Below are 144,179 nucleotides of genomic sequence, written 5' to 3'. Positions count from 1 at the left end.
CACCAAAAAAAAAAAACAAACAAAAAAAAAACATATATATATATATATATATATATATATATATATATATATATATATATACGGAATACATGTAACGGGATTACGTATTTAAAATACAAAATATAAGTAACTGTATTCCACTACAGTTACAATTTAAATCATTGGTAATTAGAATACAGTTACATTCAAAAAGTATTTTGATTACTGAAGAGATTACTTTTATTTTATTGTCATTTGTTTCATTGTGAGTCATGGTCTTCTCTGGGTCTCCATGTGAGGGGCTTGGTCAGCGATTACTTCATTTGCTGCCGCTCTCTGGATCCAGTATGTGAATGTGAATTTAATACCTCTAAAGCCACTTAATATGTCCGTCAATTTCGATTCATTACCTCAACCACTAGCAAAGCTTTTTCATTAGCTTTTTGTGATGCTATTCAATCAGTGGATGTCAGTCAATGTGATCTGAGTGCAGAGGAGCTTCTATTTAGGCTCAATTTCATATGTTTAAATGTTTTAGACTCAATGGCTCCTGTAAAGACTTTAAAACTTAAACCTAGAGCTGAGCCCTGGATTGACGATAACGTACACTCTTTGAGGCAGATCTGTAGAAGAGCGGAGCATAAGTGGAAAAAGGACAGGCTCCAGATTTCCTTTGAAATACTTAGTGATTTATTATCCAAATTCCAGAAGGCAGTGAGAGTATCAAAATCCAGGTATTTTGCAGAAATCATTAACAAGAATTACCATAGACCCATAACTCTTTTTACTATTTTTAATGCTGTTGTTAATCCAACTGTTTGTGAATACCCAGCTGTGTCAAAAACTGTGTGTGAGGATTTTCTTAGATTTTCTGATAATAAGATCAATGATATCAGATTGGGGATATCCCCCCCTGCTTTTGATCCTTCCATTCCCTCTGTTTGTACTGCTGAGTTCAGTCAGTTTGAACCTATTTCTTTTATACATCTTCAAGAAATAGTGGGTCAGTTAAAGCCATCAGGTTCCTCCATTGATGCTATTCCTCCCTATTTCCTGAAACAAGTTCTTGATGCAGTGGGTCCCTACTTTTTGACTATGATAAATCGATGTTTTGAAACTAGTACTGTACCTGATGTGTTAAAACATGCCACAGTTTATCCCTTGCTTAAGAGACCGAACTTAGACCCTACTGTTTTAGCCAATTTTAGACCTATTTCTAATCTGTCTTTTATTACAAAGATCTTAGAGAAAATAGTTTTCAGTGCAGAGTTTTCTTGATGAAAATAAGATCTTTGAGGTTTTTCAATCAGGTTTTAGAAAACACCACTTGACAGAGGCTGCACTTTTGAGGGTTTTAAATGATATTTTACTAACTGGCGATGCTGGGGACTTTGCTGTGCTTGTGCTCCTAGATTTGAGTGCTGTTTTTGATACTATGGACCATGCTGTCATTCTTGCTCGCATGGAGCACTGTGCTGGTATAAAAGGAAGTGCTCTTAAATGGTTTAAATCATATCTTACTAATAGAAGTTTTAAAGTTAACATTGGTTTCATTTGAGGCAGCTCCTCTTTCGTGTGGTGTGCCCCAGGGATCTATCTTAGCTACCATTCTTTTTTTTTCATTATATATGCTCCCATTGGGTTCTGTCTTTAGGAAGCATGGGCTGTTGTTCCATTGCTATGCAGATAAAACTCAAATCTATCTGCCCTTAAAAAAGAGTTCTGATGGTTTGGAAGCACTTATGAGCTGTTTGTGTGATGTGAAGTCTTGGTTGTCTTTAACATTTCTTAATTTTAATGAGAGTAAAACTGAAATAATAGTGTTTGATCCATAGGATTCTTTTAGTACACCCAAAATAAATCTCGGTGATTTATCCTCTTCTGTGAAGCCTTGGGTTAAAAATCTGGGAGTTGTTTTTGATGATGGTTTGAAATTTGACAAACAGGTAAATACAGTGGTCAAATCATGTTTTTTTCAGCTTCGACTACTAGCAAAACTTAAATCTATTCTGTCTTGTAAAAATTTTGAAAAAGTAATTCATACCTTTATTACATCTAGGCTGGATTACTGTAACTCACTGTATTTTGGGATTAGCCAGTCAGCTCTATCCCACTTGCAGATAGTTCAAAATGTGGCTGCAAGTCTTTTAACTAGTACTAAAAAACTAGATCACATTAAGCCGGTTTTACGTTCTTTACATTGGTTGCCTGTGCGATATCGAGTAAATTTCAAAATTCTTCTTTTAGTGTTTAAATCTTTAAATGGTTTGGCTCCTCCTTATCTTTCGGATTTACTGACTGAACATCGTCCGGTTTTGTCTCTCCGGTCGTCCAACCAGAGATTGTTGTGCATCCCAAAGTCGAAGCTGAAATGTAGGGGTGACCGCGCCTTTTTGGTAGCTGCCCCCAGATTGTGGAATGCTCTGCTCTTCTGTATTAGATATGCACCATCAATATCTGTTTTTAAATCTAAGCTAAAAACCTATCTCTTTGATTTGGCATATAATCAATGAGGAAGTTTTATTGCACTGTATTTTAGTAATGATATTGTATTGTCGAAGTGTTCTGTTTTTTTATTGTGCAGCACACTGGTCCCTGGTTGTTTAATGGTGCTATATAAAAACCATTGACATTGACATTTAATATTTAGTTCTTTCAGATGGAAAACATTTATACATATAAATGATGCAATCCAAAGTGCATTTGAACAGTGGTGAAACACTTTCTTATGATGTGTTACATTCATACGAGCAGACAGATAAGTAAATTTGAAGTAAGTTTGGAGCAGAAGAAATACAAACAAATATTGTGTAAATTGTCAGCTTTATGCTAAGCTAAAATGCTATTTGTGGCCATTTTACATGCACGTTACCAGGCCTGATCATATTTTTTTATCAAGAAAATTCACGTTAGATCATAATTTCTTTTTTTCTAGAAAGACCTTTGATATAAGGGCAAACATCGTATTCTTGATCATAATTTTTATTGTTTTCCTGTAAACATATCTAAAAATCCTTAAAACAAGATCCATTTGATTTATCTGTTATGTCTTACTGTACTGGCAGAGATTGATACTGGTAGTGAAAAAATCTACCAGTGCTGAAGACGTAATCCAAAGTATTTAGAATACGTTACTGACCTTGAGTAATCTAACGGAATACATTACAAATTACATTTTACAGCATGTATTCTGTAATCTGTAGTGGAATACATTTCAAAAGTAACCCTCCCAACCCTGTGTGTATATATATATATATATATATATATATATATATAATCATACACATTTAAAACTATACTTCTCTCTCCACAGCCCCTCCCTGAGAGTCCCCCCAAAATGCCAAATAACTGCCCCATTTCCCATAAAAACAAATCCCATATCCCCAGCCTTCAACATGACACCTCCTCGAAAGCTGCCACCCTCCCCATCTCTGTGCACCACTCCCGAAGTGAGGGCACACCAGCCGATTTCCATCCCCTTAAAATAATCTGTCTGCCTATCATAACACTGGTCAGGACCCAATTTATTATGTGTTTATCTCCTATATTGATGACTGCCCCATCGCCTTAAATACAGAGTCTGGGGCAAAATGAAAACAATCTAATATTGAGACTGTTATACTATCTGGTTATTAGTCCCTGATTCCAGGGTGGTGCCCCGTCAATGTTAATCCTTATTAATATTCTTTTGATTATTGATAATTGATAATTATCTTTGATGATTGTTGAATTTGAATGATCAATAAGCTAGTGTTAATTTTAATTAATGTTTCATCGATGTTAACCATTAACGATTATCTTTGATAATTGTTGATTTAAAGGATTAAAAAAGCTAACATTGATTCTCATCAATGTTCTATTGATTTTAATATTTAATAATTATCTTTGATAATTTTTAAAAATCTTTGATTTTTGATCATTATTAATTATTTCTAATTACCAAACCCGCTCCTAAACGTAGCGCACTATATTTACTGGAGCCCCATATAAGGTTTTAATGAGTTAGATTCAATTAATTAATTTAAATATTAATTAATAACTAAAGAAATAATTATTAATTATTTCTGATAGTAACACTGATCTAAACAACCAGTAAAACCCTACATAATAATTGGTGCCCCGTGTGAGGCATCCTACGTGCCATGTTTATCACAGTGTGTATGCATAAGAATCCAACGTAATAACTTGAATCATTACTTCAAAGTTTGTTTCTGTTTGACAATTTACTTCTCACAACTTGGCAAACATAAGCCAGTGTGGTGTGAAAGTGCTCTTAAGAGTGAATTAGGGGCTGGTAAATTTACTATAGTCTGCTTAAAATCTGCTGTTGTTGTTATTTAACTCCTAACGCTTTCATTTAGATGTTACAGAGAGATGCCAAGTCACTTCATTGACGTCCACCAAAGAGAGAACTCAGTGAAATTCGCACATTCCATAACAGTAGCCCGTAAGCCACAGGTCGAAGCCTCTCACCTGTGTGTTCGTGTTAGCATTATAGCAACTGTAAAACAACAACTATCAGAGCCACTGTGTTGCAAGAATTTTTACTGCCCCAGTAAAATGAGTCACCAATCACTCTGCGTGACTGGAGCTGAAGCTCCACAGAGGTTAGTCGACCCAGCGCTGGAAGATGTGGTAGCTGCTGTCCTCAGTCTCTCCGTAGAGGAGATAGATAACCTTAACAGCTACAATATTAGTCGTTGTGATGAAGCATTGCAGGAACTAGTTGATTATGTCAACAACCCGGTCGGGAAGCCAAAGCACACAATCCCGGACCTAGTGGGCCAAATGTTCCTTCTCTATCACCGCAGAACCCAACTGCAAACCGCTGAGCACCAGGCCCAGCTCGCCCAGCTGCAGAGCAGCTATCAAGCGGTGCAGAGGGAAAATCTCAGCCTGCACCAAGAAATTAGGTGCACCCAAGCTGAGAAAGTCCCGGCACAGGAAGATAATGCCCGGATGCAGGAGGAAAACGAAACCTTGCACAGGCAGCTTCAAGCTGCCCAGCTAAGAGTAGAGTCAGATCAGGTAAGTGCAGCTGAAATGCACAGCACAACATCTGACATAGAAGAGGGCCCCCTCTTTAGCCCAACGCGAAGAAATGTGCCCCTGAGAAACCCAGGGACACACGCTAGGAGCCGAGCTATCTCTAGTGGTACAGTCTCTGACTTCGTCCTCCAAGACACCTTTCAAGCTCCTCCAGTGGCCCGCTGGTTGGATGCAGGTGCCCCTCCTTACAGTTGCCCCCCCTGTCAGTTTTCAGTCACACCACCTTGCGTTTCAAACCGACTGATTCCACACCATGGAGGGGGGACAATTATTTTCAAGCCCAGAGTGGTGTAAGCGGATCGAAGATCCCATTAGCCAGGGAGCTGTATGCAATCCGGGGTCCACCCCCACGCGTCGACTGGACTCCTTCCCCACCATGAAGGGGAGGAAGTCGTCCTCATCGCTATAGCGATCCGAGTGACTATGGTGTTTCGGATGACTGATAGTAACACTGATCTAAACAACCAGTAAAACCCTACATAATAATTGGTGCCCCGTGTGAGGCATCCTACGTGCCATGTTTATCACAGTGTGTATGCATAAGAATCCAACGTAATAACTTGAATCATTACTTCAAAGTTTGTTTCTGTTTGACAATTTACTTCTCACAACTTGGCAAACATAAGCCAGTGTGGTGTGAAAGTGCTCTTAAGAGTGAATTAGGGGCTGGTAAATTTACTATAGTCTGCTTAAAATCTGCTGTTGTTGTTATTTAACTCCTAACGCTTTCATTTAGATGTTACAGAGAGATGCCAAGTCACTTCATTGACGTCCACCAAAGAGAGAACTCAGTGAAATTCGCACATTCCATAACAGTAGCCCGTAAGCCACAGGTCGAAGCCTCTCACCTGTGTGTTCGTGTTAGCATTATAGCAACTGTAAAACAACAACTATCAGAGCCACTGTGTTGCAAGAATTTTTACTGCCCCAGTAAAATGAGTCACCAATCACTCTGCGTGACTGGAGCTGAAGCTCCACAGAGGTTAGTCGACCCAGCGCTGGAAGATGTGGTAGCTGCTGTCCTCAGTCTCTCCGTAGAGGAGATAGATAACCTTAACAGCTACAATATTAGTCGTTGTGATGAAGCATTGCAGGAACTAGTTGATTATGTCAACAACCCGGTCGGGAAGCCAAAGCACACAATCCCGGACCTAGTGGGCCAAATGTTCCTTCTCTATCACCGCAGAACCCAACTGCAAACCGCTGAGCACCAGGCCCAGCTCGCCCAGCTGCAGAGCAGCTATCAAGCGGTGCAGAGGGAAAATCTCAGCCTGCACCAAGAAATTAGGTGCACCCAAGCTGAGAAAGTCCCGGCACAGGAAGATAATGCCCGGATGCAGGAGGAAAACGAAACCTTGCACAGGCAGCTTCAAGCTGCCCAGCTAAGAGTAGAGTCAGATCAGGTAAGTGCAGCTGAAATGCACAGCACAACATCTGACATAGAAGAGGGCCCCCTCTTTAGCCCAACGCGAAGAAATGTGCCCCTGAGAAACCCAGGGACACACGCTAGGAGCCGAGCTATCTCTAGTGGTACAGTCTCTGACTTCGTCCTCCAAGACACCTTTCAAGCTCCTCCAGTGGCCCGCTGGTTGGATGCAGGTGCCCCTCCTTACAGTTGCCCCCCCTGTCAGTTTTCAGTCACACCACCTTGCGTTTCAAACCGACTGATTCCACACCATGGAGGGGGGACAATTATTTTCAAGCCCAGAGTGGTGTAAGCGGATCGAAGATCCCATTAGCCAGGGAGCTGTATGCAATCCGGGGTCCACCCCCACGCGTCGACTGGACTCCTTCCCCACCATGAAGGGGAGGAAGTCGTCCTCATCGCTATAGCGATCCGAGTGACTATGGTGTTTCGGATGACTCAGACGACCCGTGGTCATACCGCCACCAACGCTTGTGCATCCGACAACTCGAGTCCCTCGCAGGGGACATAGAACGCTTTGACCCAAGAAATCGAGATTCAAACATCAACAATTATCTTAGGGAAATTGAGCACTGCCTGGTTGATTTGCCTTATGCTTCGTCGCGTGAAAAACTCAAGCTTATATGGAAGACCGCGGTAAGGAGTGTCCATGCGTTCATGGAAACGCTACCGACTGGTACATGAAACCACTACTCAGCTCTGTGTAAAGCCCTATGCTAGGAGTATTCGCTGTATATCGATGAAGCCTCCGCTACCATAGCTGCTTTCACCATCACCCAGAAGAGGCACGAGCCTCCACGTGAGTATTATAGACGCCTGAGAACCACGTACTTCCAAGGAAGTAACGAACCAGGTCTGGAAGAGGAACGAGCTTTCAAGTCTCTTTTCCTTCACAACCTCCATGAGTGTGTGCGATATGACGTCACGATGCACTGCAGAACGGGCAACCCCACCATGCAGGAAATCAGAAGATACGTGCAACTGGCATGGGAGACATGCGTGCGCCCTTCCCGAGGGCACGAAGGTGATGCCAGAGCCCTGGGGATCCAAGCCTCATATGCCTAGCTCTTGAAGGCAACGAAATGCCTCGCGTTAAGGTGAATGCTAGAACAGGACCCCAGAGGCACCGATCACCCCGCCAGCAGGGTAGGCAACAGAACCAGGGGGGTGGTGACCAGACACACCCCCAGGGTCACAGCATGCCTAAACAACAAAACGTTCGTGTGGCAGCGGGGGCGTGGTCAAGCATCTCTCCGGAGAGAGAAAGCGGTAAGGGCGCTTACTCCTGAGCTAAATTATGTCTAACACCTGTCTCTAATTTCAGTGAGCATGGGGAGAGCGGCATAAAGAGAGCGACACAACGCTCAGAGTGAGAGACTGGATATGACAGAGCTGAGCCAGAGTGACCATTCCTGAATAGTGGAAGTTGTTTGTAGAAGCAGTGTGTGTGTGTTAGTGTGGATAGAGTGTATGAACGTAACTATAAAGTGGTGTCGAGGAAAAGGGGAAATAAAAGCGTCACCTGAAAAAGGAAAACTGCTTCTCGCGTCCTCTTTTACACTGGTGCCGAAACCCGGGAATTGAAGTTTTGGGTCGAAGATGGATGGAGGTCGTCCCGTAGAGTCCTCCCAGTTGGCGGAGATCCTCCAAGCCCTTGCCAGCCTACATCGGAACCACCAACAAACGCTGCTTGAGCTCCGACAAGATCAAGACCGCCGGTTTGTCGAGCTCATGCATGCTCAAGCCGAGGACCGGCAGGCGATCCGGAGCCTCCTCAGCCAGGGGGCATCCTCAGCCGCGACCCCGGACACACCCACGCCGTTACCCCCGCCAGCATTACAGAAAATGGGGGCGGCGGATGACCCCGAGGCTTTCCTGGATTTGTTTGAGCAGACCGCCGAGATCTGGGGCTGACCGCTCGGCCAATGGGCAGCCCAACTGATCCCACTACTGTCCGGGGAAGCCCAGCTCGTGGCTCAACAACTGCCAGCGTCGAGCCTCCTGGCCTACAGAGATCTAAAAAAAGCCATCTTTCAACGGGTTGGTCGCACTCCGGAGGAAAGTCGTCAACTCTTCCGGAGCTTGAAGTTGGAAAGCTCTGACCGCCCGTTTGCCTTTGCCCAGCGGCTCCGTGACGCCTGCTGAAGATGGCTGTTAGCGGGGGATCGCGACGTCCAGGGAATTATCGACCAGGTGGTACTGGAACAGTTCATAGTTCGACTGCCAAAAGGAACGGCGGAGTGGGTCCAGTGCCACCGCCCGGCGTCGTTGGAGGAAGCTATCCGACTTGCGGAGGACCACATGGCGGCGATCCCGAGGACAGAAGATCCCTCCTACCTTCTCTCTCCTCCCTCTGTTTCTTCCCCCTCCCCTCTCTCTCTCTCGTCTGCTCTCTCTCCAGGTCCCGTTCCTGCCCCACGCAGACGAGGAGGAACCCAGCCCCTGAGACCAGTTCCCCGGGTGTGGGAGGCGACACCTTCCCCTACTCCAGTGCCCCGCCGCTCTCCCCCTCAGGGGGGGGTGCCCGCCGACGCAAGTGCGGGCGTGGCGCCTGGGCCGGCCTGCTGGAGGTGTGGAGACCCGAGCCACTTCCGAGATCAGTGCCCTCTGATGGAGCTGGGGACGGTGGTGCGGGTCTCTGACCTCCCACAGGCTGCCCCCGACCGGGCCGGAGTGTACCGGATACCGGTAAGTGTCAAGGGGGGTACTCACCAAGCGTTGGTGGATACCGGGTGTAATCAAACCACTATCCACCAACGCCTGGTTCAACCTGAGGCATTGGTCACATCCAAAACGGTGAAGGTGAAGTGTGTACACGGGGATATTCACAAGTATCCAGTGGTGACCCTGACAATTAAATTTCGGGGGAAAAAGCATAGAGTGGAGGCTGCGGTTAGTTCCTGCCTCACCCATCCGCTGATTTTGGGGACTGATTGGCTTGATTTTAAAGCTTTATTAAAGGGAATTTGTGCGGATGGGTCCTGTGTGAGAATAGGGAGATGTGTGATGTGCGATGCTCTGGCAGGGGAGGCGGAGCCGGGGCCATCCTCGACAGCTCCACGTCATGATGACGAGAGAGAGGGAGAGGCTGCGGCCCCTCCCCTTCTCAGGGAATTCCCTGAGGGGGATTTCCCTTTGGAGCAGTCGCGAGACGAAACCCTCAAACACGCCTTTGACCAAGTGAGAGTTATCGATGGTCAACGACTCCAGCCTGACATCGCACTTTCATATCCCTATTTTGCAATTATAAATGAGCGGTTGTTTCGAGTGACACAGGACACTCGAACCAAAGAGGATACAACCCAACTTTTGATTCCAAGGAGCCGTCGGGAAATGGTATTCCAGATGGCTCATTATAATCCTATGGCAGGTCACCTAGGAGAAAGGAAAACACTGAACCGTCTAATAGCCCGTTTCTATTGGCCGGGCATTGGCGGCGATGTCCGCAGGTGGTGTGCGGCATGCCGAGAATGCCAGCTGGTTAACCCATTGGCCACCCCAAAAGCGCCATTGCGCCCTCTCCCTTTGATCGAGGTCCCCTTTGAGAGAATTGGGATGGACCTTGTCGGGCCATTAGAACGGTCAGCACGCGGACATCGCTTTGTATTGGTCCTAGTGGACTATGCAACACGATATCCGGAAGCAGTGCCTCTTCGCAACATCTCAGCACGCAGTGTTGCGGAGGCACTCTTCAAAATAATCTCCCGGGTGGGGATTCCGAAAGAAATCCTCACCGATCAAGGCACAACGTTTATGTTACGGACACTACGCGAACTGTACGAGTTATTAAATATTAAATCGATTCGCACCAGTGTATACCATCCTCAAACGGATGGCCTGGTGGAACGATTTAATAAAACCCTCAAAAACATGATTCGTAAGTTCGTGCACGATGATTCTAGAAATTGGGATAAATGGCTCGACCTCCTGTTATTTGCAGTACGAGATGTCCTGCAAGCCTCCACTGGCTTCTCCCCATTCGAGCTGCTGTATGGGCGACGCCCACGCGGCGTGCTTGATGTATTGCGAGAAGCCTGGGAGGAAGGACTTTCAAACAGTAAAAATTAAATTCAGTACGTTCTTGATCTTAGAGCAAAACTCCACACCTTGGGGCAACTAACACAGGAGAATTTGCTCCAAGCTCAAGAACGACAGCGCCGACTGTATGACAGGGGAGCTCAGCTAAGGGAATTTGCACCGGGAGATAAAGTGCTTGTATTGCTTCCCACATCGAGCTCTGAATTACTCGCCAAGTGGCAAGGACCCTTTGAGGTCACACGACGAGTGGGAGATCTCGATTATGAGGTTAAACGATCCGATAGAGGGGACGCACGTCAAATATACCACCTCAATCTCCTAAAATTGTGGAGGGAGGCGGTCCCCGTGACGTTGGCTACGGTGGTTCCCGAGAAGGAGGAGCTCGGACCGGAGGTGAGCTCAAAACATAAACAGTTCACCCCGGTCACTTGCGGAGACCACCTCTCACCGAGCCAACTCGCGGAGGTTGCCAGGTTGCAACAGGAGTTTGCAGATGTGTTTTCCCCTCTACCGGGACGTACAAACCTCATCCATCACCACATCGAGACCGAGCCGGGGGTGGTGGTATGTAGCCGCCCCTATCGACTACCAGAACACAAAAAGAAAATTGTTCGGGAGGAATTGGATGCGATGCTTGATATGGGGGTAATAGAAGAATCCCACAGTGATTGGTCCAGCCCAGTTGTTCTAGTGCCTAAGAGCGACGGGTCTGTGCGATTCTGTGTGGATTATAGAAAAGTCAACGCGGTGTCTAAATTTAATGCATATACAATGCCTCGCGTTGATGAGTTGCTGGATCGGTTAGGCACTGCTCGGTTTTATTCAACATTGGATTTGACGAAGGGTTATTGGCAGATCCCCTTGACACCAATTTCCCGTGAGAAAACCGCCTTCTCCACACCATTTGGATTACACCAATTTGTGACACTTCCGTTCGGTTTGTCTGGGGCCCCGGCTACGTTTCAGCGTCTCATGGACCGAATCCTCAGGCCGCATTCAGCTTACACCACTGCCTATTTAGATGACATCATCATTTATAGCAATGATTGGCAGCGGCATATGCAACACCTGAGGGCGGTTCTGAGATCGCTGCGCCGAGCGGGGCTCACAGCGAACCCGAAGAAGTGTGCGATTGGGCGGGTGGAGGTACGGTATCTGGGGTTCCACTTGGGCCATGGGCAGGTGCATCCCCAAATTGACAAGACAGCGGCGATTGCGACCTGCCCGAGACCCAAGACCAAAAAGGGGGTGAGGCAGTTCCTGGGGCTGGCTGGCTATTATAGGAGGTTTGTGCCTAACTATTCGGACGTCACCAGCCCGCTGACTGATCTCACTAAAAAGGGAGCTCCAGATCCAGTCCAGTGGACGGAGCAGTGTCAACAGGCGTTCACGCAAGTTAAAGCCGCACTTTGCGGGGGGCCGCTGTTACATTCACCTGACTTCTCTCTCCCTTTTGTTTTACAGACAGATGCTTCAGACAGGGGGCTGGGGGCCGTGCTCTCGCAGGTGGTGGGGGGGAGGAGCGCCCGGTGCTGTACATTAGCCGTAAGCTCTCGTTAAGGGAAACTAAGTACAGCACCGTGGAAAAGGAGTGTCTCGCCATCAAGTGGGCGGTCCTCACTCTCCGATACTACCTGTTGGGGCGGGCCTTCACCCTCTGCTCGGATCACGCCCCACTCCAGTGGCTCCACCGCATGAAAGATACTAACGCCCGGATCACCCGTTGGTATCTGGCTCTTCAGCCGTTTAAGTTCAAGGTGGTCCACAGACCGGGGGCGCAGATGGCTGTCGCCGACTTCCTTTCCAGGAATGGGGGGGAGTGGTAGGCAGGCCGGATGTCGCCCCGGCCTGAGTCGGGCGGTGGGGATATGTGGCAGCGGGGGCGTGGTCAAGCATCTCTCCGGAGAGAGAAAGCGGTAAGGGCGCTTACTCCTGAGCTAAATTATGTCTAACACCTGTCTCTAATTTCAGTGAGCATGGGGAGAGCGGCATAAAGAGAGCGACACAACGCTCAGAGTGAGAGACTGGATATGACAGAGCTGAGCCAGAGTGACCATTCCTGAATAGTGGAAGTTGTTTGTAGAAGCAGTGTGTGTGTGTTAGTGTGGATAGAGTGTATGAACGTAACTATAAAGTGGTGTCAAGGAAAAGGGGAAATAAAAGCGTCACCTGAAAAAGGAAAACTGCTTCTCGCGTCCTCTTTTACAGTTCGCTGGCAGAAAGGAAAGGCGCGGTTCGAACGAAAACCCAAACAAGAAGGTGGGTGGGTAGAAAGGTTTCAAATCCCCTCAGAGAACAAGATTTGAGGAAAGAAATGGAGGATATAAGGAGATGCTTGACTGAGTTAGTAACTAAGCTTGACGTGCTCCGTTGTTCACCAGGTCCGCCGACCTCCTCAAAGGAACACGGCACTGAAACCCCGTCAGTATGACTAGACGATGTACCCCCTCCCGTTAACGCCAAAGTTTACTTTGTAGGTCGGGAAAAGGGGAACAGGGTCCAAGTTGCTCCCCAAAACAGTCACTCCTAACATGCCACACCCTCCTTTTCTGACCTTCTTGGGCGATCTGTACCGTAAGGGCAATGCCTGACAAATGGGTCATTCAGCTCCCACGCACTACTCGACACCGGTTCTGAAATAGTCTAATGGGTTCCAACACCTTCGCAGAGGTAGCTAGAAAAAAGCTCTCCCTTGGCAAACCGTTATAGACAGAGACCTGCAATGTAAGCATCACAAGCTACACGCAAGATAGGTCATCAATCACAAAACGGGCCTGGATTGACACCTTTCAAGGTATGGCGCTAATACACCCTGTTTACATATGTCCCATTAATACGGAACCACTGTTAGTTGGCCAGGACCTACTGAACCGATTGGCTCTGCTCATTGACTGCCATCGTGGACACGTGGGCTCAGGTTGACATACCGAGACCACTTGGTCCAGAAAACAGTTTGCCAGCTTCAGATGGACAAGTCACCATCGTCCAAAAATCCAGCAGAGACGACGACTCCAATAAGAACAATTACAGGGCCTGAATAAATCCCTTCAGGGTACTATAGTCACTGTAAATTTGCACTCCGTTCTTATCAATAACACTTTGCACGCTTTAGGGACTTTGTCAGAGAAAACAACTTATGCATGCATCGTTAGAGATCTAATGCAGGACCTCCTCAGGGAAATTAGCTCCTCAGTCAACAGTCTGAGTGGTGGAAGGATTCCAGCTTACCTGGTCTCCCTAGACCTTGTCGAACAAATCCTTAGATCTGCTACTACCTCTGTTGTGCAACCTTCACAGATACACCTGGCATATAGTTTTGGTACTGAAATTCCAAACCATGTAAATCCTCAGAACCTCAAAACAGGATTTATCCTCAATCTACCATCAAAGGCAGAATATATACAGACTAAAGTCCGTATTTAATGTTGGTTTTCAGAGAGGTAATGCACACATTCACCTCAAAACACCACCAACACTCGCTTACCATGATGAGGACCCCTCGCTCTACCTTATCTCTAAACTTAGCATGTGTACCAAGACAAAGGACATTCATTGGGTTTGTCCAAATGCAACCCCTTTGTTAGAGAGGTGACTAACTACCTCTGCGGCCTAAGAGCCGAATTCCCTGAACAAGTGTCATGGTAGCATGTCCATCAAAGATGAAGGAACAGAAACAAGGGTAGAGCGAGCAGGCAATCGCTGGTTCGTTAACACACCAGCCACCGAAGTCCCAATGTCATATGACTGCCATGATACAGCCACTAAACTAAGGCTACCAAACCAAACAGTGTTCTTAATGGTTCCCCAAGGAGCCACCGTGCACATTGACGATATTGTCCTCCACCATCTCAACGTCGACAAACATGACGCAGAAATTGAGATCATGGACGCATTTAGAGGTAACAGCCTCACCGTTGATGACACCCTTCAACAGCAGCTTCAGGCTGAAGGGATGAAATTAGTGAAGTTCAGTCTCAGACCGACTGGCTTGACCACTATATTTCCTAGTCACATAAGCAGATCGTCATCTTACCAAGAACACCCTATCAGTTTGGTTGCCCTCTGGCTCCTCCTTAGTGTTGGATCATCATCGCAATTATTGCACACGTCATGTACAGGTACATACAACACCTACAGGCCAGACTGGACTCACTCCTCATACAGCTGCATTTTACACACCAGTCTGAGCCCATCCTACAGGTTAACACCAATCATTTCCAAGGATAAGCCTTTTAACCTTTAACCTTCCTTTTCTCTAACATTTTGTTCCTAGTAACCAATGTCAAGATCTACTTTGATTTTGTGTTATGACCAAAGAACAACAAAGGATTGTGTTACGGTTAATGCTGTGCCTTCCAATAACTTGAATTGTTTATGTGTGATGAATGTAGTTTTAGTTTTAGCTAGAAGTTCTATGCCCAGATGTGCCTCAATCTCTGTCCAGACAATAAAGCCTCTGTGAACTCTAATGAACTGTATGGACTGTGCAACCATTTTCTTTCCTATCAGGAATACATGGATGGCGTATCCCACAGGTTACTGTGAACCGACAAAAACTGTTCGGCCCTTCAGTTGCTCTAAAGATGCTGGACAACAACCAACTCTTCAGACCAAAGGGGGGAATGTTGGGCCTCATGTATTCAGATAGAAGACAAAGGCAGGCCTAACACAGAGTAAAACCTAACTCAGCCCCCCACATACCAAGTCATAAATCTTACTGATAAAAATCATGCCAAAATCAAACAAAAGGAGTCCAAAACAGACTACAAATCCCATGAAGCCTTGCTCACTAAAGGATCGAACTCTCAACTCCTATTGGATGAGGCACACAACAGAACGAACCTCAACCATGACATCATCAGGAGTAGAAATACCTCTGAAATGGTTCCGGTATGTGCTTCCAGCAACTTTGTTCGCCGTGTATAGACGCAGCTCATCGCTGCTCTCAGGTGCAACCTTGTGGCACAAGGAAGTAATGTCCGACTTGAAACTGTGGCCATAAAATCTCCATCTCGCTGGATGAGTTGAGATTACTCTGTGTTCAGCCGAACACTCTAACGGATCCGAAGGAGACCGCCAAGCAATCCGCATCTTCATCCGTTTGCCTGCAGAAGTGAAGAGATTAAAGATTTCTCTTCCATCTTCAATCAAGTTGACATTTCTGATTTCTCCGCCAGCCCGCCGAGAATCAGCAGCCGTACCGCCCGCCGACAGAGCGAGGAAACGGCCTCCCGTCATCACCCAAGCCTCGAGGAACCGAATCTGAGTTAAAGGACGGATGAACACACATTCCACCTGCATCCTCATGCGATTCAAGTAAGAGGTTTACGTCTGGGCAGAGATAGAATATTATAGTGTGTTATTCTTGTGTTTCAAGGTTTTTGCTTGTACAGTTTACGGACCGCCATGTCCGCTCATTATTAATACTCAGGGTATTAATTATCATGAATTTGATTTGCTGTATTGTGGTCCAACCGAATTGGACTGTTGTGCATTTTTGCAATCGCGGGTGAGACCGGCAAACTGAGTTTATCCATTAAAGAGTCAAAGAACGCGGGACTGTTTACGAGCCGTCCACTGTGTCTCTGAGTGATAAACTAACAGCTGCTTCCTCTCCCACGATCGTGAAATCGGCTTTGGGGCCGTCACTTAATTCTCTCTCTCTCGTACTAACCACACACACACACACACGACCCCTCACAAACATTCTGGCACACATTTTTGGCTCGTAGATAACTTCGAGCTAAAGCTCAGCTTTGTCCCTAAGCTATCGTACAAGCGGATACACGCGGTAACTGGTAGACGCCATTGACTGGTTTCTCTCCACCCACATTCGCGGCCATATTCCCTGGCCGGACGTCTCGCATGACATACTCTCCATGAGAGTCACGTCTGCCAATTTGTGCGTGTCCCTCCTTACACACACACACACACACACACACACACACACACACACACACACACACTCACTCTCTCACACACACACACACCCTCATGTGTTATAGGATTATTTTGATTTCCATATCTAATCATATCACTGTTTAGTTTGTAGTTGTAAGTCGGAAGTTTATTGACTGCATTGTATTAATTATTAATTGATATTACTGCATAAATAAACTTTGTTTATATTTCAAAGAGAAGTGTTTTGGTTTGTTTTGCATACACCTGTGTCATGCTGATGGGATGTCAGTGCTCGGATTCAAGCCTTCATTCATTGTTTTTTTTCCCGAAAATCGATATTCTTCGGATGTCGATTTTCCTAAGAAAACAATCTAATATTGAGACTGTTATACTATCTGGTTATTAGTCCCTGATTCCAGGGTGGTGCCCCGTCAATGTTAATCCTTATTAATATTCTGTTGATTTTTGATAATTGATAATTATCTTTGATGATTGTTGAATTTGAATGATCAAAAAGCTAGTGTTAATTTTAATTAATGTTTCATCGATGTTAACCATTAACGATTACCTTTGATAATTGTTGATTTAAAGGATTAAAAAAGCTAACATTGATTCTCATCAAAGTTCTATTGATTTTAATATTTAATAATTATCTTTGATAATTATTAATTATTGCTAATAACCAAACCCGCTCCTAAACGTAGCGCACTACATTTACTGGAGCCCCATATGAGGTTTTAATGAGTTAGATTCAATTAATTAATTTAATTATTAATTAATTATACAAATTATTAATTATTTCTGATAGTAACACTGATCTAAACAACCAGTAAAGCCCTACACAGTAATCACCACTCCCAGAGTATCTGCCGCTTTGGGGGGGGTGTATGCTACTCCCAAATATAGTACGGAGCAGATGGCGCAGCTGTAAATACCTAAAGAACTGAGATCTGGGAATCCCGAAATGTTGAACCAAATGTTCAAAGGATCTCAACACTCCACTCTCATATTGGTCACAGAGCATATTAACCTCCCTCACAATCCACTCTGACCAGCAGAAAGGGGACTTAACAGTCCGAATCAGAAACCATGGATAAATAACGATGTTCGTGCGGCACTTAATGTGCGGACCTCCGCTTTTAATTCCGGGAACGCGGAGGAGCATAAACAAGCCAGTTATGCCAGTTATCAGAACCGCAAAACACCAGTACAGGAGCAAGATTGAAGGACAGTTTAACACCACCAACTCTAGAAGCATGTGGCAGGGAATTAACATCATCACGGACTTTAAAGGGAATAAAAACTCCGCCATGAACACCGCTGCCTCTCTCCCGGATGAGCTAAATACATTTTATGCTCGTTTTGAGGGAAATAACACCGCCCTCACAGAGAGAGCTCTTGCGACTGAAGCTACAGAGGTTAGTTCACTCTCCGTCTCTGTAGCGGATGTAACCCGATCCTTCCGACGGGTGAATATCCGCAAAGCCGCGGGCCCAGACGGCATTCCGGGCTGCGTCATCAGAGCGTGCGCGAACCAGCTGGCTGGTGTTTTTACGGACATTTTCAACCTTTCCCTCTCTTTGTCTGTAGTCCCCACATGCTTTAAAACATCCACCATTGTGCCTGATCCAAAGCAATCCAAAATAACTTGCTTAAATGACTGGCGTCCTGTTGCTCTGACCCCCATCATCAGCAAATGCTTTGAGAGACTAATCAGAGATTACATCTGCTCTGTGCTGCCTCTCTCTTGACCCGCTGCAGTTTGCTTACCGCAACAACCGCTCCACTGATGATGCCATTGCATCTACAATACACACTGCTCTCTCCCACCTGGAAAAAAATAACACTTATGTGAGAATGCTGTTTGTAGACTACAGCTCAGCATTCAACACCATAGTGCCCTCCAAGCTAGATGAGAAACTCCGGCTCTGGGCTTAAAAAGCTCGCTGTGCAGCTGGATCCTGGACTTTCTGTCAAGCAGATGCCAGGTGGTTAGAATAGGCAGCAACATCTCCTCATCACTGACCCGCAACACTGGAGCCCCGCAGGGCTGTGTTCTCAGCCCACTACTGTATTCCTTGTACACACATGACTGTGTGGCAACACATAGCTCCAATGCCATCATTAAGTTTGCTGATGACACGACGGTGGTAGGTCTGATCTCTGACAATGATGAAACAGCCTACAGAGAGAAGGTGCACACTCTGACACACTGGTGTCAGGAGCACAACCTCTCCCTCAACGTCAGTAAGACAAAGGAGCTTGTGGTGGACTTCAGAAGAAAAGACAGAGAACACAGTCCCATCACCATCAATGGAGCACCAGTGGAGAGAGTCAGCAGCTTCAAGTTCCTGGGTGTCCACATCACTGAGGAACTCACATGGTCCATCCACACTGAAGTCGTTGTGAAGAAGGCTCATCAGCGCCTCTTCTTCCTGAGACGGCTGAGGAAGTTTGGAATGAACCGCCACATCCTCACACGGTTCTACACCTGCACTGTAGAGAGCATCCTGACTGGCTGCATCTCCGCCTGGAACGGCAATAGCACCGCCCACAACCGCAAAGCACTGCAAAGGGTGGTGCGAACTGCCAGACACATCATCGGAGGTGAGCTTCCCTCCCTTCAGGAAATATATACAAGGCGGTGTGTGAAAAAAGCTCGGAGGATCATCAGAGACTCCAGCCACCCGAGCCATGGGCTGTTCTCACTGCTGCCATCAGGTAGGTGGTATCGCAGCATCAGGACCCGCACCAGCCGACTCCATGACAGCTTCTTCCGCCAAGCAATCAGACTTCTGAACTCTTGATCTCCCACGATCAAAATACATCAGCACTGCACTTTATTACCCTTACTCTTATATCTCACACCGGACTGTCATAAATTATATTATTATTATATTATATTCTCTCCTAACAACTGACTATCAACCGACAGCCTGAATGTCAATACAGTACAATACTGTACATTCTATATATACTATATATACTTTTTTATATATTTTTATTTTTTTATTGAATAATGTGTATCTATATAGTGCGTATTGTATACTGTACAGTGTATGTTATTATTTGTATATTGTTGAGTGTAATTATGTGTATATCAGATGTTTAAATTGTGCTGTTAATTTGATGTTATTGTAAATTGGTACTGTCTCATCGCTGTCACGACTGCTATGTTGATCGGAACTGCACCAAAGAATTTCACACACCATTGCACTTGTGTATATGGCTGTGTGACAATAAAGTGATTTGATTTGTGATTTGATTATTAATATGTAATTTTGGGTTCAGCCATATGCTTGAGGCAACATTTAAATAAATGTCCAAATTAAATACTCAGGACACTTTTGTCCATACTGAGTGCAAATGCGAGATAACGGGGTGTAACTTAACTTCTCTGATTAGTTTGATAGAAAGGCTTTACAATGGGGAAATAGGGGCAAGAACTTCCTGTTCAATACAAAACCAGGGAGGGGATCTCTCAGGTGGAAGCGACCAATGAGCCAAATGTCTGAGACCGAAAACATAATAATAAAACAAAATCCTGGGTAGGCCTAGCCCACCTTTATCAATCGGCCTATGTAACTTACTGAAATGTAATCTGGGATGCTTACCATTCCAAATGAAGGACTTCGCTATACTATCAGACTGCTGGAAATAAGAGAGGGGGACATCTACAGGAAGAGATTGTAGAAGGAAGTTGAATTTTGGAATACAATTCATTTTTATAACATTAACCTTCCCAATCATAGATAAATGTAATGAAGCCCACCTGCCCACATCGCTCAAACCTTTTTATTAAGAGGTCAAAATGAACTCTAACTAAAATTAACTGCTGGGAATAAAATGCCCTGTTTGGGCCACTGGAAGGTGCCTGGCTGAAAAGCCATTACTGGGCAGTACGCTGTCAGAGCCAAAGCTTCGGATTTAGACCAATTGACTCTGTATCCTGAGAACTTAGAAAAGGAATTAATAATTATGTGGAGGCAAGGTATAGATCCAGTGGGGTTGGAGACGAATAATAAAATATCATATGCGTAAAGCAAAAACTTATGTGCCATATCTCCCGCCACCACCCTGGAAAATCATCTTCCTTTCTTATTGCAGCTGCTAATGGTTCCAGGGCAAGACAGAAAAATAATGGGGAAAGAGGGCAACCCTGCCGGGTGCCCCTATCCACAGTAAAATAATCTGAAATTAATCCATTTGTTTGTACCGCCGCTACCAGGTGTCTATAAATTAACTTAATCCATCCAATTAAAGTATTCCCAAACCCGTGTATTTCCAAAATCGTAAAAAGATAATCCCATTCTATCATATCAAATGCCTTTTCGGCGTCAAGTGAGATGGCAGCGACCGGAGTCTGATCATTCGCCACTGACCACATGATATTGATGAAACGCCTAATGTTATCAGAAGAGCTGCGGCCCCGAATAAACCCCACCTGATCTATATGTATAAGAGATGTCATAACTTTACTTAATCGGTTAGCCAAAATTTTTGACAATATTTTTACATCTAGCTGAATAAGGGAATTGGATGGCAACTCTTACATTCACTTGGATCTTTGTTCTTTTTAAGAATCAGGCTGATCCGGGATTGTGTCATGGTTGGTGGAAGCTTTCCATTCTTTAATGATTCTGTATAAACTTCTAACAAAAGTGGAGCCAGTTCTGTAGCATAAGATCTAAAAAATTCAGCGGCAAAGCCATCTAGCACTGGAGCCAAGGCCTTAATTACCTCGCCAAGCTTCTCCAAGGCTATCTCAGAATCAAGAGAATTTTTTTGCTCAGTCGTCAGTTTTTCTAATGGTTCCAACAAGTTTCTAATATCTTCATCAGTAGACGAAGACATGGAACTACAGAGATCAAGATAGAATTATTTAAAAGCATTATTAATATCAATGGCTGAGGTAAATATTTTACCACCAGCAGGTTTCACTGAGGAACGGTAGAAAAAGACTCTCTCTGCTTTATATATCTAGCCAAAAGCTTCCCTGCTTTGTCCGACTCAAAGTATGACTGTCTTGCCCTGAATAGCCAAAACTCCACCTTCCGTGACAAAATAGTATTATATTTGTATTTCAATTGGGTCAATTCTCTGAGGCCATCAGATGACATTCGGCACTTCAACTCTGCCTCGGCACTTTTAATATTCCCTTCAAACTCAACAAGTTCTCATGCTTTGGATTTTTTGGTGAATGAGGCATACTATATGATCCGACCCTAAGAACCGCCTTAAGTACCTTCTAAGCCATGCCCACAGAGGATACTGAGGACCAGTTGGTCTCCATATAAACATTGATTTCAGCCTTTAACATTTGCTGGAATTCAGGATTTTGTAAAAGGGATACATTAAAACACCAACTATATGATTGATTTTTCTCCGTATGTGGCATCAACACTAAACTCACCATGGATCTGAGACTAAGATTTTTCCAATTAAGCAATCAACAACAGATGAAATGAGGGACAAAGATATATATAAAAAAATCTATTCTAGAATAAATCTTATGGACTGATGAAAAAAATGTATATCCCTACCAGATGGGTTCAACAGTCGCCAAATATCTATAAGACCAAGATTTTTACACATCCTCTGAAGTGTCAGTTTTGCTCTAGGGGGCTTATACACTTTTGCTTCTATGATCAAGGACTGAAGTCCATCAATAGATTAAAGTCTCCTCCCAATATTATATCGTGAGGGGTGCCAGCGGCTGCAATATCCCTTCAAGATCTATAAAAAAGCCCTAATCATCAGCGTTAGGTGTGGAAATATTAGCCAAAATCAAAATCTTTGCCCCTGAATTTCTGCTAAAACAATAATGACTCTTCATAATCTATCTTTTACATTTGAATTGTAGATGCTTACTTATCAGTGTAATGACTCCCCTGCTCTTACTTGAGCCAGCACTAAAGAAAACATGTCCACCCCATATCTTCCCAAATTTTTCAGCTTCCTGTGGGGAAAGATGCATTTCTTGAAGAAACACTATATCATATTTCTTGACATTTGTACATCTTCAAACCTATATTTAAACAACGAATCTGTAAAAACTGGTTAAATCCTTAAAATGTCTGATTGTGTAAATATACATAAATTTCTGTTTGAATGTAGCTACTTATTAAAGGAATAGTTTGGTATTTTGAACTCTGGGCCCAAATGACGTTGTCGGTCATGATCGCTATTAGTAGAAATGTCGTGGTTACTTTCGTAACCTCCGTTCCCTGATGGAGGGAACGAGACATTGTGTCAATGTAGTGACACTAGGGGTCACTCTTGGGAGCCCCAAACACCTCTGCTTTTTTGAAAAAGCGGGTATAAAAGGAGCTGGTATGCAAACACTCATTCAGGTTTTGTGCTGAGGAGCCGAGACCAGGTCCCGGCCATTTCAGCGGGTTGACTGCCCAACTATAGGGACATGCTAGCCCAGCCGAGGCCTCTTTTCCCTCTCTTTTCTCCCCAAAAAGAGTGGAATTTGTTAACTGACTGGGAGCCATAAGTGTCTGCGTCAGGGGGTGTCCCTCCCAAGGGGAAGTCACTGCGGAGACCACACCCACCCAAAAAGGGGGGTGGGGGTGGGGGTGGATTTTGAGTGGAATAAGTCACATGGTCTTACCAAGTCTTGTCGTCATGTGGAGAGGTCCCATGGTAGGTCCTACCCGAAGGGGGAGGAGTTTCTACAGAGCATGGCGACCGGGGGCAGAGGGGCCTCTGCCCAAGGAAGACACAGTTTGCCATCAGGGAAACAATTTTGTGGGGAACCAGCACATGTGGAGCACCTACCTCAGTACAGGGGCTCATTAGCGCATATACTGGGCTGGTTAGCTAGTTTCTCCGCAAACTCAGCTGCCAGAGGGCTAAGGAGGAAAGTCATCCAGGGATCACAGTCTGTGAACACGACTGGGAGTCAAGAGTGCACGTCTTCACCTCAAGGGAGGGTAAAGGCGCTATGCGCAAGCAGTACACCCGGCCAGTTGTCCCGGAACTTACCTGCTTGTGCCTGCCAATACACGGGACGAGACCGGCTCAACCCCAGAGATTATAGAACCTTGCAAAGTTGTTAGGTGTTGCCCAGCCTGCTGCTCTGCAGATGTCTGCCAAAGAGGTACCACTGGCCAGGGCCCAGGAGGCCACCACCCTCCTGGTGGAGTGGGCTCATAACCCCGCAGAGGGTGGCATGTCCTGAGCCTGATATGCCATCATGATGGTGTCGATGACCCAGTGGGCGATCCTCTGTTTGGAGATAGCGCTTCCTTTCCGCTGTCCACCAAAGCAAACAAAGAGCTGCTCTGAGCTTCTAAGGCTCTGCGTGCGATCCAAATAGATGCGTAAAGCTCGAACCGGACACAGCAATGCCAAGGCTGGGTCTGCCTCCTCCTGGGGCAGTGTTTGCAGGTTCACCACCTGATCCCTAAAAGGAGTCATGGGAACCTTGGGCACATAGCCCGGTCGGGGTCTCAGGATCACGTGAGAGTAACCTGGACCGAACTCCAGGCACAATTCACTGACAGAGAACACCTGCAGGTCCCCTACCCTTTTGATGGAAGTGAGCGCAGTCAGGAGGGCAGTCTTTAAAGAGAGTGCCTTAAGCTCAGCTGACTCCAAGGACTCAAAGGGAGCTCCCTGTAGACCCCGAAGGACTATGGAGAAGTCCCATGAGGGAACGAGGCGCAGTCTGGAGGGATTCAACCTCCTAGTGCCTCTCAGAAACCTGATGATCAAGTCGTGCTTCCCCAAATACTTACCATCTACTGCATCATGATGCGTGAAACACCTTCAGGGTGGAGGGGGACAGCTGCCCCTCCAGCCTCTCCTGCAGGAAGGAAAGCACTGATCCAACTGTGCATCTCTGGGGGTCTTCGCATCGGGAAGAACACCACTTAGCGAACAGACACCACTTCAAGGCATACAGGCGTCTCGTAGAGGGAGCCCTAGCCTGAGTGATTGTGTCTACCACTGCGGGTGGTAGGCCACTTAGGTCTTCCACATCCCATCCAGGGGCCAGACGTGGAGATTCCAGAGGTCTGGTCGCAGGTGCCAGATGGTGCCCTGTCCCTGAGAAAGAAGGTCCTTCCTCAGAGGAATTCACCGGGGAGGGTGCTGTCGCGAGGAGCATGAGATCCGAGAACCACGTCTGGGTGGGCCAGTAGGGTGCTTCTAGGATGATCTGCTCCCCGTCCTCCCTGACCTTGCACAAGGTCTGTGCAAGTAGGCTCACTGGGGGAAATGCGTATTTGCGTAGTCCAGGGGGCCAGCTGTGTGCCAGCACATCTATACCAAGGGGTGCCTCGGTCAGGGTGTACCAAAGCAGGCAGTGGGAGGATTCCCAGGAAGCAAACAGGTCTACCTGTTCTCGACCGATTCGACTCCAAATCAGCTGGAAAATCTGATGGTGGAGTCTCCACTCTCCCCCGAGGGTTACCTGACGTGACAGCGAATCCGCTGCAGTGTTGAGGTCGCCCGGGATGTGAGTGGCTCGTAGCGACTTGAGGCGCTGCTGACTCCAGAGGAGGAGATGGCGGGCGAGTTGTGACATGCAATGGGAGCGTAGACCGCCCTGACGGTTGATGTACGCTACCGATGCCGTGTTGTCCATCCGGACCAACAACTGCTTGCCCTGGACCAACGGCCGAAACCTCCGCAGGGCGAGCAGTACTGCCAACTGCAGCTGATGTGCCAACGCAGCCACGGGCCAGTCCAGGAGCCGGTGGTTGTGTGCCCATTGCATAAGGTGCCCCAGCCCGTCTTGGAGGTGTCTGTTTTAACCCCGATGTGCCTGGAGACCTGCTCTAGGGGAACCCCTGCCCATAGAAATGCAAGGTCGGTCCAAGGGCTGAAGAGGGGGCAACAGATCGGCGTGATGGCCACGCGATGTGTCCCGCGGTGCCATGCCCATCTCGGGACTCGAGTCTGAAGCCAGTGCTGAAGCGGTCTCATATGCATCAACCCGAGTGGTGTGGCCGCTGCTGAGGATGACATATGCCCCAGGAGCCTCTGAAAAATTTCAGTGAAACTGCTGCTATCAGTCTGAACGCCTTCAAACAGTTCAGTACTGACTGTGCGCACTCGTTCATGAGGCACACTGTCATCGAGACTGAGTCCAACTCAGGAGTGGTGGTGGCATAGTGGACTAAAGCACTGAACTGGTAAGCAGAAGGTTGTTGGTTCAATCCCCACAGCCACCACCATTGTGTCCTTGAGCAAGGCACTTAACTCCAGGTTGCTCCAGGGGGATTGTCCCTGTAATAAGTGCACTGTAAGTCGCTTTGGATGAAAGCATCTGCCAAATGCATAAATGTAAATGTAACTCCAGACCGAGAAAAGAGATGCTTTGAATCGGGGAGAGCTTGCTCTTTTCCCAGTTGACCCAAAGCCCCAGTCGGCTGAGGTGCCAGAGCATGAGGTCCCTGTGTGCGCACAGCAACTCTCGAGAGTGAGCTAGGATTAGCCAGTCATCGAGATAGTTGAGGATGCGGACGCCCACTTCCCTTAGCGGGGCAAGGGCAGCCTCTGTGATCTTCATGAAGACGCGAGGGGACAGGGACAGGCCGAAGGGGAGGACCCTGTACTGGTATGCCTGGCCTTCGAAGGCAAACCACAGGAAGGGTATGTGTCGAGGTAAGACCGAGACATGAAAGTAGGTGTCCTTCAGGTCTACCGCCGCGAACCATTCTTAATGCCAGACGCTCGCTAGAATGCATTTTTGCATCAGCATCTTGAATGGGAGTCTGTGCAAAGCCCGGTTCAGTACTTGCAGGTCCAGGATTGGTCGCAACCCACCGCCTTTCTTCAGTACAATGAAGTAAAGGCTGTAGAACCCTTTCTTCATCTCGGCTGGAGGGACAGGCTCTATCGCGCCCTTGCGCAGAAGGGTAGCAATCTCCGCACACAAGGTAGCGGTGTTCTCGCCCTTCACCGAGGTGAAGTGGACACCGCTGAACCTGGCGGGCGCCTGGCAAACTGAATTGCGTAGCCGAGTCGGACGGTCAGGGTCAGCCACCGCGACGGGTTGGAAAGCACGAGCCACATGTCCAAACTCTGGATGAGGGGAACCAAGGGAATGATCACGTCGGACGTACCAGCGGGTGGGGCCTCGCGGTGGGGCGGAGCTCAAGGTACCATGTCGAGGGGAGTCGAGCCCTGTGGCCGTGCTGAGTCCAGGGACATCGAAACACTTACCTGGCTCCCACCACAAACCATAAGATTGGCCGAGGGGGGGGGCAGTCTCGTCCCCTTAGTCCACCAGACCCAATCCCATGTGGGCATGTTTGTGCCACAGTTGGTCGCACAGGGGCGGGGGGACCGCTGCTGGGGCGCCATACCTGCAAAGATGGGACAGTGGACGGTGGTCGTGACGACGGCCGTGCAAACCAAACATGTGACCCAGGGAATAAGAAAACCGCTCTTTTGTTGAATTTTTGGGTACCGCAGCCTCTTGGACATGCAGTGAAATTAAATGAAAATGAAATAAAAGCTTTTCCTCCCGGCCCTCCACCGGGGGATGGAGTGGTCTGCTCACCAGCTCCGGAGAAGCGGGTCTCCTGGGTCGCCCATCTCAGGGGCACTTCAAAGACTTCTTTGGTTTCTTGGCGGCCGGCTGTGAGATGGGTGGCATCTGCTTCCTGCGCTGGGCTTCACATGGGGCCGGGCCATGGGGGTGGGCTGCGGCGGAGCCGGTGTTGTAGTTGTAGGAGGACGCCCTTGGCGATGAGCAGACAGGGTGCGGGGTTTTTGAGCCACACCGGGGCAGGATGTGCTGTATGGCCTCTGTCTGCTGCTTCACCGCCGAGAACTGCTGAGCAAAGTCCTTGACAGTGTTGTCGAATAGGCCAACCTGGGAGATGGGAGCCTCAAGGAACCGTGCCTTGTCAGCCTCGTGCATCTCAACCAAGTTGAGCCAAAGGTGGTGCTCCTGGACCACCAGGGTGGACATCGCCTGCCCGAGAGACCGCACCGTGACCATCAATCCCGGGTCAGAACTACCCTCGTGCAGTTCTTTTAGCGCCTTGGCTTGGTGTACTTGCAAGAGAGCCATGGCGTGCAGGGCGGAGGCGGCTTGTCCAGCGGCACCGTAGGATCTAGCCATCAGGGACGACGTAAACCTACAGGCCCTGGACAGGAGTTTTGGGCACCCACGCCAGGTGGCGGCGCTCTGCGGACACAGGTGCACCGTGAGCACCTTATCCACCTGGGGGATCACCGAATACCCCCTGTCCACTCTGCCATCGAGGGTAGTGAGAGCGGGGGAGCTGAAAGACCGGGACCGGGCAGTAAAAGGTGCCTCCCACAATCTTGTCAGCTCCTCATGCACTTCCGGGAAGAATGGAACGGGGGCGGGCATGGCCGTGGGCGGCGCCCCGAGCCCAGGAACCAATCGTCGAGCCGCGAGGGTTCAGGGGAGAGCGGAGGGTTCCACTCTAGCCCGACGCTCGCGGCCGCCTGGGAAAGCATGTCCGTCATTTCCGCGTCGGCCTGGGACTGGCCGACCACTCCCAAAGGAGGAAGCCCAGTCTAAGCCTCTGCGTCCGACTAGATGAGCCCGCTCTCCGATGCTGCGCTCGATAACTCGTCTTCCTCCCGGGCTCCGAACGAGATGTCGAACTCACCCTGAGACGAGCGCCCGACTGGAGCAAGCGAACGTGTTGGGGAATGGGAGGTCCGTGGGGGAATACCCGACGGAGGTGGTCCCATTGAGGACCCCAAATCACCCCCAGTGCTAACCGGCATGACCTCATACCCGTAGGTAGAAGGAACGAGGCGGTGAGGACAAGACCCATCCACGAATGATGTCTCCATGTGGGCAGCGCCTAGACACGTAAGACAACGATAGTGGCCATCAGAAGTGGAGAGATATCGACTGCAACCAGGAATAACACACAGACGAAAAGGCACGTTCCGTGTGCTGCTCTTTTAGGAAGAAAATATACTTTTTTTTTTAAAATACTCTTTTAGTTGTTTCTGCCGAAGCACCCAGGGGCGTCCTCTGCACTCCACGGGTGCAGAGGGGGAGATGCCGCTGAAATGCGCCGTAGAATCCAGCAGATGAGGTGAATGAACTTCGCGGATGAATTCAGCTTCAATGAATAGAACCACTCGGCTCCGAAGAGAAAATCTGAATGAGTGGTTGCATACCAGCTCCTTTTATACCCGTATGTCTGGGGGAGTGGCATGAAAATTCCACTCGCCAATTCTCATTGGCCTTTTTTCAAAAAAGCAGAGGTGTTTGGGGCTCCCACGAGTGACCCCTAGTGTCACTACATCAACACAACGTTGAGTGAGTGACAGATAGGGAACCAGCAATTCGCTAGCTCCCTGCTCCGTCCGTCGGGTAGTACCGGGAAGCCCCCTCCTACTCTACTGCATGGGCATATGCATCTTTGAAAACAGTTATAAACGTTGTTTTGCAAGACATGATGCTTGCAGTGTAATCATACAGTATGTAACATACACAGTCAGTATGTTATCTTGAAAAAAAAAAAAAAAAATCTTTCTGTCAGCAGTTATTTTTGGATTATTCTGGCTCTTGTGGATCTTACACCGGCTGAGAAGGTAGTGTGTCTTTGAGAAAAAATAGTTCCTATCCAAATAGCACACAACTATTGACAGAAAACTTGGTTTTATTTAAATTTTTGCAGATAACATACTGGCACCAGTATGATTATACTGCGAGCGTCATGTTTTGAAAAGCGTTTATCATAGTTTTCAAAGACTGTCACATATGCCCATGCAGTAGAGTAAGAGGATGCTATTACTGGACAGGTGGAGCAGGGGAGCTAGCGAAGCTCTGGTTTCTACTAATAGATATCATGAAAACATGTCATTTGGGCCCAGGGTTCAAAATATTGAACTATTCCTTAAAGTATTTCTACTTATTTCCTAGTTTTTTCACATAAAAACCAATATTTTGGCAGTAAAACACTTTATCAGACAATTGTGTAAAATAACTGCTAAATACCTTACATTTACAGAGATTGCCTTTTAATGAAGCTATTTTTCATGTGTTCTGACATACTAAGCTTGTTTTTCCACTGTCAAATGAATATTTTTAACAATAACTATTTGTTCGCAATTCACTAAAATGACTGTTTAATGCCATAAATTAAAAGTACATATTCTGTGTTTATACATTGTGTTGTAGATTTTTACTTGGAGAAACAAAAATATGCTTGTTTTTCCACTGTCCAATCAACTTTTTAATTAATTAATTAATTAAATACATTTAATACTGTAAATGTGCTGATATTGTCTTTTAACTTATTGCGTTTCTATACAATACTTCTTAGTTATTGTACATGAAAAAAGCAATATTTTAATAGGAAATTGCTGTAGATAGACAGGGCAGTTACATAAAGTAACCAATAAAAGCCCTAAATTTATATCTGTTTTTTCACTGTTTAATGAACATTTATCAACAATAATATACTATAATTTAATTAATTTTGACTAAAATCTGCTCTGTATTTTTAGTTCATTGCATGTAATTTTGTGGTATGATTATTTACTGTAATTTGATGGTATCAGAAAGGAAACTTTGCTGCCAGACTTTTTTTTTTTTTTTTTTTTTTTTTATACAGTGTAGGCTATATTAGGAAACTTGGAATTTAAATTAAATGCATTTGAAAATCAAGTGTATCTAACTTGAAAATCCGTGAGCCTATCAGAAAAGTAAATATTATTTGATAATGGTAGTTCCCTACAAGATAAATATTGCCTTTATAACTTAAAAAAATGGCTTGTAATTTTTTTTATTTGAGTTGGCATTACATGTCAAGTCTAATATGTCAAGCAAAAATGTGTTAAGTTCAAAACACTCAAAAAGCTGATGCAAATAGTTTGAGTAAAACCAGCACAATATTTTTATAGGTGGTTTTGTAAAAGGTAGGTACATTAGTAATAACATAAGACTTATCTTAGATCTTTTAGACTATGCAGATTTTGTGCATTCCAAAGCTATTATTCTTTTCTTAGAATTCTAAAAAGCTTTTGACCCTTTGAGCATGGATTTATTTTGCAGTCTCTCAAGTTATTTGGTTTTGGTGATACTTTTGTTTGTATTATTGAAATGTTTTATAGGGAAATTAGCAGCTCGGTCTTAATTAACTTCAATACTTCTCAGAGATTTTTTATTAACCGAGTTGTCAGACAGGGTTGCCCAATCTCGCCCTTTTTATTTATTTTAGTTACAGTGCTGTTATCATTAAGTATTATCCATGAACATGACTTGGAAGGCATTTATATTTTTGAAAGGGAAATTAATATCTCCCAGTTGGCTGATGGCACCACTCTTTTCTTAAAGGATAGCAGTCAGCTATCCAAAGCATTTAAGTTAATTGAGCAGTTTTCATGTGCTTCAGGGTTGAAACTGAATATGTCCAAGTGTGAGAAAATGTCACTGCATAAAAGTAATGATTCTTTAATTGGAGGTATTTCAGTGAAAGACACTGTAAAGTATCTGGGTATTTATTTAACAAAAAAATGTTCAGCTAGACAACAGCTTAATTTTTCTGGCAAGGTCAAAAAAACAAAAACAAAAAAACAAAAAACAAAGCATTTTTAACCTCCAAACAGACCTTTCCCTGTATGGTAGGGTTCTTTTATCCAAAGCTCATTTTGTATATCCTTCACTTTCTCTTTTTGTTAATGATTGTACAGACAAAAAAATTAACAAATTTTTTTTAGACTTCATATGGAAAAACAAACAATGCTTTCAAATAGTAGAAAATAAGGTGGACTTGAAGAGTTTTATTTTAATGATATAAACACCTTTAAGATTAATTGGCTTAAATGGTGTTTAATAAATCCTAATTCTATATGTTTTTTTTATCTCTAATCAAGTGGCTGCCAGTTGCATTATCTAAATTTCATCAGCAGGCTCTTCTTGCCTGGAAGTTATGTTACACCTACAATTTTTCACCATATAAGACTCTTTTGTGGAATAACTTGGATGTAACTATTAGGAATAAATCTCTCTTTTTTTATTACAACGTGGTTCAATAGGAACATAAATGGAATCTTTTCAGTTTTTGATCAGTCTGGAAAAGTCTTGTCTTATGAACATTTTATGTCTGTTTTTGACTTCCCCATACCTTTTAAAGAATATAATGCTGTGCTCAGAACAATTCCTGCTAGCCTAATTCAACTTGTGAAGAATCACTTAATGTCTGATAAGGGAGACACAAAAGAGTCTTCTTTGATCTTAGATGGAATAAGTATATTTAACAAGAAGTGTAATAATAATAAGCATACTCGCCAAAATTTCCAACGTAAAAAACGTATTGTTCCTAGATTTAAAATTTTGCATAAGATGTGAATCTGTATGTATTTGAACGTGTCCAAATATATGGATGTTGACAGCACCTGCTCATTTTGTGGATGTGAGGCTGAAACTTTAGTTTTGTCATTGTGGAAAAACCTCAGAAGTTTTGGTATAATTTATATTCTTATATAGTTAAGCCCCCTGAAACTGCCAAATCTTTTCACTTAAAAGATATTATGTGCTACTATAGCAACACTTCTAATAATTCAATGGAATATATTGTAAAAAAAAAAAAAAAAATTTAGTATGGAAAATTTTTCATTCATGAGCAAAAAGTTTAGATCTCATAGCCTACTCTCTCACATTTTTTAACTAATGTTGATGCATTTCTTAAATCCCTTCAATTGACTAAAAACAAGAAAAGTGACAGAAACCTGAAACACTATGAGAAATGTTTTGGTAATACCACTGATGATGTGTAATGTTTTCCTCTGTATGTATAAGTATTTTATTTCTTTTCATTTTTTTATATATTTATTTTTTTCTTAAATTTTTTTTTTTTTTTTTGTCTTGATTTGTTTTTGTGTATGTCTGTATTTTGTTACAAGAGGCTCTTAGACTATCTACAGTGGCTAAAAAAGTATGTGAACCCTTTGGAATTATATGGTTTTCTGCTGTAATTGGTCATAAAATATGATCTCGTCTTCATCAAAGTCACAAGAATAGACAAACACGATGATGCTTGAGCTAACAACATACAAACAATTATAATCTTTCATGTCTTTACTGAACACATCCCAAATATCCACAGTGCTGTGGAAAAAGTAAGTGAACCCTTGGATTTAATAACTGGTCGATCCTCCTTTGGCAGCAATAACCTGCAGATGAGACCTGCACAATACTCAGAAGGAATTTTGGACCATTCTTCCTAACAGAACTCCTTCAGCTCAGCCATATTCTTGGATGTCTGGCTTGAGCAGCTCTCTTGAGGTCATTCCACAGCATCTCTACTGGGTTAAGGTCTGGGCTCTGACTGGGCCACTCCAAAAGGTGGATTTTTGTTTTTTGAAGCCATTCTGTAGTGGATTTACTTCAGTGTTTAGGGTCATTGTCCTGCTGCATCACACAACTTCTATGAGCTTCAGCTGGCACACAGCCACACTGAAATTACCCTGTAAGATATCTTAATAAACTTGAGAATTCATTTTCCCCTGTCGTGGAGAATTCATTTGCCGATGATGGCAAGGGGTCCAGGCCCCCGAAGCACCAAAGCAGCCTCAAATCATGATGCTCCCTCCACCGTACTTCACCGTTGGGATGATGTATTCATGTTGGTATGCGGTGCCCTTTTCACACCAGACATAGTGCTGCGTGTTCTTCCCAAACAATTAGTTTTATCAGGCCATGAATCATTTTCTCGGTAGCATTGTGGAGTGTCAGTGTGGTCTTTGGAACACTTCAGGTGCGCAGCTATGTTTTTGTTGGAAAGCAGCAGCTTCCTTCGTGGTGTCCTGCCATGGACACCATGCCTGTTTTTATCCCCTTTTTTTTCTCCCAATGTGGAATGCCCAATTCCCATTACTTAGTTGGTCCTCGTGGTGGCGCGGTTTCTCACCTCAATCCGGGTGGCGTAGGACAAGTCTCAGTTGCCTAGGCTTCTGAGACAGTCAATCCATGCATCTTATCACGTGGCTCATTGTGCATGACACCATGTAGGCTCACAGCGTGGGAGGCTCATTCTATTCTCTGCGATCCATACACAACTTACCACACGCCCCATTGAGAGCGAGAACCACTCATCACGACCACAAGGAGATTACCCCTTGTGACTCTAACCTTCCCAGCAATTTGGCCAATTTGGTTGCTTAGGAGACCTGACTGGAGTCCCTCAGCACACCCTGGATTAGAACTCGCGACTCCAGGTGTGGTAGTCAGCGTCAATACTCGCTGAGCTACCCAGGCCCCCACCATGCCTGTTTAATGTTTTCCATATAGTGGACTCATGAACAGAGATGTTAACTAGTTCTAATGGTTCCTTCAATTCTTTAGCTGTCACTCTAAGGTTCTCTTTTACCTCAGGCTCACTGAGCATTATGCGGTGTGCCTTTTGAGTCATCTTGGCTGGACGGCCATTTCTAGGGAGAGTAGCCACAGTACTAAATCATCTCCATTTATAGATAGTGTGTCTAACTGTGGACAAATTAATATCTAAGCTCTTCGAGATTTTGTAACCCTTCCCAGCTTCATGCAAAGCAACAATTCTTGATCATAGTTCTTCTGAGATCTCTTTTTTGCGAGGCATGGTACATGTCAGCAGAGGTTTCTTATGAATAGCAAACTCAATAATTTGTGTGTTATTAGTTAAAACTGTTTGTTTTTGTTATTGTAAATAAGATGAAGATCAAACCAGATTTTCAGACAAATTAATATATAAATACAGGTATCTGTGGTAAAAGGAGAGTGTAAAGCCCAAACCTGTAATTGTATAACTCGAGTCTGAAGGACAATAAAGACATCTTTATAGGTCTAAATTCCAGAAGAGAAATAGTTCGTCAAAAATTAGGCTGATTTTCCCATAAATATGATTCAAATGCAAGTAATGTTAATTCCTAAATTGAAGTACCTCAGTAGATGGGACGAGAGTAAAATATATAATAGGCCTATGTAAAATTCTAATAATATATAATGTAAAATAAAGTATTACACTATATAACACAATTTTTGTTCCTGTGTAGTAAGTGTTATTTCCTAATTGCTTATGCCTCAAAAGTATAGAAAATGGCTATTATTCCCCACAAACTTTGCTTTTGTGACCAGGACAGTGATATTTTGAAATTTACCTATTTCCAATGAGAAAATGGGCAAATTTGTGTCTTTTCGTTCACATAAAGTCAGAAAAAACAACATATGAATCCAAATTAACATGTATTTATACTAAAGTAATACAAAAATGACTACAAAAGATTTAGAAGTGAGTAGTTTTTTTCTATACTTTTGAGGTATAAGCAATTAGGAAATAACACTTACTATCCAGGAACCAAAAAAAACAAAAACAAAAATTGTTACATGGTGTTATAATGTATATATAAAAGTACAGCCGCAAAATATATTTGTTTCTCTCAAACGCAAAATAACTCTCCTAAAGTTTACCTCAGATATTCCCTCCTTACTCAGAGCGCTTGTGCAGATTGAGAGCAATGTGTGCTGTTACAGCAAGCATGATACGTTCTGTTTTTGTTTGTTCTGCAAAGGCCATCTCATTGAAAGTAAGCTAATTCAAATTTGAGCACGCTTTGTATACGACTGCCTACAAAGATGCGAAGTCCTACCTAGCAGCAGCCTTCGAAATGAGAAACAGAGTGTGTTTTCATTGGCTGTGGTTTTGCATGTTGCTTTTAAACCTAGTTTGAAACACTTAATTTAATTTCTTATATTTGTATAAGATTGTGAAATCTGTCCTCCAAACAAAAAATTACAATGGTTTCATCAGAATAAGAATCAGCTTTATTGCCAAGTATGCTTACACATATAAGGAATTTGTCTTGGTGACAGGAGCTTCCAGTGCACAAACAATACAGCAACAAGACTGAGATAATAATAAAAGAAATAGAATGAAATAGAAACATTCTATATATACTTTCTATTCACTTTTTATGTTTTTGTAATAGCTGTTGGAGATACAAGTGAACACAATTAAACCACACTTTCATACAGTGTAGGGAAATTTAACTTAAAAATTATCTGTCATAATTTACTGCTTAACATCTCCTTTTGTGTTCCACAGAAGAAAGAAAATTGGAAGAATTTTTATCTTTACCACATTATTTCTGGTTAGGACAGGGATTTATGCATAGTTTTACAGGTGACTGATGGCTTAAGGCTGCTCTCAGGATGCCCTGTTCTGCCTCCAAATTCCGTGTAAAGATGCAGTGCCACATAAAAGCAGTAGTAAAATATGCCAGCTCTGACCTGCCTTAACCCCTAGTATCAGTTTTGTTTAATTGAACTGTTGCATGAGAGAAACCTTACAATTTAATGCAATGTTCAACCATATAATTAAGTTCTCATGGCAAGGTTATTTATTTATCATAAATGTCAGGTTGTAAGTATTTTGCATTTTAATTTTGGCAAATTGTCACATTCTATGAGATCTTACACAAATTATTACCACTTTCTGTTGATATTTATGTAAATAAATACTGTTTTTTAACATTTTTTACATTTTTGCAGTTTTGTGAATAGTTTATTTATTTATTTATTTTAGAATACTTTTACTGTTTCAGTGTCGCACAAAAGCCTGTAGTAGGTTGCTTTGGAACAATTTCCCCATATAATGTGACAACGTGCCCCACTATTGGGCCAATGTGTTTAAATCGGTGGTTTTCCCACACTGTCCAAGACAATATTGTAATCTTGATGTCTTTTCTGTTTTTAATAAAGTAATTTAAAAAATAACTTCTTTTAAATATTTTTTTCAACACCTGGTTGAGAACCACTAAGTTAATTATAGCCTACTGTTTTTGTTGTTGTTGCCAGTAAAGGTGGGAAGTTCAATAGGTTTTTGTCTACATGGAAATGACTTGACATGGAAAATAAACATTCTCTGAGAAATATACTCCGGAGTAAAGAGTGTGACAACTAGCCATCTGCAGTATTTAGGTGTTAATCCGATGTAACTGTAGCGGCCTGCGTGTTATATGCCTGTGATTCGTGGAAAGAGAGGGAGTGTGTGTGTGTGTGTGTGTGTGTGTGTGTGTGTGTGTGTGTGAGAGAGAGAGAGAGAGAGAGAGAGAGAGAGAGAGAGAGAGAGAGAGAGAGAGAGAGAGAGAGAGAGAGAGAGAGATTTAGGTGTTAATCCGATGTAACTGTAGCGGCCTGCGTGTTATATGCATGTGATTCGTGGAAAGAGAGGGAGTGTGTGTGAGAGAGAGAGCGCGCTGTATTTTGTATCGCACTGTCTTTATAAAGCAGAATTGCTGGAGGAAAGGAGATATTGAGCCTGCTTAAGCGCGGTTCGTGTATAAGGCCGCGTGGATCTAGATGTACTGACGGAAATATTAATGAACGCGACGCCATGGACGCGACAGCAAACGACGAAACTGAGCGCTGACACGTAAGCATGTTTCATGTTACTGCTGTATGTGAATAGATTATTAAATATGAATGAAAATACGTGTGTATATGTTGGTAATAAAATGCCTTCATGACGATGTCACTAACCTGCGCAGGCAAATCTTGCGAAATTGAATCATTACGAAGCGATAATGTTCAGATTATGAGATATCATTAGGTATGAAGACATTACGGTGCATTTTCGTGCTGTTGTACTGTATGGCGTGTAGCTATACACAGATACGACTGCCGCATATCTATTAACGCATTTTAGGATTCATACTGTTGAATCCATACGTGTTAGGGTTTGTCATACTCCAAAGCGCAAGATGTTGCGCACTCTGAACGCGCCAAAAATGCAGCTGTTTGAAACGCGCATGTAACACGCCAAATATTCTACACGGGTGTACACAGTAAAAAAAAAAAAAAAAAAAAAAAGTCAGGGAACCTTATATTTGCTTCAATATGGCAACATCTACATTTTGGCTTCTACAGAAGCATTGCTTAACAACCTCACACCTCATAGTAGGGCTTTCTTAAAAGTTTTAAACATTATTGCTAAAACTCAGTTTCTCCAAGAAATGGAGAAAATAAATGGGACATTTACTTCTGAACCTGTACTTCTACTGTCACTTTAAAGGGATAGTTCATGCAAAATAATAATAATAATAATAATAATAATAATAATAATAATAATTACCCTTAGCTTCATGTTGTTTTAAACAGTATTCAAAATTTCTCCATGAAACAAAAAAGACATCCGTATTTGGAATGACAAGAGTAAATGACTGTTAGAACATGATGACATAATGCTAAATTTTGGGTGACCTAACCCTTTAAGAGAGAAATAATATGTCAGATTTCTTTCCATTAAAATGGCAATAGATTCTTGGGAGAGCATGTGATGGTTTTTGTGTTTGTATGTGTGAGAAAGAGAGACAGAGGGAAGAAGATCTTTAGTGGGTCCTTAATGATTCACACAATCCACCAGAGAGAGAGAGAGAGAGAGAGAGAGAGAGAGAGAGAGAGAGAGAGAGAGAGAGAGAGAGAGAGAGAGAGAGAGAGAGAGAGAGAGAGAGAGAGAGAGAGAGAGAGAGAGAGAGAGAGAGAGAGAGAGAGAGAGAGAGAGAGAGAGAGAGAGAGAGAGAGAGAGAGAGAGACGCGCTCCCTGTCATTTGAAAGTAGTGTTAAATTTGTCAGCTATTTTTTAATTTAGTCTTAGTCTTAGTCCTGTGTCAAATGTCCTTGTTAGTTTTTATCATATTTAGTCAACCTTATCCTGTTTTTTATTTTAGTCAAGTTTTAGTTGACTAAAAGTCTGGGCATTGTAGTCTTATCTTAGTCAAAGAAAACCCTCAGTATTTTAGTCATATTTTAGTCACATTTAGACAGATGCAACATCAAGAAATCCAAGTGTTGTACTATACAATGGTGTGAAAAAGTGTTTGCCCCCTTCCTGATTTCTTTTTTTTTTTTGCATGTTTGTCACACTTAAATGTTTCAGATCATCAAACAAGTTTAAATATTAGTCAAAGATAACACAAGTAAACACAAAATGCAGTTTTTAAATGAAGGTTGTTATTATTAAGGGAAAACAAAATCCAAACCTACATGGCCCTGTGTGAAAAAGTGATTGCCCCCTAAACCTAATAACTGGTTGGGCCACCCTTATCAGCAACAACTGCAATCAAGCGTTTGCGATAACTTGCAGTGAGTCTTTTACAGCGCTGTGGAGGAATTTTGGCCCACTCATCTTTGCAGAATTGTTGTAATTCAGCCACACTGGAGGGTTTTCGAGCATGAACTGCCTTTTTAAGGTCATGCCACAGCATCTCAATAGGATTCAGGTCAGGACTTTGACTAGGCCACTCCAAAGTCTTCATTTTGTTTTTCTTCAGCCATTCAGAGGTGGACTTGCTGGTGTGTTTTGGATCATTGTCCTGCTGCAGAACCCAAGTTCGCTTCAGCTTGAGGTCACAAACAGATGGCCGGACAGTCTCCTTCAGGATTTTTTGGTAGACAGCAGAATTCATGGTTCCATTTATCACAGCAAGTCTTCCAGGTCCTGAAGCACCAAAACAGCCCCAGACCATCACACTACCACCACCATATTTTACTGTTGGTATGATGTTCTTTTTCTGAGATGCGGTGTTACTTTTATGCCAGATGTAATGGGACACACACCTTCCAAAAAGTTCAACTTTTGTCTCGTCAGTCCACAGAGTATTTTCCCAAAAGTCTTGGGGATCATCAAGATGTTTTCTGGCAAAAATGAGACGAGCCTTAATGTTCTTTTTGCTCAGCAGTGGTTTTTGTCTTGGAACTCTGCCATGCAGGCCATTTTTGCCCAGTCTCTTTCTTATGGTGGAGTCATGAACACTGACCTTAACTGAGGCAAGTGAGGCCTGCAGTTCTTTGGATGTTGTTGTGGGGTCTTTTGTGACCTCTTGGATGAGTCGTCGCTGCGCTCTTGGGGTAATTTTGGTCGGCCGGCCACTCCTGGGAAGGTTCACCACTGTTCCATGTTTTCGCCATTTGTGGATAATGGCTCTCACTGTGGTTCTCTGGAGTCCCAAAGCTTTAGAAATGGCTTTATAACCTTTTCCAGACTGATAGATCTCAATTACTTTCTTTCTCATTTGTTCCTGAATTTCTTTGGATCTCGGCATGATGTCTAGCTTTTGAAGATCTTTTGGTCTACTTCACTTTGTCAGGCAGGTCCTATTTAAGTGATTTCTTGATTGAGAACAGGTGTGGCAGTAATCAGGCCTGGGTGTGGCTAGAGAAATTGAACTCAGGTGTGATAAACCACAGTTAAGTTATGTTTTAACAGGTGGGGCAAACACTTTTTCACACAGGGCCATGTAGGTTTGGATTTTGTTTTCCCTTAATAATAACAATCTTCATTTAAAAACTGCATTTTGTGTTTACTTGTGTTATCTTTGACTAATATTTAAACTTGTTTGATGATCTGAAACATTTAAGTGTGACAAACATGCAAAAAAATAAGAAATCAGGAAGGGGGCAAACACTTTTTCACACCACTGTAAGTAAATCATTGCTATGATTTTAACTTAATAACACAAAGCCTGAGTATCCAGAAATAGAAAACTCTACTGTGACGAGGAGGAGGGCGTGGCCCCCAATCGGGCTAATCAGCCAAGGAGAGGGATAAAGCTGAGCTGGATGCGGCAGTTCGGGAGAGAGAGAGCCACATGCAGCTGCTGTGTGTGTGTTTGTGTTTTGTGTCTTTTTGTTTAAGTTCTTATTAAAATATTACTTTGACTGTTCAGCCGGTTCCTGCCTCCTCCTTGCCCATTTTAACTCCTGTTACATTGGTGCTGAAACCCAGGAAGGAGGAGGGATGCACTGTCGTGGAGTCCTCGCCACTGCCGTCCACCAAAAAGAGCAGCCGCGGCCATCCGCTGGGGGACGGAGGAGTCGTTGCCGGCCGCCTGGACGCAGAGGAAGGCTGCCATCCGCAAGGGGAGGAGGGGCTCGTTGCCGGCTGCCTGGAGCGGTGGAGCTGCTGCCAGGGGCGGAGGGGCTCGCTTTCGGCCGTCAGAAAGCGGAGGAGCGTTCCATCCGCCAGGGGTCGGAGGATTCGCTCCGGTCCGCCTGGGGCGGAGCGGCTGTTGTCCGCCATAGGGTGGAGGAGTGGTCGAGCACCAGGCGACAGCGTGTCTGGGAACCAGCAAGCAATTTATTTTTTTCTCTCTCTTTTTTTCTCTCAGACCAAAATGTAAATCCTTTTTCACTATAAATCTTGACAGCAGTCTGCAATGGCTAGATGTACAGTGAAAAACAAGTTATATTTTGGTTTGTTCTCACCCCAAACCAGCTGGATCGCTTTAGAAGACATTGATTAAACCACTGGGGTTATATGGATTACTTTTATGATGCCTTTATGTGATATTTGGACCTTCAGATTTCTGGCCACCATTCACTTGCATTGTGAGGACCAACAGAGCTGAGATATTTTTCTAAAAATCTTCATATGTGCTCTGCTGAAGAAAAAAAGTCACACACATCTGGGATGGCACGAGGGTGAGTAATGGAAACACTTGATAAGTCAATCTTAACCAGTTATCAATGTGACATGTCTTTGAGGAGAGAGAATATTTGGAGATAGGGGAGCAAATGTTAGAAAACAGAGAACATCATTCAGTGTTTCGCACATAGAGCTACTACTGATCAGTGCTGGGAGTGACACATCAAAATAATCAGAATAAAATAAAAATTTCCTGTTGTTACTTGAGTTACAAATACGATTTTAATTTGATCAAACTTATTGCTGTCCCTTTTATTTGGTTGACGTGCATGTGCAAGCTGACCGCATATAGTACAGGCACAGATGGGAAGCCAGGGAATATTTTTTCTTATTTCAATAAAACATTTGAACGAACCAATTCATTACATTAAATTAAATTTCCCAGCACTACAGAGGTCATTCTGGGAGAGTGTGCTTAGCTTGCACTTCTCTGTGCACACTCAATAAACTCGAGGTGGCCACTCGTGCTGCACAACAGCTCTACTCAGTTGTATAATGCATGCATTTGGGACATTTTAACGAGTACATGAGCAAAGTATAAACTGATACCAGCCCTATAACAAACTCATCATTCTTTTTGTGTGCTGCTTCATCCATGGAAATTTGGAGTATTCCAAACTCCTGTTGAACTCTGCCTTTGTATGAAGCTGGTGGCGACTGCAAAGAGAATGCAAAAGTGGAGACAATGTGCTGTGAAATGTGTTGGTATGTGATAGCGACATCCAGTGTTCAGAATATGAATTACATGTAATTTCTCAATAACAGGTCAAATTCTGTTCTATATCTAAAATATCTTGTGGGCCTCATCAGAACAGCCGGCGGGCCGCAGATGGCCCGTGGGCCTTAGTTTATAAAGGAATGGTTTTGTTAAAATCAAACTTGTTTTGATGGTTTTAGTGTAATTAGTGATGGACCAATATATTGGCCCAGGTCGATATTTGCCCATTTTTATATTATCTGCATTGTGTAATTTCATTTTGATTGACCACAAATTTTATTAGCATTTCAGCTATAATTGCTGCAGACTGCAATTTGAGACATTAAATAATGGAAAATGTTTGACTTCAGTTAGGTGAATCAAAGGCCAGTTGGGCTGTATTCGTGGGTGTGCAGCAATTTGCTTAGGTTGTTTAATGGTGATCAGGAATTATGAGAGAGAGACATTCCTTGGGCCTTAAACTGTTTATGTAAAATGCTACCATAAACCTTTAAACAGTCCATATCCCCCCCAGCCCCCAATCTGACACAAGTTATCCATACACATGTACCTCTAAACTGACAGAAATGCTGTAAGACTGGTTAGTTCTGCCCGCAGTCACACACACATACACACACACACACACACACACACACACAAACGCGGTTATACGGGACACAGCTCTGATATAATTGCCTACAAACGGGCCTCTGTCTGTCTGTGTCTGGAAACATTCACGAAAATGTACGGAAATGTCTGACTGTATGGAATCTGAGTGTGCATATGAGTTGGTGAGTGAGGCCAGCTGTGCTAACAGACATCTCTTTCAACACTGACTCTTGAGTCACAAACATGTGAAATGTAACACTTTTTTTTGTGGTTTTTTCAGGTTTGTTTTACTTTGTTTTACACTGTTTTAATGAGTTTGCATTACTCTTACAAATTTGTTTAGGTGTTAATACATTCAGATTTGGGTCAGTGATATTAAACTTTTTTTTCTTAATGTATAAAAAAAATACATATACAAAAATATCTACATTCATTTTTATTCATAAATTGAATATTCATCATAGAAGAAATGCATTCGTTGTCTGTATGAATAATGACTTGAATACACCTCTTCTATGATGAATATTACATTTTTGAATAAAGATGATTTTTGATATTTTTTTGGGGCTTAATGTCAAGGTGGTGTAAACACTGACATTAAAAATCTATTTAAAAATAATAAATTTTTCATTAAATAAACACAAGGGAGAGTGAAATCCAAAAATTTTCATTGATATGCACTATATATTTATATTTCATTTAAAATTATACATAGTAGTAGTGGTCGACTGATATGGGTTTTTTAATGGCTGATGCCGATATCCAGAGAGCAGGGTGGCCGACAGGCCGATACAATGCTGATATATCACACAATTTAATATAGTAAATAACATAAACATAAAATTGCTAAAAAATAAATAAATTATAAACTCTTATTTATCACTATATTTACTCAATTTCACACAAAACTTTGTAATTTTTTTTATTTTAAATGGTAGATTTCTGCTGATTTCTGTTCAGTCATCAAATTTTAGTAATTTATTTGCACATAAAGAAATTGTTGATATATTAGGAAGAAGGAAATAACAGTACACACAGTAGGCCAGCAACCATGGATGGCATGTCCACATTAGCAATCACAATTGCTCAAAAAATATTGAATCAAACCAGTTGTACATACAGTGCATAGTGAATAAGACTATTGCACACGTGAAGTGCTTTTTACCTTGAAGTTGCACCAGAGACTATTTAGCAGAGACGGGCCACTTCTATTAAAATGAATGGGAGAAGTTGCAACTAAGCTCTTAATATTAATTATTTAAAACATCCTTCAAAATGTTTTTACTAATACATTTTTGTGAATGAATAAGGAGTGCAAAGCAACTTCACTGACTTATTTTTGAAACCCCAGTTGAACATTGCATAATACTAAATTATTACTGTGGGACACGTCAGGATTTATAATTATAATATAATGCTGAATTATCATTTTTATTCTGATTATTAGATTTGCGTTATACAAAAGTAATATATTTCTGTCCTGTTTACTTCACCTCCACCTGGGGCTTTTATTTTGACACTGAAAGTGCTGTCCTATTCACTTCAACTTCACAAGGATCTTTTAATTTGACACAGAAAAGGCAATGTGTATTTGACAGTTTACAATGTTACGCTTTTCCTGAAACGCTGTAATCCTCTCCTTTTCTGTTATATGATGCAGAATTTGTAGATTTGTATAATATCTTGTTGCGGTTACTAATGTTTGGAATAGTGCGAATGCTTGAACCTGAATTACGTTGATGTCACAATGCACATGAACTGATCTGAGAGCACTGCCATGCACAGGCACACAGTTCAGCGCGTCACCGGTTTGTTCTGAATCACACACAGACCATGTTTATCTGTCTTTAAATAACAGCCTTTTGTGGAATAATAATCACATATGACCAACTCACCATTTTGGTATTATTTTTGATTAATTGTGCAGCCCTGAAGATCGGGAAATTAGTCTACTGATGCACACTTTATGAAACTTAATGGCCAAATTAAAGCACATTAAAATCATTGTGATATTCACAATATTGTTCAATTTTACATCGTCAGCAAAATTATCTCAATTATATCGTTATATTTGATATATCGCCCAGCCCTACTAAGGATGCACAGATATGGATTTTCTAGGCTGATACGATAACGATAATTTGCAACTCATTGTGTCCAATACTGATCATTTAACTTTTTGCTTTTTAAACCTTTAAACAGGAGTTTCATGATGGTGGGCTTTGATCTTTTTCCGGGTCAAGGGCTTGAAAACAGAGGAGCAAGGAAACACGAAAGCATCAAGTAGAGTATTGAAAAGCACCCGTTCTTTCCTGATCAAACACGTGTGCATGCACACTGACACTTGCAGCCTAGAGACTGCCTGCATGAAGCAGAGAAGCTGCAAGCAGTCAGAAATTCTCTGCTGCAAGCAAATAAACTGTAACAAATTATCTGAAAATGTTGTTGCTAATTCCACTATCAATGCGATAATAATATTTTGACTCACCCCTACTAATTACAAGGCTGGAATACTTATAGCCCTTTTCCACCGACATGGTTCAGGTGCAGGTTCCTGGGCTGGTGCAAATTTTCAAACTGTTCCGTGCATTTCCACTGCAGAAAAGGCCTGGTTCCACAACGGCCCCAAAAGCTTGCTGTTCTCTACGCAGGAACCGATTACGTCAGGGGATGGAGGGTGGGATAATGTTTCATCACCATGGTAAAGTTTTCCTAAACAACAACAACAGTAGCTACCGTCTGCAGCAAGGTGTACTTCTTTGCTCTATAACGACAATAAAAAACCCACAAAATTATCAGACTTCAAAAGCGTTTAGGTAACACGATGAAATGAGTGCTCTACTCATGATATGGTATTTAAGAAGATCCGAGATAACCTAAAGAGATCGCAAAGGAAAAAAATACTCCACGAGAAATGCACGTTGCCTTCAATCGGACAATTTACCAAATCATAAACAAATTAAAAAACACTTAAGGGAGTGCAGGGACCATATGAAGAACATAAGCAAAAGCGACAGTGGCTGGAGCAACGATGTTTTGGACTCAGGCACCGACCAGTCTGCTAACTCAAAGAGCATTGAATTCAGCCAGTAACGCTCGTGATAAACAGTGGATTTGTGGTGTCCTCTGCAGCTGATCTCAGTAAGTTGTTATATTTGCCAACAGTGTTAGCTTTTCTTACACTATTGTCATCTTATTTTGTGCATTGTTTTGTTCTGTAAGGGGACAAGCTACTCACTAAGTTTGGAAGATCGCGGCTATCTGTTAAGTAAAACGGTGGGATTCTCAATCAATAATATTACATGATATGGCAAAAATCAAAATACAACCATCTGCTACACCAATGTTAATAATGATTCCATTGTAACAGTTTACAGAACTTGGCAAGTTAAGCCATAGTTCATACAATATAATGTAATTACCTTACCTGTCGTCTTTAGATAGATGCTGTCTCTGACAATCTTGCTGAGCAATGTAATAACGTCTTGGTTACTGATGTAACCTCTGTTCCCTGATAGAGTGAACGAGACGTTGTGTCGATGTAGTGACACTAGGGGTTCGATCTTGAGAGCCCCAATCACCTTTGCTTAAAATAGAAAAGGCCAATGAGAACTGGCAAGCGGAATTTGCATGCCACTCTCTGTCCCAGACATACGGGTATAAAAGGAGATAGCGTGCACCACTCATTCAGATTTATGCTGAGGAGCTGATAGAGACTCCCGGCCATGTCAGCGGCCAGTTCAGCGCCAGTTCCCTCCATCAGGGAACAGAGGTTACATCAGTAACCAAGATGTTCCCTGTCTGTCACTCACTCGATGTTTTGTCGATGTAGTGACACTAAGGGTTCCTATAGGAAACGCCGCAGGCGCTGAACCGTGCCACGAGGTATGGAAGAGTGGACACAGGCAAGCTGCTGCATGCCTCGCAGTGAGCGCTCAACCCCGTCGTGACAGCGAGTTAGGTAAGTCGTCTCCATAGTCCCGTTAAGGGGGGAGGAGGCACTTACCCAAGTAGGTTACCAGCGGTGCCTTTCCTGATTTGCTGTCAAGCAATTTACTGCCGAGCACTTTCTAGAATAATGCGGGGAAGTGCACTTCCCTCTCCAGGAACTGTTCTGGACAAAAAGGCGCACATTATCACCTTTGTAAAAGGGGAAAGGCACAATGCAATCGGTACACCCAACCGGCCGCCCGGTCTACTTGCTGTTACCGCATAACACTTGGGTCGAAACTGGGTCCATGCGTAGGTTATAAAACCTTGCAAAGGTATTGGGTGTAGCCCAACCCGCAGCTCTGCATATATCTGCTAGAGAGGCCCCCCTTGCCAGTGCCCAGGAGGACACAACACCTCTAGTGGATTGTGCCCAGACTCCCAAGGGGCACGGCAAGTCCTGAGATTGGTATGCGAGAGAAATGGCATCCACAATCCAATGGGCTAGCCTCTGCTTGGAGACAGCTTTCCCCTTCTGCTGTCCTCCAAAACAGACAAAGAGCTGCTCCGAGTGTCTAAAGCTCTGCGTGCGGTCCAGATAGATGTGCAGGGCACAAACTGGACACAGCAAGACAAGGCCGGGTCTTCTTCCTCTGAAGGGAGTGCTTGCAGGTTCACCACCTGGTCCTGAAAAGGAGTAGTGGGAACTTTGGGCACGTAACCGGGGTGGGGTCTCAAGATCACGTGAGAGTGTGCCAACTCAAACTCCAGTCATTTGCTGGTGACAGAGAGTGCCTGCTGGTCCCGCTAGGTCTTCCGCGTCCCGTCCAGGAGCCAGACGTGAAGATTCCAGAGGTCTGGCCGTGGGTGCTGGAGCGTGCCCTGCCCCTGAGTGAGAAGGTCCTGAGTGGTGCACGCCATCTCCTTTTATACCCGTATGTCCGGGGTGGAGAAATGGCATGCAAATTCCACTCGCCAATTCTCATTGGCCTTTTTTATCTTAAGCAAAGGTGATTGGGGCTCTCAAGATCGAACCCTTGTGTCACTATGTCGAGTGAGTGATAGACAGGGAATGATGATTTGCATTAATCTGCATGTTTAATTATGTCCTTAAAAACAAGAGTAAAAGCGGTATACAAACACACTGTGATGCACCATGTTTGTTTATGTTTGAATAAGTCACGTGAAACTACCACGTAGACAGTAATCTGTTACGATAGAATGGAATATTAATAAGGATTAATATCGCCGGGGCACCACCCTGGAAAAAGTAGTCTGTAGATTTAGTAGATTTGTAGTCTGTTTTGGACTCCCTTTGTTTGATTTTGGCACGGTTTTTATCAGTAAGATAAAAGACTGTGTGTGTGTGTAGGCCTCAGTCAGGCTTACAACTGTGTTAGGCCTGCCTTTGTCTTATATCTGAAAACATGAGGCCCAACAGCATACTCAACCCAGGATAGTTTGGAACTCCCAAGATGACAGTTCCCGAGATGCCACGCAATGCAGGTCCATGGCAATGTGAGACCAGGGTCTCGAAGGGACAGATAGCGGTTGGAGGAGTCCCGCAGGGGGTCGATTGGAAGTCTTTCTGCTAGCACAAACTGGACAGATCGACACGAACTGACGAACATCCCGTGCCCTGTCCCGTATTAATTGTTAATATGTTAAACCAGTTGGTGATATCACAGTTCTGCACGCGTTAGTTGGCAAAATTGCAAACGGAGAAAACAAGCGGCAAGAGAGAAGCCCCTGCGTCATTTAAGTCTCCTGTCTGGGAACTTTTTCTTTATGCAGTCAATTACAACAGCGATGGTCAAAAAACATTTACAAAACAGGCACTGTTTGCAGACATTGCTCGACGCGAGTGCCGTATACTGGTAATACATCGATATTTGATTAGCTATTCACTATTGATACGCTGACATCATCCGAAAATATATAGCACGCGGTGCGCACAGAGCCGCAAGTGAGCCCGAAACTACACACAGACACACTCCCTTCCGTCTATAAGCAGACACTCGGTGCTAGTTTGGACAGACATGAAACAAGACTTAATGCGCTTGGGGTGTTCATAGCCAAAGTTATGTTGCCCTTTCTCCGTTGATGAAGATGTGGGATTTCCGCGTATTATTAAAATATACGTGTTACGACATCCATTCTCATATTCATTTTAATAGTAAGTTTATTTCTTCTATAGTGATGTACATATTCTAAATGTTGAATATGAGTTGAGTTGAGTTTGAAATGCACTTTATGGTGATACATATAGTGTAATAATGCAGGTATGTAGTTAAAATGTTGAGTTAGTAATTAGAGAATTGTTTTTTTTTAAGGACCCTAACAAAAATTAACCATGGTTTTACTATAGTAATATTGTAGTAACCATGACTGTAATAACAAGGACTGTTGTCACCATGGTTTCTAGCAGAAATCATGGTTTTGATCGAATTAACCATGGTTTTATGTAGTAATACTGTAGTAGCCATATAGTAACCATGGTTTTACTATAATAATATTGTAGTAGCCATGACTGAATTAACAATGACTGTTACCTTTGTTTTCTTGGCAGAAATCATAGTTTTGATACAATTAACTATTGTTTTACAACAGTAATACTGTGGTTTCTATATATAGTAACCTTGATTTTACTATAGTATTGTAACCATGACAGTAACCATGTTAATTTTGTGGTTACTATGATTTTACTACAAATACAATGTTTAAACTATGGTTACTGTAATAAAAACATGGTGATTTGTAGTGAGGGCAAATATCTTGAAGTGTCTGTTACCAAATAGAATATTTTTACTTTGGATTTGGCAGTAATATATTTTTTTTCCCTGAACATAACCAATACCGAACCATACCGAAACCGTGACCCTAAAATATGCTACAAACCAAATCATGAGAAATGTGAACCATTACACCCCTAACTGATATACAGTACACTCACCAAGCACTTTATTAGGTACACTGTGGTCCTAATAAAGTGCCCAACATGGCCTTCTGCTGTTGTAGCCCATCCACCTCAAGGTTAGATGTGTTGTGCATTCTGAGATGTTATTCTGCTTCCTACAATTGTACAGAGTGGTTATCTGAGTTACTGTAGCTGTCAGCTCGAACCAGTCTGGCCATTCTCCGTTGAACTCTCTCATCAACAAGGCGTTTCAGTCCACAGAACTGCTGCTCTCTGGATGTTTTTTGTTTTTGGCATCATTCAGAGTAAAATCTACACAGTTCCACCAAGATATTGCGGCGAAATTACTGAATTTGCTGCGGCTTTTCTCAAATTTTGCGTAGAAATTTGCGGCATTTTTGGGGATTGTTTTGCAGTGAAAACTCACAAATCATCATTGTATACCTTTGAAATTGTGTTAATTACATTATAAATGCAATTACATTGTGGAGGTAAGGGCATGGTCGAGCGCCCATCTGGGGGAGAGAGATAGCGGTAAGGACATTCACCTAAGATGAATTTTGACTAATTACCGTTTATATATTCACAGTGAAAGTCAGGGGAGATAAAAGATGGCCATTCCGCAGAAGGAGAGGAGTGACACACCAGAGACTGTATTTATGATCAGAGACTTAAATTAAACCAGCCCGTCTGGCACCAACAATCATGCCACAGTCGAAATCACTGAGATCACATTTTTACCCCATTCTGATGGTCGATGTGAACATTAACTGAAGCTCCTGACCCATATCTGCATGATTTTATGCATTGCACCGCTGCCACACAATTGGCTGATTAGATAATCCCATGAATAAGTAGGTGTACAGGTGTTCCTAATAAAATGCTCGGTAAGTGTATTTAAATTTTTTTAACATATTATTTTATTAATGTATTATTATTTGTTATTTATTCAAAACCCTAGAGCATGACATCATATCCTGTTGCCCATATCGCATGCTGTAAGTCTAGGGTCACTGCACCTTATGGCAAGCATCACTATTACTATTGTTTATTGCGGCGGCTTCCTTTTTGGCACGGGCCTCCAGCAGGTGGTGCCCTAGGCGACCGCCTAGTTCGCCTGTGCCTAGAAGCGGCCCTGACTAACATTGCATAATTCTTAACAGATCATTAGTTAATGTAAATTAAAATACTCAAATGTTATTAAGCTTTCATTCCTGTATGGCTTTGCACTTTTTTAACATTAATAAACTATTTTTTTTTTTAAATGTTACATAATGACAAACAGATTATTCGTTAATATCCATTTGAATGCTTACAAATGTCATAAAAATGTTCATAAATCATTTATAAATTAGGTCATGCAATTTTTTACTTTCACAAATGTTTTCAGAAATTATTTGTATATTTCAACACTTCAAACACTATTCATGTTTACAAATTATTTATTAATATCCATCTTAGTAATAACCAACATCTGACAAAGCCACACATTTACTGTTTGTTTGTTAATGAATGCATGCATGCTTTTACTATTTACACATCTTAACAAATAATTTATTAATAAGTACCCAAGCTAAAGTTTAAAATATTCATACATTGTACATTTTTATAAAGGTTTACTAAATATTATTTTGTACCTTGATGGACATTGGAATTTGAGCTACTGTAACAAAGTTTGTGTAAGGGGTGGTTTGTTAAATTTAGCTGTACTTGTTACAGACATTAGTTCCCTATCTGTCACTCACTCGACGTTGTGTCGATGTAGTGACACTAGGGGTCACTCTTGGGAGCCCGAAACACCTCTGGTCTTTGATAAAAGGCCAATGAAAATTGGCAAGTGGTATTTGCATACCACTCCCCCGAACATATGGGTATAAAAGGAGCTAGTATGCAGCCACTCATTCAGATTTTCTTTTCGGAGCCGAACAGTCGGTGCTCACTGAGCTGAATTCCCACGGCTGTTCATTCACCTCTGCTGGATCTGACAGCGCATTTCAGCGGTTTCTCCCTCCTCTGCACTGGTGCACTGCAGAGAACACCCCTGGGCGCTTCGGCAGAAATAAAAGAGTATATTCTAAAAAAAGAGTATATTTCTCTAAAAGAGCATCACACACGGAACGTCTTTTTAAAGATGCGTCTTTTTAAAGATGCCTTCCGTTTGTGTGTTATTCCTGGTTGTGGTCGTTATCTCTCGCCTTCTGACTGTCATGATCGCTGTCTTTCGTGTCTGGGCGTTGCCCACACGGAGACAGTGTTTGTGGATGGGTCGTGTACTCATTGCGAGAACATGTCCATGGCAACGATGCGGTCGTAAGAAAGCAAGCCACCCCAGCAGCTCCCCGCCTCGGTCCTTCTACCCACGGGTATGAGGCCAGCGCGGCTAGCACTGGGGTCGATTTGGGGACCCCAATGGGACCACCTCCGCCGGGTATCCCCCCATGGACCTCTCATTCCCTAGCACGCTCGTCTGCCCCGATCGGGCTTCAGGATGAGTCCGCCGGCTCGTCTCACGGCGAGTTCGACCTCTTGTTCGGAGCCCGCGAAGGTGATGAGCTCTCGAGCGCAGCATCGGAGAGCAGGCTCGTCCAGTTGGACACGGAAGCCTCAGCTGGGCTCCCCCCCTCGGGTACGGTTGTCCAGTCACAGGATGATGCGGAGATGATGGACATGCTTTCCCGGGCAGCCGTGAGCGTCGGGCTAGAATGGAACCCTCTGCTCTCCCCTGAACCCTCGCGGCTTGATGATTGGTTCCTGGGCTCGCGGTGCTGCTCACAGCCACGCCCCGCCCCAGTTCCTTTCTTCCCAGAAGTGCACGAGGAGCTGACAAGGTCGTGGGAGGCACCTTTTACTGCCCGGTCCCGATATTTCAGCTCCCCCGCCCTCACTACCCTTGATGGCGGGGCAGCCAAGGGCTATTCAGCGATCCACCCCGGTGGATAAGGCGCTTGCGGTGCACCTATGCCCACAGAGCGCCGCCACCTGGTGCGGGCACCCAAAGCTCCCGTCCAAGGCCTGTAGGTTTACGTCGTCCCTGACGGCCAAAGCCTACTGTGCCGCTGGACAAGCCGCCTCTGCCCTGCACGCCATGGCTCTCCTGCAAGTCCACCAAGCCAAGGCGCTAAAGGAATTGTACGAGGGTAGTTCCACACCGGGATTGATGCAGGAGCTGCGCTCGGCAACCGACCTCGCTCTCTGGGCGACGAAGGTCACGGCGCGGTCTCTCGGGCCGGCGATGTCCACTGTGGTGGTCCATGAGCGCCACCTTTGGCTCAAGCTGCTCGAGATGGGAGAGGCCGACAAGGCACGGTTCCTTGGCGCCCCCATTTCCCAGGTTGGCCTGTTCGGCGACACTGTCGAGGACTTTGCCCAGCAGTTCTCGGTGGTGAAGCAGCAGATGGAGGCTCTCCGGCACATCTTGCCCTGGCGTGGCTAAAGATCCCGCACCCATCTGCTCGTTGCCAAGGGCGTCCCCCTGCAGTGACTGCACCGGCTCCACCGCAGTCCGCCCCTGTGGCCCGGCCCCGGCGTGGAGCCAACTGCAGGAAGCAGACGCCACCTGTCTCACAGCCCCTGCGCACCCAGCTGTGGCACAAATCTGCCCCCGATGTGACGGTCTCCACGGGTCACGAGGACAGGCCTCTTCATCCCCCATCCCAGGCTGTTCTGGGGGTGGTCACAAGGAGCCAGGTAAGTGCTTCGATGTCCCTGAACTCAGCACGGCCACGGTACGTTGTGGCACCTCAGGCTCCACCCCGCTGCAAGGCCTCACCCGCTGGTACGTCCGATGAGATTGTCCCCTTGGTCCCCCTCGCCCGGAGCTTGGACACGTGGCTTGCGCTTTCCAACCCGTCGCGATGGCTGGTCCGGACCGTCCGACTCAGCAACACGATTCAGTTCACCAGGCATCCGCCCAGGTTCAGCAGGGTCCACTTCACCTTGGTGAAGGGCGAGAACGCCGCTACCTTGCGCGCGGAAATCGCTACCCTCCTACGGAAGGGTGCGATAGAGCCTGTCCCTCCGGCCGAGATGAAGAAGGGGTTTTACAGCCCCTATTTCATTGTACCGTAGAAAGGTGGTGGGTTGTGGCCAATCTTGGACCTGCAAGCACTGAACCGGACTTTACATAGACTCCAGTTCAAGGGCATATGGCTTCTGGGGCTTATGGCATCCTCAGTGGTGGCCACTCCGCTCGGGTTGATACATATGAGACCGCTTCAGCACTGGCTCCAGACTCGAGTCCCGAGATGGGCATGGTGCTGCTGGACACATCGCGTGGCCATCACGCCGGTCTGTCACCGCCTCTTCAGCCCTTGGACCGACCTCACATTTCTACGGGCAGGCGTTCCCCTTGAGCAGGTCTCCAGGCGCGTCGTGGTTACGACAGACGCCTCGAAAACGGGCTGGGGCACTGTATGAAGTATAAGCAAGTGTTAGTTCGGACAGACAACACGGCATCGGTGGCATACATCAACCGTCTAGGGGGTTTACGCTCCCGTTGTATGTCACAACTCGCCCGCCGTCTCCTCCTCTGGAGTCAGCAGCACCTCAAGTCGCTGCGAACCACTCACATCCCGGGTGACCTCACCACTGCAGCGGACATGCTGTCATGACAGTTTACCCTCAGGTGGTCCAGCTGATTTGGAGTTGATGAACCACCCAGATGTGGTTCTCAGACCTCATGCTCCTCGCGACTGGAATCTCCATGTCTGGCCCCTGGACGGGATGCAGAAGACTTAAGTGGCCTACCACCCGCGGTGGTGGACATGATCACTCAGGCTAGGGCCCCCTCTATGAGGCGCCTGTATGCCTTGAAGTGCCGTCTGTTCGGTAAGGTGTGTTCTTCCCGATGCGAAGACCCCCAGAGATGCGCAGTCAGATCGGTGCTTTCCTTCCTGCAGGAGAGGTTGGAAGGGCGGCTGTCCCCCTCCACCTTGAAGGTGTATGTAGCCGCTATAGTGGCACACCACGACACAGTGGACGGTAAGTCCTTAGGGAAGCACGACCTGATCATCAGGTTCCTGAGAGGTGCCAGGAGGTTGAATCCCTTCAGACTGTGCCTCATTCCCTCATGGGCCCTCTCTGTAGTTCTTCAGGGTCTACAGGGAGCCCCATTTGAGCCCCAGCAGTCAGCTGAGCTTAAGGCACTCTCTTTGAAGACTGTTCTCCTGACTGCGCTCACTTCCATCAAGAGGGTAGGAGACCTGCAAGCGTTCTCTGTAAGTGAAACGTGGCTGGAGTTCGGTCCGGGCTACTCTCACGTGATCCTGAGACCCCGACCAGGCTATGTGCCCAAGGCTCCCACGACCCCTTTTAGGGATCAGGTGGTGAACATGCAAGCGCTGCCCCAGGAGGAGGCAGACCCAACCCTGACGTTGCTGTGTCCGGTGCGCACTTTACACATCTATTGGATTGCACGCAGAGCTTTAGGGTCTCTGAGTAGCTCTTTGTCTGCTTTGGTGGACAGCGGAAAGGAAGCACTGTCTCCAAGCAGAGGATTGCCCACTGGCTCATTGACGCCATAGCAATGGCATATCACGCTCAGGACGTGCCGCCCCCGGCAGGGCTACGAGCCCATTCTATCAGGAGTGTGGTGGTCTCCTGGGCCTTGATCAGTGGCACCTCACTAACAGACATTTGCAGAGCAGCGGGCTGGGCAACACCTAACATCTTTGCGAGGTTCTACAATCTCCGGGTGGAACCGGTTTCGTCCCATGTAGTGGCAGGCACAAGCAGGTAAGTCCGGGACAGCTGGCCGGGTGTATCACTTGCGCATAGCGCCTTTCACCTCCCCTGAGCTGAAGACGTGTGCTGTTGACTCTCAGGAGTGTTCACAAACTGTGTTCCCTGGATGACTTCCTCCGAGCCCTGTGGCAGACGAGTTTGCGGAGAAACTCGCTGCCTGCTCAGTACATGTGCTAACTAAGCCCTGTACTGGGGTAGGTGCTCCGCATGTGCTGGTTCCCCATAGGTAACCCCATGCGATGTATATCTTCCGCTAATTCGTTTCCCTGTTGGTAAACTGCGTCTTCCTTGGGCAGAGGCCCCTCTGCCCCAGTCACCATGTTTGTAGAAACTCCTCCCCCATAGGGTAAGACCTACCATGGGACTTCTCCACATGATATACTTTCGACAAAACTCGGCAAGACCATGTGACGTATTTCCACTCAAAATACCCTCCCCCCCCTCTCTGGGCGGGGTGTGGTCTCCATGGTGTCTTCCCCTTGGGAGTGACCCCCCCGACGTAGATCTGGTGGCCCCAGTCGGTTAACAAATTTCACTCTTTTTTGGGGGGGAGAGAAAAAAAAGAGAGGATAAGAGGCTAACCTGGGACCCCAAGTGTCACTACATCGACACAACGTTGAGTGAGTGACAGATAGGGAACGTCCTGGTTATTTGCGTAACCTCCGTTCCCTGATGGAGGGAACTAGACGTTGTGTCCCTCCTGCCACAACGCTGGACTACCCGCTGAAATGGCTGGGACCTTGTCTCGGCTCGTCAGCACAAAACCTGAATGAGTGGTTGCATACCAGCTCCTTTTATACCCGTATGTTCGGAGGAGTGGTATGCAAATACCACTCGCCAATTTTCATAGGCCTTTTATCAAAGACCAGAGGTGTTTCGGGCTCCCAAGAGTGACCCCTAGTGTCACTACATCGACACAACGTCTCGTTCCCTCCATCAGGGAACGGAGGTTATGCAAGTAACCAGGACGTTCCCTTATGACTCAGTACACTTGACATTGCGTAGCTGCCTCTCGCTGCATCAGGTGAGTGGTCAGTGATTCTGCCCCTCCCCCCAGCGAGGGAGAGGAACGTGTACATGCCACTGACAGGGAGATTCTCCACCTCCTTACAAGGGTGGTCGAAGAGCTTCACATTGAGTGGTCTCCCCCAGAGGAACCTGAACAGTCTCGCCTCGATGAATGGTTCCAGCAGTCCGGATGCCATCAAACGGCAGCGTCTGCATATCTGCCCCATTCTCCCCTAAGTTCATAACGAACTATCCAAGTCCTGGCGTGCGTGCTTCTCGGCGGTTATGCCTAATTACACCTTGTGGAGGGGTGGTAGCGGCACACCTCTGCCGAGTGAGTAACAGGCCATGGAAATCACACCCCATACATCCTTCCAAACCATGTCGACAAACGTCCGCACTAGCGGATACTGTGTATCAGCACGTGCAGCAAAAGTGCTCCTGACGAGCACAACCCTTTGAAGCGGAAAGCAGAAGCCGCGGTTCCCTCCGGGTCTGCTCCAAAAAAGGCTCGATTGGAGACACAAAACACTGTTCCCCATCTCCCCACTATTGTTTGTTGGGAAAGGAATATTGTTGTTCGCAATATTGTTCAAAATGTTGTTTCTGTATCTTCCACTCAAATAAATGCAATAAAAAAAAAAAAAAAAATGCAATAAGTGCAAAAAAGAATACATCATTCATTGCAAATGCACGAGATGCTCACACATTCTCAATAAAGAGCCCCTTTTTCCTCTTCAAAGTACACACATTATGCGCAACCGCTTCCCTATCGTAAGTGACTCATTATATCATACAGTGTATTATAACAAACCAAATTGCTCTCTGTCCCATTACGTGGATGCGTGGAGAGCCCTAACGGGTATTTCAGAATGGGTGCAAAAAATGATTAAACATGGTTATACGATCCAGTTTGCATGCCGGCCACCCCATTTCAATGGCATTCTGTCTTCCACGGTTTCGTCCAAAGACGCACCCGTGTTACGAGCCGAAATACACAGCCTCATCATGAAAAACACAATAGAGATTGTGCCAAATTGTCAAGCATAAAAAGGTTTTTACAGCCATTATTTTCTTGTTCCAAAGAAAAACGGCGGACTTCAGCCAATCCTGAATCTGAGACATTTAAATCACGCACTCATAAAGCGCCCATTCAAAATGATTACTCTGAAACAGATCTTATTACATGTATGCCCATACGATTGGTTTGCGTTGATATCTGAAGGATGTGTCCTTTCATATCCAAATTGTACGACATCACAGGATGTTTTTGAGATTCACGTTCGAGGGAACAGCGTATCAATTCAAAGTCCTACCCTTCGGACTGTCTCTGGCTCCTCGCACATTCACAAAGTGCATCTCTGAGACTGAGTGCATCTTGAACTACCTCGACGATTGGCTGTTACTGACGCAGTCAGAGGCTTTGTTATGCCAGCACAGAGACTTACTGCTTCAGCCATTCTACAGTGTCTGTCTCAGTTCAATCTGGGGAGAACACTTCCACTGAAACAGTTTCAGAAATCATTGGGATTTATGGCGGCGGCATCCGGCACCATTCCATTAGGTCTCTTACACATGAGACCTCTTCAGTGCTAGCTGAAGCGCCATGTGCCATGACGTGCTTGGCGCCAAGGGCGCATGCGCATCACTATATCCCGCCGCTGTATCGCTGCTTTAGCACCATGGACGGCTCCTTCATTTTACCAGTGAGGTGTTGCGCTTGGGCAAGTTGTCACGCAGTGCCTAAAGCTATCGGCTATATTTCTAGCCTTAAAGGCTTTTCAGTCAGAAATAGCAAACTGTCATAGTTTGTCATAAAAAAGGTTCGCTCAGACAACATAACAGTTGTGGCATATATAAACCGCCGAAGCGGAATTCAGGAGATTTCACCCTCAAACTGTATTGAGGTTTTGGGAAATATTTGGCAAAGCAGAAATCGATCTATTTGCCTCAGTGGAGAATACCCACTGTCTCCTCTGGTACTTGAAGTCCCAATTTGCCAGGCGGAAAGTGGTGACCACGGATGCTCCCAACACAGGTTGTGTGTTGGACGCCCGACTTTCGGCACCTGGACAGGTGCGAGGAGGGCATGGCACATCAACCGCCTAGAGCTATTGGCAGTAATTCTAGCCTTAAAGGCTTTTCAGTCAGAAATAGCTAGCTGTCATGAGCTGGTTCGCTCAGACAACATGACAGTTGTGGCATATATATAAACCGCCAAGACGGAATTCATTCACTGCCACTGTTGAGACTGATGTGTCACTGCCTCCTATGGAGCGAGTGTCATCTCCTCTCCCTGAGAGCGACATATGTCCCAGGCCGCCTGAGTTACGGTGCGGGCCTACTGTCATGCCAAGGGGTGATACTGGGCGAATGAAGACTTCATCCTCAAACTGTACTGAGGGTTTGGGAAATATTTGGCAAAGCAGAAATCGATCTATTTGCCTCAGTGGAGAATGCCCACTGTCCCCTCTGGTATTAGAAGTCCCAAGCCCTGCTGGGAACAGACATAATGGCACACAAATAGCCGGCGAAATGCAAATATGCATTTCCACCGGTATGCCTTATTCACTCTGTCATATGCAAAGTTCGAGAGGACAAGAAAACGGTTCTATTAGTTGCGCCGAAATGGCACAACCAGCCATGGTTTCTGGAAATGATGGAGATGCTATACAGCTCACCATGGGAAATACCACCGAGGAGGAGGGATCTCCTCTCTCAGGCATGAGGCACAATCTGGCATCCCCAGCCCCAGCTGTGGAATCTGCATGTGTGGCCCCTGAACGGGCACACTAAATGTGCCGGAACTGATGCGTTCAGTCATGAGCACCATTTTACAGGCCACAGTACCATCCACGCCTCTACGCACTAAAATGGAAGGTGTTCACTGATTGATGTCTCTTACATTGCAAGGACCTAGTAAACTGCCCCATATGTGAAATTCTAATATTTCTTCGAGCAATTAGACGCAGGACTCTCTCCATCAACGCTCAAAGTGTATGTGGCAACTATATCTGTGTATCACGCACATGAAGCCGGCGCCTCTATAGGCAGGCATGATTTAATCATAAAGTTCCTTAAAGGAGCAAGATGATTAGACCCACCTCGGCCAGCTACAATCCCAACTTGGGACTTAACTTTAGTCCTAAAAGCTCTCTCAGGACCCCTCTTCAAGCCTTTGGACTCCGTTGAACTGTGCATGCTCTCCGTTAAGACTGCACTGCATTCACTATCAGTCGACAATTCGTGTTTGGAGTTTGGCCCCGGTCTTTCAAGAGCCACTGTCAAACCCAGGAAAGGCTATGTATCCAAGGTCCTAACCACACCCATCAAAGCGCAGGTGGTTCACATTCAGGCCTTCTTCCCTCCTCCATTTAATTCGGATGAGGAACAATCATTGCATTTGTTATGCCTTGTGCGGGCACTACATGCATACGTTGAGCATACTTGCCAGTTCAGACTGTCTGATCAGCTCTTTATATGCTATGGAGGATGCACAAAAGGAATGTCCATCTCCAAGCAAAGGCTCTCTCACTGGATTGTCAATGCAATTACCCTGGCTTATGAGTCTCAGGGTAAGACTTGCCCAATTGGTGTTAAAGCACACTCAACTAGAGGCATGGCCTCCTCATAGGCATGGATGAATGGTGTGTCCTTACAAGACATATGTTTTGCAGCAGGATGTTCCTCTCAAAACACATTCGCAAGGTTTTACAACCAAGACGTAACGTCTCTTTCTTCAGAGAATACTTATGCCCTTCCCTTTAAGTACGGGCTCCCCATCATTTGCACAACTGCCTGCATTCAGGCCATTATAATTTACCATAAATTCGCAAGCACTTTCATTATAAATAAACTCCCTTCCCGACTGGGATCATAAGGAGTTAACTCATACTATAGTTCATCCTGTAACGATCTTTGGCAATGACAGGCAGACGAAGACGCTGATGATGTGAAGAACTCAAGTGCAGTTTATTTACAGTGGCATCCAAACGTGAAACATAACAAAACATAAACATGAAGTTGACTATACTAGACTAAACTTGACTTGACTTAACACGACGCTACACAACAATACTGATGCAGAACTATGGCAAACATCAGGGCTAAATACACAGACATAACAAGTGACAAGTAAACAAGACAACCAATCACAAGACTGAACTAATAATAAGACAATGAAACATGAACCAATGACGTAACAGAACTGATAACAGGATAACAAGACTCATGAACACAAACCAATGAGAACAAAACACATGGAACAAGAGAGGATCACATGAAGGAACAGATCACATGACATGGCAATGAAACAGGAATTCAAATTTCAAAATAAAAGACATGAATACAATACATGAACAAAACACATAAAAGTGACATCTCCTCCTGGCCAACACGAGGATCGCGAGTTGTGAGATTTTATCAACAAACGAGCAAAGGCCGAATTCCCAGTTAAGTACTACACTACCCACAATCCTCCTAAAGCGAGGGCCTTCATGGATCCACCAATCAGAGATCACAGAATGACCGCCCGCTAAATGACAGTGTCTGTCAATATGCGTTCATTCATTAAAATTTAGTGTAATACAATTAATGCAAGACATACTAAACCTGCTCGAAAATGGAAGATCCAGAAAACAACTTGTGTTTGTTAGTCAGAATCTGTATTGGTAATTTCCAGGTAAAAAAAACATTGAAAGGTTTAAAAATACAAATAACCGTATTACATATATGATGTGATTTATTGTGATATATTGTGATATGGCACAATTGAGTCCTGCTTTTTTCCCTCTTTTTTTAATAAAAAAATCTGTTAAGGCAATAAACAGTTTTCAGTGTGGACTGTTCTTGTTATTATGTGTATTATGTGTCTGGATCAAGCATACAACAAAATTTAACAAACCACCCCTTACACAAACTTTGTTACAGTAACTCAAATTATCAGAATAGTATTCCCACTATAGCACAAGGCTTATTTTGGGAGTCTTTCTTTGGTAGTTTTTATATATAATATTTGGTCCATTTAAATCCATTAAACTCCAGGTACGTTTGACCTAAAGATGTCAAACCAACTGTAAATTACTCAGAATATTATTCCCTCTATTGCACAAGGCTTATTTTTGGGAGTTTTTCTTTAGTAGTTTTTAAATAGAATATTTAATCCCTGTTTTTATATAGAATATTTGGTCCATTTAAATCCATTAAACACCAAGACCGCCTGGCCTAAAGACGTCAAGCCAAATGCAAATTACTCAGAATAGTATTCCCTCTTGCACAAGGCTTATTTTTGAGAATTTTTCTTTGGTAGTTTTTAAATAGAATATTTAATCCCTGTTTCTATACAGAATATTTGATCACTTTAAATCCATTAAACTCCAAGACCATTTGACCTAAAGATGTCAAACCAACTGCCTTTTACTCAGAATAGTATTTCCTCTATTGAACAAGACTTATTTTTGCGAGTTTTTCTTTAGTAGTTTTTAAACAGTATATTTAATCCCTTTTTTTTTTAATAGAATATTTGGTCCCTTTAAATCCATTAAACACCAAGATCGCTTGGCCTAAAGACGTCAGACCAACTGCAAATTACTCAGAATATTATTCCCTATGTTGCACAAGGCTTATTTTTGCAAGTTTTTCTTTGGGAGTTTTTATATAGAATATTTGGTCCATTTAAATCTATTAAACTCCAAGACCGTTTGACCTAAAGATGTCAAATCAACTGCAAATTACTTAGAATAGTATTCCCTCTATTGCACAAGGCTTATTTTGGGGATTTTTCTTTGGTAGTTTTTATATAGAATATTTGGTCTCTTTAAATCCTTTCAACTCCAAGACCGCTTGACCTAAAGATGTCAAATCAACTGCAAATTACTCAGAATAGTATTCCCTCTATTGAACAAGACTTATTTTTGGTAGCTTTTCTTTGGTAGTTTTTATATAGAATATTTGGTCCCTTTAAATCCATTAAACTCCAAGACCATTTGATCTAAAGATGTCAAACCATTTGCCAATTACTCAGAATATTATTCCCTCTGTTGCACAAGGATTATTTCTGGGAGCTTTTCTTTGGTTGTTTTTAAATAGAATATTTGGTCCATTTAATCTATTAAACTCCAAGACCGTTTGACCTTAAGATGTCAAACCAACTGCCATTTACTCAGAATAGTATTCCCTCTATTGCACAAGGCTTATTTTTGGGAGTTTTTCTTTAGTAGTTTTTAAACAGTATATTTAATCCTTTTTTTTTTAAATTTTTTTTTTAATCCATTAAACACCAAGATCGCTTAGCCTAAAGACGTCAAACAAACTGTAAATTACTGAATATTATTCCCTCTATTGCACAAGGCTTATTTTTGGGAGTTTTTCTTTGGTAGTTTTTATATAGAGTATTTTGTCCGTTTAAATCCTTTAAACTCCAAGACCGCTTGACCTAAAAATGTCAAACCAACTGCCAATTACTCATAATATTATTCCCTCTATTGCACAAGGCTTATTTTGGGGAGTTTTGCTTTGGTAGTTTTTATATAGAATATTTGGTCCCTTTAAATCCATTAAATTCCAAGACCGTTTGACCTTAAGATGTCAAACCAACTGCCATTTACTCAGAATAGTATTCCCTCTATTGCACAAGGCTTATTTTTTGGGAGTTGTTCTTTAGTAGTTTTTAAACAGTATATTTAATCCCTTTTTTTAAAAAAATATAATATTTGGTCCCTTTACATCAATTAAACACCATGACCGCTTGGCCTAAAGACGTCAAGCCAACTGCAAATTACTCAGAATAGTATTCCCTCTATTTGACAAGGCTTACTTTCTGGAGTTTTTCTTTGGTGTTTTTATATAGAATATTTGGTCCCTTTAAATCCATTAAACTCCAAGACCGTTTGACCTAAAGATGTCAAACCAACTGCAAATTACTCTGAATATTATTCCCTCTATTGCACAAGGCTTATTTTTGGGAGTTTTTATTTAGTAGTTTTTAAATAGAATATTTAATCTCTGTTTTTATATAGAATATTTGGTCCCTTTAAATCCATTAAACTCCAAGACCGTTTGACCTAAAGATGTAAAACCATCTGCAAATTACTCAGAATATTATTTCCTCTATTGCACTAGGCTTATTTTTTGGGAGTCTTTCCTTTGGTAGTTTTTCTATAGAATATTTGGTCTCTTTAAATTAATTAAACTCCAAGACCGTTTGACCTAAAGATGTCAAGCCAACAGTAAATTACTCAGAATAATATTCCCTCCATTGCACAAGGTGCATTTTTGGAGTTTTTCTTTAGTAGTTTTTAAATAGAATATTTAATCCCTGTTTTTAAATAGAATATTTGGTCCCTTTATGTCCATTAAACACCAAGACCGCTTGACCTAAAGATGTCAAGGCAATTGAAAATTACTTAGAATATTATTCCTTCCATTCCACAAGGCTTATTTCTGAAGGTTTTTCATTGGTAGTTTTGAAATAGAATATTTGATCCCTTTAAATCTATTAAACTCCAAGACCGTTTGACCTAAAGATGTCAAACCAACTGCCAATTACTCAGAATATTATTCCCTCTGTTGCACAAGGCTTATTTCTGGGTGTTTTTCTTTGGTAGTTTTTATATAGAATATTTGGTCTCTTTAAATTCATTAAACTCCAAGACCGTTTGACCTAAAGATGTTAAACATTTAAAGGGACCAAATATTCTATTTAAAAACAGGGATTAAATATTTTATTTAAAAACTACCAAAGAAAAACTCCCAAAAATAAGCCTTGTGCAAAAGAGGTAATACTATTCTGAGTAATTTCCAGTTGGCTTGACGTCTTTAGGCCAAGCGGTCTTGGTGTTTAATGGATTTAAAGGGACCAAACTTTCAATATAAAAAGGGACAAATAGGGCTGGGCAATATCGCGATATGTATCGTGGAGATGATATAAAGTGTCAACCAATGGAGATTTTGCTATATCGTGTATATCGCAATATGTAAATGTCCATGTGTGCAGCATGGGCTTATTTATAGGTGAGTAGGGCTTCACATGAGACTGAGATAATTGAAGAAACATGGACAGGGATTTTCCGGCATTGAACATTTTTCTGCGGCTGCCAAAGCAAATTTAATGACCTTCATCGCGCGTTTGGTGATTTTAAAGTGCTAAATATTCCTCTCATCTAACATGCAAATGTTTCATGTGACTTTAGCGCATGCTGTCTCTGGAGCTCCGAAGTGCGCGAGTACGGCAGGCTTTCCGATATTTGTGTTCCAGAGACAGGAGAGCTCAGAGCGGGAACACTCATGCTATTTAATAATTTTGACTCAGGAAAACCCCAAATGGACAAAGAAATCTCCACAGAATGGGACGACTCCCAAACAGGGCAAGAAAATGAATAGGAGCTTGTTATTAAAACATGTGTGACTTCTGTGGTTCGCACAACGATAATCGCTCGTAATTTAAGCAATCTGTTTCACCACCTCAAAATTAAGCACGCAAAAGTATATTATGCAAGCCAAAAAATTAACTCCACATTAATTCGGTCATTTATTTATTTAGCAAGAAGTGATATTTATTTGGTTTATTTTCTTCAAGAAGTGTTTATTTATGTTGGATATTTGTTTTTACTTATGTTTTATTTTCTATGTCGCATTGCTTTGAGAAGATATTAAGTTTCTTGAGCATAGTTTATAATAATAATAATTATATTGGTCAACAAAGTTTTAAACTGAAATGTGGCATACTGTTATATTTAGCATTTTGTTAAGGTAAAATGTAATTTATTTATTTACTTTGTCATTGTTTGTCTTGTTCCAACTAAAGAGGAAATAGTTTTAATTTATAAAGTATTTCATTCACTGACTAGAGTTCCAAAAAATAGGCATTACAATATGGTTGTTTTTTATATAAACCTATTTATATTGATTTTCCAGAAAACGTTTACTATATTATGAAATATATCGTTATTGTGATATAGAATTACTCATATCATGATATAAGATTTTGGTCATATCGCCCAACCCCAGGACCAAATGTTCTATTTAAAAACTACCAAAGAAAAACAGTTGGCAGTTGGTTTGACATCTTTTTTTAGGTCAAATGGTCTTGGAGTTTAATGGATTTAAAGGGACCAAATATTCTATATAAAAACTACCGAAGAAAAACTCCACAAAATAAGCCTTGTGCAATAGAGGGAATACTATTCTGAGTAATTTGCAGTTGGTTTGACATCTTTAGGTCAAATGGTCTTGGGTTTTAATGGATTTAAAGGGACCAAATATTCTATTTAAAACTACCAAATAAAAACTCCCAAAAATAAGCCTTGAGCAATAGAGGGGAACAATATTCTGAGTAATTTGCAGTTGGTTAAACATCTTTAGGTCAAACGGTCTTGGAGTTTAATGGATTTAAAGGTACCAAATATTCTATATAAAAACAGGGATTAAATATTCTATTATAAAAACTACCAAAGAAAAACTCCCCAAAATAAGCCTTGTGCAATAGAGGGAATACTATTCTGAGTAATTTGCAGTTGGTTTGACATCTTTAGGTCAAGTGGTCTTGAAGTTTAATGTGTATGAACCTGAATATCCAACGAATGTCAAACATAAAACTAACTTTAACGCAGTGCACGTTGATTTTATGATACTTTCAGTCTAGTCTTATAGTAAATCAGATAAAATATATCTTGTTACCATGCCAATGACGTTATGCGCTCGGCGCCCACGCTCTTTGTCGTATTGTCAGTCAGCGCAAGTTAGAAATGGTCATATAAAAATGCGTTTTCAATAAGTGGAAAGAAGCTGATCTATTTCTTCCCGCAACGTGAAAATGTAAGCGATGTGTTCAGCTGTCACTGTGAGTGTTTATTTCCCCACGAGCATGGAGATAAATCAGACAATGTCAGGCAACTACACTGTACTTTTTACATAGTACAAGCACTTAAATGTTGAGATGTGGGGATTGTATTTTGAATTTTTGGTTCCAAATTTTGTGTTAAAATGACATGACAAGCCATTTCATAATTACTCATGCAATATGAAATTATATGGATAGAATCAGGGGCATGGCAAGGGGGCTTGGTTGACACTTAAAAGCACTCTAAAGTAATATTAGTTCTTTTTAACATTTATCTATTACCATTACATTCTATTTTACAAAAATTAAATAAAAACTTTTTCAAGAAAAAAATGTCATCGCAATCCTGACGATTTCGCCGTGAGAGTGTGTTTGTCAAAGCCCTGTATAATTAGATAATTAAGACACCAATCAGACGTGTTTCTTAGACACTAAGCACAGCCCTTCTATAGGATAACAGACATTCCAAAAATAAATAAGCTTAATAACTATAACATTTGTTTGCACAAAACTGTCAAAGTCATCAAAATCCGGGCTTCATTACATTTATCTATGATTGGGTGGGTTAATGTTATTAAAATGAATTGTATTCCAAAATTCCTGCTACAATCTCTTCCTGTAGATGTCCCCCTCTCTTATTTCAAGCAATTTGATACCATTCCAAATGAAGGACTTCGCTATGCTAAGCGTCCCAGATTACATTTCAATAAGTTACATTGGCCGGTTGACAAAGGTGGGCTAGGCCTACCCAAGATTTTGTTTTATTATTATGCATTCGGTCTCAGACATTTGGCTCATTGGTCTCTTCCACCTGAGAAAGCCCCTCCCTTGATTGTGAGGGAGGTTAATACGCTCTTTGACCTATATGAGAGTGGAATGTTGAGATCGTTTGAAAATTTGGTCCAACATTTCAGGATTCCCAGATCTCAGTTCTTTAGGTACTTACAGCTGTGCCACTTGCTCTGTACTATTTTTGGGAGTAGCATGCACCCCCCTAAAGGGGCAGATACTCTAAAAGTGGTGATTACTGCATTTGGAAAAGGTTATGAGGCATCAGTATATTACTCCCTGCTAATTCAGAGTCTGGGGGACGGAGCTTCAACTTCTCTCGAGAGATTATGGGAGAGAGATTTAAACTTGGTATTGGAGGAGAGAGTGTGGGCTAGGATTCTAAAAAACATCAAGTCTACATCTAGAGATTCAAGGGTGCATTTGATGCAATTAAAAATTTTGCATTGATTATATTGGACACCATCTAGATTGTATAGACTTGGTCTTAAAGACACACCCACCTGCTGGCAATGCCAATCAGAAGACGGGGGCATAACCCATGTTTTTTGGGGATGTGTTACAATACAAGAATTTTGGTTGAGGATTCAGAGATTTATGTGTGACGTTTTGGACACAATTTTCATTTTGCCCCAGACTCTGCATTTTGGGTGACGGGGTGGTCATTCATTTTGGGAATAGCCACTTGAAAGGTTGGGTCCTGGCCAGAGTTATGGTTGCTAGACGAATCATTCTTAGGGGGTGGAAGACAGCTGGGGCACCCTCGTTTAGGGAGTGGTGCGGGGAGATGGGTGGGGTGGCAGCATTTGAGGAGGCGATATATAGAAGGTTGGGAAAATGGGATTTGTTTAATAGGAAGTGGGGTGGATATTTAGCTTTTTTGGAGGGTTCTCGGGGAGGGGCAGTGGAGAGGGATTTTTAATTTTTAGCTTGATATGTATGTGCACTTGTTTTTTTGAAAATATATTTTTTAAATTGTTTTTATTTTTAATTATAATTTTAATTGTTGTGTTTATCTGTTTTGTGGTTGAAATCAATAAAAATGTTAATAACAAAAAAAAAAAGTCATCAAAATCCTAGCGGAAAAGTCCGATTTTATCAGAAATTATTGTTGTGGTGTTTTGTTTGGTGTAGCTGTGTTTTTCACCCTTAGATGCATGTTTTATCAATACTCTTTTTGTCTTCGTTACATAATGAGTAAAATTCATAAATTTGAATAAAAGAGAAGTAAAAGCAGTAGAACAAATAAAAACACCTATAATGCCTAAAACAGTCTGTGGGTAGTAACATTAAGCATAGCTTCTCATAAAATCGTCATGATATATGCGTTAGGGTGTATTATCTAAGTACAAAACAAGAAGTGAGAGAGCACTAAGAACACTAAAAAACAATAGATATGTTGTAATAGTACATTTACAAAGGCGAGAAATATGTTATTTAATGAGGCGCAAATTTAGCCTACCTCTATTTCATAAATGAATTCCAAGGGCTAAATTCTTTAGTTTGACCTCTAATTTCAATTACAGAGTAAGTACAAAGTATTTTTGGGGGGGGGGGGATTTTCTCCCCAATTTGGAATGCCCAATTCCCAATGCACACTAAGTCCTCGTGGTGGCATAGTGACTCGCCTCAATCTGGGTGGTGGAGGACGAATCTCAGTTGCCTCTGCATCTGAGAACGTCAAAACACACAACTTATCACGTGGCTTGTTGAGTGCGTTACCGCGGAGACATAGCTCATGTGGTGGCTTCAGGCCATCCACCACGCGCCCCACCGAGAGTGAACCACATTATAACAACCACGAGGAGGTTACCCCATGTCACTCTACCCTCCCTAGCAACTGGGCCAATTTGGTTGCTTAGGAGACCTGGCTGGAGTCACTCAGCACACCCTAGGATTCGAACTCACAAACTCCAGGGGTGGTAGTCAGCGTCTTTACTCGCTGATCTTCCCAGGCCCTGTTAAACCTACACTTTAAAAAATCTGAATCAGAATCAGCTTTATTGCCAAGTATGCTTACACATACAAAGAATTTGTCTTGGTGACAGGAGCTTCCAGTGTACAACAATTCAAAAACAATACAAAAACAGCAGCAAGACATAGATAATAATATGTCACATCTGTAGTGCTGGTTTTTCCCCATTTATGTAAAAATGTGACAATGAATAAAAAATAAATATTACATGTTCTTAGGAGTGCCAAGTAGGGTTGCAGTGGTATACCACGGTATGAAAACTGACAGTTATAATAGCATGTACATTTGCTTATCTACGGTATTGAGAAAAAAAAAAATGCAACTGGACGGAGAATCTCACCTGCGCGTGTGCATCTCCTTTCCTCCTTGACTGCCTGTCAGACTCGTCAACTTGCCCCACACACACACATGCAGCGGAAAAAATATCAGAGAGAAGCGAGGTGAGGGGTCTGATATAAGTGAGTGTGTGTGTGAGTTAAAGCAGTGTTTCTCAACTGGTGGGTCGCAGGTCTATTCGGACTGGGTCGCGGACAGCAAGGAAAGAACAATGCCATGTTTCTCCCATTGAAGATATTTCGGCGTCCGCCCAAGTGATAGCCTATTTAGGACTGCCGAGGCAGATTTAATGATAATCTCTTAATCAGCTAAAGGCTTCTCATCTGCACTTTCGCATGAGTGTAACGGAACCAGCTCGCGCTAATGATCTGCTCTTCTCTCTGGACAGCCGGGCTTCCCTCGATATTGCGGATCGCAGACCTCAAAACTGATGTGACCAGTTTCAATTCTAGTGAGACTTTTCTAGTTTAAAGCGTTACGGAGGAAGTCAAGTTGAACCTCTCAAACAGTAGGCAGCCCTGACATGCCAAACAGCACTGAGGAGGAAAAGAGCAACACTGTGCTATGCGCAGATTTTTTTTCATTATACATCATCACCTTTACAAAATTGTTTTACAATTTTACATGAGTAAAAGTAACTGTTATATTTTGACAAAATGTTATAGTTTCATATGAAATAGTCTAAAGGTAGAATCTGTTAGACCTCATTTTATATCAACAGTGGCAGTTGTAGTTAAAGTTTCAAGATGTGTTTCGGCTAGTATTTATTTTTTCATAAATACTATAATTTGTTATTATTATTACTATTATTTAAGACTAGCTACACTGACCTAACCATGGTAATGAGGAGCCTTTCCTCCTGTGTAATATGTATGCTCAGTTTGAATTGTGTTTGTAATTAGGAAACAAACGGGATAATAATGGGCTCATATAAGTAAATATGCTCTTCAATTTTTAAAAGGGGGGAGAGAAAACTTCCTGTTACTTTTGTTTTTGACAACAACAACATTACAAAAATAATGTCACTTGATGCATGTCCTTGTACTTGAAAACCATGAATAAAACAATGCAACAAAAGGAAATGCGACCCAGGATACATTAAATACAGGTTACGTTTTTACATTGATTTCCAATGTAAAATCTGGGTCCTGAAGCAAAACCAGTTGAGAGTTAAAAGTACACTGAGTTAAAGGTACAGACAGGAGCAGTCTGGCTGCGCTGTTGCGCACCTACAGTATATGTTAATTTTTAATAATCATAGGACATTACTTTAAAAGCTCACACAGCTGATGTTATTTTTCATTTAGTAGTTAATTTAACATGCTATGCTAACATGTAAATTAACATGCTTTAGTTATATAACATGTTATAGATACATGCTATTTTTTTTATCATGTTTATAATTCGGTTTATTATTATAATTCTGTTAATTTTATTTATTTTCAAAAGGGAGACTTTTTTTTACATATACTTCCATTAAAATAATTTGTTTCAAGTTTCAATTATAATAAAGCATTTGTTCAACCATAAAAATTATAATAATTGCGTAATACCATATACCATGATACCGTGAAACAATGATATTTTCTACTAATATTTACTTCTAAATTATGTGGCTAGTATTATTTCTGGATTGTGCATTTCAGTTCACAATGTTTTTACAAAGTGTGTGGTCTCCCAAAAACTTGTGTCAATTTTTGTTACATCCGTAACGCAAGCTCATTTCCTGATCTAAACTGGAAACAAAACTTCTATCTACTATCTGCAGGGGACTATGATTATACACAAAAAAAAATTTTTATATACTGGTAATGAGTACTTTATATATGAAGTTAAATTTCACATTTTCAATGAAAATGTCACATCCATAATGCTGGAATTGCCCATCTATATTTGTGATAGCCTAGGCCTGTGTCACTTTTTCTGCTGTTGAAAGTAATCAAGAGCACATGATTTTATAATTCGCTAGCGATCTAGTAAGAGCTGCACCCTGTTTGATTGACAGGCAGCGTATGTGTGCTGAACTCCACAGCGTTACAAAATTGCTCGCACTAATGTGCACCTAAACGGTCAAATACATTTCAAAATTCCGCCAAAATGCCCTTCTTGGTGAGGTATTCATGTAAACACAGAGAGTGATGTCTAAAGTGAACGTAAACAGCAGAGAAAAGGGAGAATTTTTATTAAAATGTCAGACTTGTAAGTATAAATGTAAGCTAATAGACCTGCTGCCATCTAGTGTAGTGTGTCATTATAATAATCAAACAACCATAACAAGAAAACAAGAAAACACTCACTGCTTTTGACTGCATATCTTTAGTAGCTTTAAAGAGTATTTATGTATTATAATCATATAGTAAAGACCAGTAGTAGTTTTATATTGCATTTCATTCAACATTAAGCATGTAATTTAAATGACCTTTTTTCTCTCCGGACAAGTAACTTTTTTACTTGGACAAGTGAATGACCAATTTACTTGTCCGGAGGACAAGCACATGACAATGCTTAATGTCGAACCCTGGCTCAAATGTATGCTGTAGTCAATTTTGTGTTTTGACCATTTGTGAACTGCGTTAAACTCCGTCTCGTATGCCATGCTGTCATGGATCCACCTGACCCTCCTGCCACATACACACAACCCTCCCTCTCTCCTGAATACTGATCACCTGCACCTGCCTCTCATCACCACATCAATCAGCTCCTCTACTTAAACCCCATTCTCCCTTCACTCATTTTCTGGTTTCAACTCAGAATACAGACTCACTTACCTGCGATCTCTCCTCGATTCCTCTCCACCGTAACTCCTTCGATCTCTCCAAGCCTCCACTCCTATGTCTACCTTCCACTGTGTGTTTGTCACCCCAAGGATTATCACTACCTGCATCCACACGAACCATCATCAGGTTTCAGTTCATCACATCGGCACAGACCTGCTTATTCACCACTCACCTGTTTTCACTGTTTGTGTTGTGTGTTAATAAATACCTGCCTTCTTGTTCAACACCATCATTGAGTCTGGGTTTCTGTGACAGAAGACCAGACCAACCAAAACCATGAACCCAGCAGGTCCGGACCCCTTCCAGGAGCTGGTTGACGCTCTCCGTCGAGCACTTACCCCATCGGCCAACCCCTCTGCACCTCCGATCTCAACCAGTGCAGAGGGGTTGGCCAATCTCGATTCTTCTTCACCGGTCTATTCTGCCAGTCCCGTGGTCAATCCAGCACCATACTCTGGATCGGCAGAGAACTGCGGCGGCTTCTTGTTCCAATGTTCGCTCGCCCTAGAGATGCAGCCGCATCGATTCCCCACAGAGCAGGCAAAAATAGCTTACATCATCTCCCTGCCTGCTGGAAGAGCGCTATAGTGGGCCCAATCACTCTGGGAGCAAAACAGTCCTGTAACTCAGTCACTTGAGAGCTTCACCCAACACTTCAGGGAAGTATTTGGACACCCAGTGGGAGATTCATCCATTTGTTAACAACTCTATAATCTCCGTCATGGCAAAAGTTCCATCAACGATAACACTCTCAAGTTCCGCTCCCTAGCTGCCTCCAGTGGACAGAATGAGCCCGTTCTCCTCACCACCTACCGTCTGTGGCTCGAACCGAGGCTGCGGCTGCATCTCTCTTCCTTCGACGACACCATGGGGCTAGAGCACTTCATTCAACTTTCCATCTGCATTGCCAACTGAATGAAGGCTTGCCTCGATGAGTTGCCCACCTGGCAGTCTCCGCCTGTTCCTCAGCAGCAACCCTCTATCCAATCAGACAGTGAACCCATGCAGATGGATGTTTTTCGGCTATCCTTGGCAGAGCGCCAATGATAGCTGACCTAGCAGCTGTGCCTGTACTGTGCTGGTAAGGGACACATCATCTCGGCATGTCCCATTCGTCCTCCACGCCCACTGGTTAGCCACATTAACACTCCAAATGTCTGTTCCTCTCCTTTGTTAACCAGTGTGACACTTGCTGCTTCTGGTTTATCTCTCACAGTACTCGCACTCCTCGACTCTGGGTCCGCCAGCAACTTCATCTCTGAAGCTCTCTGCCGCCAGCTCCAGCTCCAAAGACGACCATGTGACCCCAACCCAAGATACACTCCATAATCGGCAAGCCCCTTGGTAGATGTATTATTCGTCACTGTGTGGGCCCAGTGAAACTTCAAGTTGGATGTTTTCACAGCGAAGACATCATCCTACTGGTTCTGGAGAGCTCCACTGCAGACATTGTATTGGGACGTCCATGGCTTATACGACATTCCCCCGTCATCTCCTGGTCCACCGGTGACATCCTGAGGTGGGGACCCCAGTGCTTTCCTTCCTGTTTCCCCAATCGTCCCACTCCAAAATCCTCGGCATCTGTCAAGAAATCTCCTCTGCTCCGTCTCTACATTACCACCATCAAGAGCCCTACTAGTTCCACCTCTGTGGAGATCCCATCCTGCTACTCCCACTTTCAGGATGTCTTCTGCCCCCTATGCGCCTCATAACTACCTCCTCATTGACCATGGGATTGCGCAATAGACCTTCCCAATGAGCCAGTGGAGTCATTATAATAGGAGGCCCTTAGCCAGGGCTACATCCGGCCATCCTTATCCCCTGCTGCTTCGAGTTTTTTCTTCGTGGTGAAGAAGGACGGAGGCCTGCAGCCCTGCATTGATTACCGCTCCCTCAACAAGATCACCATCAAGTTCCGATATCTGCTTCCCCTCATCCCAGCTGCCTTGGAACTGCTGAGAGGAGCTACAATTTTCACCAAGCTGGACCTTCGCAGTACAACCTCATTTGGATCCAGAAGGGAGACAAATGGAAGGCCGCCTTCACGACACTTACCGGCCATTACGAGTACAGTGTGATACCATATGGCCTGGTCAACGCCCCTTCCGTGTTCCAGGGCTTCATGAATGAGGTGTTCCGAGAGTACCTCCATTGATTCATTCTGGTGTACTCCAGGAATGAGACCAACCATCGTCAGTATGTCACGCTTGTGTTGGAAAAGCTGAGGGAATACCACCTGTACCTCAAGGCTGAGAAATGTTCTTTTCATCAGACATCCCTCCAGTTCCTAGGTTACAACATCAGCCCTAAAGGCATTCAGATGGACAAAGGGGAGGTAGAAGCTGTGCGATCCTGGCCCACTCCTACCACCATCAAGGAACTCCAGCGCTTCTTGGGATTCACCAACATCTACTGCCAGTTCATCAGGAACTACAGCTCCCTCACTGCACCGTTAACCTCCCTCCTCAAGTCCAAGCCCAAGTCTCTGTCCTGGACCCCCAAGGCCTCCTACGCCTTCCAACATCTCAAGGACACCTTCACCACTGCTACACTCCTCATCCATCCTGACCCAAACAGACCTTTTGTGGTGGAGGTAGATGCCTCCACTAACGGCATATCATCCGTCCTTTCTCAGCAGCAGGGGAAACCATCTAGACTCCATCCATGTGCCTTCTTCTCCAGAAAGCTCAAAATTATGATATTGGAAACCGGGAGCTTTTGGCTATCAAATTGGCCCTGGAAGAGTGGCGGCATTGGCTAGAGGGGGCCCAACATCCCTTCCTGGTGCTGACGGACCATAAAAATCTCGAGTATCTTCAGGAAGTTCGTCGTCTCAACCCTCACCAGGCACAATGGGCCCTCTTCTTCACACGCTTCAGCTTCACCATCTCTTATTGTCCAGGTGACAAGAACATCAAGGCGGATGCCCTTTCCCGTCTCTACGCTCCCAAGAAAAACCCTGAGGAACCTGACAACATACTTCCTCCTCACAATAGCATCACGGAAGCAGCCGCCACTGAACCTGTTCCACCGGGCTGCCCCATCAACAAGACCTACGTACCCTCTTCCCAACGCATGGACAGAGATGTCAGAAGGTTCGTCCAGGGATGTCCGGATTGTGCTATAGCACAAACTATATCTCAAGCTCCACAACAACTACCAGCTGGCAAACTCCTACCGCTGCCCATCCCGCGTCAACCCTGGTCACACCTAGGGGTCGATTTTATCATGGATATGCCATCCTTTGAGGGATTCACCAATGTATTGGTGGCCGTGGACCGTTTCTCCAAAGCCTATAAGCTGATTCCCCTCAAGGGTCTTCCCACCGCAGAAACCCTCTTTAACCACGTGTTCCGAAATTATGGGATCCCCGAGGATATCATCTCTGACAGAGGTCCCCAGTTCATCTCTAGAGTCTGGAGGGCCTTCTTTACTATTATGGGAGTGACCACCAGCCTCTCTTCTGTGTACCATATGCAGAGTAACGGGCAGATGGAAAGGAAGATCCAGGAGATAAGCCGTTTCCTCAGAACCTTCTGTCATCGCTGCCAGAACTGTTGGAGTCGTTTCCTGTCCTGGGCCGAGTACACACAGAACTCCCTACGTCAGCCTTCCACCAACATCACACCCTTCCAGTGTGTACTCAGCTACCAACCTCCTTTTTTCCCCTGGCATGGAGAACCATCAGATGCCCCAGCGGTCAACCATTGGTTTAGAGAGAGCGAGAGGGTCTGGGACTTTGCTCACCACCACCTACAACGGGCAGTGCACTGCCAGAAGGGCCATGCTGATGCCCAGAGATCTTAAACTCCTATTTACCAGCCCAGGCAGAAGGTGTGGCTCTCCACGAGGGACATCAGGTTGTGCCTCCCTTGCAAAAAGCAAAGTCCCTGTTACATTGGTCCCTTCACTTTCACCAGACAAATTAATCCTGTCACATACCAACTCCAAATCCCCCCTGAATATCGCATTCACCCTACCTTCCACATCTCCCTTTTGAAACCTTACCATCCGTATCTCTCTCCTCACTCCTCAGAACCTGATCCAGCTGTCGAACCCCTCCAGCCACTAATCCTGAAAGATGGACTGGTCTATGCAATCTGAGACATCCTGGACTCCCAATGCTGCAGGGGTCGTCTTGAATACCTCGTTGATTGGGAAGGCTACGGTCCTGAGGAAAGATCATGGATACCTGGAGATGACATCCTGGACCCGACCCTACTCTCCAACTTCCATGACACTCACCCAAACCGTCGGCCATGGTGTCAGGAAGCACATTCCTCTGGAGCGGTCCGGGGGGGGGGGGGGGGGGGTAGGTGGGTAATGACCCTCCTGCCACATACACACAACCCTCCCTCTCTCCTGAATACTGATCACTTGCACCTGCCTCTCATCACCACGTCAATCAGCTCCTCTACTTAAACCCCATTCTCCCTTCACTCATTGTCTGGTCTCAACTCAGAATACAGACTCACTTACCTGTGATTTACCTGCGATCTCTCCTCGATTTCTCTCCACCGTAACTCCAACGATCTCTCCAAGCCTCCACTCCTACATCTACCTTCCACTGTGTGTTTGTCACACCAAGGATTATCACTACCTGCATCCACACGAACCATTATCAGGTTTCAGTTCATCATATCGGCACCACTCACCTGTATTCACTGTTTGTGTTGTGTGTCAATAAATACCTGCCTTCGGGTTCAACACCTTCATCGAGTCTGGGTTTCTGTGACACATGCTTGTGGGTGTGACTTTTTTCCGTGTCATCAACATTCATATCTATACAACATATTCATCATTATGTAACATTTGTTAAAATCATTTATAGGTGTTAAAAAGTGCAAAGCCATATAGGAATGAAGGTTTAATATTAGTTAAAATTATTTGAACTTAAATTGCATAATGCTTAAAAGATAGTTAATGTTAGTTAATTTACATTAGTAAACCTTACAAGCATATTATCTCATATTTCTATCTGAATATACATTAACTAATGATCTGTTAAGCATTATATAACGTCTGTAAATGATTTATTAATGAAAGTTATTATAAAGTGTTACCTATTTTTTTGGCTAAAAGAGTTTACTACCTTATACTGATAAAAGAACATGGTTTAAGGTGTTTACATGGCTTATTAAGCATACAGCAGTCGGTGTAAAATTGTGTATGTGAACACGCATGTAAAAGCGCTTACTATTGTGATCATTGACTATGCACATGTTTTTATTGGCTTCCAAACTTAAATATATTTGATTTTCTGTGAGGTATTAAACATTATTGTTGCAAATTCTTTTTCTATCTGTCTGGCATAGATGAGGTTTTGTCGAAATTGGAAGAAAGTTATGTGATAATTGTGCAGCCATCAGTAAGTAATGTTCCCTATCTGTCACTCACTCGACGTTGGTGTCGATGTAGTGACACTAGGGGTCACTCTTGGGAGCCCGAGACACCTCTGGTCTTTGATAAAAGGCCAATGAAAATTGGCGAGTGGTATTTGCATGCCACTCCCCCGAACATACGGGTATAAAAGGAGCTGGTATGCAACCACTCATTCAGATTTTCTCTTCGGAGCCGAACGGTCATGCTCATTGAGCTGAATACTACTGTTCATTCACCTGCTGGATCTGACGGCGCATTTCAGCGGCTTCTCCCTCCTCTGCACTGGTGCACTGCAGAGAACGCCCCTGGGCGCTTCGGCAGAAAAACTAGAGAGTATATTTTCTGAAAGAGCATTTTTCCCCTCTAAAAGAGTATATATTTCTCTAAAAGAGTGCACACACGGAACGTCTTTTTAAAGACGCGTCTTTTTAAAGATGCTTTTCCGATTGTGTGTTATTCCTGGTTGTGCTCGTTATCTCTCGCCTTCTAACGGTCACGATCACTGTCTTTCGTGTCTGGGCACTGCTCACGCGGAGACAGCGTTCGTGGATGGTCACATTCTCATTGCGAGAATGTGTCCATGGCAACGTTGCGGTCGCGGCTCGCCTTCGTAAGGAAGCGAGCCACCCCAGAGGCTCCCGCCTCGGTCCTTTTACCCACGGGTTTGAGGCCAGCGCGGCTAGCACTGGGGGTGATTTGGGGACCCCAATGGGACCGCCTCCGCCGGGTATCCCCCCGCGGACCTCTCATTCCCCAGCACGCTCGTCTGCCCCGATCGGGCTTCCGGGTGAGTCCGCCAGCTCGTCTCACGGTGAGTTCGACCTCTTATTCGGAGCCCGCGAAAGTGATGAGCTCTTGAGCGCAGCATTGGAGAGCGGGCTCGTCGTGAAGAGCTGACAAGTTCGCGGGAGGCACCTTTTACTGCCCGGTCCCGATCTTTTCAGCTTCCCCGCTCTCACTACCCTCGATGGTGGGGCGGCCAAGGGTTATTCGGCAATACCCCGGTGGATAAAGGCGCTCGTGGTGCACCTATGCCCGCAGAGCGCCGCCACCTGGCGCGGGTGCCCAAAGCCCCTGTCCAAGGCCTGTAGGTTTACGTCGTCTCTGACGGTCAAAGCCTATGGCACTGCTGGACAAGCCGCCTCCGCCCTGCACGCCATGGCTCTCCTGCAAGTCCGCCAAGGCGCTAAAGGAACTGCACGAGGGTAGTTCCGCCCCGGGATTGATGCAGGAACTGCGCTCGGCGACCGACCTCGCTCTCCGAGCAACGGAGGTCACGGCGCGGTCTCTCGGGCGGACGATGGCCACACTAGTGGTCCAGGAGCGCCACCTTTGGCTCAACCTGGTCGAGATGGGTGAGGCCGACAGGACACGATTCCTTGCTGCCCCCATTTCCCAGGCGGGCCTATTCGGCGACACCGTCGAGGACTTTGCCCAGCAGTTCTCGATGGTAGAGCAGTAGATGGATGCTAGCCGGCTTGTCCTGCCCCGGCGTGGCTCAAGATCCCGCACCCCATCTACTCATCGCCTAGGGCGTCCCCCTGCGGTGACTGCACCGGCTCCGCCGCAGCCCGCCCCTCCGGCCCGGCCCCGGCATGGAGCCCACCGCAGGAAGCCGACGCCACCCGTCTCACAGCCGGCACCGAAGAACCCATGGAGGTCTTCGAAGTGCCCCTGAGACGGGCGACCCAGGGACAACGAAACCCACTGCTCTGGAGCTGGTAAGCAGATCTTCATCTTTTTGTTACCTTTTGCATTTAATTGCGCTGCATGCCCAAGTGGCTGCAGTACTCAAGAGCTCCGCAAGAGTGGTTTCCTTGTTCCCTGGGTCACATATTCGGTGTGTACGGCTGGCATCACGACCACCGTCCACCACTCCATTTGGCAGGTTGGCGCTCCAGTGGCGGTCTCCCGCCCTGAGCGCCCAGCTGTGGCACAAATCCGCCCCCGATGTGACAGTCTCCACGGGTCATGAGGACAGGCCTCTTCCTCACCCGTCCCAGGCTGTTCTGGGGGTGGTCACAAGGAGCCAGGTAAGTGCTTCGATGTCCTCGGACTCAGCACGGCCACGATGTGGTGTGGCACCTCAAGCTCCGCCCCGCCGCGAGGCCCCACCCGCCGGTACATCCGATGACGTTATCCCTTTGGTCCCCCTTGCGCGGAACTCGGACGCATGGCTTGCACTTTCCAGTCCATCACGAGGGCTGGTCCGGACCGTCCGACTCGGCTGCACGATTCACTTCGCTGGACATCCGCCCAGGTCCAGCGGTGTCCACTTCACCTTGGTGAAAGACAGAAACGCTGCTACCTTGCGCGGAGATCGCTACCCTCCTACGGAAGGACGCGATAGAACCTGTCCCTCCAGCCGAGATGAGAAGGGGTTTTACAGCCCCTACTTCATTGTACCGAAAAAAGGCGGTGGGTTGCAGCCAATCTTGGACCTGCGAGTACTGAACCGGGCCTTACACAGACTCCCGTTCAAGATGCTGACGCAAAGACGCATTCTAGCGAGCATCCGGCATCAAGATTGGTTCGCGGCGGTAGACCCGAAGGATGCGTACTTTCATGTCTCGATCCTTCCTCGACACAGACCCTTCCTGCGGTTCGCGTTCGAGGGTCAGGCGTATCGGTACAAGTCCTCCCTTTCGGCCTGTCCCTGTCTCCTCGCATCTTTACGAAGATCGCAGAGGCTGCCCTTGCCCCGTTAAGGGAGGTGGGCATTCTCAACTTTCTCGACGACTGGCTAATCCTAGCTCACTCTCGAGACGGGTTATGCGCACACAGGGACCTGGTGCTCTCACACCTCAGCCGACTAGGGCTTCGGGTCAGCTGGGAAAAGAACAAGCTCCTCCCGGTTCAGAGCATCTCTTTTCTCAGTTTGGAGTTGGACTCAGTCTCCTTGACGGCACACCTTACAAACGAGCGCGCCCAGTCGGTGCTGGCCTGTTTGAAGGCGTTCAAACAGAAAACAGCAGTTCCACTGAAACATTTTCAGAGGCTCCTGGGGCATATGGCATCCTCGGCGGTGGCCACCCCGCTCGGGTTGATGCATATGAGGCCGCTTCAGCACTGGCTCCAGACTCGAGTCCCGAGACGGGCATGGCGCCACGGGACACACCGCGTGGCCATTACGTCGGTCTGTCACCGTCTTTTCAGCCCTTGGACCGACCTCTCGTTTCTACGAGCAGGTGTTCCGCTAGAACTGGTCTCCAGGCGCGTCGTGGTCACGACAGACGCCTCCGAAACGGGCTGGGGCGCTGCTGGCAACGGGCACACAGCCGCCGGCCTCTAGACGGGTCCGCGGCTGCGTTGGCACATCAACTGCCTCGAGTTACTGGCAATTCTGCTCGCCCTGCGGAGGTTCCGGCCGTTGATCCAGGGCAAGCACGTTCTAGTTCGGACAGACAGCACGGCAGCGGTAGCATATGTCAACCACCAAGGCGGTCTGCGCTCCCGCTGTATGTCATAACTCGCCTGCCGTCTCCTCCAACGGAGTTAGCAGCACCAAGTCGCTGCAAGCCACTCACATCCCGGGCAACCTCAACACTCCGGCGGACGCGCCGTAACAACAGGTTACCCTCAAGGGAGAGTGGAGACTCCACCTTCAGGTGGTCCAGCTGATTTGGAGTCGATTCAGTCAGGCACAGGTGCACCTGTTCGCCTCCCAAGAATCCTCCCACTGCCCGCTCTGGTACGCCCTCATCGAAGCCTTCCTCGGCATAGACGTGCTGGCACACAGCTGGTCCCCTGGCATTCGCAAATATGCATTTTCCCCAGTGAGTCTGCTCGCACAGACCCTGTGCAAGGTCAGGGAGGACGAGGAGAAGGTCGTCCTGGTAAGCACCCTACTGGCCCGCCCAGACGTGGTGCTCGGACCTCACGCTCCTCGTGACAGCTCCCCCCGGGCAAATTCCCCTGAGGAAGGCCCTTCTTTCTCAGGGAAGGGGCACCATCCGGCACCCGCACCCAGACCTCTGGAATCTCCATGTCTGGCCCCTGGACGGGACGCGGAAGACCTAAGCTAACATTCACTCAGGCTAGGGCTCCCTCTACGAGGCGCCTGTATGCCTTTAAGTGGTGTCTGTTCGCTAAGTGGTGTTCTTCCCATCAGGAAGACCCCCAGAGGTGTGCAGTCAGATCAGTGCTTTCCTTCCTGCAAGAGAGGTTGGAAGGGAAGCTGTCCCCTTCCACCTTGAAGGTGTACGTTGCTGCCATAGCAGCACACCATGACGCAGTCGACGGTAAGTCCTTAGGGAAGCATGATCTGATCATCAGGTTCCTAAGAGGCACCAGGAGGCTGAATCCCTCCAGGCCACGCCTTGTTCCCTCATCGGACCTCTGTAGTTTTTCAGGGTCTACAGAGAGCCCCCTTTGAGTTTTGCATTCAGCTGGGCTTAAGGCACTCTCCTTGAAGACTGCCCTCCTGACTGCGCTCACTTCCATCAAGAGGGTAGGTGACCTGCAAGCGTTCTCTGTCAGCGAAACGTGCCTGGAGTTCGGTCCGGGCTATTCTCACGTGATCCTGAGACCCCCGACCGGGCTATGTGCCCAAGGTTCCCACCACTCCTTTTAGGGACCAGGTGGTGAACCTGCAAGCGCTGCCCCAGGAGGAGGCAGACCCAGCCCTGTCGTTGCTGTGTCCGGTGCGCGCTTTACGCATCTATTTGGATCGCACGCAGAGCTTTAGAATCTCTGAGCAGCTCTTTGTCTGCTTTGGTGCACAGCGGAAAGGAAGCGCTGTCTCCAAGCAGAGGATCGCCCACTGGCTCATTGACGCCATAACTATGGCATGTCTCGCCCAAAACATGCCGCCCCCGGTAGGGCTACGAGCCCCGTCTACCCGTGGTGTAGCGGCTTCTTGGGCCCTGGCCAGAGGTGCCTCTCTAACAGACATTGCAGAGCTGCGGGCTGGGCAACACCCAACACCTTTGCAAGGTTCTACAACCTCCGGGTGGAACCGGTTTCGTCCCAGGTAGTGGCACTCAACACAAGCGGATAATCCCGGGATAGCCGGCCGGGTGTATCGCTTGCACATAGCGCCTTCCACCTCCTTTTGAGCTGAAGACGTGCGCTGTTAATTCCCAGTAGTGTTCACAAAAGTTGTTCCCTGGTTGACTTCCTCCGAGCCCTGTGGCAGTCGAGTTTTCGGAGAGACTCGCTGCCGGCCCAGTACAGGCGCTAAGAGCCCGGTTCTGGGGTAGGTGCTCCGCATGTGGCGGTTCCCTGTAAGGCTAACCCCATGCGATCTATATCTTCCGCTAGTTCGTTTCCCTACTGGCAAACTGCGTCTTCCTTGGGCAGAGCCCCTCAGTCTCCATGTTGTAGTAACTCCTCCCCCATTGGACAGGATCTACCTTGAAGGCTCTCCACATGGTTGGAAAGACCATGTGATGTATTCTTCCACTTAAATACCCCCCCCCCTCTCTTGGGGCGAGGTGTGGTCTCCGCGGTGTCCTCCCCTTGGGAGGGACACCCCCCGACTAGACCTGGCGGCCCAGTCAGATAATCCCCCTTCTTTTTTAGGGAGTGGAAAAAGAGAAGGGAAAGAGGCCACGACTGCGTTAAGCCTGTCTCTATCTCTGGGTAGTCGACTTGTCCCCAAAAAGGGCCGTTTGACACTCATAACTGTGTTGGGGGAGGTTACGTGTCGACCTGGTGCGCTGGCTATGAGGCACACAGCAAGTCTGCCCACCACACACCGCCAGTTCACGTAACACAGTTCAGCCTTGTGGCGTTTTGTATAGGGACCCCTAGTGTCACTACATCGACACCAACGTCGAGTGAGTGACAGATAGGGAACGTCATGGTTACTGGTGTAACCTCCGTTCCCTGATGGAGGGAACGAGACGTTGGTCCCTCCTGCCACAACGCTGAACTACCCGCTGAAATGGCCGGAACTTATATCGGCTCCTCAGCGTAAAACCTGAATGAGTGGTTGCATACCAGCTCCTTTTATACCCGTATGTTCGGGGGAGTGGCATGCAAATACCACTCGCCAATTTTCATTGGCCTTTTATCAAAGACCAGAGGTGTCTCGGGCTCCCAAGAGTGACCTTTAGTGTCACTACATCGACACCAACGTCTCGTTCCCTCCATCAGGGAACGGAGGTTACACCAGTAACCATGACGTTTTGCATTGAATGCAAATATGTAATGGATTATAGCTGTATAATTTCCAACTGATTGCAAACAAAACTTCCAAAGACTTACAATGGAGAAGGATCCCGAGCCAATTCAAGAGACCAGAATATCATACAGACTTTACTAGAAGTTCCGGTTACACAAGATAAGACTTGGTGCCCTGAAAATAAAAAACAAAAACAACACAGGATGTCCCGACTTCAGTTGTTTGGCTGATTGTCTTTGAATATTCACAATGTCTGTCTCAAAAGAATGACATGTCATTGCAATTTCATTGCAAGTCAAGGTGTGATGAAGTCTGCAACCACTTCAGCCATGACTATATTCATAACATAATAGTGATTTGATAAATTGGTTAATAAGCTACAATATTAAGGACAAAAATCTTCTTTAAAATGTGCTATTTTATTAAGTAAATTCATTAAGTGCCATCCTTGTACTAGAAGGAGTAAGGAATAATTGACTCCAGCCAGTTGAATTATTGAAAAATAATGCTCACCCGATAATGCTCAGCGCAGCAGACACCTCGGTTGTGCATTGTTTTTCAATAATTAAACTGGCCAGAGTCAATTATTCCACTTCTACCATGGTTACCAAACCTTAAGACATCGTTCAGGGTTTTATCTCAAGACATTTACTGTTTTTCGTCCCCAAAACACTCTTGCGAGTAGAACTACTTTCTTCTGCCATGGATTCAGCGTGTTGTTTTGATACAGCCCAAGACCTTGTTGCTAGTTCGACAACGTTACTTTAGAACTAGCAATGGAGGATTGCGAGTCTTGCGCTGCTTTACTGGAGCACTTACTGGAGTAACAAGGTAGTGCATTTGTGCATGTGTGTGTGCATTTGTGAGTTTGTGTTTGAGTGATCGAAAGAGAGAATCTCAGAAACTGAGAGAGATTGCGCGTGGGATTATCTTTATTTGTTGCTGCTCTCGTCAGAAGTAACATCGCTTCAAAATCGCCAAGATGTAAGTTTAAGCACACTTCTCAGCAGCAGTGAGTGTTGCCATTTTTGTATGTAGCTTTTCCGTTGTAAACCTTAACAAATGTTTTCAACCCCACTGAAACTCTGTTTTTGGCTTACAAATAAGTGTGTGCATAAAGTGTATATGGATGTGTGTCCATGTGTGTGGGAGTGTGTGTGATAGCGAAAGAGAGGGGGATGGGGAACGTGAGGGTGCTTCCACAGATATTTAAGATAATATACTGTAGAAACTGTTGTATTCATCAAGTCACGGGGGTGTGTTTACGTCTGTGTGTGTGTACACGTGCATGTGTGTGTGTGTATGTATGTGTCAGTGTCAGCATGTGTGAGTGTGGATGAGACGATTTGAAAGAGAGAGAGAGGGAGCACGAGAGCACATTTCAACTGAAATTGAAATACATTTAGGATATTATAGACATTGTTTGTCATTCTTATCCGATGTACTTAGCCATTTTCTTGTATTAATTGGTTATTTTGCTGTGGTAGCCTGTACGGCTTTTGAAATAACTGAAATAATTTGGCAAACTGATATGGAACTGTTATGCGATCAAGACCTGGAACTACTTAATTACTGGAAAATAACTGCACACCTTGGAGCGTCTGTCAGCCAATCAAATTCAACCATTCAACAGACCCGTGGTATAATTGTATATAATATAATTAGAGCTCTCAAAATTAACTCGTTAATGCATTTAACAATTTGATAGTTTGTTCTGAACACTGGTTGGAATAGGGCGGAACCATTGCAGTCTGTCCGGGGTTATTACACTGACACACACCATAACACACACAGCAATTCTTTGTCAATGATGAAGTGTTGGAGAAAGGACCTCTTAAAGCTATTTGTTGTACAAAACAAGCCCATATGGGATTTGTGATGGAAATCAAGTACTCTTCAGCCTCTGTAGAGCACAAATAAATTACCACAGAGGCACGTCAAGTCTTAAATCACCAAAACGGAAAAACATGATACATGACACTGATGAGGGTTCACTGCAGCTGGCTAATTTTTCCTGTGGAGGGTCTGTCGACACTCGGCTCAAAGTTCGCATAATTTCAGTTTGAGCCCATGACCGCTGATCTTTCGAAGCATCAGCTAATGATTACCGGATGAAGTATCATTACATGGGCAGTGCAAGTGCTAAAAGCAGAACAAGAGTCTCTGCAACACTTTTCATGTGGAGTTTAAAGCAGCCCTTGACAATGGCAATTGTTATAGCAAAGTGGATAGACACAGTCTGCTGGAATATTAATATTGTGGAGGATGAGAGTTTAAGAGGTTTAATGCGCATTGCAATGAATACACAACCTATGGGGACTAGTTATTTTATTAATCAACCTCCCACTTGGACTTTGGGAAAAGTTAAATGTTACTTGAATTATTTTAGTGCTTTTCTATTTTTATACTGTGGAAGGCTTTGCTTGGAAATTTTTAATAAAGCATTATTGTAATTGTTTTTTTTTCCTAAGAAGGAAATAAATGCATTTTGACAAATTTCAGCACTTTCAAAATCTGTGATTAATATTTTACTATTAAAAATATACAGACTGAACAAATATAATTAGGGCTGGAAAATTTAACGCGATAATTTCTGCGATTAATATTTTTTAACGCAAATTTTTCTTTAACGCAATTAATGAAGTATCCGTTTTTTTACTTCCTGAAACTTCATGCGATCTTTATGGAGAAAGGTGTCCCAAGTTGTGCCTGGCAGGCTACTCAGTTTTACAGGCTTCGATTAGATGCTTAGATTAGGGTGAGGGCAGGGTTAGGGCATCTGCTGCCTGCCAGGAACAAACCCAAGCACTGTCAATTTTGTACAATGGGTGATAATTTCCCCAATGTTTTTCCCAACTTTCTGAGGCTAACATTGGCTTATATACTGTAAATGTTCAGGAGGTACACATTTGCCTCAACTCTGCACATCCTAGCACAGAAACTGATTGTGTGGAGCAGTGCAGGCTTATTCATTATGCGTAACGCATGTCCCAAATATATATGGGTGCGAATTTATTGTATGGAGAATGAAGACTTCACGAGCAAGCTACTGTATCTCTTCGCACTGGCCGAAAACACTCACTTACTTTCATCTGAACCAGTTTCAAAAGCAAAACCACCCTAATGAGACCCAGCGTTTGCGCAATAGAGACTGAAAGATCTGGCCATTCAGCAAGTTACAACCAAGTATACTTGTAGAGAGACTGAACGGCAGCCAGAGGAAATAATAGTTTTGAGATTTTGAATCAGCAAAATAAACCCCAGCATTCAATATGTATCTGTATGTATAGTGTCTAATAATGCATTGGAAATGTACATCTAAGTTTCCCTTGCCATTAAAGTATGAAATTAATTGAATCTGCCTATCTGATCCTATTATTAAAAAAAAGACCACTGTAAAACAGCAGAAGATTTTGCCCAAATTTAAATGACAGCATTTCCACCGATTTTATAGCATTTATAGTAAATATACTTGTGTTAAAGATTAATACCTGTAAAAATGTGTCTAATTAACTGTATCCAAAAAAAGTATGTTATAACATATATACATAATAACATAATATACATATTTAAATAATTAAAATAAATAATGTCTAATCAATTTCTTGCAAGTTATAAAGTAAATATATTTATGATGATTTTTTTATGTTTGTTGTAATGTATTGTGTACCATAATTTAATCATGATTAATCACAGAAAAATGTGATTAATTAGTTAAAAATTCACAGCCCTAAATATAATATAATATACTATAATATAATATAATATAATATAAAAGCAGAACAGGCGACCACGGCAAAATAATCAATTAAAACAAAGACACTGGCTAAGTACATCGGATATGAATGACAAATAATGTCTATAATTTCCTAAAAATATTTCAATTTCAGTTGAAAAGTGCCCTTGCGATCTTACCCACACTCACACACATATATATGCACACATTGAGTCACGACCAATAAACAGAGCCTTGATGTAAATGCACCCCCTACAACTTGATCAATACAATAGTTTCTATATTATCCAAAACAAATTTTTATTTATTTTTTATCCCCTTTTCTCCCAATTTGGAATGCCTAATTCCCACTACTTACTAGGTCCTCGTGGTGGCACATTTACTCACCTCAATCCGGGTGGCGGAGGACAAGTCTCAGTTGCCTCCGCTTCTGAGACAGTCAATCTGCGCATCTTATCATGTGGCTCGTTGTGCATGACACAGCAGAGACCCCGCATGTGGAGGCTCATGCTACTCTCCGCAATCCACGCACAAATTACCATGCTTCCCATTAAGAGCGAGAACCACTAATCGCAACCACGAGGAGGTTACCCCGTGTGACTCTATCCTCCCTAGCAACTGGGCCAATTTGGTTGCTCAGGAGACCTAGCTGGAGTCACTCAGCACACCCTGGATTCAAACTCGCAACTCCAGAGGTGGTAGTCAGTGTCAATACTCGCTGAGCTACCCAGGTCCCGCAAAACTGTGGAAAGCACACTTGCGCTACCCCTCTCCTTCTCTTTTGCTCTTACACACGGACACACTCTCACACGTGAGCAACAAACATAGCCTTCATGCCAGTGCACCCCTGCGACTCAGTGGAGTTGTAAACAGTTGTTAAGCAACAAAAATGGCTACACTCACTGCTGCTGAGAAGTCTACTTAAAATTACATCTTGACAATTTAAGCAATTTTACTGCTGACAAAAGCCGGAGATAATTCCCACATGCGATCTCTCTCAGTTTCTCTCTTTGTCTCTTTCTCTATCTCTCGCTCACACACAAACACACACACACACACACACACACACACACACAAACTTGTTTTTATATCATTGTGGGGACTCTCCATAGACTTCCATGCATTTTTCTTATTTTATACAGATCTAATGATAATTTCTATCCCCTAACCCTACCCCTACCCCTAAACCTAACCCTCACAGAAACCTATTTACATTTTTAGATTTTCCAAAAACATAGTTTAGTATGTGTAATAATGGATTAAGGGGTGATGCCATGCAAGGAGCAGACGTGTAAGCGACGAGCTCTGCACACTTTGCTGAATTTTTGATTATTCTCATGTTATAATCTGGTGAAATTTGATACACCCAGTTACACATTTGCCCTTTGTTGCAAAACATGGCAAAGAAGTCAAAATCCTCAGGCTCTGGAGATATTAAAAGACACTTACATGTTCAGGATGAAAGCCCCGACAGGCCTACAGTCCAGGGACTCGATTTGGATGGCGCGGCAGGAGAAGGAATCCAGCGTCAACTGTCCAACATGTCGGTGATGTTGACGAAGATTCTTGCTGACTTGGGAGTATCTCGCTGTAATACGTCGATCGATTATGGCGATGGAAATACAATTCTCTGAGTTAGGTACAAGAGTGACTGATGTTGAAAAACGAATCGATATTCTGGAATCTTTGGAGAGGGAGGCTAATCCACCCGCGACCAAAGTTGATTTGGAACATCTCCTTGAAAAGCTCTTGAGAATGGAAGCCGCAAGAATAATGTTCGATTGTTGGAAGTCCTGAGCATGAGGAGGGCAGAGATATGGTGAAATTCCTAGACGAGTTTTTCCTGAGTCTGCTCGACATAACAGGCCACAAGATGGAAATCGAGCGAGCTCACAGAGTCCCTGCTCGTAGATCTGCTGAGGGAGACAGGCCCCGACCGATTCTGGCCAGATTTCTGAGATCATCCGATAAAGATCTTGTGTTGCACCAGGCGAGGAGCAAAGGGAAGCTTTCTTGGAAGAACCATAATGTTTTCTTGTTCCCGGACAAGAGAGAAACGCGATCGGTTCAAGGAATGTAAGAAACTCTTACATCAGAAAAAGATCTCGTTCGCTCTGATGTTTCCAGCCAAACTGAGAATAGAAACGAAGGTTGGTCGCAAAGTATTCACATGTCCAAATCAGGCAATATCTTTTATAGAATCAATGTCTGTGTAAACCATTGGATGTTTCTCATGTGAGTGGGTCTGACTCGCTGTACTTACTCTTGAGGAAGCTGGGCGACATTTTAGGTTTTCGTGCGCGGGGTTAATGCGCACGTTTTTCTTTTTTCTGTTTGTTTTGTTCTGGGGGATGTTCGGGGGTTGAATGTTTCACTAATGGGGAATGTGGTCTGTATAATTTTGTTTTTCACACACAATTATTTTTTTTTTTATTATATCAATATGCCAGTTGTTAATATGAGTGTACTATCTCTCTCCACATGGAATGTGAATGGGTTGGGGCACCCCGTAAAAAGAAGGAAGGTTATTTCTTTTCTTAAATGTAAGAAATATGATATAGTGTTTCTTCAAGAAACACATCTCTCCCTGCAGGAAGCTGAAAAATTTGGGAAGATATGGGGTGGACATGTTTTCTTTAGTGCTGGCTCAAGTAAGAGCAAGGGAGTCATTATATTGGTAAATAAACATCTACAATTCAAATGTCTCAAACAGACTAAAGATAAATAAGGAAAAGTAATTATTGTTTTAGCTGAAATTCAAGGGCAAAGTCTGATTTTGGCTAATATTTACGCACCTAATGCTGATGATCAGGGCTTTTTTATAGATCTTGAAGGGATGTTGCAAGCCGCTGGCACCCCTCATGATATAATATTGGGAGGAGACTTTAATCTTTTGATGAATTCAGTCCTTGATCATAGTGAAGCAAAAGTGTGTAAACCCCCTAGAGCAACACTGACGCTTCACAGGATGTGTAAAAATCTTGGACTTTCGGATATTTGGAGACTTTTGAACCCATCCGGTAGGGACTATACATTTTTTTCATCAGTCCATAAGATTTATTCTAGAATAGATTTTTTTTTTTTATATCCAAATCCCTAATTTCATTTGTTGTTGATTGCTCAGTTGGAAACATTTTAGTCTCAGATCACACCCTGGTGAGTTTAGAGGTGATGCCACATATAGAGAAAAAAAAATCATATAGTTGGCGCCTTAATGTATCCCTTCTGCAAAATCCTGATTTCCAACAAATGTTAAAGGCTGAAATCAATGTTTATATGGAGACCAACTGGTCCTCAGTATCCTTTGTGGGCGTGGCTTGGGAGGCACTTAAAGGCGAACCGCCTTTAGGTGCCGGATAATACAGTATGCCTTATTCATCAAAAAATCCAAAGCACGAGAATTTGTGGAGTTGGAAGGAAATATTAAAAGTGCCGAGGCAGAGCTGAAGCGCCGTATGTCAGCTGATGGCCTCAGAGAATTGACCCGATTTAAATATAGATATAATACTATTTTGTTGTGGAAAGTGGAGTTTTGGTTATTCAGGGCAAGACAGTCATACTTTGAGTTGGGTGACAAAGCAGGAAGCTTTTGGCTAGATATATAAAGCAGAGAGAGTCTTTTTCTACTATTTCCTCAGTGAAATCTGCTGGTGGTGAAATATTTACCTCAGCCATTGATATTAATAATGCCTTTAAATAATTCTATATTGATCTTTATAGTTCCATGCCTTCGTCTACTGATGAAGATATTAGAAACTTTGTGGAACCATTAGATCTTCCTAAACTGACGATTGAGCAAAAACCTCTCTTGATTCTGAGATAACCTTGGAGGAGCTTGACGAGGTAATTAAGTCCCTACCTACTGGCAAGGCTCCGGGGCCAGATGGTTTTGCCGCAGAATTTTTTAGATCCTATGCTACAGAACTGGCTCCACTTTTGTTAGAAGTTTATTATACTGAATCATTAAAGAAGGGAAAACTTCCTCCTACCATGACACAAGCCCTGATCAGTCTGATTCTTAAAACGGACAAAGATCCAAGCGAGTGTAAAAGTTACCGTCCAATTTCCCTGATCCAACTAGATGTAAAAATATTGTCAAAAATTTTGGCTAACCGATTAAGTAAAGTTATGACATCTCTTATACATATAGATCAGGTGGGGTTTATTCTGGGCCGCAGCTCTTCCGATAACATTAGGCGTCTCATCAATATCATGTGGTCAGTGGCGAATGAACAATCTCCGGTCACTGCCATTTCACTTGACGCCGAAAAGGCGTTTGATATGGTAGAATGGGATTATCTTTTTAAGATTTTGGAAATGTATGGGTCCGGGAGAACATTTATTGGTTGGATTAAGTTACTTTATAAACACCCTGTAGCAGCGGTACAAACAAATGGATTAATTTCAGATTATTTTACTCTGAATAGGGGCACTTGACAGGGTTGCCCACTTTCTCCATTATTGTTCTGTCTTGCCCTGGAACCATTAGCAGCTGCGAAAAGAAAGGAGGATGATTTTCCAGGGGTGACAGCAGGAGGTGCTTTACGCAGATTATATTTTATTATTTGTCTCTGAACCTACTAGATCTATGCCTTGCCTCCACAGAATTATTAATTCCTTTTCCAAGTTCTCAGGATACAAAGTCAGTTGGTCTAAATCCGAAGCTTTGGCGCTGACAGCATACTGCCCAGAAACGGCTTTCCAGCCAGGCGCCTTCCAGTGGCCCAAACAGGGCATTAAGTATTTGGGGATTTTATTCACAGCAAATTTGTCTGATTTAGTTAGAGTTCATTTTGACCCTTTAATTAAAAGGTTTTCGAGCGATGTGGGCAGGTGGGCTTCATTACATTTATCGATGATTGGGAAGGTTAATGTTATTAAAATGAATTGTATTCCAAAATTCAACTACCTGCTTCAGTCTCTCCCTGTAGATGTCCCCCTCTCTTATTTCAAGCAATTTGATAGCATAGCGAAGTCCTTTATTTGGAATGGTAAGCGCCCCAGGTTAAATTTGAATAAGTTACATAGGCCAATTGACAAAGGTGGGCTAGGCCTACCCAAGATTTTGTTTTATCATTATGCGTTCGGTCTTAGACATTTGGCTCATTGGTCGCTTCCACCTGAGAGAGCCCCTCCCTGGTTTTGTATTGAAAAGGAAGTTCTTGCCCCTATCTCACAACTGCAAAGCCTTTCGATCAAACTAGCCAGTTGCTGTTATTTTGCATTTGCACTCGATATGGACAAAAGTGTCCAGAGTGTTTAATTCGGATATTTATTTAAACACAGCCTCGAACATATGGCTGAACCCTAAACTATGTATTAATAAGTCCCCTTTTTGTTGTTCAGATTGGATTGTGAGGGGGGTTAATGCACTTGGTGACCTATATGAGGGTGGAGTATTGAGACCTTTTGAAAATTTGGTTCAACATTTTGGCATTCCCAGATCTCAGTTTTATAAGTATTTCCAGCTTCACCACCTACTCTGCACTATTTTTGGGAGTGGCACGCACCCCCCTAAAGCGGCAGGTGCTTTGGGAGAGGTGATTGCTGCTTTTGGAAAAGGCCATGAAGCATCAGTGTATTACTCCCTACTAATTCAGAGTCTGGGGGATGGAGCCTTGACATCTCTCAAGAGAGTATGGGAAAAAGATTTGAATTTGGTATTGGAGGATGGAGTGTGGACTAAGATTCTTAAAAATGTCAAGTCTGTATCTAGAGATGCAAGGGTTCGCCTTATGCAATTTAAGATTTTACATAGATTTTATTGGACCCCCTCTAGATTATATAGGCTTGGTCTTAAAGACACACCCACTTGCTGGCGATGCCAGTCAGAAGTTGGAGACACTACCCATGTCTTTTGGGGGTGTGTTAAGATCCAGGAGTTTTGGTTGAGGGTTCAGAGGTATTTGTGTGACGTTTTGAACACTCAGGTTTTGCTTTGTCCCAGACTCTGTATTTTGGGTGATGGGGCGGTCATGCATTTAGGGGATAATCATATAAATAATTGGGTTATGACCAGTTTCATGATCGGCAGGCAAGTAATTTTAAGGGGATGGAAGTCAAGTGGAGCACCCTCTTTTTCGGAGTGGTGTGTGGAAATGGGGAGGGTAGCTGCATTTGAAGAGGCGGTAAGTAGAAGGCTGGGGTTTAGGGACTTATTTGCTAAAAAAATGGGGCAAATATTTAGTTTTTTTAGGGGACTCTCGGAGAGGGGATTTAGAGAGTGTAGTTTAGTTTAATCATGTATGTTTATTATTATTTTATTTATTTATTTGTGTATATATATATATATATATATATATATATTTTATTTTATGTATGTGTGTATATATATATATATATATATATATATATATATATATATATTTATTTTTTAATTTCTTTGGATTGTGTGTGTTATGTGGGACCACAGGGGTGTTCGTTAGGGGTCAGGGTGGGATTGTATTAGTAGGGTTTAAATGTAAAATGTTGATTCTTTATATATGTGTTGAGTTTTTTCCACTGTCATATACATATGAATCAATCAAAATGTTAATTACAAAAAAAATAAGCCATTTCCCTTGTGGGGATCGCTGGCTGGGCCCCACAAGGTAGGTGATCTCAGGTTTTACTATCACACACACACACACACACACACACACCACCTTGTTACTGTAAGTACTCCAGTAAATCAGCGCAAGCCTCTGTTGCTAGTTCTAAAGTGACATTTTCTAATTAGCAGCGGAGGCTTGGGCTGTATGAATGCAAGACATTGAATCCATGGAGGAAGAAAGTAGTTCCACTCCCAAGAGCATTTTAGGGACGAAAACCCCCCCCCCCAAAATTCTTGAGATGAAACCCTGAACGATGTCTGAAGGTTTGGTCACCGTGGTATAAGCGTAATAATTGACTACAGGCCGTTGAATTTTGGAGAAATAATGTGTGCATTATTTTTCAATAATTCAACAGTCTGTCATCAATTATTCCTTACATATAATCTTTTGAAAAAAATTTTTTTAAACTGTGCAACATTGTGCAGGTCACAGATATCCTGTATCTAGGTGCATCGAGGAAAAGCTATGCAAGCTGGAAGGGAGTGTAATTGTTGATGGTCTTTGTTGAATGTGCCTTTGGTGTGCTTATGACATTCTCTGGTGTGGTTTACTATATTATCAGTAAATAATTACTTGGTACAATTATTTTAGGCATTGCATCAATAAAATTATGCAATTTCTGAAATGTCAGATGACATGTGCAACAAAGTGTGAGACAAGAATCAATGTGCATAGTTTAGGATGATAAATAAAGTTAAAACACTTTTCATACTTCTGAAAACATAAAGTGTGTTAAAAGAGTAGAAACAGATACAGGTAACGAGTTATGGATGGATGGATGGATGGATAGATAGATAGTCTTTATTGTCCCAGAGGGAAATTTGTTTTCACCAGTCTGCTCCACAAACACAAAACATACAGATACCCACATTACATCATATGAAATATAACATAAATTCCCCTGCCCCAACCCATGTACATGCATACAAATTATCAGTGCTATCGAGTCAATTTGTTCAGAGCAGCAATGGCTGATGGGACAAAACTTTTGCCAAAGCGAGCTCGTTTCCATCTTAAAGTCCTGTATCTGCAACCGGAGGGTAGCAGCATAAAAAAAATTATTCAGGGGGTGATCAGTATCTTTTGCTATTACTTTTGCAAGACGTGCGGTGGCTCTGTCATTCATATCTGAAAGGCTGGGAGTAGATAGGCTGATGATTTTGGAGGCAATATGTTTTATCTTAGTGAGTTTGTTTTTGTTGGAAATGGTTAACATTGTGAAGAATCAAGGAGAGCGGTGCAACAAGATGGATTGAATTATGCTTTTATAAAGCAGCAGCAGCAGCAGAAGGTGGGGAGCAACAGACAGAGCTCTGAGTTTGTGTATTATGTAAAGTCTTTGCTGTGAACGCTTTTGGATGGCAGTGATATGTTCATCGAAACTTAGTTTATTATCTATGATGAGTCCAAGATATTTGAAATTGCTGATCTGTTCAGCGCTGTCCGTGGATAATGGTGTAGTTCAGTCCAGAGTGGGATGTGTTTGATGTGTGAATGACCAGTTTTTTTTGTTTTATCCGCATTCAACTGGAGGTAGTTGTCAGAGCACCACTTTGTGAAGTGAGAGATTGATTGTTGGTAGGCTGTAACAGAGTTCTTGTCATTGAGTAGTCCCAGTATGGCAGTGTCATCAGAGTATTTGTTGTATGTGGTGACGGGTGACTGACTAATGCAATCATTTGTGTAAAGGTTTACAGAAAGGGACTGAGGACAGCCCTGAGGGGCATGATGGTTGATGATGTTACAGTGCCCACTTTTACAGCCTGTGGTCTGTTGCTGAGGAAATTGTGTATCCAGTGGATGAGAAGTGGAGGAACGTTGAGGTGGTGGAGTTTCTTAATCAACAGGTGGCATTGTATTGTATTAAATGTGGAACTGAAATCAACAAAGATGCGATGTTGCCTGGTGATTCCAGATGTTGAAGGGGGTAGTTGAGGAGGCCTGCCACAGCATCTTCTGTTCCTTGTTTGGCTCTGTAGGCAAACTGATGCGGGTCCAGCTGTGGTCTCCATGCATTTCATGATTATTGGTGTTAGTGTAACTGGTCAGATGTTGTTGGGTCCCGATTAACGAGGGTTCTTAGGTACTGGTATAATGATAGATATTTTCCAGAGTGTAGGTATTGAGGCAGTCCTGTATGATTCCCAGAAGATGGAGTAAAAAATGGGAGAGAGCTCCATAGCACAGAGCTTGAGCACCCTCGCTGGAATGCCATCTGGTCCTGGTGCCTTTCCAGGTTTACACCTGCCCAGCTGCTGTCGGACATCCTCCAGTGTGAAGGGAGGGTGTGTGAGTTCTTGAAAGGGGAGGGATCTCAGCAGATCTTCACAGGCAACAGAGTAGTTGTGTTTGTGGGTGTCAAACCATGTAAAATAACTGTTCAGGGAGTTACCAAGGTGGTTAGGTCTGCTGTTGAGGAGTGATCTTGTCTTGATTCATGACCAGTGAGTATTTTTACTTTATTGAAGGCTTGTTTCATGTTCATGTTGCTAAACTCCCATTCCAGTTTGTTCTTGTATATTTAATATGTTTATTGAGTGTTTTAAGGGAAGCCCAGTCCTTACACCGGAATGCCTTGTGCTTCTCTTTCAGACTTTATTTAAGGTGATCCAAGGTTTGGAGTTTGGGTATTTTATAAAAGTCCTTGTGGGAATGGTGGTGTTAATGCAGAACTTGATATAGTCAGTGATTAGTGAAACTCTCTCATCCAGATCACTTTGGAAGATGTCCCAATTAGTGCATGCCAGTGAGCATGTAGCCGTGTGATGGCGTCCTCCGACCACTGGGTGGTGCAGTTGGTTTTCGGTTTGATGCTTTTCGATTCTGGTTTATAGTATGGAAGTAGGAAAACAACACTGTAATCAGAGAAGCTGAGTGGAAGATGAGCCAGAGCGCTGACTGCTGACATTACCGTGACATAATTCCAGGGTGTTCTCTTTCCTTGTGGGGATGTCCACATACTGATAGAAAGAGGGCAGAACATCATCAAGTCTGCAGTTGTTGAAATCACCTAGAATAAATGCCGGAGCTTCGGGATATTTAGCCAGCATGGAATTAGTGCACTCGGCTACTAGCTCCACTGCTAACTTGGTGTTCACATTGGGTGGGATGTAAACACAGCTGATTATCACAGTGGGGAATTCCCTCGGGAGGTAGAAGGTACGCAGAAACAGGGTCAGTATCTCCACGTCTGGTATACAGACTCTGCTGTGGGTTTTGATGTTATTACACCACCTGTTGTTAATGTAGATGCAGACCCCACTGCCCCTCTCCTTGCCCGACTGGCTAGTCCTATCAGCCCTTATGATAGAAAAATGTTCAAGACTGACCTCAGAGTCTGGGACGTCCTCGTCGTGCCAGGTTTCAGTCAGGGTGATGACACAGGCATCTTTGAAGGCCCTCTCCACTAGGCACTTGGCATGCAATACATCCATTTTATTCCAGAGGAAGCGGACAATTGCCAGTATAATGGAGGGAAGAGGGGGTCTGGAGGGACACTTTCTCAATCTGGTTCGTACACCTCCTCGACTACCACTTTTCCTCGGTCGGATCTCTAATGGAAATATAACTGCTTTGTAGAAGATCCTCCCAGCTATTGGTACGTGGTCTGTAGCCGCTAGCCTCTGGTTCAAGCGCCGAGCTGTGACTGATAATCCATAAGACTGTGAATGTGATCCCAAGCACTTTGTATAGGTCCAGCATTGTAGACATGAAGCTAAACAGTGGACTGATATAAATTTCTGACTCTTCAGAAATTAACTGAAGAAATAACAAGCTAGTATGACAGTACAGACTGATTTCACATTGAAATTGGAATCAGTAGGTTTCCTTTTCTTTAGCTAAAATCATTCTGTGAGAGTGGCCAAAGCAGTAAGTGTTGTTAGGCTGATGGGCACACATGAGCTCCATTTTCCGGGTGTATTATCTACGCAGGGGCGCCAAAAGCATGTTGTGAAGCTAGTTGTTTTCAGTTGTACAGGATGTAATACAGTGAAGAGGAATGCATGTTTTATAAACTGTACTCCTCTTCCCAAATGTCAAAAATACTCCTAACCATCAGGGGAGTAAAATTTTTATCTTGGAGGTAAAAATACAACCTCAGAATCGTGCTCGTCACTGATTATGTGGATGTTGTTGCTTCCTGGTTTTTATCGCGGAATCGGAAACCCGGGTCTCCAACGCTGCTAATGCAACGTGCATCTGGAGCATGACACAGGGGAAGGTAAAAACACTGGAGCTGATGCAAAAATGCTTGATAGGAGATAGAACATGTTGGTGGGTCAGAATAATGTGGCTGTAAGGGGGTTCAGTGGAAAGGAGGAGGCGAGAACCGGCTTAAGAATATAAATAATAATTTAATAAACAACTTAAACAAAACACACAACTATAAACACACAGTACAGCTGCCTGTAATTCTCTCTCTCTCGAACTGTCGTCCCCAGCCCCCTTTATCCCTCGCGCCCCATCAGGCTGATTGGGGACCGGGCGTGCGTCATTCCAGCCCGGCCCCACCCTCCTCGGCTCTACAGTGGCCAATCCTAGGATGCAGGAACTCTCAGAAACATTATGCCAACTTCTCATGTGATCATGTTGAACTGTAAACTTGGTGACCAACAGGTTAAGAGAATTGTGCTGGGCCAATTTTCCAGCTCAGAACTAACTTCTTCTGCAGTACAAACGCTGACTGACAATAGGAATGGTTTGTTTTCAACAGTGTTTTTGGTTTTAATTTCAGTTTTATGTCTCTCTTATAATTTCAGTTTTATGTATTTGTTTATCTCTGCAGGAGATGAAATGAGAAGAACAAGAAAGCGTATGATCTCAGCTACAAAACACAACCATAAGCAGCTTCACAACAGGGCAGAACGTCACTATGGTCCCTCTACTCCAATTTTTTCTCTTTCTGCCTTTGATTCAGCCAATCACAAATCATGTCCATGGAAACTCTCTTTCTCCTCCAACCGTTCCCTCAAAATCAGTTTCCTATAGTTTAAAGAGTCGGACAGATGCGGCTGTAAAAAAAAATTATCATGGATTTGCTGGTAATGCTGCATTAGAAATGTTCAGACCATTTCTTGGTATTGGAAATACCAAACACATTTTCTATGGAAAAAATGTCATTAAACAAAGTGGAAGTCCAAACGAACGGGTTGAAAGGATAAAAACTGGAGATACATTGTCAAGAAAAACTGAGTCAAGAGTTCAGTTGTTAGTATCACCCAAAAACAGAGTCAAAAGACAACCCATCCACACTGACATGCTACCGAAAGATGCTGCTAATAATACAGAACCCAAAAGTCATTCAACTGAATGGCCAATCGCCAATCATAGTGCTGACTTTTCACTGTTTCAAGGAAGCGAGTCAACGAAAGACAACCCAGAAACTGAATTCAAGGAGACTGATTGGTCAACAGTAGGGTCAGGTGACATGTTGATAGCTGCAGAAATTGGTTTCATAGGGTCATCGACAGATGCTGTAAGATCAACTGGTAAAGAAAATGCACAGTATGGACCACAAGTTCAGAATGCTTACAGTGTGCTTGCTAGTGTGGTCACAGCACACACAGATCCAACAGTTAACCCTTCGCGTCATACCAGACCGCTTGTACCTGCACCAGCAAATGAAAAAAATGCATCCAGATCTGACTTTCAGGCCACTTCCAACAGGACTAACCATTGGGATGCAAATGGGACTCAATTGGAAATAGGTAAGATACAATTACAATAATTCTGTTGTGACCACCTTCTCGGCTGTGTCGTTTGTGTGTGTGTATATGTGGAGTGTGTGTGTTGCCTTTCTCTTTTTCTACCTCTTTCTCTTGATCGCTGATGGAGCTGATTGTTGATGGGGCCCACCGGTGTGCAGGGTGTTTTCCATCATATATAAATCATCTTTAGACCCAAAAATAAATAGTTTCTATGGCAACATTCATAAATTCATACTCCTATGTGCTAATGCAAAATATTCAAGAAGGTAACACTTTATTGTGATGGTCCCAAATAGATATTTAACTGACTATAAGTGACTTATCAACTGGCTTGCTATAGCTAGTAAACAGTGTTTCAACAAACTTGAAATCTTGAAAACATTAAATCTTTATTAATGACCTACTTACATTTATCAACTGACTTGCTATAGCTAGTAAACAGTGTTTCAACAAACATTCAGTAGACTTTCAGTAGCCTGTATATAGATCTTTATAAATGACCTTTTAATGAACTGATGTTCTCAACAATAATGGAAGTAGGTCATTAATAGAGATCTATATACAGGCTACTTAAAGTCTACTGAATGTTTGTTGAAACACTGTTTACTAGCTATAGCAAGTCAGTTGATAAATGTAAGTAGGTCATTAATAAAGATCTATATACAGGCTACTGAAAGTCTATTGAATGTTTGTTGAAACTGTTTACTAGCTATAGCAAGCCAGTTGATAAGTCACTTATAGTCAGTTAAATATCTGTTTGGGACCATCAAAATAAAGTGTTACCTTCAAGAACAATGACAGTCTATCAAGTAGCTCTGGCTATAATGTAAACAAAAGCATGTTAGATACCCTAGTACGAAGTCAGAACAAAGTTGGAACTCATATGTACTGTAATTCGTTTTGTTGTTCTGATTTGAATGTAGCATAAGACAAAATCTTTGATTTTCATGTTACTATACCTTTTTTCATATTTTAATTATTTTATCAGGTAGATTTGGGATAGCCACTCCAACTGCAACCCAGCCAGAAAGTCAGTTCACCACTTTACGATCGTACAGCAAAACCACCACTGCTAGCACAAGCACAGTCAATCTTCAACTAAAGACACCATTACCAGAAGTGGACACCATTATTTACAACAATTCACAACCAGTTAGCACAGCACAGTCAACTTCAACAACAATACCCATCGACCAGTCAACGGGGACAGGAACTACAGGAACAGTGACCAGTACAACCAATAAGACAAGAGAAACTACAACCTTAACTGCAAAGCTGTCGGGCAAAACTGATCAACAAAACATTAAAGGTATGATTTATTTATGTGTCTGAAGGAATCATTTGTGCATTTTGTGAGACATTCCCTGTTAAAAAGACCAGCATAGCTATTCACTAGAATATGTTGTGTTTTTGATGTTGGTCTGGTACCCAAAAGGATTCATAACTAGCTTAACCAAAAAAAACCTCCTTAGTAAACCAAAGGAATCCAGGTTTGGCTGAACAGGGTTTTGTATAGGGTTAGCTTTGCCAATGACAAATGAGTCTAACACAAAATTCAGTTATTTTTGCAGCTGGTCTGTTTCAAAATGATGTTGGAGAAAGCTCAAAGAATGAGGGCCTTTAGAGAGAGAGACAGGAAAAGAAACAAGATGGAAATTGTAGGTATGTGTTTGGAAAGGAGAGATGACAGACCAGAAGTAAAGAATGTGCCGGAGAAGAGGGGAATAAGAATGTTGAGTTGAGGACAAATAGAAATGAGAGGCAAAATAAGGATTTGAGGAAATAACGAATAAAGACAAAGACATTTGTCTGGCTCCTGCTATTCTGGAGGGACATAGAACAAGTTTTTTTAGTGTAAACATGACCTTGTTTACACCTAATAAAACATGTGTAAAAGATGTCTCTCCCCATGTTCGAATATGCATACTTGTTGGACAAAAACAGAGTAACTTAATTTTTGCTGTTGTTGCTTACTAGGCCATATATTCAGGTCACTGGACAATGACCACGTTCCTGTATGAAGTTCAGTACTGTGTCAAAGCCTTAGGTACATTAGGTGTTTCACTAAAACGTTTGTCCTAAGATGGTTATTTGATATCTTTTGCTTTAGTATGTAAATAGGAAATATACATTTTAGATTTCCAAACATTACTTTTTCCAAATAAAACAGAGGTAGAAGAAGGAGTATTGCATCAGATGGTATGACCCCCACAGAGCACGGATCTCAACATCATTGAGTCTGGGATTACATAAAGAGACAGAAGCAGTTGAGATAGCCTAAATTCATAAAACCTTTGTTCTGCAAGTTCTCCAAGATGCTTGGAACAACCTATCTGCCAACAAACTGTACGCAAGTGTACCTAGGAGAATTGAGGCTATTTTAAAGGCATAGGGTGGTCAAACCAATTACTGATTTAAGTTTTTTGTTTACTGTACTTTGTATGAAGTAAACTGATATAAATTTTTCATGGAATTATTTTTGACCACTTTTGGTCAGACTTTATTAACGGTGTTCAGGGAACGTCTCTGATTTCACAGGAAAATTAGCACACATTGCATCCAGAGCAGACATGATATGGCATGTAGAAGACATGTTTGTTAAGTCATTAAATTTGTTGTAGTTTCAGTTTTACAAGTTCACATAGAGTTCCTACTTGGAGAGAGAAACATGTTTTAAAGGGTGTGGCATGGTGTGTGTTTTTTTTTTTTTTGGCTCTGTATTGATCGAAAGAGGTACAGCCCAAAGTAACTAACTGCCATTATCATAAGAGAGATAGATACAATATTTGTATTAGGACGCTGATTGAATGTGGATATGTTTACAGATTACATATCTGTCCTGTTGAAGTCATCTAAAAGCATGTGAGAAATGGTTAAAGATTTCAAATTCATAATAATCAGAGGTCAGTTTTATTTTTAAAATTTGGAGCTTTAGCAATTTAAGGATGAGCTGAAATCCTTTGCTCACACACTTATAAATATGGGAAGTCGCGGGTTGCGGTTGTTTGTTTCCAGAGTACAGTTTTGGGCTTGCTGATGCTTGGGCTCCCAGAGCACAATAAACTGTGACTCACTACTAATAGCAGCTGCCAAATAACCCCATCTACTCTTCGAGCCACGCTCTACATCAGTGGTGTCAAACACATAGAGTCTGTTATAAACAGAGGTCAGAGCCAGCTCCAAATGGGCAGGGCAGCTCCAAGTGGGTGGGACTAAAGCTGCAAGTGGGCTGTACATACGGATGAACATGTCTGATTTGGTTTAACCCCACACGGATATGGTCCAATTTGATCTTGGGTGGCGGCAGAGTAAGGTAAGCTTGTAATATGGTAACCCCATATTACATAAGTTAAACATTTGAGCTCTCGAAGGATCACATTTGTGGAAAAGCTCTTGGTATTCCTTGTGTATGTGAAGTGTTAAATTATTTGAAGTGTCAGTGGTTGTTTTCATTGACAGAGCTTACTCAGTTTTTATCACTATGAACAAATTTCTGTAAATTCAGTAAGATCCCACACATGTATGACCACAGTCCCTACTTGTATTTACAAAAAGTTTATTTATAGCTATAGTACTGCACTGTTATTACTAGAATAAAAACAGGCCATATAACCTGATGAATGTTTGTTGTGCATATGTGTAAATATTCAATATTATTCTGTTAAAACACTTCCTGTTTCTGTTGCTGATGGCACGCTGCACGAGTGTTTGTAGCTTGCTAGCCTGCTTAGCATTGCTTATTCTTATACGTTCATCGTTTTATCCTTTACCATTTTACCACGTGCTCCTGGTTTTTCCGCTTTTCTACTGTTTCATCTGTGTGTATTATACCGTGCACACCCGTTTCCCTCATTTTATCTTTTTCTTTTTTCTGCCTGTCTAAATCTCGCGTCTCGACTGCGTGCATTAGTTTTCTCCACTGTGTTTTACATGGATTATTGCATCAATCTCAAACATCTGCTGATTAGGAAGCACCTCGAGCTCAAATCCTCGCCGCTCAAGAATAACCATAACAACAACAAACAATTGCGGTAAGTCATGGCATCCACTCATGTTATTTCTTCCTGCATTACATGCCACATGTTTACTATAGCTTCTTCCGTCAGCAGTGAGGGATTCACATGCTAAACGGAGAAGGTTAATGAGCTAGAGACACGTATCCGAATGCTAGTGGAGGTCAGTGAGAAAGAGAAGCTGGTAAATACTGTTTCAGATGCAGGTAGAACAGCAACCAACACACATACTTTGGTTCCGGCTCTAGAGCTCCCGCAGCAGGGCGACTGGGTGATGTCTCGGCGGCATACTCACTCAGCAAAGTGACACCACTCTCCTGTTCCTGTTAGGGTTTCCAATCGATTCTCCCCACTCAGTGATGCACCCACTGAGAATCATGTTAAAAGAGCCCCAATAATCTGTGATTCTATTGTAAGGAACATGGAAATAGAGACTCCAGCCACTATTGTTAAATGCATTTCGGGTGCTAGAATGCCTGACATCAGATCAAAGTGCTGGCTAATGCTAAACGTAGATTTTCTAAAATTGTTATTCATGTCGGTACTAATGATGTCTGGCTTCGCCAGACGGAGATTACTAGAGATAATGTTAAAGAAGTGTGTGAACTTGCAAAAACAATGTCAGACACTGTAATATGCACTGGCCCCCTCCCTGCTCATCGTGGTGATGAGGTTTATAATAGGTTAGTGTCAATGAATGGCTGGATGTCTGAGTGGTGTCTGGAGAAGAGCATAGGATTTATAGACAATTGGAAGAGTTTTTGAGGGTAGACCTGACCTGCTAAAGAGAGACAGACTCCATCCCTCCAGGGAAGGTGCCGCTCTCCTCTCTAGTAATTTGGCTCATAGTCTTAATAATGATAGTTATTTGACTAACTGGGGCCCAGGTCAGGAAGCAGACAAACTGGTTAATCCGAATGTCTGCTAGCTGCCTTGAGACATCACATAGGTCACACAAACTACAACACGTAGAGATTGTATCACCTAGATATCATATAGAGTCTGTATCGGTTCCCCAAACTACCATACATAAAACTCTCACTAAATCATTTAGAAATTTTTTTATCAAGGTCAAACTTGATAAAATAAAATAAAATTGAAGATAAACATTAGATAAAGGTAGGGCTACTAAACATTAGTTCGCTTTCTAACAAAGCACTAATTGTAAATTAAATTATTACAGATCATAGTTTGGATGCACTCTGTTTGACTGAAACCTGGCTTAAACCAGATTAATATTTTAGTTTAAATGAATCTACTCCCCCAGGTTATTGTTATAAACATGAGCCTCATCTGAAGGGTTGAGGAGGAGGTGTTGCTACAATTTATAGTGAAGTTTTCGGTGTTACTCAGAGGACAGGATAGAAGTTTAAATCTTTTGAACTAATAATGCTTAATATGACACCGTCAGATATAAATAAAAAATCTTTGTCATCTTTTGCCCATGCTACAGCATATAGGTCCCCAGGCTTTACTCTGGTTTCCTTGGTGAATTTGCAAATTTTCTATCTGATTTAGTAGTTAATGTAGATAGAGCTTTAATTGTAGGTGACTTCAACGTTCACATAGATAATGAAAATGACACATTGGGATAAGCATGTATTGATATTCTCAACTCTAAGAGTCAGACAAAATGTGACAGGACCAACTCATCGCCATAATCATACGCTAGATTTAATTCTGTCATATGGAGTTGATGTTGATGCTGTAGAAATTCTACTGCAGAGCGATGACATCTCAGATCATTACCTCGTCTCTTGTTTGTTGCGATCAGCTAATGTCACTCAATCTACACCACGCTATCATTCAGGTAGAACTATTCTTTCAACCACTAAAGATAGCTTCACAAATAATCTTCCAGAATTGTCTCACATACTCAGTAAGCCAAAAAGCCTAGAAGAACTTGATGAAATAACAGAAAATATAAATAAAGTCTTCTCTAGCACTCTTGATTGTGTTGCCCCTTTTCGATTAAAGAAAATTAAAGAAAAAAGCCTTGCACCATGGTACAATGATCACACTCATGCTCTCAAGAGAGCAGCTCGGAAAATTGAGCACAAGTGGAAGAATACAAAATTAGAGGTATTTTTCGCTGCATGGAAGGATAGTGTCTGTAGCTACAGACAGGCACTAAAAGCTGCCAGGTCAGCATATTTTAGCAAACACATAAAAAATGACCACAACAATCCTAGGTGTTTATTCAGAACTGTGGCTAAATTGGTTTGGAATAAAGCATCGACTGAACCAGATATTCCGTTGCAGCACAATAGTAAAGACTTCATGAATTTCTTTACTAATAAAATTTAAATTATCAGAAATAAAATTGGAACTATGCAATCAACTGTCACAGCACCTCAGAAAACAGTGTTTCATAATTTTGCTCACGAGCAACTTAAATCCTTCACTGTCACAGGTCATGAAGAGCTAACAAACCTTATAAAAAACAATAAAAAGCCACAACATGTATGTTAGATCCAATACCAACTAAGCTCTTAAAAGAGCAATTCCCAGTAATCTCAGAACCTCTTGTTAATATTATTAACTCCTCGCTATCCTTAAGACATGTCCTATGAAACTTTAAAATGGCAGTTATCAAACCGCTTATTAAGAAGCCACAGCTTGATCCTAGAGAATTGGCTAATTACAGACCAATTTCAAATCTACCATTTATGCTGAAAATACTAGAAAATGTAGTGTCCTCCCAACTATGTTCATTTCTACAGAGAAATTGAATATATGAACAATTTCAGTCAAGATTTAGGCCCCATCACAATACAGAGGCTGCACTTATCAGAGTTACAAATGGCTTGCTCTTATCATCTGATCGCAGCTGCATTTCTCTTCTAGTGCTTTTAGATCTTAGTGCTGCCTTCAACACGATAGATCACAACATTCTCTTGAATAGGCTGGAGAATTATTTTGGCATTAGTGGACTTGCATTAGCATGGTTTAGGTCCTATTTATCAGACCACTACCACTTTGTATGTGTAAATGAGGAATTGTCAAAACAAACATAAGTTAAGTATGGAGTGCCACAGGGATCAGTTTTAGGACCTCTGCTTTTCTCCTTATAAATGCTTCCCCTGGGAGATATTATCAGGAATTATGAAATAAGTTTCCACTGTTATGCTGACGAAACCCAACTTTATATTTCTTCTAAACCCAATGAAAATTCACAATTCTCCAAATTAGCAGAGTGTATCAATGAAATCAAAGATTGGATGGCCAGAAATTTCCTTCTACTCAATTCTAACAAAACAGAGGTACTAATGATTGGACAAAAAAACCTCTAAAAATAAGCTGCTAAAATATAATTAGTCTCTCGATGCATGTACTGTTATGTCGTCTTCTTCTGCAAAGAACTTTGGTGTTATATTTGTTACCAATCTGTCCTTTGAAAATCAAATTTCCAATGTTTGTAGAACAGCATTCTTCTACTTGAGAAATATTGCTATATTACAACACATGCTCTGTTGATGATGCTGAAAAATGAATCATGCGTTCATGACCTCAAGATTAGATTATTGTAATGCATTACTGGGAGGATGCCCAGCAAGTTCAATAAATAAACTTCAATTGGTTCAAAATGCAGCTGCCAGAGTGCTGACTATAACCAAGAAATATGATCATATTAGCCCAATTTTAAAATCGTTACATTGGCTACCTGTTAAATTTTGTATTAATTTCCACAGTACTTAAGTGACCTTCTGATACGCTATGTTACATCATTTTCATTACGATCACAAAATTCTGGCTTGCTAATAATTCCAAGAATACCAAAATCCACAAAAGGAGGTAGATCCTTTTCATATTTGGCTCCTAAACTATGGAATAGTCTCCCTAACAGTGTTCGGGATGCAGACACACTCACTCAGTATAGACTAAAGACTAAGACATCTATTTAGCAAGGCATACACCTAATTTATCCATCATAATTAGGTTGCTTTAGTTAGGTCTGCCTGAACCAGAAACATCAATCATGATCTATAACGCTGCATAAAATTGAATGGCATCTACACTAATATTATTGTTTCCCTGTCTCAACCTCGGGATTCATATCATATCTTCATATGCCACTGCCTGAACCTTGGACTTAGGATGGACCCCACCGAACCTCACCGAAATGCCCTGCAGGTTGAACTGCAATGCACCTCATCATTTATCTCTGCCTGCATCACCTTTGTCTATTGATGAACTACACTCTTGAAATGGAATACATAGACTATCGTTTAATTGCCAACAAAAGCCTTCATCAGCCAACTAACAAAGGACAATGCATCTATGTGAAATTCTCCAGTTAATCCAGGATGGACTTCAAAGACATTAGTCATTACTCTTAAAGTTCTAAATACAATTATTATTTAATTTCTATACACATTTTACAATCATATTTAATCTCAGCAGTTTTCTCACTTGACTTGTTATGTTATACCTGACTAATGAGCATTAATATCAATTAATTAATTATTTGTGTCCAGATGTTTTTGTCCACAATTATTTTCTTATTTATGTTTATTTTTTAATAAAAACTTGGAAAATACACTCAGTGGAAGGGTGGAGGCCAAGCCTAACATGTTTAATGATATTGTTTATGAAGAATGCACAGGTAAATTTGGTGAAGCATTAGTGAGAGTGGTCCCACAGAGATAGGTAGCAGCTGGTGAAAGACCGGAGGCAGCTCCACAAGGCATGGAGGAGAGCAGAGGAGCATGAGAAGGAGAGCCTGAAGGTGTTGTGGGATATAATAAGGGCTAGGTTAGTAGTTATGAGGAGGGCAGAGAGAAAGTTAATCAAGGATCCTTTTAAGATTGCCAAAAATCTTTTGGAAGAGAAGAGGCACAGAAAACTAGTGATAGCGAATCATAAATAAAAACTTAGTGATCCCCAGAAACACAGCTCGCTCAGCTCCCCTGGATATGTCCTACGACCAGCAGAGCAAATTTGATGTAGCTCCACCCAAGTTGAGTGAGATTAGGCAGGGGGTAGAAAAATCCAGGGCAACTTCAGCCCCGGGCCCAAATAGAATACTGTATAGGTTGTATAGGAGGTGCCTGACAGTTCTTAAATTGTTATGGAGACTACTGTAAGTTGTCTGGAAGAAGCAGTGCATACCCTTGGAATGGCAAAGGGCAGTGGCCATCTTTATATAAAAAAGAACATTAGTCAGTTTAGGAGTGTTGCTGTACTGAATGTGGAGGGAAAGATTTTCTTTTCAGTGCTAGCAAGGAGGATGTTTAACTGCTTCCTAAAAAAATGGATACATAAACACAAGCTGCCAGAAGGCAGGTATACCAGGTTTTCCGGGGTGTGTGGAGCATGCGTCAGAAATATGGAATCAGATCCAGTCTGCCAAGAGAGACAAGAAAGACCTCCATGTAGTCTGGCTGGACCTGGAAAATGCCTATGGATCGGTTCCACACCAGCTCATCAGCTATGCTTTGCAGTTTTTCCATGTACCAGAGTGTATTAGGAGCTTAGTAGACAGTTACTATGGGGAACTGAAAATATGTCATTCAACACAGGAATACACAACTGGAAAAAGGAATTGCGATGGGATATGCAATCTCTCCCATCTTGTTTACAGCCGCATTTGAGATCATCCTAATTAGTGACAGACAGATGACCTTAGGATTCCGTGCACAGTCTGGAGTGAGATTGCCAGCTCTGCGCAGCTATATGAATGACGTGACAAGAATCCTCCAGACTGCTGCATATACAAACAGACTCTTGAAAAGGCTGGAAGAGCTTTTGGCATGAGCCAAGATGAAGATTAAGCCAACAAATTTGTGTTGCCTTTCCATTTGTAAGGGAGTTAGGAGCGACCAGATACCATCTGAGGTGGGATCACCAAGGCCAACAGTTACATCAGGAAGTGGCTAGGCTCGCCGCATTGTCTTTCAGATGTAGCATTATTTGGAAGAATGCCATACAACTGCCACTAAAGTCCATCACCCTGGGCTACAAGAAAGAGAAGAGGCCACGCTTGGAAGGCAGAGGAGGTTGTAAACAGACTGAAGCAATAAGAGATTGTTGGAAAGAAACCAATATGGAAGAGCAGACCTTGGATTGGGGATGGCTCCCAAACATTCGCACAAGCACAGTACAGGTGTCGGCATGATCAGGTACTGCGAAAGCTGGTGGAGATCCTAGAAGAGTGTATATTAAAGTCAACATGGGATCGCATCATATCCTGCAACATCTAGACAGACCAGGGACATATGCAAATATCCTTTTTGTGGACTTCAGTTCGGCTTTCAACACCATCATCCCAGCTATTCTCTGGACTAAATTACACCAACTCTCTGTTCCCACGTCCATCTGTCAGTGGATTACCAGCTTTCTGATGGACAGGCAGCAGCTTGTGAGACAGGGGAAATTCACTTCCAGCACCTGTACAATCAGCACTGGTGCTCCCCAGGGATGTGTGCTCTCCCCACTACTCTTCTCCCTCTACACCAATGACTGCATCGCCAAGGACCCCTCTGTCAAGCTCCTGAAGTTTGCAGATGACACCACTATCATCAGCCTCATCCGAGATGACGATGAGTCTGCATACAGAAGGGAGGTTAAACAGCTGGCTGTCTAGTGCAGTCAAAACATCCTTGAGCTGAACACGCTCAAAATGGTGGAGATGATTGTGGACTTTAGGAGGAACACCCCAATACTGACCCCCCTCACCATTCTAAACAGCACTGTGGCAGCTGTGGAGTCATTCAGGTTCCTGGGCACTACCATCTCACAGGACCTGAAGTGGGAGACCCACGTTGACTCCATTGCAAAAAAGACCCAGCAGAGGTTGTACTTCCTTCGCCAGTTGAGGAAGTTCAACCTACCACAGGCGCTGCTGATACAGTTCTACTCAGCAGTCATTGAGTCTGTCCTCTGCACTTCTATAACTGTCTGGTTTGGTTCAGCTACGAAATCGGATATCAGAAGACTACAAAGGACAGTTTGGATTGCTGAGAGGATTATTGGTTGCCCCCTGCCCTCCCTTCAAGAACTATACACTTCCAGAGTGAGGAAAAAGGCTGGAAAAATCACTCTGGACCCCACTCACCCTGCCCACTACCTTTTTGAACTGTTGCCTTCTGGCTGACGCTTCAGAGCTCTGAGCACCAGAACCGTCAGGCACAGGAACAGTTTTTCCCCCCAGGCTATCCATCTCACGAACAGTTAAAACTGCCCCATTGAGCAATAATTAATGTGCAATACACAGCTTAGTCTTTTTATATTATCCAACACATCCAACCTCTTCTGCCATTACATTCCCTTGCACTGTATATAACCGATTTGTATTTAGATTTGCACTACGTATGTGTATGTGTGTATGTATGTATGTGTGTGTCTGTGTGTGTATGTATGTGTGTGTGTGTGTGTGTATGTATGTATATGTGTATGTATGTATGTATGTATATATATATATATATATATATATATATATATATATATATATATATATATATATATATATCTATTGTGTATTCTATATATACTTTTTTCTTTTCAATATTTATATATGTTTTTTAATTCAATTTTAATTATTTTTTAAAAGTATTTTTTTGTTGCTGTTTTTGTATTGTTGTGTACTGGAGGCTCCTGTCACCAAGACAAATTCCTTGTATGTGTTAGCATACTTGGCAATAAAGCTCATTCTGATTCTGATTCTGATAAAGCTCATTCTGGAAGTGATTGGTCATAGGTGGTCGACCTGGGCCCACTGCTGAAATTTTCAGCTGAGATTGCCATTACCTCCTTCAGGCCGATATATTGTTATGGTTGGAGTCATCTAGAAAAGTCAAAATGATTGAGCTTACCATCCCAAGAAGCTAAAATATGCTGATTTGGCCTGTGAGTGCAAGGAAAATGGTTGGAGGGCTGCCACTTACCCTGTCGAGGTCAGGTGTCGAGGATTTATGGAAGATCAATGCAGCATCTATTAAATTACATCAGTATCACTGGATCAGCATTGAAGAAGTCTCTGAAGGAAATGGCAGAGGAAGCTGAGAAAGGGATCTTCCTTAAGAAGGAAGGACGAAAAATGGGGTGTGCAGAAGTAAAAAAGTAGGAATATGGAACATTTGTGATATGTGGTGAGGATAGGGAAAGGGTGGGGAGGAATTATTTACGCTGACCCATTCGGCCCTTATCTGGGGGTTTCTGGAGAGGTATTGAGTGGGGGAGTGAAACCATGCCAAGCTAGGCATTGGAGGGGTGGCTGACGCAGTCTTGTGTCTCACGTCGCTATCCTACTTAATCTGTTGGGGGATTGGTTTAAGGATAGGAATTGGAGGGTGGTAGGCGTAGTCTGAAAGCTTGTCTTTTCTAACAGAGAAGAGGCCTTGGACAAACTAGAAGCAATGGAAAGGACCCAGTGTCCTGCTGCGGGACGAGTGAAGGCACTGGTGGACATGTGGCAGGCAATAATGCCCAGCAGGTTTAGACAGCTACCTGTGCATATGAAAAGGAATAGTTCACCCATTAAAGAAAATGTTCATTATTTACCTTCATGTCGCTCCAAACCTCCATTTTTTTTTTCTTACAATCATAGCTATCAGTTATTGTATGGTTTCAGCACACAAGTCATGTTCACTACTTTATAGTTATTTTAGGGTGTTTTTGTGGCCATTTTGAAACCTTTGAGCTTTTTAAACCATTTTCTAGTAGGGGTGTAATGATCCATCAATCTGGATCAATGCATCAATCAATTAACCAAAAATGCAATGTCACTGGTACAACGCATAAAGATCAGTGTATATATTTTTTAAGATGCACCTTTATTTTAAACCTTTACCTTTATTCTTCACTCTCATGCCAGCCACATCCGTACAGATTTCCGTCATGTGATGCAGCAACCTTATTCATATTGCTTTATAAGCTAAATATGCTTCTCATGTGGGACACGGATGTGCACGGAGTGACTGAAGTGATTGAAGTTGCGTTCTGCTCTATTTGTGCGCGCTCGTCAACAGGGATGTGAGCTCCGGTGACAGGATAGTGCAGAGCAACTCACATACACAATCAAATCTGTCTTCCCTCAATATGGTGGTGCATGTGACACATTTGAATTCTGCATGAGAATTTTCACTTTTAAAGCACTTTTGAGCAATTCAACCATTTCAAACAGTGCTGACAAGGGAAAGAGAAAACACCTGCACCAGCAATTACAAGACTTTTCACATCTTCACATAATCACCCTTACTAACATTTATCACAGTAAACTGTAAAAGAATTTTACAATACAACCATGGAAGATGTAGCCAAGAAAAAAAACAAAAACATGTATAGCACATACTCTCCTGTTGTGGGATTTTTGGAGTATTTTGGATTGCTAGACTTGGTTGACTGTTGTAGAGATGACAAATTGTCACTGTAATGTTTATCTCATTCCACAAGGCAATAAGCTGTTATCAAATAAATGATTATTACTTGTATTTGACTTTGTGTATGACTTTTTTATATATACAGTATATATATATATATTTTTTCTGTATTAACTGAAGTACCTTATTTTGTTGTGGACGTCCCAATGTGGATACTGGATTTGCACATTTCAGAGAGCTCAAAAAATATTCAAATTATATTTTGGCTGCATGTTTGACATAATAAATGCAATTGATTGTGTAAATAGGCACTTAATATTGTTAACTAAACTAAACATTGGTTAGTGGTGGTTGTTACTCACTCGACATGTGTACAAAGTAATAAGACCATCATGGTGCATGTTTATACCTCTATGTTTGCTTAAGATTTGAGTTGAGATCTTGATATTTATGCTAAAATATACAAATATAATCAATATTTGATACAATTTCATTATTACAGTGTTCCTTTCTTTGCATATTTAATCATGACACTTGAGATTTCAAACGTGGATTTAACATAGGGCGCTTCTCATTTCCTAAATTGTGTTGGAAACTGATCAAAGTCCGCCATCATGAAAGACATATCAATTCTCTAAATGCACTGTGAGGAGGTGAGGACCGAGGACGGAGGAAGCTTACTGAGGATGCTTGAGCGAGAAATCACAGGAGCTTCCAATGCAGAAGACTTTTTGGTCAAAGCACCTTACGCATGCATAAATTCTCCTCCCCCTTCATATGACACAACAGTTTTAATTCATGTTTTACTTTTGCAGTATAAATAAACCATAATTGGCACATACTTCAACAGTGCATGTTTAATTATTTTGATTTATTATGAATAAATGAGTAAATAAAGTTTCAATAACATAACGGCAGGTGCACCGATGTACTGCAGCTGTGCAAAAATGCTCTCTGAAGTCACGCTTAAGTGAGCAGGACATTTCATTTTACAAATCCATCTTGCTTCGATTCCTCTGTCCTCGTTTCCTTTCCTTCCATCTTTTCCTCTATTTCTAAAAGGGTGAAGCAAGGAAACAAAGAAAAGGAAGCAAGGAAAGGAAATGAAGATGCACAATTTCAGAAATTAGAAGCACACATAGTGTATCTACAAATTAACAGCTTTAATCACAATATCTAAGATGACAAGAACATGTTAAATAAATCTGTTAAAGTCATATAGAAAGATAACATATGCAACAATTAACATGAAGTCTGTAATTTCTTTAGCTGCCATCACAGCTTGTCTCTACAATTGTCTCACGTTCATAATGAACAATAGAAGGTCTGCCTGCTTACTTGCTGCACAAGTCCCTCCCACTTGGAGATTCCTGCCCACTTGCAGCGTAAGCCCCTCCCACTTCAAGGTGTCCGATCTGCAGCTATCCACACTTTTTCCTGAGCAACCACTGGGCGGTGCCATGTTGATTCTAATTGCCTGCTTTCTGTTTCTGTTCTCGAGAATCAATGTAAAAATTACCGAACCAAGTGATCCAGATGGAGAAAAACAACCATTTAAGTGTTATTTTGAGTGAAAATTAATTGGGAGGCTAAACAAAAAGTTAAAATGTGACGAGACTGCAGTATACTAAAAACAGACTTGTGCAGTGCGTGCAAGCCATTTGCGCATCACGAGCCAACAGCACTTCACTTTTGGTCAGTGGCGATTTCTCAGGGCCAGCAAAGCCTTCTCTGCTGGCCTAACAAGCCAAATAAATAAATATTTTTCATCCTTTCATTCTCAATCACCTTTTTGCCTATGTATTTTTAATTGCTTTCCACTCTTAATTAATCTACAAACAAATAGAGAAAAACTAAATTTATCCAGTCAGAATTTATTCCTTGATGCTTACAAGCAAAGCGTGGCAGCTGTTTCACAAATCGCATGCCCGAAGCAGCACATGAGTCTGAGCTCTACCCCGTCAGGCCTTCAGAATTTCTTCAGAATCCCTCAACAGTGCAAATGAATGAGCAACTAAAGTCAGATTGTCAGAATCATCAGCCAGATTGATTTATTTGTTCTTGGTGGGTGTGATCTTTAGGATATGTCTCAGTCGAGGCCTTCTAGCTGGCCTTGAGTGACGCAATAATGCTTTAAGTGATGTACGTAATTCAAGAGGGAAAAGCGTAAGATCAAGCTGTCTGATGAGTCGGCTGTCATTGCTGGTATTGCCATTGAGAAAGAGATCCTTATGGATTTAAAAACACGAGATGTTCTGCATGACCATGTGATTGCTTAATTTATTAAACAGGAAAGGAGGACTGATTTTTACTTCAAGTAAATTGGTAAGTGCTTTTTGCATTGTTATAGCAACATCAGGAGTTTTCTAAGTGTAAATAAGGCTGCTTGAGCATTCAGTGTCAGATCAAGTTTTGAAAAATAGTGCTGCATTCCATTCAACTCAGAAAGTCGGATTTTCCAACTTCCTACTAGGAAAAGTGCAATGGAATGCATCTTTAAGTCAGAATTACAACTTCTAGGCTCATGCAGAAATTCTTAACTCTGATTTCGCCAAGATGCAGGGGCATGATAAATTATAGCAGCCATAGTACAGTTAGACCTGAAATATTCTGTATCTCCCACACCCAAGTTATATAAGGAGAGATTGACCTTTCAGGTAAAACTTAACTTGCTCTCAACAGAGAAGGCAGAACGACAATTATTTCATTCTCGTGGCATGGTTTATGAATATGGAGAAAAAGCAGGTTGACTCTTAGCACACCAAATGAAATGTAGATCCTCATCACAGATTAAATCTAGAATTACAAATATTTCCCAGGATTTTACTACTGACCCTGTGCAAATTAAGAAAATTTTTAAATCCTGCTATTCAGAATTATATACTGTACGTCAGAGTTACCGAAAGATTTGGCACCCATGTTTGGTTTCTTTAAAAATCTTCACTTACCAAGAATTACTGAACACCGTAGAGAGCAGTCTGAAAAACCTTTGCAATTAAAAGAGATTATCCACTCAATCTATTGATGTTCCTGAAGTTATTTCATTGGACGCTGAGAAGGCTTTTGATTGGGTGGAGTGGGAGTATTTGTTTGAAACTCTGAAAATATTTGGTTTTGGGTCCTATTTTATTAACTGGATTAGGCTGCTATATTCTTCCCCAAAAGCGTCTGCCATAACTTATAAACTAGAGTGAGTTCTCAATACTTTATGTTAACAAGAGAGACAAGACAGGTTGACCACTGAGTCCATTATTATTTGCCCTTGCAATTGAGCCTCTCTCAATTGCACTTAAAGAAATACAGGGCATAACTCATTGGGATATTGAACACAAGCTGTCATTATATGCAGATGATCTTCTTCTCTATGTTTCTAACCCAATACAATGTGCCCCAGTAATTGTGGACTTCAAAAGTTTGGAATATTCTCTGGTTATAGGTTAAATTTGGCTAAAAGTGGGTGCTTTGCCTTAAACAATTCAGCTCTCCTACTTACATTAAAAGACCTACCATTTAATATATGCAATTCGGGTTTAAAATATTTGCACATTTACATAGTTCAAGAAATGTCAAGCCTTCATAAATATTTTTTTATTTTTTATTTTTTTGAGCCTTTAGTTGATAAATTAAAGCAAGACCTTAAAAGATGAAGTAGTTTTCATATGTCTTTGGCTGGTAAAGTTAGTTATATTAAAATTAATATTTTACCATGTTTTTTGTATCTTTTCCAGTGCCTTCCAGTTCTCCTCCAAAAGTATTTTTTCTGTTCTGTGGATTGGTTTATAACAGCATTTGTGTGGGGAGGTTTTCAGCTTTAGTTTGTTCAAAACTCCATTCATCTCTATCGCATTTTACTATAAATGCTATGGTTATTTCTACATTAAGGAATCAGTTTCAATCGCATTTTAAGTTCAATTATTTTTCTGTTGTAGGACCCATATGTCATAACCATTTTTTTTAGCCAGGGAGACATTTTAATATAACTTATATTAATTGCATAAGGTGGGACTAACTAAATTAGGCAAAAGGAGCTGGGAGGGAGTACAACAGATGAGGTATGGCAGGATGCTTTGGATCAGATAAATGGTAGTTTGTCTTGTGCCCGTTTGGGAGTGGTGCAACTTAAAGTGCTGCACCATGTCCATCTGTCCAAATTAAGACTTTCCCAAATGTATTCTAATGTGAATAATACATGCTACAGATGTCATAGAGCTCCTGCTAATCTTACCCATATGTTTTGGTCATGTCCAGCATTAAAACATTATTGGACCATAATATTTACTACATTGTCCAAAGCATTCAGTATAACTCTACCCCCTAATGCATTAACTGCAATTTTGGGGGTTATTCCTCATAGTAAGCCTAAGTTACATAAATATAAAGATGAAATTGCCTTTGTCTCCGTGTTAGCTAGATGAAGAATTTTATTAGACTGGAAATCTCCTAATTCACCTAAAACATCATCATGGTATAGTGATCTTATGTTGTTTTTGAGCTTGGAAAAAATAAAATATACAATTAGAGGATCTTCCCATCTGTTTTGAGCCAAATGGAGCCATATAATTTCATATGCTGATGGTCTTAAAAGTCTTCCTATTGATATGTAAGTAGCAGTCATACTGTCTGTAATTTCAAGGAAGAGTTCTGCTAAACATTTGTGTATTTGTGTTTCTTTTTTTCCTATTTGTTATTATTATAATTTTTTTGCATGTTTACTTACATATTATTTTTTAGGTTTCCTTTGTTTAGGGATGTATTTATTTATTCTGCTATTGTGGTATGAGCAATCTCTGCATAGAAAGATGGGTGGGGGGGAAGGCGTGGTGGGAATATAAGAAGTAAGCAATGGGGGCCTAGGTAGCTCAGCGAGTAAAGACGCTGACTACCACCCCTGGAGTCGCGAGTTCGAATCCAGGGCAGGCTGAGTGACTCCAGCCAGGTCTCCTAAGCAACCAAATTGGCCTGGTTGCTAGGGAGGGAAGAGTCACATGGGGTAACCTCCTCGTGGTTGCTATAATGTGGATCTCACTCTCGGTGGGGCACGTGGTGAGTTGTGCGTGGATGCCGCGGAGAATAGCGTGAAGCCTCAACATGTGCTAGGTCTCCACGGTAACACGCTCATCAAGCCATGTGATAACCTGCGGTTGATGGTCTCAGATGCGGAGGCAACTGAGATTCATCCTCCGCCACCTGGATTGAGGCGAGTCACTACGCCACCACGAGGACCTAGAGCACATTGGGAATTGGGCACTCCAAATTGAGGAGAAAAAGGGGAGAAAATCCCCCCCCCCCCCCAAAAAAGAGGCAATGTTGTACATGTACTTGTGATTAACAATAAAATATCAATAAAAAAGGTGTTCTTACTGTAGACACGACTTGACATAGAGTGCCAAAAATCCCCTTAACCATGATAAAAATCACTGTAACACTGCCTTGAGTTGGTTTGGTTTTATAAAGCAGCAACAACAATAATATGGTAAAACCCACCAGTGTTCAATAAATAATTACATTTATTATTAAGAAAAAGTATAATAGACAATTCTTCCACAAAGTAATAAAGTTATGTTGGCTGTTTTCGTTTGCAAAGCAATGTCAAATCAGCTTGCTGCATTAATACAGAATTCTACTGATAAGCATACACAGGCAGGTATTTTACAGAAGCTTTGAACGTTGTTCAGTCATCCAGAATTTAGAGTCAGAATCTATCCATTGTATAGTGATTCACTGAAAATGGTATAAAAACAATTGTACATTTTTATGTGTTAAAGAAGTTATGTTTTTGATCTTACTATACATTTAACACAGTTACCTCAGATATTTTTTTTCTGTCTGCTGCTCTCCACAGGTAAAAACACTTTTCTGAGGACTACATCTTCTCGCCCAATTGGACGTGGCCGCTTCATATTCTCGGAAAACAATGCAAAATACACAGAGATGGACCCGTCAATCTCGCAGAGAGTAGTCCTACCTGTGAAGTCAAGCACTGTCTCCCCAACGCCTGCCCTACCCAAGGCCCACTGTGCTACTGGTGCAGACCCCTGTGTTTTTTCCAAAGATCTCAATGATCCTAATAAATCTGGTGCCACAAATGGGAGCGTTTTAGTGTGGGGGGACCTGCGTCGCACACTGTCATTTGCATGGGAGCTGCATGTATTTGGTTCTGCTGCCCTCTTCCTTCTTTTGACTGCTGGTGCCGTCCTTGGCTTAGCATTAGCTCCCAGCATGCATTGCCCTCACCGTGGTGAACTGGTGCTTGCCAACAGCCTCTTGCTAGTTGTGGGTACAGTTAGAGCTGGCCACTTCTTGCTCGACCCTTATGGGACACGACTCATTCTGCCACCTCCTGTCATAATAGCTTTATACACGCTCCCCTTGCCGCTGTTTATTTTGGCACAGGCTGCATTGGTTATACTTGCACTAAAAGAAGCAGGAGCAACTTTGCTACCTCCAGCACTTCAGAGCCCCCCTCTGTTGGGAGTGTTGGCTGTTTTACAATGCACTCTGCTACTTGCTGCAGACTTACTTTCACCTGCTCTCTCACCAGCTGTTCCCGTCATCCTACAGAGCCTCACACTGACTGCAGGCCTGGCACTGTGTTTAGGGTATCTCTTCCTGGCTTTGCCACACCTCTCACAAACACATGCACCTCAGGCTGGAAATAAGGGCATGGGTGAAGGGAGGGTGCGAGTTTTGGCAAGGGTACTGGCAGTGTGTGCTCTTCTTGGGGTAGTGTGCTGTCTGTTGCACATATACGCCTGCCTGTGGTTATATGGGCTTCTAGGAGACTGGAGGCGCTTCTGTTGGGCTTGGTGGCTCTGCCAGTTTTGGGCAAGATTGTTGGAGCTTGCTTGGGCTTTCTGCCTGCTTTTGGTGTCCTCCTGGGTCTTCTGGAGACCCAGTGGAGGCCAAATATGTGGAGCACCAAGACAGGAAGAAGCTGCCTCAGAAAACCAGCCCTCATCCTCGCACCCATCAAACTCTACTGGTAGACATACATGCTGGGCAAAGATTGTGCAGAGCCTGAAGGTCAGGCAACAAAAGAAATCTGAAAGCAATGGGACTGGAGGGTCCAGCAGTGGTGGAGCAGTCAGAGAGTTGTCCAATAACTGGGCAGGACAGGAGCAATCAGGGGCAGACATTAGCAACAGCATGATACGAAATCATGACCTACTCAAAGACAGCAATCTAAAGAGCTTCGCAGGGGGTTCAGTAGAGTTAAGGCTGCAGGCACTTGTGCTGCCACCTCAGCGATCTGTAAGTAGTAGCTTGGACAGGGACAAGGAGTCAACCAGCTCGCTCTATGACTTTGACCTGCGCCCTCCAACCCCTATTGACCTGAGCCGTAGTATTGATGAGGCGCTTCATCTTGAGCATCTGTTAAGGGGCGGAAGTCTGTTCCAACCACTGCGACCACTATCACCTCCATCTCCAGAGTTGTGGATGCGACGGAATAGTGAACCCCAGATCACACTGTCATTGAGTAGTGATGAACACACACTGCTCACAGAGTCCTACGTAGGTCTGGATCGCTCCATACCTAGTGCTGTGCCTAGCCGACAGGTCACAGCCCCCCCTACACCCACCCATCAGGGCTTCCGTTGGGTCTCGGAGGCACCAGTACCCTCCTCACTGTCCTGCCCTGTCTCGCTGCATCCATCCCCAAGCACTGGCCATGCCCTGGTGCCAAGTGCAGAAAACACTAGGCCATTTCTAACCCCTGACCTTGACAGTTCACAATTGAATAGCAGAAGTGGGTGCAGTTACTTGAATGTCAGTCATCAGGATGACTTGGCTAGCATCAGTAGTGACATTATTGACCTTTGAAGTTGTTTGTTGTGGCACATATTCCATTAAAATCAGGGTAAAACAGTGACAAATTGCAACTAACCCCTTCAGTTAATTGTAAGGATATTATTACTAAGGGTTTCCTTAACTTAAGGGCTTTGTTGCAACTAGCTGCAGAGCCTAATTAAAGTATATTGGAATTTTAAGGAAGAGGAACACATTGTGAAGTGGCTTTATCAGATTTTAAGAAGAGGATGTAACTGTTAGAGAATACAATCAAAACAGAAAACATTTACATGTAACATGTCCTTGCTCATTTCTAGTTCTGTTCCATATTGCAGGACTTAGGAATGTTCTGGGTTAAAGTAAAACTCAATAGATAGCATCTGTGACACGCTTTTGATTATCACAGAAAATAATTTAGACTTATCCTCCAGTTTTGTGAAAGCAAACAAAGTTTTCATTAATGCACTTACACAGAAATTAGAAATGTACTAATTCTTTGTTCAAATATTTTTATTATTTACTGTTGGGACTGCTGTTCTTTAGAACATGCTACTGATGTAATTCATGTAGGTGAAATTTGCTCAGTATAGACCAGTGGCAGCCCGTGCATTTTAAGTCTAGGCCTTCTGTGCGATTCATGCCATTAAGAAAACACCGTATTTTCTTACTTTTCTTACTTACGTACTTTTCAAAACTTGATCCGACACTGAATGCTCAAGCAGCCTTATTTACACTTAGAAAACTCCTGATGTTGCTATAACAGTGCAAAAAGCACTTACCAATTTGCTTGAAGTGAAAATCAGTCCTCCTTTCCTGTTTAATTAATCAATTGCATGATCATGCAGAGCATCTCAGGGTTTTAAATCCATAAGGATCTCTTTCTCAATGCTGATGTGGCAGTGACAGCCAACTCGTCAGCAAGATCTTGCACCCTTCGCTTTCAAATTACGTACATCACTTAAAGCGTGATTGCATCACTCAAGGCCAGCTAGAAGGCCTGGACTGTGACATATCCTAAAGACCACACCCACCAAGAACAAATAAATCAATCTGATTGGCTGACGATTCTGACAATCTGACTTTAGATGCCTATTCACTGCAGTGTTGAGGGATTCTGCAGAAATTCTGAAGGCCTGACGGGGTGGATCTTAGACTCCAGCTAAGGAGCATGGCTTCGGGTATGTGATTTGTGAAACAGTTGTCACAATTTGCTGTAAGCATCGAGGAATAAATTCTGATTGGATAAACTTTTTGTTTTTTGCTATTCGTTTGTAGATGAATTAGGAGTGGAAAGCGATTGAAAATACATAGGCAAAAAGGTCAATGAGAGTGAAAGGATGAAAAAATATTTATTTATTAGGCATATTGCATCAGCAGAGAAGGCTTTGCTGGCCCTGAGGAATCACCACTGGTGTAGACAGTACTTCATGGTTAGTCACATAACATCCCTTTCTGGTATCCTTGCACGTATCTTGTGAAAGTTACTGGGTTTAACTGGCTTTACATTGTCATGACAGGAGTTTGAAACACAAACAAGATAATAGGGGTTGCCCAGACTCGTCGACTACAACTAACGTAGTCGGCATGTCAGCCTGAAGTCGATTAGTCGCTCACTATGTTATTTATAAAACACGTCTGTAGGAAATAAACCGGGTGTGAAGGCCAGTGGCTCTGCATTAAAAAAGGCACAATAAGGGGCCTGGGTAGCTCAGTGGTAAAGACGCAGGCTACCACCCCTGGAGTTTGCTAGTACCCAGGGCATGCTGAGTGACTCCAGCCAGGTCTCCTAAGCAACCAAATTGGCCTGGTTGCTAGGGAGGGTAGAGTCACATGGGGTAACCTCCTCGACATCACTATAATGTGGTTCATTCTTGGTGGGGCGTGTGGTGAGTTGAGCGTGGTTGCTATGTCTCCGCGGCAACGTGCTCAACGTGCACAGCCATGTGATAAGATGCCCGGGTTGACGATCTCAGATGTGGAGGCAACTGGGATTCGTCCTTCGCCACCCGGACTGAGGCGAATCACTACGCGACCACGAGGACTTAAAAGCACATTGGGAATTGGGCATTCCAACTTGGGAGAAAAAAAAAAAAGGCACAATATAGGCAAATATAGGATGTGATGTTCTGTCAGACTCATATTAAAAGATACACACACATGTAGACAGTGGGTTGAAAATAATCATCACAGGATACAAAAATATCTTTTGAGGTTTTATTCTGACAGCTCTTCTTTAAAAAATAACACGGTCTATGTATTGTATTTGTATTGTATTTAAAAAAAAAAAAAAAAAAAAAAGAATAAGGCTATAAACCACTAAATAAGATATGATTAATACTAAATTTGACTTGACTACCCAGTCCTCGCATGTGCACAAAACGTGGTCAAACTCCACACATGCAATCCATATGTATCCTTCAAAAGTTATCCATAACACTCAATTTTAACATACAACTCTTCTGAACACATATTTAATGCAATTTATAAACATCTTGTTTGAAATTGTATATTTACCAAAAGAATTCTCAAACGATGAACAAAACCGTGAGCTCTTGCGCTATATATGTTCTCACGTCTCTAACATGAGAGAGTGCCAAAAAGCAGGTGTCACAAAACTCTGGTTCTTAAAGTGGCCAGGTCCAAAGGTTAAATTACATGAAATTTCTCTACTTGGCTGCAAACAGTATGCACTTCAGAACTGTTTGTGTACTTTATTGCTCTGCTCAACGCAACACATCAACAGATCAACAACAGTCTCACGCATTCTCCATTTCTGTATTGCACATGCGCATAGCATTGTATCAACCATGATATTGTTAAAAACATAACATAGGCTACTCTGATAAAAATGCTACTGTAATCTGCAATATATGCAAACCAAAATACTAGTGTTATGCTGATCTGGATGCTGTTCGCTACTTCAAGAACACAATTCGATGACAGTTAGCAAAGTGCTTCAAGTTGGAGTCCAAAGACCTGACAGAACACATCTTGATTGTCAACTTTGTGTGTTAGAAAATCTGACTTGGATGCTGTTCGCTCCTTCAAGAACGCAATCTGGTGTTAGTTTAGAAAAGCGCTTCGAGTTGGAGTCCATTGACATGATGGAATACATCCCAACTGTAGTCTGCATGCTAGATTCTGTGTCCGCCTGACCATCCCAACAAGCGGCTGCAAGAGGAATCCGCCTGCAGCAACAGGAAGTGCAGGCTAGATGGTCGGGTGAGTGGTGGTTTTGGGGTGAAATGACATCACAACTAGTCGATTTCGACTCGACTAATAGGCTTGACTAGTCGACCATTAAAAATCAATAGTCGTGTACAGGGGTGGAAAGAGTACTGAAAAATAATACTCAAGTAAAAGTACTGTTACTTCTTAAAAAATGTAGTTTGAGTAAATGTACCTGTACTAAAAACTACTCAAGTAAGAGTAAAAGAGTAGCTCATTTAAAAGTACTCATGAGTAGTGAGTATTGAGTACTGAGATGCAAAAGCTATGAATTAAAAAATGAATTATAGAAACAAAAACAAAAAAATTATTTTATAGGTGTTTGTGATTGACAACTTTTAAAATACATCACTTATCTATGATACTGTAAACACTACATGAATCTGATTTAAAAAAATAAATAAAAGGGCAACATGATTACAGAAATGAAAAGATGAAAGTTATTTTCAATATCATAATGTATGAAACAATTACATTAAAATCAGTTTATGTGTAGGGTCTAAATTTCCCTCAGTGCCGACTGAGAAAGTTATTGTTGCGCATAAAACATATTCAAACAATACAAGGAATGCAAAAAAAAAAAAAAAAAAAAAACTAAAAAAAGCCTCATAGAGGCAGTAGAGCAGTTGTTTGGTACAGGGGCCACACTGGGCTTTAAAGGAATAATTCACACAAAAATGAAAATTATCTTATCATTTAGTCACCCTTATGCCATCCCAGATGTGTATGAATTTCTTCAGCAGAACACAAATTAAGATTTTTAGAAGAATATCTCAGCTATTTTGGTCCATACAATGCAAGTGAATGGGTGCCAAAATCTTTAAGCTACAAAAATCACATAAGTCAGCATAAAAGTAGCCTAACCCATGTGACTCCAGTGATTAAATCCATGTCTTCAGAAGAGATATGATAGGTTGGGTAAGAAACAGATCAATATTTCAGTCCATTTTTACTATAAACTCTCCTCCCTGCTCAGTCAATCTCCACTTTAACTTTAACTTTCTTCTTCTTTTGTTTTTGGTGATTCACATTCTTCATGATAATCGCCATCTACTGGGCAGGGAGAAGAATTTCTAGCAAAAATGGATTTAAATATTGATCTTTTTCTCACTCACACCTATCATATCACTTCTGAAGTCATGGATTTAACCACTGGAGTCATATGGATTACTTTTGTGCTGCCTTTATGTGCTTTTTGGAGCATCAAAATTTTGGCATCCATTCACTTGTATTGTATGGACCTACAGAGCTGAAATATTCTTCTGAAAATCTTAATTTGTGTTCTGAAGAGAGTCATACACATCTGGGATGGCATGAGGGTGAGTAAATGATGAGAGAATTTTCATTTTTGAGTGAACTATTTCTTTAAGTAGCACGTGGGGGGCCACATTGTCCTCCTTTTGAGATACAATGTTCCACATTGATTTAGTTCTTGTATCTTTTAAGCCCAGCAATAATTGTGTTCTCATTCTAATGCATGATGCACAATTTTCTGAAGTTTGTGACTGATGGAATATTCTGCCTGAAGTATTGTTCTACAAAGGTTGATACTTTTCTGTCAGGCATTAGAAAAAACTTGATAAAGGCTAAGCATAATTATAAATTATTTTATCATCTCTACTTTTTTAGTAATTTATTATACAAATGAACACACTTTCTACATGAGGGGTCGGCATTATTAAAAAAAAAACTAACAATGTTATTAAAAAATATTATTATTAAAAATGTCACTGTTTTATTCTATTACATTAATATTTTTAAAGCTACTCAAGTTATTCAGCCAAAAGTAGTGAGTGGTTTTCTCGTTTCCTTGTTATTGTTGTTTGATTAATAGCCTTTATATAGACACACAGAATCTAGAAAGCAGAAATATGAAATTTACCTCGATATGTTTCTTCAAATTAGAGAAGGATTAATGCTGATATCTGGCTTGAGCATGCTAAACTCACATGAAACAGTCAAGCAATTTGCCTTTTTCACTGTGTAAAGCCCTTTCAGGTGTGGCTGTGATGTTCAGGTGTTGAACTGTGTTTGAGGCATCCTCCACATCCATAACATTTGGTGCCTAATCTACAGCTGCCCTTCAAGTTTTTTTTACGTGTGATCTGATTTGACGGGAGTCACAAGACTCTCCCTAGCCAATCATGTTGATAGATAAAAATAAAATCAGGACAGGGAAGTAGTGAACACAGACGGTGGGAAAATAGCACATTAAAGGTACAGTTACAGCACTTATAATGTACTCAAGTAAAAGTATACAATTTTAAAATTACTTAAAAAGTACAATTCCTGGGAAAAACTACTTAATTACAGTAATGTGAGTATTTGTAATTTGTTACTTTACACCCCTGGTTGTGTAACACCTACAGGATACATAGCACATGATTCTGTCACACTAATCTCACATTTAACACACTAATCTCACACTTAAATTGTAAAATTTTTGTTTTGAGGCTATGTGTTCGAAAATGTGTAATGTTTATCCCGGTGCAATTGCTCATAGACTTCCACTATGTGCACTAGTACATCACTGATGCAAATGGGATTTTAGTTTGTTTTAACAAATTGAGGGACAAGTCAATTCTGTGGTAATCAACAGCATATAACAGATATAAAACTGGAACATCCTTTAAAGACCACCTTATATATTGTGAATAGCTGTCTCTGAATTAAGAATTGCTGTTTGTTCTTTGCACTGCATTTTGACAGAAAATATATGTGCCAAAAATTAGGACTCTCCAGCCCATTCATTGTACTTCCAATCATTCCTGAAATACAGTATACCTGAAACAGATCAAACTATTACCATGGCAGTTATCATTCAGAAGTATGGTCAAGATTTCAACACAGCTGGATGCTCCCTCACCACTACTTTATCCAAAAAATATAATTACTCCTGTCCAGAGCAATAAATAAAGCTGTGAGTATAAAAAAAAGATAATGTAAATTCTATATTTTTGTTGTTTGTAAATAGGGAGATATTCTGATAATGAATTGCATATACTGTAAATGACAGTCTTCCCTATTGCAAGAATATTCTGGTCCTGATGGAATAAGGACTGAAAGACTTGGATTTTCCAGAATTCTGTCCATAGGACAATACAGTAGTTAAACATCCTAAATAATGTTATAGTGTGGCATGAAAGGGAAGTGATTTATATATGTCCTGCTCTATTTCTCATTGCTTAGCTGGAAAAGAAATTCCTTTGCCTCCCTTACAATTTTTTAAATGGTGGGATAAGAACAATTTCATTAAAAAAAGAATCTGTATTATCGACTGGCAAGGGGACAAAACTGTATACTATGCAAAGTTTCCAGCCAGAGGCTGATAAATGTTAATTTGTGGTCACGTGACAGTGTAGTGAATCATTTATAGACTGTGCTGTGAAATGACCCAGTGACCAAAACAAAGTTCTTTCCTAATGTGTCCCAATGTTTATTTGGGCTGTCCTTTCATTGTTGACAGCTGTGATAATGCTTGTGTAGCTTTCTTTCTTTCAAAAAAAGAAAGAAAGAAATCAGTGCCATAGTAGAAAACATGGTATCTCTTCATGTCTCTGTGTATTGTTCAGTTTGCTTTGGAATAAAACAGATGGAACAGGTGTTGTCTCTTCAATTTTTAAATGAAACATTTTACAAAAGATATTTACATTACATTAAATTTATGTTCTTAGTAGGTGCTATGCGTCTATGCCATAAGAACTGGTTACAGAATCACACTGCACACATGCAGTAGCAGAAGCAACACTGGAATTAGAGTTTGAAGTTAGCCTATTTTTGTTACATACTGCACACCGAACTATGTAGCTTATGTGATAAAAATGTACAGTAAGCCTATTCATCAACACAATATTTTGCAGTTTTATTATACAATAAATGGTTTATTTCCATCTAGATGTCATTCCATGTGATTTATAACATCATTGCTGCAGAGAATAATCACAACCAACACCACCATGCATATAAGATCCTTAGATTAAAATTGATTAGATTCAACAGTTGTCAATGTCCAAAGACAATTAAATGCAGTTAGCACCTAACTAGATTTCTAAATAGTATTATACAAAAAAAAAAAAAAAAAAAAGAGCAATGCAATGAATGTAAGGTGCAAGTGAATGAAGGTGCCAGGTTGTGCATAGGTGTGTGAGTCCAGACAAGTCCAGATTAGTGTTAAAGCACACACTAAACATTTAACAAACACCTGAAGTGCAAAGCTGCCAATAACTTCCTCCTAATTCTCACTTGATTTAATTTACAAAGTTAAAGTAATTTAAATGCAGAAAAGAGATAAAAAAATGACTTATGATCTAGTAAAAAGTATTTTTACTTTAACTAGTTTTATAGCATGATAGTTTTCTACAATGTGTTGTAAGTACTATGTGACAATAATATATAAAAAAAAAAATTATACCACAGGGGAGTAATGCTTAAAATATACTGAAATAATGTTGGAGATATGTTGTAGTAATTTTGGAGATAACCAGTGGCTATTTTTGCCTTATTTAGTATTTCAGGGCTTAATTTTTGCATAGATGCATTTTTAATGGAAAAACAAACAAACAAACATACAAAACCTCATGATTTTGGGGGCATGGTCGTGTGTCTGTTTGCTGGAGAGTGGTGTAGCTCGTCAAGCTGGTTGACATGACTTTTAACAGCTGTTTCTTATTACAGTGATAGCGGGGAGAGACCTTAAAATCAGCCAAAACAGGCCAGAGAGGGAGAGAGAACGACACCAGAGTGCAGTTACTGGCATGCCTTATTGTGTCTTCACCACTGGCCGAAGTGATCCAGACCCTTGCCGGCATCCAACGGAATCAACACCAGGCCCTCGTCGAGCTGCGCCTGGAGTAGGAGCAGCGTTTTCAACTCCTGCTCCAGGCCCAAGCGGAAGACCGGCAGGTGTTTCGGAGCCTGATCATACACGAGGGGGCTGCGGCTGCCACCCCAGAGCCCACATGAACATCTCACTGGTCACTCTGGTTGCAATGAGCCCTGCTGACAATCAGGAGGCCTACCCTGATATGTTCGAAAAGACGGTCGAGGTGTGGAGATGGCCGCCGGACCAGTGGGCGGCCCGCTTACTGCCATTGCTCTCCGGGGAAGCACAACTAGCGGCTCAACAACTCCCTGCCGCTAACCTCCTCATGTACACCGATCTAAAGAGAGCCATCATGCAGCGGGTTGGTCGTAGTCCAGAACAGAGTCACCAACACTTTCATTCCCTGAGGCTGGGAAGGCACGGCCGCCCATTCGCCTTTGCGCAACAACTCTGAGATGCTTGCCGGAAATGGTTGCTGGCTGAGAGGACCCACGGCACCCAAGACATCGTAGATCTGGTAACACTGGAGCAGTTCATCTCCCAGCTTCCTCGTGCATGTCCGAGTGGGTCCAGTGTCACCATCCGGCGTCGCTGGAGGATGCGGTCCAGTTGGCAGAGGACTACATAACACCGTTTCTGGGAACCACCGAAGCAGATTCTCTTTCTCTCTCCTCTCTCTCCTTCCCCCAAACCCCGCCCCCCACCTATCCTCTTTCTGTCCCATCCCTGCCTCCAGGAGACAGGGCAGTACCATGCCCAAATTTCTTTCCCCTGTTAACCCTCTCACTCTCCGCTATCCCTCCCATGTTGGCAAGCCCAGACTCACGGGTGTGGTAGGGAAACCTGGGCCGGTCTGTTGGAGCTGTTGGGAGCCAGAGCACTTCCAGGACCGGTGTCCAGTATTGGAGGTGGGCACTCTGGTCAGGTCCCCAATGCTCCACAGGCTGCCCCTGATCGAACTGGGGCTTGTTGGATGCTGGTGAGTACCCAGAGGGATACATATCAGCTTTGGTGGATTCGGGCTTTTCCCAAACCCCGTCCATCAACGCTTGGTACAAGACGGGGCATTGGACACAAATAATCGGGTGAAGGTGCAGTGTGTGCACTGGGATATTCACACGTACCCGGTGGTTACCACTGAGATACAGTTGAAGTCAGAAGTTTACATACACCTTAGCCAAATACATTTAAACTCCATTTTTCACAATTCCTGACATTTAATTTTAGAAAACATTCCCTGTCTTAGGTCAGTTAGGATCACTACTTTATTTCAAGAATGTGAAATGTCAAAATAATAGTAGAGAGAATTATTTATTTCATCTTTTATTTCTTTCACCACATTCCCAGTGGGTCAGAAGTTTACATACAATTTGTTAGTATTTGGTAGCATTGCCTTTAAATTGTTTAACTTGGGTCAAACATTTTGGGTAGCCTTCCACAAGCTTCTCACAATAAGTTGCTGGAATTTTGGCCCATTCCTCCAGACAGAACTGGTGTAACTGAGTCAGGTTTGTAGGCCTCCTTGCTCACACATGCTTTTTCAGTTCTGCCACAAATTTTCTATCAGATTGAGGTCAGGACTTTGTGATGGCCACTCCAATACCTTGACTTTGTTGTCCTTCAGCCATTTTACCACAACTTTGGAGGTATGCTTGGGGTCATTGTCCATTTGGAAGACCCATTTGTGACTGAGCTTTAACTTCATGGCTGGTGTCTTTAGATGTTGCTTCAATATATACACATAATTATCTTTCCTCATGATGCCATCTATTTTGTGATGTGCACCAGTCCCTCCTGCAGCAAAGTACCCCCACAACATGATGCTGCCACCCCCATGCTTCACGGTTGGGATGGTGTTCTTCGGCTTGCAAGCCTCACCCTTTTTTCTCCAAACATAACGATGGTCATTTTGGCCAAAAAGTTAAATTTTTGTTTCATCAGACTAGAGGAATTTCTCCAAAAAGTACAATCTTTGTCCCAATGTGCACTTGTAAATTGTAGTCTGGCTTTTTCATGGTGGTTTTGGAGCACTGGATTCTTCCTTGCTGAGCAGCCTTTCAAATTATGTCGATATAGGACTCGTTTTACTGTGGATATAGATACTTGTCTACCTGTTTTCTCCAGCATCTTCACAAGGTCCTTTGCTGTTGTTCTGGGATTGATTTGCTCTTTTTGCACCAAACTACGTTCAACTCTAGGAGACAGAATGCATCTCCTGCCTGAGTGGTATGATGGCTGCATGGTCCCATGGTGATTATACTTGCGTACTATTGTTTGTACAGATGAACGTGGTACCTTCAGGCATTTGGAAATTGCTCCCAAGGATGAACCAGACTTGTGGAGGTCCAGACTTTTTTTGAGGTCTTGGCTGATTTCTTTTGACTTTCCCATGATGTCAAGCAAAGAGGCACTGATTTTGAAGGTAGGCCTTAAAATACAATCACAGGCACAGTTAACTTAGTGTATGTAAACTTCTGACCCACTGGAATTGTGATACAGTCAATTAAAAGTGAAACAATCTGTCTGTAAACAATTGTTGGAATAATTTCTCCTCTCATGCACAAAGTAGATGTCCTAAATGACTTGCCAAATCTATAGTCTGCTAATATGAAATTTGTGGAGTGGTTAAAAAATGAGTTTTAATGACTTCAACCTAAGTGTATGTAAACTTCTGACATCAACTGTAATATTCAGGGGAAAAAACATAGAGTGGAGGCTGCGGTTAATGCCCGCCTCACTCATCCGCTAATTGGGACGAATTGGCCTGATTTCAAGAATTTGTTAAGGGAAATATGTGGATGGGTCCTGTGAAACAATGCGGTGTGTGATGTGCAATGCTATGGCTGGGGAGGCAGTGCCAGGGCCATCTACATCTGCTCCGCATCAAAATGACACAAGGGAGGGGGTCCCCACCCTCAGGGAGTTCCCTGAATGGGATTTCCCTCTAGAGCAGTCACGTGATGAGTCCCTGAAACGTGCATTTGACCAAGTGAGAGTAATTGATGGTCAACAGCTCCAGCCTGGCGCTGCGCTCACATACCCGTAGTTTTCAATTATCAAAGATAGGTTGTATTGAGTGATGCAGGACACTCAAACAAAAGAAAATACAACCCAGTTATTAGTCCTGAAGAGCTGTCGGGAAGCTCTCTTCCAGGCGGCTCATCCTAATCCAATGGCTGGCCTTTTAGGACAGGAAAGAACACTTAACTGAATAATAGACTGTTTATTTTGGCCGGGCATTCACGGGGACGTTTGCAGATGGTGTGTGGCATGCTGTGAATGTCAGTTGGTGAATCCACCAGTCACCCCAAAAGCACCATTGTGCCCTCTACCATTAATCGAGGTACCCTTTGAAAGAATTGGTATGGACCTCATCAAGCCATTAGCATGGACTGCACGTGGGCATCGCTTTGCATTAATTCTGGTGGACTATGAAGTGCGATATCTGGAAGCAGTGCCCCTGCACAACATCCCAGAACGTAGTGTTTCGGAGGGACTCTTCAGAATAATCTCCTGAGTTTATTCTGCCTCCACAGGGTATTCCCCATTCGATCTGCTGTATGAGCGTCGGCAGCATGGCGTGCTTGATGTCATACGGGAAGCTTGGGAGGAGGGACCTTCAAATAGTAAAAACAAAATTCAGTATGTTCTTGATCTTAGAGCAAAACTCCACACTTTGGGTCAACTAACACAGGGGAATTTGCTCCAAGCTCAGGAATGTCAAAGCTGACTGTATGACAGGGGCACTCAACTATGGGAATTCGGGAGATAAAGTGCTTGTATTACTGCCCACCTCAAGCTCTAAATTACTTGCCAAGTGGCAAGGGCCCTTTGAGGTCACATGGTGGGTCGGAGATCTCGATTATGAGGTTAAACGAACGGATAGGGGTGGAGCATGTCAAATTTACCACATAAAATCATGGAGGGAGGCGGTCCCTGTGGCCTTAGTGACGGTAGTCCCTGAGTGGGCGGAGCTCGGGCTGGAGGTGACTCCCAAACCAAATTCATTCACCCCGGTCCCATGTGGAGACCACCTCTCACCGTCACAGCACATAGAGGTAGCCAAGTTGCAAGCGGAATTCGTGGACGTGTTCTCGCCTCTCCCGGTCGCACAAGCCTCATAGAGCACCACATTGAGACCACCCCGGGGGTGGTGGTTCGTAGCTGCCCCTATCACCTTCCTGAACACAAAAAAATTAGAGGCAATGCTCCAGATGGGCTTAATAGAAGAGTCACACAGCGATTGGGCCAGCCCTGTGGTTTTGGTACCTAAGAGTGATGGGACGGTCCGATTCTGTGTGGACTATCGAAAAGTGAACGCGGTGTCTAAATTTGACACGTACCCAATGCCCCGGATTGAAGAATTGCTCGATCGGTTGAGGGTAGCTCAAGTTTATTCAACATTGGATTTAACTCCAATCTCCCGAGAAAAAGCTGTGTTTTCCATACTGTTTGGTTTACACCAATTCGTGACCCTTCCATTTGGTTTGTTTGGGGTTGGCAGGTCAGATGTTGCCCAGCCTAAGTCGGGCTGTGGGGGTATGTGGTGATGGGGGCGTGGTCATGTGTCTGTTTGCGGGAGAGAGGGAGTGGTGTGGCTCGTCAAGCTGGTTGACATGATTTCTAACAGCTGTTTCTTGTTACAGAGATAGTGGCGAGAGACCTTTAAAGCAGCCAGAACACGTCAGAGAGGGAGAGAGAATGACACCAGAGTGTAGTGACTGGCGTGCCTTTGTAAAAGGGGTAAAAAACCAAACTATTTGTTCTGATATCGGATTCCAATAGAATGGCCCCTTGAAGGTCTCTGTGTTGTTCTTTCTTTTCTGAGTGCTGAAGTAAAGCAATTATTGTTAATTTACACTTTACAAATTGATTCCGTTATTAATTTTATCTGACACCAATTTAAGTTGACGTCTAATTTAGATTACAGCTCTAATTAACTTCTGATCATTCTTTTAATTTGATCTTTTTAAGTTATTGATTACTCTAAATCCTCTTCTATTCATTGTCCTTTCGATCTTTGGAGTCTTTCGCCAGCCGTTATTAAATTACGTAAACCTCCCGAAAAAGATAGCCAGTTCCTTTCTTAGTCAGCAGTTGTAGGGTTAACTAATATCGTCTGGTTTGGCTTGTCTCATAACCAGATGATATTCCCACTTAGTCACGTACATACAACTTGCTAAGATGGGTGGTGAGCAGTGACTGAGAGTCTTTATATGGCTTTCTCCTTCCCGGTTGTCCTGGGTGGTTTCTCCTATATTAAAGCTCCAGTATGTGTGTATGTGTGTGTGTGTGTGTGTGTGTGTGTGTGTGTGTGTGTGGACCTTGTGTGGGAGACAAGGGGGAGAGAGAACAGCTGGAGTTTGTGGGGGTAAGTTGGGTTTTTCACACAGTGATGCCTTTGTTTTCTCAGGTGCAGATCCTACTTGTGAGAGAGTTTGAGTGTTGTTTTTCCCGGAAGTCTTTCGTTGTTCCATGTGGGCATGTGCTGGGTTACAGTTCTCTTGGCACCTAGCCTTACACCTTATTGTGTGTTTTATTATTATTGTGAAACTGAAGTGTTTGAGAAGTTTATTAAGAGTTTTGTTGCATTGAACTGACAAATAAGAAAGCCCTGAGAAGGCTGCACTCAAATAGACTGAAGGCAGAAAATAAAAGCCTCCCCGTCTCCTCCTTCCATACCCGAACCTTTAAACTGTGTTACACCTCACTATCCAAATAGATGGCCTTTTGCATTACCTAACAAAAAGACTAAAACCAGCCTAAGCTAGTTGGCTGGTTTTCGCTGGTTGCCCAGCCTGTTAATAACTGTTCATGTTGGTTTTAGTGTGGATTTGAACACTTTTTTTGTTAGCTGGTCAGGCTGGTCTCAGCTGGCCTTAGCTAGTCTTAGCTGGTCAGGCTGGTCTGAGCTGGTCTCCAAGACTGGCCAAGTTGGTTTAAGGTGGGAGGCTAGCTGGTGTCCCAGCCTGACCAGCTAAAGTGTTCAGAACCCTCTAAAACCAGTCAACTGAATCAGCTTAGGCTGGATTTAGCTGTATTTTTCAGCAAGGTTGTGATTGGAAGTGGAAATATATGAGTTTACTAAAACCTATTGAAGTTGCAGCATGTAACATCTACAGCACAAGAGTCACCAAATGGTGTCCAAGAGAAATGTAAGGGATTTTTACATCAATGTAAGATATATTTCTCCATTCAACCAGAGTAATTCAGCCAGGATTCAAACAAATGTGCATTTATGATGACATTACTTACCAGAAAAGTGTTAGACTGGTCTCAGCTGTTTGGGAGTATGATGGACAACTTCAAACATCATTTGATTACTTTGCTTCCCAGATCCATGAAGTGTTTGAATACCCAGAGGGAGGTAAAGATGTCTCTGTTCAGCTGCTTCATGTACGCCAGGGTTCACATTCTGCAGCTGACTTTGCCATACACTTCAGGACATTAGCAGCCCAAAGCGAATGGAATGAGATCGCACTCAAGACTGTGTTCAGAGAGGGACTGAACTACGACCTGCAGGCCGAAATTTCATGCAAGGGTGAGGATTCAACGCTCACTGAATTCATTTCGTTGGCTGTAAAGATTGATAATTTACTGCGCAATTCACCACGCTCAAGGATTAGCTCCAAGTCACAACCATCAGTCCATAGTCAAGTCCAGGCATGCCCCGAAGCTCCTGAACCGATGCAGATCGCCTATGCAAGAGTTTCTGATGAAGAACGCGATTGTCATCATAAGGAGGGACTGTGTTACTACTGTGGTGAAAGGAGTCATCAAAACTCTGCATGCCTTCACAAAGGCAAGAAATATCAAAACTCTAGAACAAATGTGAGTACCAAGAATATCTCCTCTCCCATACACCACAGTTTTTCTCTTCCCATCGAATTCTCCTTTGACGTTAAAGTAATATGTGTTTCTGCACTCGTCGACTCAGGGACTGCTGTAAATTTGATTCATCAAGATCTTGTACAAGAACTCAATATCCCTACAGTACTGTGCTTACCCACCATTAACATCACTGCTGTAAATAATGCACCCATAGGCACAGGTATCACTCACCAAACCGTTCCAGTGACACTGCAAGTTGGATTATTTCACACAGAAACAATCTCTCTTTATGTCATCAACTCACCCAAGCTTATCCTCATCCTGGGTCATCCATGGCTGACTATCCATCCCATCATCTCCTGGAACCAGGGTGAGCTAAAACAATGGTCAGACTATTGTCAGTCAAATTGTCTTCATGTTATTGTCACCATGCCATGTTTAACCACTAGCATTGAGAGTCCTGATATTCTAACCCAAATCAAAATCCCCAAGGAATATTCAGAGTTTTCTGAAGTCTTCAGCAAGATCAAGGCAACACAACTACCTCCTCATCGTCCATGGGACTGCGCTATTGAGTTACTGTCCAACATGGCACCCCCCAGGAGCAAAGCCTTTCCATTATCAAGACCTGAGACCGTGGCCATGGAGACCTACATCGAGGAGGCACAAGCTTCAGGTTTCATTCGTCCATCTAACTCACCAGCTGCAGCAGGCTTTTTCTTCGTTGAAAAAAAAATGGAGGGCTTCATCCATGTATTGACTACAGAGTGTTGGCCTCATGTATTCAGATAGAAGACAAACGCAGGCCTAACACAGTCGTAAAACCTGACTGAGGCCCACACACAGTCATAAATCTTACTGATAAAAACCGTGCCAAAATAAAACAAAGGGAGTCCAAAACAGACTACAAATCCCATGAAGCCTTGCTCACTAAAGGATCGAACTCTCAACTCCAATTGGATGAGGCACACAATAGAACACCCCTCAACCATGACGTCATCAGGAGTAGAAATATCTCTGAAATCCTTCCAGGCATTGCTTCCAGCAACTTTGCTCGCCGTGTGTAGACGCAGCTCATCGCTGCTCTCAGGTGTAGCCTCGTGGCAGAAGGAAGTAACATCCGACTTGAAACTGTGGCTATACAATCTCCATCTCGCTGGATGAGTTGAGATTACTCTGTGTTCCACCGAACACTCTAACAGATCCGAAGGAGACCGCCGAGCAATCTGCATCTTCATCCGTTTGCTTGCAGAAGTGAAGAGAAAAAGATTTCTCTTCCCTCTTCAATCAAGTCCACGTCGCTGATTTCTCCGCCAGCCTGCTGAGAATCAGCAGCCGTACCGCCCGCCGACAGAACAAGGAAATGGCCTCCCGTCATCACCCGAGCCTCGAGGAACTGTGTCGGAGTTAAAGGACAGATGAACACACATTCTACCTGCGTCCTCATACGATTCAAGTAAGAGGTTTATGTCTGGGCAGAGATAGAATATTATAGTGTGTTATTCTTGTGTATCAAGGTTATTGCTTGTACAGTTTACGGACCGCCGAAGTCCGCTCATTGCTGCTAATAATACTCAAGGTATTACTGTAATGTACTGTTTTCACGAATGAGATCTACTGTGTTGTAGTCCAGCCACATTGGACTGTTGTGTATTTCCACCATCGTGGGTGAGACCGGCACACTGAGTTTATCCATTAAAGAACCAAAGACTGCCTAGCAGTCCGCATAGCACTCTATTCATTGAAGGATGATTTACGAGCCGTCCACCGCGTCTCTGAGTGATAAACTAACAGTTGCTTTCTCTCCCACGATCGCGAAACCGGCTTTGGTGCCACCACTTTATTCTCTCTCTCTCTTGTACCAACCACACACACACACACACGCGCGACCCCTCACAAACATTCTCGCACACACTTTTGGCTAGTAGATAACTTCGTGATAAAGCTCAGCTTTGTCCCTAAGTTATCGTACAAGCGGAGACACGCAGTAAACGGGCATGAGTTAGATTCTATTATTTAATTTAAATATTAATTAATACCTAAAGAAATAATTATTAATTATTTCTGATAGTAACACTGATCTAAACAACCAGTAGAACCTACACAAGGGCTGAATACAGTAACAATCAAATACAGGTACCCACTTCCTCTTGTTCCATCTGCCCTTGAAAACACTCTGTGAAGCACGCATCTACACTAAGCTTGAGAAGTGCTTACAATCTAATTCGTATTAGAGAAGGAGACGGGTGGAAAACCGCTTTCATCACCACTAGGGGGCACTATGAATACCAGGTGATGCCTTATGGCCTGACCAATGCACAAGCTGTGTTCCAATTGTTCATTAACAAGATTTTCAGAGATCTCCTCAACAAGTGTGTCATCGCCTACATCGACGACATACTCATCTACTCCCAAGATAAAGCACAGCACATCAAGTATGTCAAGATGGTCCTCTCATGCCTACAGAAACACCAACTTTACGCAAAAACAAAAAAAAGTGAGTTCCACACTACCCATACAAAATTCTTTGAGTATATAATCAGTAATAGAGGTGTCGAGATGGATAACTCCAAGATCCAAGCAGTCACGGAATGGCCAAGACCCAATACTGTTAAGGAGCTGCAACATTTCCTGGGCTTTGTGAACTTCTACAGGAGGTTTATCCGCAACTCATCTCTGCCCCTTTAACGTCATTGCTCAAAGGTAAACCATCCAAACTACCATGGAGTAACACTGCTCAAAAAGCCTTCAAAACCCTCAAGACAAGTTTCATGACCGCCCCCATTCTCAAGAACCCCGATCCTAACCAACCATTCATCATGGAAGTGGATGCAACAGTAGATGCATCATGACTGCGGCATCGGGGCAGTTCTATCTCAATGCCATGGTAACCCTGGAAAAATGTATCCTTGTGATTTCTTTTCACATAAACTGAACTCAGCTGAAAGAAACTATGATGTTGGAAACAAAGAGCTACTCTCCACGAAGGCTGCGTTAGAAGAGTGGTGCCACTGACTTGAAGTATCTGTTCATCCATTTCAAGTAATCACCGACCATAAGAACCTCGAATACATCAAGGGAGCAAAATGACTCAATCCACAACAAGCCCAATGGTCACTCTTCTTCACAAGATTTCAATTCACTGTCACCTACCGCCCTGGCAGTAAGAACTGCAAAGCCGATGCTTTTTCCCGTCGTCATGATCCTCCTCACAACACACATCAAAATGTATCCATATTACCACCTTCAGTCATCATCGCACCCATAAGCTGGGACATCATGGAAGGAATCAAAAGAGCCCAACAGACAGACCCTGCACCACCAGAATGCCCTCCAACTAAGCAGTATGTACCACGCACTCTACGTCAAAGAACGATCCAATGGATCCATATCTCCCTCAGCACTGGACACCCTGGCATCCAGAGGACAATAAGCCTGGTTCGTAACTCATTCTGGTGGCCATCACTTATAAATTATGTCACTACATATATTAAGCCATGTCAAGTTTGTGCACAGTTAAAGACCCCCAGAGAACTGCCAGCTGACCTTCTACAACCTCTGCCTATTCCTCAGAGACCCTGGTCCCACCTGCCCATTGACTTCATCACAGATCTGCCAAACTCCAATGGGTATACCACCATTTTTGTTATCATTGATCGTTTCTCTAAGTCATGTAGACTAATCCCCATGAAAGGTCTACCCACTGCCATGGAGACCGCTAACGCTCTTTTCCACCAAGTTTTCAGGATCTATGGTCTGCCAGAAACATAGTATCTGACCGGGGACCACAGTTTACCTCCAGAGTCTGGAAGGCTTTCTGCAAACAACTAGACATCAACGTCAGCCTCATGTCTGGTTATCATCCTGAGGCAAACGGACCGGTGGAGAGGCTAAACCAGGAGATAGGCAGATACCTCAGGTCTTACTGCAGTCGTGAACAACAGAGGTGGAGCAACTTCCTCCCATGGGTGGAATATGCCCAGAACTCCCTCACTCACTCCTCTACTGGACTCACTCCCTTCCAATGTGTGCTGGGACATCAACCTCCAATGTTCCTTTGGTCAGGTGAACCCTCTATGGTGCCAGCGGTGGATGATTGTATCAGGCGGAGTGAGCAGGTGTGGGACAGTGCGCATGTCAGATTGCAGCGGGCTGTCTGGGCCCAACGAATCCAAGCTGATTGACGGAGGCATCCCCACCCCAACTACCAGCCTGGTCAGAGAGTCTGGCTGTCTACACGTGACCTCAAGTTACGGCTACCCTGCAGGAAGCTCAGCCCCAGGTATGTTGGTCCATTCAGAATTATCAGACAGATCAATCCTGTAACTTATCGACTGCAGCTTCCTGATAACTACCGCATCTCTCCTTCCTTTCATGTGCCATTGTTGAAACCTGTCCACCCGACATCTGGCCCCAGAACCACGGATCCTGAGCCGCCTCCTCCATTGGAGATAGATGATCACCTGCTTACATGGTCAGAGAGATCATTGTCTTACATCATTGAGGGGGCCAGATGCAGTACCTGGTGGACTGGGAAGGTTATGGACCAGAGGTGAGATCTTGGGTAGCCGCCAAGGACATTCTGGACCCATCATTGATCCATGACTTCCACCGAGTGCACCCGAATCATCCTGCACCACGACCAAGGGGATGGCCCAGAAGAAGAACACCGGGAGTAGTTCATAATGAATGAGGCTGGTATCTCTTCAGCCGACCACCAGAGGGAGCCCTCTCCCAAATACTGACACTGTACCATTTCTTCTATGGTGACTTCCTGTTTGCATCATATAAATAGCCATGCTTTTCCATTGCTACTTTGCGAAATATTGCCAGTTTCACTGCCTTAACTGCACCAAGTGTTATTCCCACTGCCTGTTTATTGCCTTCTTGTTATGACCATCGTGCCTGCTTCATTGATTACCGATTCTTGGATTACTGTTTTGCTCTGTTTGTCTGGTTGTACTGATTACCTGTTAACGACTACTTTGCCTGCATCAATGGTTACGTCTCTGCCTTGTGTCTTGGATTTGTTTGCTGTTTGTTAATAAACTTCCTGCATATGGATTCTACCTTTGCCTCCATGTTGACTCCCTCACAATTTCAGTCACATTTACATTTAGTCATTTAGCAGATGCTTTTATCCAAAGCAACTTACAAATGAGACACATAGGAAGCAATTTGTCATACAAAGTTTAACAACATCTGCAGTATATGACTGCCAAGCTCTCACAGTGGCTGGATTAATAAAGATGCAAGCACAGAAGAAAGAGACAGACAAGGATTTTTTGTACATTAAGTGCAGGTTAAGTACAGTAGTAAGTGCAATTAGTGTGGGTTTGTTAGTGCTCATGGAACAGATGTATTTTCAGCTGGTTCTTGAATGTTGAGAAGGTAACAGCGGATCATGTGGAGGTTGGAAGTTAATTCCACCACAGAGGAGCAGAGAAAGTGAACGATCGTAAAATAGACTTTGAGCCTCTTTGTAATGGACCACCAGGAGTCGCTCATTCATAGACCAAAGAGAGCGAGTTGGAGCATAGACCTGAAGAGTTGAATTGAAGAGGGTGCGGTTCCATTGGCTGTCCTGAAAGCCAGAGTCAAAGCCTTGAATTTGATGCGTGCAGCTACAGGTAGCCAGTGGAGTGAAATCAAGAGTGGGGTGACATGAGCCTTTTTTGGCTGATTGAAGACCAGACGTGCTGCTGCATTCTGGACCATCTGCAGTGGCTTAGTTGTGTTAGCTGGAAGGCCAGCCAACAGAGCATTGCAGTAGTCCATTCTTGAAATGACCAGAGCTTGGACCAGGAGGTTTGTAGCATATTCAGACAAAGAAAGGTCTGATTTTCCTGATGTTGTAAAGAGCAAATCTGCAAGACCGGGCAGTTGATGAGATGTGTGCAGTGAAATTATACTGGTCATCTACCACCACTCCGAGGTTCTGTGTTTTGGACACTTCTCCTCTCCAGGAGACCTTGAACAATCTGCCAGTGAGATATGACTCAAACCATGTCGAAGGCAGCAGACAAGTCAAGGATGATGAGGACAGATGATTTCATGATGTCATGACAACTTTAGGAAAGATTTAGCATGTTAATGTGGGTATGAAATATTGATAGGATATTGGACTAGGGGTGGGTTCCCCTGGGCGCTTCGGCGGCTGAGTCTGCGGGTGCTAAAAGAGTATATTCAAAAGAGAATATTTTCTTTAAAAGAGCTCACGCAAATGCTTGGCATGTTTTTAAAAATGTCCTTCTGCGTTTGCGCTACTGGATTTGGCCATTATCTCTCCCCTCCGGATACCCATGAAATCTGCCTCGAGTGTCTGGGGCTCCAGCACGTCGAGGTGGCTTTTGTGGAAGGGTTGTGTTCTCATTGCGAGAACATGCCCATGGGAACTTTGCGGTCGCAGCTCACTTCCTTCTTCATGAAGCAAGGAGCCACCGCAGCTGCTCCCCAACCCGGTCCATCCTGGGCTGACGCTCAGCCGGCCGAGTCGGCAAGCACCGCGGGCGATCTGGATGTGGACCCCGCAGACTCCCATCCCCCAGCACGCTCTTCTGAGCTCCCACCCATGGGCGGTAGAGCACAGGATGAGGTGGACGCTGAGATGGCAGCCAGGCAGCTGTGAACATCGGGCTGAAATGGAACCCTCCACCCTGCCCTGAACGTTCGCGGCTGGATGATTGGTTTCTGGGCTCGGAGCACAACTCACGGCCACGCCTCGCCCTAGTGCCTTTCTTCCCGGAAGTGCATGATGAGCTAACGAAGTTGTGGAAGGTACCTTTAACTGCCCATACACGCTTCGCGGGCTCGTCCACTCTACCCTTGACGGCGGAGCGGCTAAGGGATATGTCGAGTTCCCCAGATAGAGCACGCCGTAGCGGTGCATTTATGCCTGCAGGGCGCAGCGACCTGGCGCGACCGACCAAGGCTCCCTTCCAAGGCCTGTAAGTTTTCTTCCTCTTTAATGACGAAGGTTTACAAGACCGCGGGTCAGGCCGCTTCCGCCCTGCATGCCATGGCCATCCTGCAGGTCCACCAGGCCAAGGCGCTGAAAGATCTGCACAAGGGTAGGACCGACCCAGGGCTGATGCAGGAACTGCGCACTGCGACCAACTTCGCCTCACGTGCGACGAAGGTCACAGCGAAAGCCCTGGGCCAGACGATGTCCACTCTTGTGGTCCAAGAGTGGCACCTGTGGCTCAACTTTGCGGAGATGCGTGATGCCAAGAAAGTCCGCTTTCTTGATGCGCCCATCTCCCAAGGGGGGCCCATCAGTTCTCGATGGTGAGGAAGCAGACCGAGGCGATTGAACACATCCTGCCATGGCGCAACCCCGCCGACTTCAGGCCACCGAGGATCTGCACCCCGTCTGCTTCTCGCAAGAGCCATTCCCCTGCGGTGCCGACCCCGGCTCCTGCACCATCGGAGCCTGCACGCCGGCCTCAGAGAAAAAGATCCTCCCGTGGGAAGTCGGCTCCACCTGCCTGTCAGCCGGCCCCCAAGAACCCCAGACGGGCTTCGAGGTGGTTCTGACATGGGTCGCCCAGGGATGAGGCAACTACTCCTGACCGATCTGGCCCGGGGCATCTCTCCAGACCCACCATCGCCCCCGGGCCAGTGCGTGGTAAGTATTACATCACCAAGTACCCTCTAGGCCTTGGCACCCACATGGTCAATAAAAGAGCAGTTTCCTAATTCCCTGGGCCAGCGCACTCGCAACAGCCAGGTGCTGGAAGTCTTTCCGGTCAATCAGGCGAATGCGAGTACCTCCCGTTCCCTTGTTCCCTTCCGCCAGCGGTGCTAGACACGATCACTCAGGCTAGGGCCCCCTCTATGAGAAGGCTGTATGCCTTGAAGTGCTGTCTTTTCGCTAACTGGTGTTCTTCCCATGGGGAAGCCCCACAGAGATGTGCCGTCGGGTCTGTGCTCTCTTTCCTTCAGGAAGGGCTGGAGAGATGGCTGTCTCCCTCTACCCTGAAAGTGTACGTGGCTGCCATAGCAGCTCACCACGATACACTGGACGGGAGACCCTCACGACAGCGCGACCTGATTAACAGGTTCCTCAAAGGCACGAGGAGGTTAAATCCTCCTAGACCGTGCCTGATCCCCTCTTGGGATCTCTCTGTGGTCCAACCTGCCCTACAGAGAGCCCCCTGCCCTACAGAGAGCTCAGCACTCTGTCCCTGAAGATGGCCCTCCTGGTGGCGCTCACTTCCATCAATAGGGTGGGGCACCTGCAGGCGCTCTCTGTTACCAGCGAATGCCTGGCCGGCACACTCTCACATGATCTTGAGACCATGGCCTGGTTACGTGCCCACTCCTTTTCGGAATCAGGTGGTGAACTTGCAAGCGCTCCCTTCAGAGGAGGAAGACCCGGCCTTGTTGTTGCTGTGTCCAGTTCATGCCCTGCGCATCTATCTGGACCGCACGCAGAGCTTTAGATGCTCGGAGCAGTTCTTTGTCTGTTTTGGAGGACAGCAGAAGGGGAAAGCTGTCTCCAAGCAGAGATTAGCCCATTGGATTGTGGATGCCATTTTCCTCACATACCAGTCTCAGGGTTTGCCATGCCCCTTGGGAGTCCAGGCGCACTCCACTAAAGGTGTTGCGTCCTCCTGGGCACTGGCAAAGGGGGCCTCTCTAGCAGATGAATTAGTCCCAGTGAACTCCTTTCCAGCGCTATTCTAGGAAGTGCATAAGAAAGGCACTGCCGGTAGCCTACTTGGGTAAGTGCCTCCTCCCCCCTTAACGGGACTAGGGAGATGCCTTACCTAACTCGCTGGAAGGTCATGACGTGGTTGAGCGTTCACTGCGAGGCACGCAGCAGCTTGCCTGTGTCCACTCCTCTGTACCTCGTGACACGGTTCAGCGCCTGCAGCATTTCCTATAGGAACCCCTAGTGTCACTACATCGACACAATGTCGAGTGAGTGACAGACAGGGAACGTCTTGGTTACTGATGTAACCTCTGTTCCCTGATGGAGGGAACAAGACGTTGTGTCCCTCCTGCCGCGGCGCTGAACCGGCCGCTGACATGGCCGGGACTGTCTATCGGCTCCTCAGCATAAATCTGAATGAGTGATGCATGCCCCATCTCCTTTTATATCCATATGTCCGTGGTGGAGAGTGGCATGCAAATTCCACTCGCCAATTTTCATTGGCCTTTTCTATTTAAGCAAAGGTGATTGGGGCTCTCAAG

General features: G+C 43.4%; 1 protein-coding gene across 1 annotated transcript; it reads left to right on the top strand.

Annotated features, from left to right (window-relative positions):
- Positions 1-36,551: 36,551 nt before the first annotated feature.
- LOC127424724 (proline-rich transmembrane protein 4) lies at positions 36,552-122,404 on the top strand. The gene is made up of 4 exons (XM_051670142.1): positions 36,552-36,765; positions 98,058-98,979; positions 99,968-100,288; positions 118,155-122,404. The coding sequence occupies exons 2-4, from the start codon at positions 98,145-98,147 to the stop codon at positions 120,131-120,133; spliced, it is 3,135 nt and encodes a 1,044-aa protein (XP_051526102.1). The 5' UTR covers positions 36,552-36,765; positions 98,058-98,144; the 3' UTR covers positions 120,134-122,404.
- The last annotated feature ends 21,775 nt before the right edge of the window (positions 122,405-144,179 follow it).

The sequence above is a fragment of the Myxocyprinus asiaticus genome, chromosome 33 (assembly GCF_019703515.2).
Source record: "Myxocyprinus asiaticus isolate MX2 ecotype Aquarium Trade chromosome 33, UBuf_Myxa_2, whole genome shotgun sequence".
NCBI lineage: Eukaryota > Metazoa > Chordata > Actinopteri > Cypriniformes > Catostomidae > Myxocyprinus > Myxocyprinus asiaticus.
Note: the sequence above shows the minus strand (reverse complement) of the source record. Positions and strands in the feature narration are given on the sequence as shown.

What these genes read in the sequence shown, in the direction of transcription:
- LOC127424724 (XM_051670142.1), top strand. Translation starts at nt 98,145, where the DNA reads ATGGTCCCTCTACTCCAATTTTTTCTCTTTCTGCCTTTGATTCAGCCA. An exon ending in TGGGACTCAATTGGAAATAG is followed by an intron (nt 98,980 to 99,967) that starts GTAAGATACAAT and finishes TTATTTTATCAG; the next exon opens with GTAGATTTGGGATAGCCACT. An exon ending in TGATCAACAAAACATTAAAG is followed by an intron (nt 100,289 to 118,154) that starts GTATGATTTATT and finishes TGCTCTCCACAG; the next exon opens with GTAAAAACACTTTTCTGAGG.